The following is a 143699-nucleotide window of genomic DNA, read 5'->3' as shown; positions in this document are numbered from 1 at the left end:
GTCTGCTTTGGACCTAACTATCTTGAGTAGTTTTGTATTGTCTGCAACCTTTGCCACCTCCCTGTTTACCTCTTTTTCAGATAATTTATGAATCCATTGAGCAGCACAGGTCCCAGTACAGATTCTTGGAGGACCCTGCTATTTACCTCTCTCCATTCTGAAAGCTCACCATTTATTCTTACTCTTTGTTTCCTATCTTTTAACCAGTTACTGATCCATGAGAGGACTATCTCTCTTATCCCATGACTGCTTACTTTGCTTAAGAGCCTTTGGTGAGGTATCTTTTTAAAGGCTTTCTGAAAGTCCAAGTACACTATATTGACCGGATCACCCTTGTCCATATGTTTGAGACCCTCAAAGAATTCTAGTAGATTGGTGAGGTATGTTTTCCATTCACAAAAACCATGTTGACTCTTCCCCAGCAATCGTGCTCATCTGTGTGTCTGATAACACTGTTCTTTACTTTGGTTTAACCAGTTTGCCTGGTATTGAAGTTAGACTTTCCAGGCTGTAATTGCCAGGGTCACCTCTGGAGTCTTTTAAAAAAAATCGGCATTGCATTATCTATCCTCCAGTCATCTGGTACAGAGGCTGACTTAAGTGATAGGTTACATACCACAGTTAATAGCTCTTCAATATCATAGTTGAGTTCCTCATATGTCTGCTGCAGTTTCCACGGTATGCATCCGATGAAGTGAGCTGTAGCTCACGAAAGCTCATGCTCAAATAAATTGGTTAGTCTCTAAGGTGCCACAAGTACTCCTTTTCTTTTTGCGAATACAGACTAACACGGCTGTTACTCTGAAACCTGTCATTTGGTCCTGGTGACTTGCTACTGTTTAATTTGTCAGTTTGTTTCAAAACCTCCTCTATTGACCCCTCAATCTAGGACAGTTCCTCAGATTTGTCACCTAAAAGAATGGCTCAGGTGTGGGAATCTCCCTGACATCCTCTGCAGTGAAGACCAATGCAAAGAATTCATTTAGCTTCTCTACAATGGCCTTGTATTCCTCAAATGCTTATTTAGCATCTCAATTGTCCAGTGGCCCCACTGAGTGTTCGGCAGGCTTCCAATTGCTAACATACTTTAAAAAAAAGTTTTGCTGTTTATGTCTTTTGCTAGATGCTCTTCAAATTCTTTTTTAGCCTGCCTAATTATAATTTTACACTTGACTTGCTAGAGTATACGCTCCTTTCTGTTTTCCTCGTTAGATTTGACTTCCAGTTTTTAAACAATGGCTTTTTGCCTCTTACCATGTCATTTACTCTGTTGTTTAGCCAGGGTGGCATTTTTTTTGGTCCTCTTACAGTTTTTTTTTTTATTAGGGGTGTACATTTAATTTGAGCCTCTATTATGGTGTTTTTAAAAAGTTTCCATGCAGCTTGCATGCATGTCACTCTTGTGACTGTTCCTTTTAATTTCCATTTAACTAGCCTCCTCATTTTTGTGTTGTTCCCCTTTTTGAAGTTAAATTATACTGTGGTGGGCTTCTTTGGTATTTCCTTTCCCACAAGGATATTAAATTTAATTAAATTATGGTCGCTCTTATTGAGCAGTTCAGCTATATTCACCTCTTGGACAAGATCCTGTGCTCCACTTAGGACTAAATCAAGAATTGCCTCTCCCCCTGTGGGTTCCAGTACTAGCTGGTCCAAAAAGAATCATAGAATCATAGAATATCAGGGTTGGAAGGGACCTCAGGAGGTCATCTAGTCCAACCCCCTGCTCAAAGCAGGACCGATCCCCAATTAAATCATCCCAGCCAGGGCTTTCTCAAGCCTGACCTTAAAAACTTCTAAGGAAGGAGATTCCACCACCTCCCTAGGTAACGCATTCCAGTATTTCACCACCCTCCTAGTGAAAAAGTTTTTCCTAATATCCAACCTAAATGCAACTTGAGACCATTACTCCTTGTCCTGTCACCCGCTACCACTGAGAATAGTCTAGGTCCATCCTCTTTGGAACCCCCTTTCAGGTAGTTGAAAGCAGCTATCAAATCCCCCCTCATTCTTCTCTTCTGTAGACTAAACAATCCCAGTTCCCTCAGCCTCTCCTCATAAGTCATGTGTTCCAGTCCCCTAATCATTTTTGTTGCCCTCCGCTGGATGTTTTCCAATTTTTCCACATCCTTCTTGTAGTGTGGGGCCCAAAACTGGACACAGTACTCCAGATGAGGCCTCACCAATGTTGAATGGAGGGGAACGATCACGTCCCTCGATCTGCTGGCAATGCCCCTACATATACAACCCAAAATGCCATTGGCTTCTTGGCAACAAGGGCACACTCTTGACTCATATCCAGCTTCTCGTCCACTGTAACCCCTAGGTCCTTTTCTGCAGAACTGCTGCCGAGCCATTCGGTCCCTAGTCTGTAGCAGTGCATTGGATTCTTCCATCCTAAGTGCAGGACTCTGCACTTGTCCTTGTTGAACCTCATCAGATTTCTTTTGGCCCAATCCTCCAATTTGTCTAGGTCCCTCTGTATCCTATCCCTACCCTCCAGCGTATCTACCACTCCTCCCAGTTTTGTGTCGTCTGCAAACTTGCTGAGGGTGCAATCCACACCATCCTCCAGATCATTTATGAAAATATTGAAAAAAAACAGCCCCAGGACCGACCCTTGGGGCACTCCGCTTGATACTGGTTGCCAACTAGACATGGAGCCATTGATCACTACCCTTTGAGCCCGACAATCTAGCCAACTTTCTATTCACCTTATAGTGCATTCATCCAGCCCATACTTTTTTAACTTGCTGACAAGAATACTGTGGGAGACAGTGTCAAAAGCTTTGCTAAAGTCAAGGAACAATACATCCACTGCTTTCCCTTCATCCACAGAACCAGTTATCTCGTCATAGAAGGCAATTAGATTAGTCAGGCATGACTTGCCCTTGGTGAATCCATGCTGATTGTTCCTGATCACTTTCCTCTCATCTAAGTGCTTCAGAATTGATTCCTTGAGGACCTGCTCCATGATTTTTCCGGGGACTGAGAAGTCATTAATAGTGTCTAGAAATTTTATTTCTGCATCCCATCCTGAGGTGACATGTACCAGTCAGAATGGGGATAGCTGAAATCCCCCATTATTATTGAATTTTCTATTCTTGTAGCCTCTCTGGTCTCTTTGAGCATTTCATAGTCATCTTCACCAGCCTGATCAGGTGACTGGCAAGATATTCCTACTGCTATACTCTTATTATTCAAGCATGGAATTTCTATCCATAGAGCTTCTGTGGTACAGTTTGATACATTTAAGATTTTTGCTATATTTGACTTTATGCTTTCTTTCACATATAGTGCCAATCCCCTACCAGCACAACCTACTCTGTCATATTTTGTACCCTGTTATCTGTGTCCCATTGATTATCATCATTCTTATCCTCACCAAGTTTCTGTGATGCCTCTTATATCAATATCCTCATTTAATATCAGGCACTCTAGTTCACCCACCTTAGTATTCAGACTTCTAGCGCTTGTATACAAGCACTTATAAAAGTTGTCAAATAGTTGTGTGCCTTCATGTGAAGTAACTAAATGAGATTCTTTTTCATTTGACTCTTTCTCTTCAGCATCTGCCTGTGCTTTACAAACTTCTATCCTCACCTCCTTACTAAGATACAGAGAATCACCATTAATAGATACCCCCCTAAGGGACGTCTCTATCCAAACCATCACTCCTCTGCACCTGTTGGCTTTCCCCCAGCCCTTAGTTTAAAAACTCCTCTATGACCTTTTTAATTTTGCATGCCAGCAATCTGGTTCCATTTTGATAGAGGTGGAGCCTATCCTTCCTATATAGGCTTCTCCTTTCCCAAAAGGTTCTCCAGTTCCTAATCAACCTAAACCCCTACTCCCTGCACCATAGTCTCATCCACACATTGAGACCCTGCAGTTCTGCCTGTCTAACTAGCCCTGCACATGGAACTGGGAGCATTTCAGAGAATGCTATCGTGGACTTTGTAGTCTTACATGGCTGCCTGAATTTGGCCTCGAGGACCTCTCTCCTACCTTTCCCTATGTCATTGGTACCTACATGTACCACAACCATTGGTTTTGACCCAGCATCACATATAAGTCTGTAGATACTCAAGAGATCTGCAACCTTTGCAACTGGCAGGCAATTCACAAGGCGGTTCTCCTGGTCATCACAAACCCAACTATCTATAAAAAGAAAAGGAGTACTTGTGGCACCTTAGAGACTAACCAATTTATTTGAGCATGAGCTTTCGTGAGCTACAGCTCACTTCATCGGATACATACTGTGGACACTGCAGAAGACATTATATACACAGAGACCATGAAACAATACCTCCTCCCACCCCACTCTCCTGCTGGTAATAGCTTATCTAAAGTGATCATCAAGTTGGGCCATTTCCAGCACAAATCCAGGTTTTCTCACTCTCCACCCCCCCACACACAAACTCACTCTCCTGCTGGTAATAGCCCATCCAAAGTGACCACTCTCTTTAAAATGTGTATGATAATCAAGGTGGGCCATTTCCAGCACAAATCCAGGTTTTCTCACCTCCCCCACCCCCCCTTTTTTTTTTTTTTTCAAAAAAACACACACACAAAAACTCACTCTCCTGCTGGTAATAGCTTATCCAAAGTGACCACTCTCCCTACAATGTGCATGATAATCAAGGTGGACCATTTCCAGCACAAATGCAGGTTTTCTCACGCCCCCCACCCCCATACACACACAAACTCACTCTCCTGCTGGTAATAGCTCATCCAAAGTGACCACTCTCCTTACAATATGCATGATAATCAAGGTGGGCCATTTCCAGCATAAATCCAAGTTTCACCAGAATGTCGGGGGGGGGGAGGGGTAGAAAAAAACCAACTATCTATATTTCTAACAATCAAATTCCCCATTACTATTGCCTGTCTCTTAATAATTTGGGTCCCCTTCTCTGGAGGGGTGTCCTCAGTACAAGAGGATACCATGACATCACCTGGAAGAGGGTCCCACTATGGGATCATTTCCTACCACTCCAGTTTGATATTCTCCTTCTCTGAGACTTTCATCCTCCTCAACAGGAGAGAGGCTGCCAGACTGGGGGTGGGACCCACTTTACTGTGTCCCAGAAAGTCTCCTCTGTGCATCTATCTGCCTCCTTTAGCTCCTCCAGTTCAGCTGCTCTGGCCTCAAGAGCCCATAGGCCGTCTCTGAGGGCCAGGAGCTGCTTGCACCAAATACACACATATGCCACCTGCCCACAAGGCAGGTAATCGTACATGCTGCATTCAGTGCAATAAACTGGACAGCCCCCACTCTGCTGCTGGACTTCTGACTGCATTATTTTTACTCATACAGCTTTTTCTTTCTTTGTTTTCTGGGGAAGTATATATTGGTCTACATTCAGAGAATGTTAGATGTATCTGGTGGTCATGCTCCCTGTGATAAATAAAGTGGAGGGATAGCTCCCTTTGATGGACACCAGCCAGCCAGTTAGTTGTAAAATCCCTCTTGGTAGCTGTTCTTTACTTGCTTTACCTCTAAAGGGTTAAAAAGTCCCCCAGGTAAAGAAAAAAAAAGTGGGCACCTGACCAAAAGAGCTAATGGGAAGGCTAGAACTTTTTAAAATGGGGAAAGAAGCTTCCCCTTTGTCTGTTGTTCTCTGGGCTGGAGGGACAGAGCAGCAATGCTGTAAGCAGCTTTAAGCCAGGTATGATCATAAATCATCAGATTGTACCTAGAACTAGTTATCTGAACTCCAAATGTGTAAGTAGATCAGAATGTTTAGCTTGACGCGATTAGGTTTTTCTGTTTATTTTTTAAGGCTTGTGGATCTCCTCTGTGCTAACCCCAGATGCTTTTGTTTGCTTGTAACCTTTAAGCTGAACCCCCAAGAAAGGTATTTTGGGTGCTTAATTTTTGTAATTGTTTCATTTAAGATCTAGCAAAAAGTCTAAGTTCCAGATGTATTTTTTTCCTTTTTTGTTTTTAATAAAATTTACCTTTTTTAAGAACAGGATTGGATTTTTGGTGTCCTAAGAGGTTTGTGCATGTTGTTTGATTAGCTGGTAGCACAGCTAATTTCCTTTGTTTTTTTCCCTCAGCTCTTCCCTGGATGGGGGCATGAAAGGGCTTGAGGGTACCCCACAGGGAGGAATTCCCAAGTGCTCCTTCCTGGGTTCAAAGGGGTTTTTTTGCATGTGGGTGGTGGCAGGGTTTACCAAGCCAAGGTCAGAGAGAAGTTATAACTTTGGGAGTGTAATACAAGCCTGGATTGGCAAGTATTAATTCATAAAATCCTTATGAACCCCCACTTCCTGCACTCGGAGTGACAGAATGGGGATTCAGCCTTGACACTCCCTCTCTGCACTCCCTTGCAAAACTCCCCTGTGTGCTAGGTCGCTTAGGTCTGGAGATGGCTTTTTAAACCCCTGTGCTCCCTGAGTAGCCATGCCGCCTTGTTAAGGGATCCCAAAGGGATCAGGGATCAAAGGATAGCAGGCTAGAGCCTTGCTGCTAGGCTCAGTACACAGACCCCCCCAAAGAGAACATACTATATAGTTCAGACTCGCAGTCAGCACACAACACACTGACTGACTAACTAACAGACAAGAAACTCACCCCAAGCGTCAGATAGTCAGTCACTCCTCCTTCACCTGGAAAAATCCCTTGCCAAACTCCCCTGCTGGCTGCTCCTGTTCCCTAAGCCAGTTCCCTCTACTTCCCTATGTGCCTCTCTGCCTCTACCAGTTCCCCAGAACACATCTCATCCCTATGTGCAGGGCTGTCCCTAGGCAAATGCAGAATACGCAGCTGCGTAGGGCACCACGAAATTTGGGGCACCAAATTGCCCCAGATTTCATGGTGCCCTACGCAGCTGCGTGCTTCATATGCAGCAGTGCTGGCAGCCAGCCCCATTCCCTAGCTGGCCTCCCTGTGCGTTCCTAGGGGGGTGAGGGGCCCAGGACAACTTCCTCCGCCGGTGCCCCACCTCTTCCCGTCCCCACCCCACCCCCATTTTCCATCCCTTCTCCCAAGCCCCCACCCCCAGCGACGGACGCGGCCCAGAGGATTAGCGAGGGGGCCTGGCAATGGCAGCAGGGGTCAGGCCTACCCCCGCACTCACTGGCACTGGCAGAGCAACCCAGCCCCAGCCCACTCCACTCCGCTGGCTTCCGCTGTATCGCTCCACTTCCCGCTCCCACTTCCCTTTCCCGCAAGCCCCTTTCCCCGAGCGACACGGCTGGGGCTGGGTCACTCTGCTGCTGGTGCCAGGCCCCTCAAGCTAGTCCCCCGAGCTGCTCTGGGCCTGTGGGGCCCCCCAAAGCGGCCCCCCACAGCTCCTGCCTCCATGGCCCTGAAGGCCTTGACGCAGCCCAGACCCCCCGCGGGGTGGGGGAAACGGGTGCTCGGGCTGCATAGAGCACCATAATTAGTAGGGTTGGCCCTGCCCACGTGGGTGTCTGCTTATTGTTCACCCCCTTGTCTTCAGTGTAACGTTTTAGTTATAACTCAAGCATTGCCCTTCACTTGAGTCCCAGCTACACACAAAATCCTTTAGTGCATGTGTAGTAATGCTCTTAATTGGAGCTGCTGGTCCATCAGGGTTATAGCCTAAAGCTCAAGTCAGCACAACTGGTCAGCGACGTGCATGCTCACTCTGTTATGGACTTAGGCTAGCTCTACTCAAGTTCCACTCCAAGTTCTTCAGTGGCTTCCCACAATTCCCCTGTGTGCCTGGGAAGGCCAGACAAGTTTTCCCACAATTCACTGGGAACTAATTCATAGAGTGGCTCATCTTAATGCAGTGCAAAGAAGCATGGGATGTGACTCTGAAAATCTTGTTGCCACCCAGGAGTGAGTGCAGCACCACTGTGGACACAGCAGCTTGAGTGTTATTTCACAGGGTGGCTTCTGTCAGGTGAGAGAAAGAGCTTGAGCATAGACAACCTGAGTTAACTCTGCCATGGAGACACACCTATAAGAACTACTCCACATTAAGAGTAATAGTATATATGAAAAATGCTTTTAATAGTTAAAAAAATCTGCTAAATAAAGAAACTTCAGATGAATTTTAAAATTGATTATTCTAATTTTTGGCAATTTAGGGAGGAGGAGTTAAAATCAAGTTTATAATGGAAAGCAAGCTTTTAACCTTTACGTCTATCAATAATACTATAAAGGCACTGAATTTGTGTTTTAAATGTAACAGGGTTTATATTACTTCACTTTTGGGAAATTTAGGTTCTTTCCCTTATATATATTTCCACAATTGGATTAGATTAGATGTAAGCGTCCTTTCATTCCACACACAGACGATTATTTATTCATTCTGCATTTTCCTCATCTGAATGTTTTAAATGTTCAAATCCTTTAGGCTCCTTTGAAAATTCCAGGCTTAATGTTGTCTTAACAGTTTTTTAATTTGTTTATCCCTTTTACTCAGGTCTTTTTTCCCTTTTTTAGAAACCAGTCTGACCTGATTTCTTAACTTTTGTACATAGTAAGTAGGTCATTTTACCATAACTATCTATGTTAATGGTTTAAAAATGTGTTTTGTTAAAATATTCTAAATAACTTGAATATTAATGTTTCCCTTGCTTTGAAATGATATCTGCAAGCGCTTTGAAGTAAATCAGAAAAGTTGTCTAATTTTACAGTAGCTTTAAGAAACTCTATGTCCTCTGCTGAACTTGTAACAAGTTTCTAATTGAATCACACCGGTTATAGATCTACAGCAAAATACTGTTTGGGGACTCTTTCTCCATTTATATACCTAAATATGTGGCTATATTTCCAAAAGAGCTCAGTACCCAACAAGGAGAGTAATTTCTGAGAATCTGGTCCCAAGTTTCTTGTCTGAAGCCATATAGAGCAGTGGTTCTCAACCAGGGGTATGTATAGAGTCTTCCAGGGGGTACATCAACTCATCTAGATATTTGCCTCGTTTTACAACAGGCTACATAAAATGTACTCGTGAAGTCAGTACAAACTAAAATGTCATGCAGATAATGACTTGTTTATACTGCTCTATATACCATACACTGAAATGTAAGTACAATACAGTATTGATATTCCAATTGATTTATTTTATAATTATACGGTAAAAATCAGCAATTTGTCGTAACAGTGTTCTGTGACACATTTGTATTTTTATATCTGATTTTGTTAGCCAGTAGTTATTAAGTGAGGTGAAACTTGGGGTAGGCAAGACAAATCAGACTCCTGAAAGGGGTGCAGTCGTCTGGAAAGGCTGAGAGCCCCCAGGGCTAGAGAATCAGTGGTCAGAACGGGGAATAGAATTTAAGCAACAACTGACTCCCAGTCCTGTGCTGTAAACACTTGTTCAGTAACCAGTGTAACTATTATAGTTAGGGTGTGATATATATATATTTTACCATAGTAGTTATAGTGGTACAACATGAAGGGGAATAAGCTATACCAGTATACCTGCATACCAATATAACTATATCCACACAAGGGTGGTGGGGGTGGGGGTGGGGGTAGGGTGGGTTGTAAGGTGTTAACTATACTGGTATAGTTAAGCAGTACAACTTCTGTGTTTGGACAAGGCCTTAGTGAGTTATAAAGTAGTAAACAGTGTTTAACAACAGTTCTATGGATGAGCAGTTGTTGCATTAGCAATAGCCTAGCCCCCATTGTTACTGGCTCTGTCACTGGATAATTGACTGTGACAGGAGTTATGCAAGGAGGAGAGAACACGTAATAGACATCAAAGGAAATTACTGGGCAACAGGGAATACAAGGAAAGAAAGCTATAGTTAGAAGGATTAGCTGTTCTGACTCCATGCCCTGCTGTTGCCTCAGTTTCCCCCCTTTGTTCCCAGTTAGTCAAACTTCACACTTCACGTGTATTCCCACTTGCAGAAGTCTGGCTTATTAACAGAGTTTAAAACAACACATCTTCTACTCCTAGCTAGCTCACATCCTTGGTGTAGGATAGTACTCTCCTCCCTGCTGTGGCTTTCCTCCTTGCAGGAAACTCTCCTTTCCAGGCTCTGAAAGGCTATTCAGTTTAGGCTGTCTTGCTGGCTTGTTCCTAATTGTTCATTTCACTCTTTAATGGAGTGCTCACTCCCAGGTCTGTTCTTCCTGAAATCTCTCCCCTGAACTGTCCTGTCCTTATGTCCCCCAGCATAGAATCATAGAATATCAGGGTTGGAAGGGACCTCAGGAGGTCATCTAGTCCAACCCCCTGCTCAAAAGCAGGACCAATCCCCAATTAAATCATCCCAGCCAGGGCTTTGTCAAGCCTGACCTTAAAAACTTCTAAGGAAGGAGATTCCACCACCTCCCTAGGCAACGCATTCCAGTGTTTCACCACCCTCCTAGTGAAAAAGTTTTTCCTAATATCCAACCTAAACCTCCCCCACTGCAACTTGAGACCATTACTCCTTGTCCTGTCCTCTTCCACCACTGAGAATAGTCTAGAACCATCCTCTCTGGAACCACCTCTCAGGTAGTTGAAAGTAGCTATCAAATCCCCCCTCATTCTTCTCTTCCGCAGACTAAACAATCCCAGTTCCCTCAGCCTCTCCTCATAAGTCATGTGTTCCAGACCCCTAATCATTTTTGTTGCCCTTCGCTGGACTCTTTCCAATTTATCCACATCCTTCTTGTAGTGTGGGGCCCAAAACTGGACACAGTACTCCAGATGAGGCCTCACCAGTGTCAAATAGAGGGGGACGATCACGTCCCTCGATCTGCTCGCTATGCCCCTACTTATACATCCCAAAATGCCATTGGCCTTCTTGGCAACAAGGGCACACTGCTGACTCATATGCAGCTTCTCGTCCACTGTCACCCCTAGGTCCTTTTCCGCAGAACTGCTGCCTAGCCATTCGGTTCCTAGTCTGTAGCTGTGCATTGGGTTCTTCCGTCCTAAGTGCAGGACCCTGCACTTATCCTTACTGAACCTCATCAGATTTCTTTTGGCCCAATCCTCCAATTTGTCTAGGTCCCTCGGTATCCTATCCCTGCCCTCCAGCGTATCTACCACTCCTCCCAGTTTAGTATCATCCGCAAATTTGCTGAGAGTGCAATCCACACCATCCTCCAGATCATTTATGAAGATATTGAACAAAACCGGCCCCAGGACCGACCCCTGGGGCGCTCCACTTGACACCGGCTGCCAACTAGACATGGAGCCATTGATCACTACCCGTTGAGCCCGACAATCTAGCCAACTTTCTACCCACCTTATAGTCCATTCATCCAGCCCATACTTTTTTAACTTACTGACAAGAATACTGTGGGAGACAGTGTCAAAAGCTTTGCTAAAGTCAAGATACAATACATCCACTGCTTTCCCTTCATCCACAGAACCAGTAATCTCATCATAGAAGGCGATTAGATTAGTCAGGCATGACCTTCCCTTGGTGAATCCATGCTGACTGTTCCTGATCACTTTCCTCTCATGTAAGTGCTTCAGGATTGATTCTTTGAGGACCTGCTCCATGATTTTTCCAGGGACTGAAGTGAGGCTGACTGGCCTGTAGTTCCCAGGATCCTCCTTCTTCCCTTTTTTAAAGATTGGCACTACATTAGCCTTTTTCCAGTCATCCGGGACTTCCCCCGTTCGCCACGAGCATGCCTGGTTCTTAGTTACATGTTCCCCATCATATGACCCTGCTTTTTCCTCCTTCTCTAAATTGGTGCGGGTGTTAAACCTGCACAGGTAATGCTCAGCTGCAACCTTCTTAAAGGGCCAGCTCACCCTGTGACAACTGGAAAATATTTATTACTGATTTTTAATTCCTGCCAACTTTAGGCCCTCTTTTTTTGATAGTGCTTTGGTGATCAGAAGCTGGAAAATAGTGAGGCTTCTCTAAGGTATAACAGGCTGATTCCTCCCCAGGACTGGATTCAGGGGAAGACAGGATGACATAAAGGTAGCTTGGACACTTTCATCAAAGTGCACTGAGAGCTTCTTCAAAATGCATGAGGATTCAAGCCAAGCAGCCTAACCTGTACCATTAAATCCCTGTTTACTCCAACACAGCACATCTACACTGTGCACCGTGCAGCTACATTGGTGCAAAAACCAAAAAACAGTCTAGATAATACTTTAATCATGTTTCCTTTTTCATTTCTTCTCAGCTGAGTTTTTAATGAACAGAATTGTTTGAAAATCTGAACTAATCTCTAGGCATGGCATATGGTACACCTGTATCCAGCCTTATATAAGGAATTAGAATCTCCCAATGCTTCCCTCCAATTTTATTGTTTTCTGAAAAATGTAGGACCCTGTCCATACTGGTGTGGCTGCACAGGTGCAAAACAGCATGTAGTCTAGTGTAACAGCGCACTAGTGCAGTTTCTCCCAGTTTGTAATCGGGATGAGCTGCTCTGGTACAAGTCACAAATGGCTCTAATGCAGCATATCTACATGAGGGATTTGCATGATGTAGCTACACTGAAATAGGTATAATGGTGGCACTGGCTAAAACATCAAAAACCCAACACTTCACTGGAAAAAGTTCTAATGCTCTGGTTAGGGAAGATAGCCTTTACATTGTAAACTGGTGCCCTGTTCTCTTTCTGAATGGAAACCAATAGCCCTGACAGATGTGTGAACGTCCCCCTTCATCTTGATGGGCTGTTAACTTTGAAGCCCAGTTATGAATGTTTTCCTCCTCCCTCTTTTCCCCCCTTTCAATGTCCCTTCCCTTCTTTCTGCTTAGCTAATCTCATTCAAACAAAACTCCACCCAAAACTCAGAGAAGAAACAGGAAAAAAAAAACCCTGATATGGCATTATCAGCCCATCACATTGATCACTTGTCTGGTGTGTTATATGCCTCCCTGCCCAGCCCCTCTTCTGCCTTATGGACTGACTGAGAGAGACAAGGTGGGTGAGGTAATATCTTTTATTGGACCAACTTCTGCTGGTGAGAGACAAACTTTGGAGCCAAGAGCACTGTCTCTTGTACTGAGGTGCTGTCCGATTCTTTCCCAGGCAGTTGAGTCGATTGTGGGAGAACTTGTCTGCCCTGGCAGGAATTGTGGGAGAACTTGTCTGCCCTGGCAGGCATTGTGGGAAGGCAGGCACAGGAGCACTATCAGATTCAGCATTAGATTTAGCTAGGATCTTCACTACAAAGTGGGGGAGGGGAGGTGTGAGAGTGACCCCCATAAGGCTTATGGAAATACGCTTATCAGTGTATAGATATGACACAACTGGAAAATGTTTTATGTTACATATGCCATGGAACATATCTATGTAAAGGTTGTGATCTACTGAATCTATTAATCCTATTTGTATGCATGTATCAGTTTTGTATTCGGAGTTATGGATATTGGCTGTGTACTGGCTTGATTTTTAAGTAACCTTTGTAAAGCATTTGGTCAGTTTCTTGAGAAAGGAATGTGCAAATTAAGTGCCCAATCAAGAAGCATTTAAGGAACAATGGATCTTGGAATGCTCCAATCCACATAAGAAGTCTACCTGAGGACATTCAAGGTAGCATGTGAACCATGGCTGCTACGTGTAGGTCTGAGTCATGCAGGGACATGTGACTGGCCCATGTGACTCCAAATCTACATCTTGTAGCTGGGATTCTACACAGGGGGAGGGAGGGGTGTCCACCCACAAGAGAGAGGCTATTTAAACCCCAGGGAGACCCCTCCATTTGGTCTTCAGCTGGCTAGGGGGATAGCCTCTCCACCCCCAAGGATACCTGAGAGAAACTGGAACAAAGGACAGTAACTACAGGGGGTGCGAGTGATTGCTGGACCCAGACTAGAAGGAGACTAGTCTGTGAAAAGAAAAGGAGTACTTGTGGCACCTTAGAGACTAACCAATTTATTTGAGCATAAGCTTTCGTGAGCTACAGCTCACTTCATCAGAGCTGTAGCTCACGAAAGCTTATGCTCAAATAAATTGGTTAGTCTCTAAGGTGCCAGAAGTACTCCTTTTCTTTTTGCGAATACAGACTAACATGGCTGCTACTCTGAAACTAGTCTGTAAAAGGAAGCTTACTGGGTGAGGTTTTTATCTGTATTCAGTATTCCTGAATTTATAAGATGGAGGAGATCAACACTGTTTGCCCCAGAAATATTGGGCAAGTGTAGCAACACAACAGGCTTCCTTCAGGACAACAAGCCAGGGGAGGCTAAGAGTTAGGGCTTGTCTACACAGGGAAATTTATTGGCATAACAAAGGCTTGTCTACACAGGAATGCTTTTCTGAAGTGTGTTTTTCTACTACCACTATGGGTGATGGGTGGCTAGGAGTAGAGGGGGCTCAGCCCCTACAGATCTATCTCTGCCTTGCCATCCCACCATCTGCCTGCATGCCCAGCTCAGCATGTGCCCAGATTTATCTCTACCTTGCTACCCCATCACGTGACCGCATACCTAGCTCAGCACGTGAATTCCCGTGTCTGGCAGCACCAGGGCCAGGAAAGCTGACGTGGGATGTAGTGGGAAGAGGGGCCCCACCTGTGCACAGGCTCATGTGTGTCATATGATGCTGTGGCAGGTTTCTTTGAATCAGTGAGAGCCAAGGGGCTGGAGCTGGGAACTGGGCCCTGCCCCATGGGACAGGACCCACTGCTGCTGCGTGAGTGCAGGGCAGGCTCACACTCCAACGCCCCACATCCTGGGCCTCCCCTCCACACTGGGCTAGGATAGAGACAGCGACCCACACACACACACACACACACACACACACACACACACACACACACACACACACACACACACACACACACACACACTGAAGATCAGGGCCTGACACCCTAATCTAGTGTAACTTCACCAGCAGAGTGCAGCCACATCGCTTGGTTTATGCCATCTTACGCTAATTCCTGTGTCAATTGTGTCCACACAGCTCTGCAATTTTTCAGAATAAATGTAGAAAATTCTGGATGGATATCCCATGGTGCAATGTTCTGAAAAAACCCTCATGTGTTGAACAAGGTTTTATACTGGCATGGCTATATCACTCTAATTATACCACCGTAGTTATACCAGTATAACTCCCTGTATGGACACTCTTATTGGATTTGTTTCTAAAAGCTCTGCTCTAGGAATCATTGTGGGGGCAGTTCTCTGGCCTGTGTTATACAGGGGATCAGACTAGATGATCACAATGGTCCCTTCTACCCTTGGAATCTATGAAAAAGTGTGTTCACATGGGGAGTTATACTGGCATAATTATTTTGGTATAATTAGGCTGGTAAATTTCCTTGTGTAGACTAGCCCTAACATATGCTGCTATAGTGGGCAGACCAAAGAAAGCAAGAACACCCTGAAACCTCGGTTTTCTCAGATCTTGGTAGTTGATGAGCAGACTAAGGCTGTGTCTACACTGAGCACCTTACAACTGTGCCGCTGCAGCCGCGCCGTTGTGAGGTGCGCAGTGTGGCCGCTTTTTGTCTCCGGGAGAGAGCTCTCCTGGCAACAAAATAAAACCACCTCCAATGAGCTTCGTCGCTGGGAGCATGTCTCCTGATGCCAAAGCGCTGCCCACACCGGGGCTTTTCATTGTTAAAGCTTTTCTCATTCAGGGGATGGTTTTTTCACACCCCTGAGCGACAAAAGTTTTAACTACAAAAGTGCAGTGTAGACATGGCTTAAGACCCCTCAAAATATGCACCAAAATCATTGGCAGCCAGGAGCCTGCTGTCCTGCAGGCTGTGGCGTTATTTCAAGATTTGTTCCTTGAATATTTTTCAAATATTGGCAACTCTGGGATTCTGCTTATTAGCAACCTCTCGGTTCCCAGTAAAAGTTGCTATTATCTGACAATTGCCAATAAGCAAATGGCAAGTTTGTGGGGCTGCAACCTAGCTGTGAATTGCCTTCCTGGGATGCAGCCTTTCAAACTCACTTGCAGCCAGGGAAGAGTGGAGCGCAGGATCTGCTCCAAGAGGTAACTATAACAGGACCACTTGGAAATAGTGAGCATAATATAATAACATTTAACATTCCTGTGGTGGGAAGAACACCTCAACAGCCCAACACTGTGACATTTAATTTCAGAAAGGGGAACTATGCAAAAATGAGGAGGATAGTTAAACAGAAATTAAATGGTACAGTGACTATGCATCCAATGAAGTGAGCTGTAGCTCACGAAAGCTCATGCTCAAATAAATTGGTTAGTCTCTAAGGTGCCACAAGTACTCCTTTTCTTAGTGACTAGAGTGAAATCCCTCAAGTTGCATGGACACTTTTCAAAGACACCATAATAGAGGCTCAACTTAAATGTATACCCCAAATTAAAAAACACAGTAAAAGAACTAAAAAAGAGCCATTGTGGCTTAACAACCCTGTAAAAGAAGCGGTGAGAGATAAAAAGGCATCTTTTAAAAAGTGGAAGTGAAATCCTAGTGAGGTAAATAGAAAGGAGCATAAACACTGCCAAATTAAATGTAAAAATGTAATAAGAAAAGCCAAAAGGGAGTGTGAAGAACAGCTAGCCAAAACCTCAAAAGGTAATAACAAAATGCTTTTAAGTACATCAGAAGCAGGAAGCCTGCTAAACAGCTAGTGGGGCCACTGGACAATCGAGATACAAAGGGAGCATTTAAAGATGATAAAGTCATCGCAGAGAAACTAAATTAATTCTTTGCTTCAGTCTTCACGGCTGAGGATGTTAGGGAGATTCCCAAATCTGAGCCGTCTTTTGTAGGTGACAAATCTGAGGAATTGTCACAGATTGAAGTGTCACTAGAGGAGGTTTTGGAATTAAGTGAGAAATTTAACAGTAATAAGTCACTGGGCCCAGCTGGCATTCACCCAAGAGTTCTGAAAGAACTCAAATGTGAAATTGCGGAACTCTTAACTATGATTTGTAACCTGTCCTTTAAATCAGCTACTGTACCCAATGACTGGAAGATAGCTAATGTAAAGCCAATATTTAAGAAGGGCTCTAGAGGTGATCCTGGCAATTACAGACCGGTATGTCTAATGTCAGTACAGGGAAAATTAGTTGAAACAATAGTAAAGAATAAAATTGTCAGACACATAGAAGAACATAAATTGTTGTGCAAAAGTCAACATGGTTTCTCTAAAGGGAGATCATGTCTTACTGATCTATTAGAGTTCTTTGAGGGGGTCAACAAACATGTGGACAAGGGGGATCCAGTGGACATAGTGTACTTAGATTTCCAGAAAGCCTTTGACAAGGTCCCTCACCAAAGGCTCTTAAGTAAATTAAGTTGTCATGGGATAAGAGGGAAGATCCTTTCATGGACTGAGAACTGGTTAAAAGACAAGGAACAAAGGGTAGGAATAAATGGTAAATTTTCAGAATGGAGCGGGGTAACTAGTGGTGTTCCCCAAGGGTCAGTTCTAGGACCAATCCTATTCAATTTATTCATAAAGGATCTGGAGAAAGGGATAAACAGCGAGGTGGCAAAGTTTGCAGATAATATTAAACTGCTCAAGATAGTTAAGACCAAAGCAGACTGTGAAGAACTTCAAAAAGCTCTCACAAAACTAACTGATTGGGCAACAAAATGGCAAATGAAATTTAATGTGGATAAATGTAAAGTAATGTACATTGGAAAAAATAACCCCAATTATACATACAATATGATGGGGGCTAATTTAGTTACAGCTAATCAGGAGAAAGATCATGGAGACATCTTGGATAGTTCTCTGAAGATGTCCACGCAGTGTGCAGCGGCAGTCAAAAAAGGAAACGGGATGTTAGGAATCATTAAAAAAGGGATAGAGAATAAGACGGAGAATATCTTATTGCCCTTATATAAATCCATGGTACGCCCACATCTTGAATACTGCACACAGATGTGGTTCCCTCATCTCAAAAAAGATATACTGGCATTTGAAAAGGTTCAAAAAAGGGCAACTAAAATGATTAGGGTTTTGGAATGGGTCCCATATGAGGAGAGATTAAAGAGGCTAGGACTTTTCAGCTTGGAAAAGAGGAGACTAAGGGGGGATATGATGAGTGGTGTGGAGAAAGTGAAGAAGGAAATGTTACTTACTTGTTCCCATAATATAAGAACTAGGGGCCACAAAATGAAATTAATGGGTAGCAGGTTTAAAACAAATAAAAGGAAGTTCTTCTTCACTCAGCACACAGTCAACCTGTGGAACTCCTTGCCTGAGGAGGTTGTGAAGGCTAGGACTATAACAGGGTTTAAAAGAGAACTGGATAAATTCATGGAGGCTAAGTCCATTATTGGCTATAAGCCAAGATGGGTAAGGAATGGTGTCCCTAGCCTGTTTGTCAGAGGGTGGAGATGGATGGCAGGAGAGAGATCACTAGATCATTACCTGTTAGGTTCACTATCTCTGGGGCACCTGATATTGGCCAGTGTCGGCAGACGGATACTGGGCTGGATGGATCTTTGGTCTGACCCAGTCTGGCCGTTCTTATGTTCTTATGTTAAGATGTTACTAACCAGCATGCCTGTTGCCAATATCTGAATCCCATTAACACTTATGTCAGTGGGACAGGATCAGTTCTAGGCAAGATGTTGCTATTAAGCTAAAGTTGTTGATATCAGGATTATTATTAAGCAACATCCACTGTACTTCCTTGGGTTCCTGTGGTGGCTTGTACAATCCCAGGCCCCAGCCCTGCAATAGGCAATGTGTAGCTGACTGCTGCATTGAGCCTCACTGACTTCGCTGCAGGAGCATCCGTCCACCTTTGTGCGCCACACAACCCCCTCTGCCCCCAGCTCTGCTCCAGCCCCGGATTCGGGCCTCTCCTGCGGCTCCCCTGTGATTGGGCGGCCTGTTTCAACCAGCCCTAATCTCATCTGAGTACATGGAGCTGGAGATACCATCAGCTGAGACCGGCGAGGACTTTGATCTGAGCCCCCCAGAGAAGAGTGGGGTTGTTTTTTTTTAGAAAAATAATTTAAGAAAGCGAAGGTTAGAAAAGATTTTTTTAATTATTAAAAAGGGCAAAAACTTTCTTTAAAAAGAGCATATTTCTAATATCTTGGTCAAAATTGGCTTGTTTGAGTCCAAGCAGCATGGTTTCTCATTTAGCATTCATATTTGCAATGTTTTCCAACTGTGCATACTTAGTTACATAGAGAATTATTCCCTGATCCCCACCTCCCCATTCCAAATTCTTAGTCCTGCTATAGAGGAGAACATGTAAAATTAACCAAGATTGCATTTGCTGGCAAGGGAAGAGAACCACATTGCAAAGTCACCCAGGAATGGCTGCTGTTCTGATGATAACATGGGACTGCCTGCACTAGAAAATGGCTCATTGCTGACAAACAATGACACTATTTAACTGTAACTGTAGCCCAGGGCAAATTGGGCTCCATGCTGTTCCAATACACTTTGGACAGATTTGATCCCCAGTTTCTGAACCAGTCCAGAAACACTTGCAGTTAAATAATGTTCAGCACTGATCTAGCTACACATGTTTCTGACGCCTATTGCCAGCAATGGGTCATTTTTCTAGCATAGACCAGGCTACAGAGAGAGAAATACAAAAGGGGCTTGATTTTACCTCCATTGCATTCATCTGTAGCAATTCTGGGCCTTCCAATATTGCTGAAGTAAGTACTTCAGAAAGCACTGGGGATATTCAGAATAGCAACAATAAAGCATTCTTTTTGGGTCTGAGCAAATGTTGATAAAACATTTCACCTGGACAAAGGTCAGTCCTGTTTCACAGCCCTTCTTGAGTTTAATATATTCTGTAGCAATGTTTATTGTTCACTCCCCAACCTTGCAAGGAGCTTGTTGGGGCATACCCCTACCCCCATACAGAGGCCTGCTCACTGCAAGATTGGGCCACAGCTGGAAAGAGACCCATTCCAAGAGCCACATAAAGCATTAATTCATGCTGTAGGAAAAGATCAGATACTTTCTAATGCTGACTGAAGTGTTTTGACTTCAAACTATTTCTCCCCCATAAACGATTGCATGGAAATTCTGCTTTTCCTTATCTACTGCCTTATAAAAAACAAAAAGTCTAAACAATATTGTAAGAGGGAAATCTCACTCCATTCCTTGCTGGAGACTTTCCAATCTATTTGCATGTTCCTGTGCATATTGGTATTATTGGCCAACCAAAGTGTTATTTTGCGATGTGGTTTTGTGCTGGAGAGCTTGATCACTTGAGTTAACGCTGAAGTGAAGGTGCACGCGAGCAGGCTGAGGCCTTTCCTCCGCTGCTGCTGCCTGGGGCCTCCTCCTGCCTGGAAAGGGGATGGAGGTGAGGCCACTGAGGACCTATACGGTAGTGATGGACCCACATTTTAATATGCATAGTATCCTTGATCTCCTTGACTCAGCCTCAGATGTATTTGTCGCCTCCCTTGTGCATCAGATTACAGGCAGTCGGAACATGCACAAGTGCAGTGTGGCCTCCTGCTTGCTGCTGCTGAAATTCTACTTCCCCTGCTTAGTGGCCAGGTTTCTTCTCCTGAAGCTGACCCAAAGATCTCTCTCATATTAGTGTCAGTGGTCTGACAATTGGCTCTTGCCCCTTGTTAGTTGACCTGTTTTCCTACACAACTCCTCAAGCCAACAAGAGAAATGTCAGGTAATCACTGGCAAGCACTTGATTATATGAAACAAAAGACTCCTGGGGGTACTGGTGGGAAGGAAAGTACTATTCCCATTTTATAGCAGAACTTTTCTCTCAACTTGACAGGGCCCAGCTGTGGGACAAACTCCAAAATGAAAGATAAACAACTTATTCTTGCAGCAACGGGATCTGCTGTAGGATTCCTTCCTTGCATGTAAATATCTCTTCCTATAACTTCAGCTCTGTGCTTATTGCTGCTATAGACAATGGCCAGCAATAAAAGTGAAAGAGACCCAGATTTATGTGGCATACAGTTAATTTGGAGACTAAAATGAGTGATAGCCCTCTGTCATAAATATAAAGGGACGGGTAACCATCTTTCTGTATACAGTGCTATAAAATCCCTCCTGGCCAGAGGCAACATCCTGTTACCTGTAAAGGGTTAAGAAGCTCAGCTAACCTGGCTGGCACCTGACCCAAAGGACTACTAAGGGGACAAGATACTTTCAAATCTTCGGGGGGGAGGGGAAAGGCTTTTGTTTGTGATTTTTGTTTGTGTGGTTGTTCTCTCTTGGGATTGTGAGAGGCCAGACAGAAATCCATCTTTTCCAACCCATCCTAATCCAAGTCTCCAATATTGCAACCAGTATAGGTAAGCCAGGCAAGGTGGATTAGTTTCTTTTGTTTTTTGTGAATTTTCCCTGTGTTAAGAGGAAGGTTTATTCCTGTTTTCTCTAACTTTAAGGTTTTGCCCAGAGGGGGATCCTCTGTGTTTTGAATCTGAATACCCTGTAAAGTATTTTCCATCCTACTTTTACAGAGATGATTTTTACCTTTTTTTTTTTTAATAAAATCCTTCTTTTAAGAACCTGACTGATTTTTACATTGTTCCAAGATCCAGGGGTTTGGGTCTTTGATGATTTTGGAACCAATTGGTTAGGATGATATTCTCAAGCCTCCCCAGGAAAGGGGGTGTGTAGGGCTTGGGGGGATATTTTGGGGGAAGACATCTCCAAGTGGTCTCTTTCCCTATCCTTTGTTTAAAACGCTTGGTGGTGGCAGCATACTGTTCAAGGACAAGGCAAAGTTTGTACCTTGGAGAAGTTTTTAACCAAAGCTGGTAAGAATAAGCTTAGGGGGTCTTTCATGCGGGTCCCTACATCTGTACCCTAGAGTTCAGAGTGGGGAAGGAGCCCTGACACCCTCAGAATGCTAAATAGATTTTTTTTTTTAAGTTTTGTACTTGTAAATGGTTGTTTTGAGACTACAAGACCATCGGGAGACTGCAGAAAACATCCACAAATTCTGTGGAGTCTTTTATTCCAAGTGTATGGAATTCTGCAAAGAATTACCATGGTAAATTCTAAAGAGCCATCTATTCAAACTGTTTTGCTCATTTACTTAATTTTTACTGAGCCTGAAAACATTTAATACATGTAACTTTATTATTGGTCTCAGTTTTGCCACACTGAATTGTATCTAATTTCATAAGTGGCCCGTTGACTTCAAAGGAGTAAATATTTGTGAAGTAAGAGCCAGATTCAGAAAGGTAACTTTATCAGAGGGGTAGCCGTGTTAGTCTGGATCTGTAAAAGCAGTAACTTGAGACACTTTGCTGCCTATTGAAGTTCTCATCCCCAAGTTAGAGGCCCAGGCATTGCATGGGGAGAGCTAGATGACTAAAAATGGGATTCTTAAACCCAAGATACTATTTCACATCAGTCAGGGTGGCAGAATCAGATTAATAGAGGTTAAGGCCAGAAGGGACCACCGTGATCATCTAGTTTGACCTCCTGCACACTGCAGGCCACAGAACCTCACCCACCCACTCCTGTAACAGACCCCTAACCTCTGGCTGAGTTACTTAAGTCATCAAATCTTAATTTAAAAACTTCAAGTTACAGAGAATCCACCATTTACTCTAGTTCAAAGGGAGATGAAAAAATGCCATGGTCTCTGTCCTGGGGGGGAAAGTCCCTCCCGATCCCAAATATGGTGATCAGTTAGACCCTGAGCACGTGGGCAAGACCCACCAGCCAGACACCTGGGGAAGAATTATTTGCATTAACTCAGAACCCTCCCCATCTAGTGTCCCATTTCTTACTGTTGGAGATATTTGCTAATAGCAGTCAATGATGAGTCATAGGCCACCTTAAGCAATCTCATCATACCATCCCCTCAAACTTATTAAGCTCAGTATTAAAACAAGTTAGGTTTTTTGCCCCCACTACTCCCTTTAGCAGGCTGTTCCAAAACTTCACTCCTCTGAGGGTTAGAATGCTTTGTCTAATTTCATTCCTAAACTTATTGATGGCCAATCCATTTTGTTCTTGTGCCAATATTGGTCCTTAATTTTAATAACGTCTCTCCCTCCATAGTGTTTATCCCTCTGATGTATTGATAGAAAGCATCCTTAATTGTGTTAGGTAAGCAAGCCACGCTCCTTAAGGCTCTCTTGTAAGGTAGGTTCTCCATTCCTCTGATCATCCTAGTAGCTCTTTTCTGCACCTGTTTCAGTTTGAATTCATCTTTCTTAAACATGCAGTAGTCCAGATAAGGTCTCACCAGGGCCTTGTATAATAGTACTAACACTTCCCAATTGCTTCTGGAAGTACCTCACCTGATGCAGTCTAGGATTGCATTAAACTTTTTCACGGCTGCATCACAGTGGCAACTCATAGTCATCCTTTGATCAGCTAATACACCATGTCATTCTCCTCCTCTGTTGAGTCCAACTGATACATCTCCAACTTATAGCAAAAATTCTTGTTACTCCCTAAATGCCTGACCTTGCACTTTGCACTGTTATTTTTCCTCCCATTTCTATTACTTCAGTTTTCAAGGTTATCCAAATCATTTTGTATGATATTCTGATCCTCCTCCATATTGGCAATACCTCCCAACTTTGTGTCAGCCACAAAATTTTATTTGCACACTCCCACATTAATGAAAATGTTAAATAAGATTCATCCCAAGACCAATCCTTGAGTAATTCCAGTCTGACAGCTCACCTTTCAGCATGACCTGTTGTAGTGTCCCCTTTAACCAGTTCCTTACCTTTTGATTCTCATCTTAAACCCTGTCTTCTCCAATTTAATTAATTTCCCATGTGAAATTGTATCAATACTTTACAGATATCCTGGTAAATCAGATCTACTACATTTCCTTTGTCTAGAAAAATTGGTTATCTTTTCAAAGAAAGTGATCAGGTTGGTCTGGCACAATCTAACTTTTGTAAAACCATGTTATATTTTATCCTTTATGTCCTTAACTACTCTCTCTTTCAAAATTTGTTCTAAGACCTCACACAGAATTGAGGTCAAACTAATGGGTCTGTAGTTTTCCAGATCATGTTTTTTCCCCTTTCTTAAATATAGTTGCTTGTGACTGAATACAAACCTGTGTTCACATCCTACATACACTATTGTAATAATCTTTGTACAAGTATGCCTTGGAAGATATCATTTGAAAACTCATAATTTGCTGATCAGTATTGTCCTGGTAAAATATGTGTGGCAATATTTTATGTGAAGTTATAAGAGTCCCCTGTATGGTGTTAGTAACACATTTTACAAACCCTACAGCCCTGCTCAAACAGAGGGGCAAACAGGTCTGACCTAAACAAAGGAATGTATGCTCTGTTTAATTTGCGTTTAAGCAGTAAACAGAGTCATCAAGCAGGAAGAGAGGACAAAGGAATTTCAAACAGGTAAATAAAACAGCAAGGAACATTCTTCAGCCGGGGTCGGCAACCTTTCAGAAGTGGTGTGCTGAGTCTTCATTTATTCACTCTAACTTAAGGTTTCGCGTGCTGGTCATACATTTTAACATTTTTAGAAGGTCTCTTTCTATAAGTCTATAATATATAACTAAACTATTGTTGTATGTAAAGTAAATAAGGTTTTCAAAATGTTTAAGAAGCTTCATTTAAAATTAAATTAAAATGCAGAGCCCCCCAGACTGGTGGCCAGGACCCAGGCAGTGTGAGTGCCACTGAAAATCAGCTCGTGTGCCACCTTTGGCATGCATGCCATAGGTTGCCTACCCCTGTTCTTCAGCGTAGACTCTTTGGCTCCTGGTTCTCCGCTGGAAATGTTTTTCAAGAGGGGGGCTGAAACTATAAAAAGGAAGGACACACATCCCAAGGAACCCCTCTCTCACTCACTCTCCCTGCCCATTGCATTCACTGTACCTGAAGAGACAAAGGATGCAACCGTTGGACTCTGGTGGAGGGGTCCTGACCTACAGAGTTTGGCTGAAAGCACGTGAGAAATCTCTGCTTTGAATCTAATATAGTTTGTTAATTTAGGCATCAATAGGCCTTTCCTTTTTATTTTTCTTGTAACCATTTCTGACTTTATGCCTCGTTACTTGTACTCACTTAAAATCTCTTTTTGTAGTTGTTAAACTTGTTTTAAGTAATCCAGTGTGTTCAAGTTGAAGTGTCCGGGTAACTCCATTTGGGTGAACCAGTTGTGTACATATTATACCCTGAAAGCAATAATGTACTCAATAGATTTGTACCATCCAGGAGAGGGCTGGGCAGTACAGACGTACGTCTTTGGGGAAAGCTGAAGCTGGGAGTGTGTTGTGTTCACCCAGTGGTGGTAATTATTAAGACTGGTAAGAGCCAAGGTATGTTTGGCTGGGTGCAACACACACACGCAGGTGAGAGTGACTTACATGCTGGTTGCTATTTGTGAGCAGCAAGGCATTGTAAAGGGGGCCCCAGGTGACAGGACAGGAGTGACACAGCTATTCATCAGTCTGGATTGTATCTTGGTATGTCACAATGCTATATTTGCAGTTCTCCAGTCATAGGGTGACCCCCAAGTTGACAGATTTATTAAAATCCTTGCTAGTTGGCTTGCAATTTCATGTGCGAAGTCCTTTAATGTTCTTGGATAGAGATTATCCAGGTCCCCTGATTTATCCCATTAAACTGTTTTGAGTTTGGCTTCCATGTTGAATGTGGTAATTTCTACTTCCATATCCTTGTTCCCATTAGCCACCCTGCCATGACCTCTAAACTCATTACCCTCATAAAAATGGAAGCAAAGTATCTTTAATCTTTACCCCATCTTCACTGCTTAATGGTCCCACTTTTTCTTTCCTTGTTTTCTTTTTATTTATGTGGCTAAAGAGCCTTTTAATATTGGCTTTAATTTCCTTTGCAAGGTCCTACTCTGCTTGGCTTTTGGCAGTTCTCACTTTTTATTACACTTTTTTTGATCTCCAAGAGGTAGCTTTCCTTGGTGATCCCTCCCATCTTCCATTCCTTTTAGGCTTTCTGCTTTCACATAATACCCTGTTTGAGATGTTTGTTCATCTAGCTTGGTCTGCAAAACTCTTCTCTGTGAATTTCCCTCCCCTTGCTTGGGATGCAGGCTTCAGAAAGCTTCTGCAACTTATTCCAAGTCTCTTCCATATTCAGATCTTTGAGTTCTTCAGTCCAGGCCACTTCCCTAGCTAATTCCATTAATTTTTTTTTTAAATTTTGCCTTTTGAAATCAAGGACTCTATATGTAGATCTATTGTTGTTTACTCTTCCATTAGTTTAAATAGAATTAACCCTTGATCACTTGGTGATTATTATTTGTATGCAGTAGTGCTGAGAGGCTCTGACCAAGGTCATAGTGAGACATGGTTCCTGCCTCAATGAGCCTGCAACTTTACTTGGTAGTTTCAATTTACTGTGTGCAGTATCAGTGAACTCATGGGCCTTCGTGGGAGCAAAGTTATTCACATGCATAGGTTTTCCCAGGATTGTGCTCTAAGCTTGTAGACAAGATACCCAGGGAGAAGCTCAAAAGTAAGAGTAAAGGTGAAATACACAGGTTGACATTTGGTACATTATAGCCGTACAGAGTATATGAAACAATTACACAAGTACTAGAATATAGTTGAGGAAAGAATAAAGTACATAGGAAGTGACTAACATTTGTAGTGAATTTGATTGTAAGTGTTATGCCTTTTGATTTGTCTTTTGCACTTTTAATATCTATGGGCTCTGCAGAGTTAGAATGCCATTTGGTGTTCATTTCAGTGTCAGCAATCATAGGAGAGAGAGAGACAGACACACACACAGTTCTTTTAATCTATAACAGATTCAAAATTAAAAAGTTTATGGTTGCACCGTGGGGGTGGAATAATATCACTCTCTTTAAAACGAGTCTAATAAAATGCATTGTGTTAAGCAGTCAAGTGATTGCTGTTGTCGTTACTATGTATTCTTTGCATTGTGGTGGTACCTAGAGGCTCTAATAGGGGGTGACCATTGTGCTGGGTATTGTACACACACATAACAAAAAGACAGTTCCTGCCCTTCACAGTTTACAATGATGAAATTTTTGTTTGTTACACTTATGCAGCTACACTGAAATTAATGGAAGATGTACAAATAACAGCAGAATTTGCCCAGTGTCTGTTACATGTGTAGCTTTGTTTCTTGCTGGAGAATTTTCACAGGTACAAGGCTGCTTGTGGTGGTGGTAGTCCTCAGTTGCTCCTTGAGTGATTGCAAAACAGAAACAAACACAAACTAAAAGATGAAGATTTAAGAACAATCCCAGTCTTATCAGCCCTGGCAGCATCACAGGAAATTCTTGCTTTAGAAAACCAGTTGACAAAGCTGCTCCTGTAAGTACATGATCTTGCTTCGCTGCAGTCAGTAGTCAAGCTCCCATTGACTTCACTCAGAACAGGATCAAGCCTAAAGTGTGAGGAGAGGGGAGCCAAAATACAATGTTTGAGAAAAACAATTTTACTCCAGCTGAGTGTCTCATAGATGATAAGGCCAGAAAGGATCATTCTGATGCTCTAGTCTGACCTGCATAACACAAGTCACAGAGCGCTACCCAGTGATTCCTTCAGTGGAAGGGATTATTCTTTCCTGTTGTCTCACAAGTGAGCCCAATAGAAGTTGTATTTGAACTATAGCATCTCTCGGAAAGACAGTCAGTGTTGATTTCACGACTCCAGGCTAGATCGAAGGTACTTAGGCACCAAATTCAACATTTGGGCAGAGCTGCCATTCTCAAAACAACTGTTCAGTTGCCACCTAACCCTGTAAATCCCTCTGTTTTGGCAGTAGGCACATGCAAAGCCACCCAAATCCAGATACTGCCCCCCCTGCTAAAGAGCTAGTTGAAGCCCCAGTGGGATTCTTAAACAAGCTGGTCCCCCATTTACTGCACTAGCAGGTCTGAGTGTGCATGTGCATACATACGCAGTGATTAGGGCATTCAGTTAGGGTGCTGAAGACCCAGGTCTGAATCACCACGCTGCCTGAGTTAGAGCAGAGACTTGAATCCAGGTCTCTGACATCCCAGATGAGTGCCTTAACCACTGGGCTATTGGGTATGATGGGGTTGGGGGAATCATCCTCCCTGAGAAAGACCACATGTGACATAGGCACCTAACTCCAGAAGGGTTCATTGTTGAGAATCCTTAGCAAAAGGAGACACCTGTTGCTTGCCTGTCAGTCAAAGTATGTCTACACAGCAATTAAACACCTGCTGTTGGGCCAGGTCAGCTGACTCAAGCCCATAGGGCTCAGGCTGCAGGGCTGTAAAACTGCTGTGTAGATGTGTGGGCTCAGGCTGCAGTCCAAGCTCTGGGACCCCACAAGGGGGGTCAGTTCCAAAGCCCGGCCTCCAGTCCAAGCCTGAACTGCAACTTTTAGCCCTGCAGCTTGAGCTCTGTAAGCCTGAATCAGCTGACCCACGCCAGCCACAACTATGCTGGGGTCTCTTATTCCAGTGTAGATGTACTCTTTGGCACCCGAGGCCCAGATCAAAGGAAGTTAAGGCCTAGATTCACAGAAGGCACCTAGGACCTATGCCTTTCCTCTGCATTTCACACCAGGCTAGGTTAGGTGGGTCCCTCCTCTGCTTCCTGCTTCTGGGCAACCCTTTCCTAGGTCTGGTCATTACGTGGTTAGGTCAAATTTAGCCATGTTAGGTTGATTTTATAAGCAATGAGGCTACACAACCAACCCCATTCCGCTGACCTAAAGGGCTCTTAAAATCGACTGTTGCTACTCCCCTCGTCGAGGAGTACACTAAAATGGACCTTCCTGGGTCGAATTTGGGGCAGTGCAGATGCAGCCCTGTGCAAATTGATGGTATTGGCCTCCAGGAGCTATCCCAGAGTGCTCCAATGTGACCGCTCTGGACAGAACTTTCAACTCCGATGCACTAGCCAGGTACACAGGAAAAGCCCCAGGAACTTTTGAATTTCGTTTCCTGTTTGGTCATGTGTGGCGAGCTCAGCAGCAGAGGTGACCATGCAGTCCCAGATGAGTGAGCAATCTACAGTGAATTTCCCAGCTCGTTGTGTGAATAAGGAAGGTTCTATTCTATATGCTTAGGTTTAAAAATAACTATTGAAATTAAATATTTGAAAGCAGCTGTTCCATTTACCGACCGGCTCTGGAGTCTGAGGTTCTGTGTTCCCCGTACAAGCCTTGGGGACATTGGACCCCCATAGCCCAGTGGCGTAGCCAGGTGGAGAAAACAGGGGGAGTGGAGACCAAAAAAGGCGCCACTCGCTCCGGTCTTCAGGGGCACTGAAGGACCAAGCCCCTCCCCCCACCCCCGCCACGCTGCCGAAGGCCAGAGCGAGCGAAGGACCCGCCGCCCAAGTGCTGCTGAAGACTCGGAGCGCCGCCTGGCCCGCCGCCCAGGGCCCGGAGCCAAAGAATTAAAAAGCCGCCACTCCTGGTCGGTGGGGGAGCTCGGCGTGGCCCCGCCCCTCCCCAGCTACGCTGCTGCGATAGCTCTGCAACAGCGCGCCAGGAGCTGACCTGCGCCCGGGTTATCGCGCTGGAGGTGGGAAGGAGAAACCTGAATGCAAAACTTAGAGGAAAGCGCAACTACTTTTTTTCAAAAGACTGATGGTTACTAATTTGGGGTGTTCAAAATAGTTTTGCTTTATATTTTAAATAAGGTAACTTTGATTCAAATGTAACAGAGAATATTCCAAGCTGCCTTATTTCATCCTCCAGGGTAGGACACTTTACCACGCCAAGCCAGTAGCACGTAGTCTGGAATCCGTTGCAGCTCAAAGCATGGCAGCGAATGGTCCTAGGGTTTGGTCGCATTCATGCAGCATTCGGTCTTTATTTTTCTGTGTCAGCCTCAGGAGAGTGACATCATTCATGGTCACCTGGTTGAAATAGGGGAAGTTTTGTAAGGGAACAGTGATCCCCTCTGTTTGGTGATCCCCGGCACATTAGACCCCGGCCATGCTGGGCTGTTTGCACTTTGCTAAAATGGATCATCCTGGAGAATAGCCACGCATGGCGGGAGGGGTATGCTGCACATCCACCCGGAAACCGCAGCCCTCCTTTTAAACAGCAACTGCAGCCCCTCCATTTAAGTGGCAAAACCAACCAGCATTGGTTGCTGTGGGAAAGGAGGGTGCTGTAGTTTGAAACCATTCCCGCGTTATGAATGTGGAAGAAGCCAACCCCACATACCCTTTGGCTTATCCTTCCTGCCTGCAAACCGAATTCTGTTGCCCAGCCATGTGTGATGTGTCACCATACTGGCAGGCACTCAATATAAAAGGCAAAATGCGACCTTGTACCTAAAGCACATGCTGTCTGCTGTGAATTCCTTGATTCACTGTGAAAGAGTCTCCCTTTTATTCTCAAAAATGTATCTTCTTAAACTGTACTCTCCCTTTTTTCCCCCCTGCAGCTGCAAATGTTTCTGTGCTTCCCGTATCAACTCCATCCCTGAGGTTATCGCAGATTAGAAGGTGGAAAAAATGCATCTCGATGACGTGTTTTCAGAGCTCACTGGGAATCATCCCATTACCTGCAATGCTATGCGGTCCCACCAGTCTGTGCTTGTTTGCCAGAATCGGCGTTCCACGGCACGAACCTGCACCAGTGCTGCCATGATATCCCAATTGCCACATCCCATGCTTTCAGGAACATCTGTGTCCATGTCCTCCACACAATCATCCTCATGCTGGCAGTTCCTAGCCAGGCTCTGCACATACTGCAGGCAGAGATGCCGACTTCTTCTGGTGCCAGTGGGTGCTCGACCCCCTCTGCCCCTGGCCCCACCCCAACTCCACCCATGCCCTGCCCTCTCCTGCCCCCATTCCAACCCCTTCCCCAAAGTCCCAGCCCCAATTCCGCCCCCTCCCTGGCCCTATTTGACTCCTTCCCCAAATTCCCACCCCAGCCCTGCCTCTTCCCCACCTCCTCCCCTGAGCATGCCATGTTCCCGCTCCTCCCCGCTCCCTCCCAGAGCTTGCTACAGCTGTTTGGCCACAAGCGCTGGGAGGGAGGGAGGAGGCAGAGGCAGAGGACGGAAGAATCCAATGCACCGCTACAGACTAGGGACCGAATGGCTAGGCAGCAGTTCTGCGGAAAAGGACCTAGGGGTGACAGTGGACGAGAAGCTGGATATGAGTCAGCAGTGTGCCCTTGTTGCCAAGAAGGCCAATGGCATTTTGGGATGTATACGTAGGGGCATAGCGAGCAGATCGAGGGACGTGATCGTCCCCCTCTATTCGACATTGGTGAGGCCTCATCTGGAGTACTGTGTCCAGTTTTGGGCCCCACACTACAAGAAGGATGTGGATAAATTGGAGAGAGTCCAGCGAAGGGCAACAAAAATGATTAGGGGTCTGGAACACATGACTTATGAGGAGAGGCTGAGGGAGCTGGGATTGTTTAGCCTGCAGAAGAGAAGAATGAGGGGGGATTTGATAGCTGCTTTCAACTACCTGAAAGGGGGTTCCAAAGAGGATGGCTCTAGACTGTTCTCAATGGTAGCAGATGACAGAACGAGGAGTAATGGCTTCAAGTTGCAGTGGGGGAGGTTTAGATTGGATATTAGGAAAAACTTTTTCACTAAGAGGGTGGTGAAACACTGGAATGCATTGCCTAGGGAGGTGGTGGAATCTCCTTCCTTGGAAGTTTTTAAGGTCAGGCTTGACAAAGCCCTGGCTGGGATGATTTAACTGGGAATTGGTCCTGCTTCGAGCAGGGGGTTGGACTAGATGACCTTCAGGGGTCCCTTCCAACCCTGATATTCTATGATTCTATGAGAGGAGGAGGTGAGGCCGGGAGGGGAGGTTGGCTACTGGTGGGTGCAGAGCACCCACTAATTTTTTCATGTGGGTGATCCAGCCCTGGAGCACCCACAGAGTCGGCACCTATGACTGCAGGATAATGCGTGAAGTGTTTACAATGCTCACAAAAGCAGTGTGCAGCTGAGTGGGCTCCATGCTTGCTGCACTATGGCATCTGCACAGCTAACCCAGGAAAAAAGGCACAAAATGATTGTCTGCCGTTGCTTTCAGGGAGGGAGGGGAAACTGACAACATGTACCCAAAACCACCCATGACAATGTTTTTGCCCCATCAGGTATTGGGAGCTTAACCCAGAATTCCAATGGGCAGTGGGGACCGTGGAATAGCTACCCACAGTGCACCACTCCATGAGTTGATGCTAGCCAGGGTATTGAGGATTCACTCCGCCGACTTAATGCGCTTAGTGGGGACATACATGATTGACTGTATAAAATCGGTTACTAAAGATTGACGTTTATAAAATTGACCTAATTTTGTAGTGTAGACATGCCCGTAGGTGCTTAACCGCCCCCCTACTGAGCCTAACTTGGAGCTGAGAATTCCATGAGGCAAAAAGATCCCTAGGAGTTAAGCATTGCAACACCTAAGTACCTTTGTGAATCTGACCCTCCAACTCCTGGTTTACACACAGTTTTTGTACCCATTTAATTATATTGGTTTAGAAATGTATAAACTATGCAACCAGAAGGGTGGATACAGTTACATCAGTATAAAGGAATTTATGATCTAAACTGTAGCAATATAACTGCACTATAATTAAATTGATACAGAAACTGTGTAGATGTGACACAGAGTTTACTCTATCCCTTAGGAAGCTGTGTAATCCCTCGCCCTGTTAAATAGCTGCATTGATTTCTATTCAGATTTTTCCTTTCTTCAACTTCTAACCAGTGGATCTTGCGGGCTAGATAGAAGGCCTCCTAACAGCAGGTATTTTCTCTCTGTGTAGGTCCTTATTAGGCCACGACCAAGTTGTCTATTCACCTTTCTTTCCTTATATTGCCACACTTGATAAGTTTGGCATTTAAATAGGCCCAACCAGCAGTTAAAATTAACACGTCAGGCCAGACGGTGGAGTTATCACAACTAAGCACCAGCTACATTGTGAAACCTTTCTCGGTGCAAGAGAAGACTAAACTCCTAACCGACAGAGCTAGGCCAGCACACGTCCTGCTGTAGATGATTTATATCCGCAAAAGGAAAAGGAGTACTTGTGGCACCTTAGAGACAATTTATTTGAGCATAAGCTTTCGTGAGCTACATCTCACTTCATCGGATGCATATGCCTAAGCTGCTGCCTGAGCTAGGAGGATTCAGTGGAATCGTGACCCTGGCAAACTCTGTCTAGTGTATGCCAGGCTTTATATTTTGCAGAAAGTAGCTACACTTATGGAAATATCTTAAAATCACAGAATCTGTTATTCTTTTGCAGCCTTGATGTCACACATACACAGTGCAGAATGATGCCCTAATGGAAAGTGAAGTTGTCAGTTTTGATACTAGGTGGCGCCATAGTCAGTTATAGCTCTGGGTACTCAGGTACTCTTCCAGCTTTTCTGTGCTGCTGGGGCCTTCTTTTGCCCCTTAGGCCCTTGTGCACTACGACCCAGACATGTTTAACCACAGTTGTGAATGGGCTTTTTTCTGTCTGTTCAGAAAAAGCAATGGGGAAAAAAATTAAACAAAAATTTAAACATAGCTGTGGCCAAAGCATGTTACAATGCAATTAATTTTGTAGCTTAAATAGTGCTCAGCCCTAGCTGAGCTACATCAATTGCCAACATCTGTTGTGAGCAATAGGTAGTTTGGTTTCTTTTAGTATGAATGGACTGCAGAATACTGGGCAGACAAACAACTGCTTCTCCTAGAGTGGGATTTGCATTTATCAGTCACCACTTTTTACAGCTGGTTATAAATTTCCTAAAGATTCATTAGTCAATATCCTTTTTATCTGAAATTCACTAATACTAGAGCACTTTTAAACATATCCAAAAATAGGTTTAGCATAATGTATGGAGGGAAAAAAATTATTGCAACTCAACAGGAATCCTCTCCATACATATGACTACTTCTCAAAGCACTCTAGATCAAGTATTCTTTTATCAGATTTGATGTAGTGATCTATTACCGACCACCTGACCAGGATGGTGATAGTGACTGTGAAATGCTCAGGGAGATTAGAGAGGCTATTAAAATAAAAAACTCAATAATAATGGGGGATTTCAACTAACCCCATATTGACTGGGTACATGTCACCTCAGGGTAGGATGCAGAGATAAAGTTTCTTGACACCTTAAATCACTGCTTCTTGGAAAAGCTAGTCCTGGAACCCACAAGAGGAGAGGCAATTCTTGATTTAGCCCTAAGCGGAGCACAGGATCAGGCCCAAGAGGTGAATATAGCTGGACTGCGTGGTAATAGTGACTGTAATATAATGAAATTTAACATCCCTGTGGCGGGGAAAACACCACAGTGGCCGGGAAAACACCACAGTGGCCCAACACAGTAGTATTTAATTTCTGAAAGGGGAACTACACAAAAATGAGGCAGTTAGTTAAACAGAAATTAAAAGGTACAATGCCAAAAGTGAAATCCCTGCAAGCTATGTGGAAACTTTTTAAAGACACCACAATAGAGGCTCAACTTAAATGTATACCCCAAATTAAAAAAAACGTAGTAAGAGAACCAAAAAAGAGGCACTGTGGCTAAACAACAAAGTAAAAGAAGCAGTGAGAGGCAAAAAGTCATAGTTTAAAAAGTGGAAGTTAAATCCTAGTGAGGAAAATAGAAAAGAGCTTAAACTCTGGCAAATGAAGTGTAAAAACATAATTAGGAAGGCCAAAAAAGAATTTGAAGAACAGCTAGCCAAAGACTCAAAAAGTAATAGCAAAATTTTTTTTTTTTTTAAGTACATCAGAAGCAGGAAGCTGATAAACAACCAGTGGGGCCACTGGACGATCAAGATGTTAAAGGAGCACTTGAGGATGATAAGGCCATTGCGGAATTGATGAATAAATGAATGAATAAATGAGGAATAAATGAATTCTTTGCATCAATCTTCAAGGCTGAGGATGTGAGGGATATTCCCAAACCTGAGCCATTCTTTTTAGGTGACAAATCTGAGGAATTGTCCCAGATTGAGGTGTCATTAGAGGAGGTTTTAGAACAAATTGATAAACTGAACAGTAATAAATCACCAGGACCAGATGGGATTCACCCAAGAGTTCTGAAGGAACTCAAATGTGAAATTGCAGAACTACTAACTGACAATTTTTAAAAAGGGCTCCGGAGCTGATTCCGGCAATTACAGGCCAGTAAGCCTGACTGCAGTACCTGGCAAACTGGTTGAAACTATAGTAAAGAACAGGATTTCAGGCACATAGATGAACATAATTTGTTGGGGAAGAGGCAACATGGTTTTTGTAAAGGGAAATCATGCCTCTCCAATCTACTGGAATTGTTTGAGGAGGTCAACATACATGTGGACAAGGGGGATCCAGTGGATATAGTGTACTTAGATTTTTAGAAAGCCTGTGACAAGGTCCCTCACCAAAGGCTCTTAAAAAAAGTAAGCTGCTAGCAGGAGAGTGAGTTTGTGTGTGGGGGGGTGGAGGGTGAGAAAACCTGGATTTGTGCTGGAAATGGCCCAACTTGATGATCACTTTAGATAAGCTATTACCAGCAGGACAGTGGGGTGGGAGGAGGTATTGTTTTATGATCTCTGTGTGTATATAAAGTCTGCTGCAGTTTCCACGGTATGCATCCGATGAAGTGAGCTGTAGCTCACGAAAGCTCATGCTCAAATAAATTGGTTAGTCTCAAAGGTGCCACAAGTACTCCTTTTCTTTTTGCGAATACAGACTAACACGGCTGTTACTCTGAAACCTGTAAACAACATGGCAATGAGAAGAGTCATCTAGGCCAGAGGTTCTCAAACTGTGGTTTGCAGACCACCAGTGGTCCACGAGCTCCATTCAGGTGGTCCACGGATAGTTCCCTTTAAGTGCACGCTTGGGCAGCTGCACACAAGAGAATAAAGGGCCACGCACCTAATTAGTGGAGCCACGCAGGTGTGGCTCCACTAATTAGGTGCCTGGACCTTGGAGAAGACTCACATGTAAGATAAGGTGGTGGCCTTGCTGGTCACAAGGGGGTAGGTGGGAGGGGCCAGTGGGGTGAGAAGAGGGGGTGGGGAGAATTTGGGACATGCAGGCTCCAGCGGCCAGAGAAAGAGGCAACTTTCCCCAACTCCAGGGCTGCGGCTGCCAGGGAGAGATGGCCCTCCTTCCCAGCCTCAGCTCTGTGGCGGGGGGGAGACCCCCCAGCTTCTTCCAAGCCCCAGCTCGGGGGCTGCTGCAGTGTGGGAGAGACCCCCCGCCTTCCCAGCCCCAGCTTGGGGGCTGCCGTTGCAGGGGAGAGAGGGCACATCCATCGCATTAGAAAGGTAAGACTACTGATATTAAAATATGAGTTGTGTGCTTTTATTTGCAGAACAAAAAAAGTTAATTAATTTTTTTTATATAGCGCTTTTAACTATTGTAAAGCGCTTTGGATAACTAATGGTACAAACAACATTTGGAAAGATCATTAAGTAGTCTGCCAAGACCCTCAGCGATTTTCAAGTGGTCCACGAAAAAAATCGTTTGAGAACCACTGATCTAGGGTTTAGATACAGTGTACTTACTTGGTTTTGAAACAGTACATCCCCCCAGTAATTGTTTGCTTTTGCCCTGCCCCTTTGTTGATTTAATAAAAATAAGTCAATGGATAGGTTGGTAGGGCTGTAGAAACATCAGGGTCATCAAGGTTACACATCAGAACAAATACACAAGAAATATTCAAAATACAAATCAAAGCATTATCTGAAGCATGTTATGTACAACATTATGTATTTCTAAGCCAGGCACAGAATTCAAACTCCTCCCAGACAGTTCTATGATAATGAATATTTATCTTGCATAGCAAGGAAACAAAGTGCTAAAAGAGCTAAACTATACATTACATTTTAATGAGAAAATAATTACAAATTAAATGGCATGATACACAGATAAAAAAATATCAAGAAGGTGAAGTAAAAATAAGCTACTTCACTCTACTTGGCCAACAAAACCAAAAGCCCCACCAAAAAAAGCTATCAACCCTTGCTACCATTTACTACTCCTCACACTACCTTAGAGCTAAGATCATTACACAGGCATTCTAGCAAGACAACAGTAAGACTAATTCTCTCTCCCTATTTTAAAGTTTATTCTGTTCTCTAGACAGAGAGAAAATGAACCTGCTCAATTCCTCTCCCCCAGCAACCATGTGGTCCTCGGGTAGCTCTAAACAGCAAAACTCCCATACCTGTACCTGCCCACCCGGCCAGATCAGTTATGTCTTTCTGGCTGTATAAAGGTGAGAGTCTCACACCCAGACAGTTAAGAGTTTTTTTTGTTTTTTTTTAACATTGTTCCTTCTTTGGCTGTCAGGATCAGTAATGAACAAGCCAAAGCCTGAATGTGATGTTCCTGCAGTAGTCTTGGTCCCCACTAGTCCAGCCGAAAGCAGATCCAGATCTCTCAGATGGTGAAGAAGTCCCAAATTTGTAGTAATGTTCTATCTTTTAGTGTCAGTTCCACATTCTGAATAGTTTCTTGGTTAATAGGATTCTTATAAATTTAGTCTTCTTGCATGAAACAAGCCCCAAACTCAGGCAAAATAGTCTTAAACAATTGCATTTGTGCTTAATAATAGTTGTGGTTATATTTTTCTTTTTGCGCTTAGTAGCCCTGAAGCCATGTCTACACTAGGGCTTTCGCTGGTATAGAAATGTCACTAAAAAAAATTACCATTCGAACTGCCATTACTATACCATCAAGAGTTTCTAGTGTATATCTGGCCTCAGTGTCATATTATTCTCTTCATTCTTCCAGGGGTCCTTAGAGGATCCTACTTCTTTGCTTTTTAAAGCAGCTTCTCTTCCCTTCCCAGATCCAACCCGTGATGCGAGGAGGCTAGGGGAAGCTCCCACAGGGCCCATCATTGGTGGTTCCAAAATAGCATCAGAAAACAATGCCAAAGGGCCACAGAGTCCATGCTACAGAAAAAGGCTACAACATTTTTAAAAACAAAATCTGCAAAACCAGCTCAGACACAGCTTTGTAGGGGTATGTCTAAACTGCAGTTTGAAGGTGTGATTTTAGCGCTCAAGCTGGTGCACTAAAAAATATCTATATGGCTATTAGAGCATTGGCTGGTTGCTCTAGTCCAAGCCCCCCTGACCCTTGGGTCTGAGCCTGAGCTACCACCTGCGCTGTAGCATCCACACTACTATTTTTAGTGTGCTAGACCTCTCACTAATTTGGCTCAAGCAAGTAGGTACTTGTGCTATGAATCACACCACCAAGCCTCGATGTAGACATATCCTAGGAGACCTGATTCACGTTCTGGGCTCAGTCTCAAGGTCTGCTGTGCTTTGGAGGACGACATTTTAGTTTTTGAATAGGGGCAGCAATGCTCTTTGTCAAATTATAGTGGTCACTCCCAACCAGTTGAGTCCTGGCCAGTTCTCCCTAAAGGAAGTATGGTGGCTGAGGCATAAGCTTTGTCTGCACCAAGGATTTTTCTGCTAAGAACTTTCCACCATAGCTAACAGCCATGGTTGAAACATCTGGAGCCCTACTATAGACAAGACAGCTGTGGCCATAAGCATTTAACACCACATCAATCTGCTCTAACAAGATTTGGAATTAAAGGCAATGGCCAGTAGCTTCTTATCTAGGCTAAGACACCCAGTGTTAGATGAACCTGTGGATATATACTTAAAAAACAAAATACCTAATAATGCACATAAGTCATGTCATTTCAAGGATGAATCATAAAGCAAGTAAGCATTCAAATATGCAACCTTCAGGCCTCAACGTTGATGCCAAGATCCCCATTACATGTGGGACAAAGGCAGAAAGAGTCCTGAACATAAGAACACTATTTTTTTTTGCACTCCTACAATTATGGACAATGCCTGCATATACGATTAACTGAATTCACTGTTACTGTAACACACATCAATTCTATAAGTGAAAGAGAGCCCAAATGGATCTTCAGAAAACAGCACTGAGGTGAACAATTCCTTACATGCCAGGCTTCATTATGCACTGAGGTCCAGATCCTCAAAGATATTTAGGCTCCTTTCTCTTCCACTGATTTCAATAATATCTTCTGAGAAGATGAGCTGGAACGTTTATTACCAAGTTTGCTAGCGTCCCATGGAATTGTCTAACATTGGCTTGCAGATGCTGAAGCACAAACACTGAGAAACCTTGGCTGAAAAGAATTGGCTCCTAGGGCATGGTTAAGCTAGTTATTTTGGAAGACTGGAACAGGTACCATTGCCAGATCACTAAAATACTAAAGATTGGAAAGATATCCCTTTGTGTTTTTATTATAGGAAAACAGAATATGTTTTGATACCTGCTAAATCTCTAAACAAGAGGATAGTATCCAACCTCTCTGTTAGGGCTATGAAAAAGTTATTGCATATATTTATTCATTCATTCCTCTCCCACGCAGTCATATAGACTTTAGTCTGAACACATAAAAAAAACAAACAAAAAAAACCCCCACAACCAACCAACCAAACAAAAACTGTTCTCACCACCAAGAGCAGTATCTGCTCACTGATCTTATCTCCATTTTTTTTTCAAAATGGATCTCCAAAGCACAACATCTACAACATCCAAATCCAAGGAGCATCTTATTAAAATAAACTCTAAGCTATGGAGATATTTCTAACTCAACACCCAGCCCATATGTTCTATGAAGAAGGATTTCAATAGTTTTTAAAACTGAAGCTCCATATTTAACTGTATTTAATATATTTAACTGTATTTAACTGCAACTGTGCCAGGGAACTAAGATCATCATCTCCTTTTTGTGCCTCCAAAGCCTGCAAAGGAAAAAGACAATCATGAGATCTAAGGGCTTGTCTCTGTGGCCCCACATGGCGTGCTGTGGGGGTGTGAATTGCAGATTGCACTGGCGTGCTGCACTGTAAGTCCCCTGTGTGGATGCTGCGGGCGTGAGCTGGAAGGTACCTAGCTCACATTAACTTATTTGGTCAAAGGGGACTTCATTGGTGGGAACTGAGTACCTTTTGGTTCATGCCCCACAGCAGCCACGTGGCGGAGTTACAGAGCAGCTTGCCAGTGTGCGCTTATAGCTCTAACTGCAGGGCAGCGTAGGCGTAGCCTGTGGCAGTAATACATACAGACCCCATGCAACACAAACTGTACAACTATTTGAACAAGTTAAAAATTACTAAACCGATGATCAGTTTTCCTTGGCTTAGCAGGTAGACTAAGGAATAGAGACTGGCTCCCATCCAAACACCCGCTGGACACTGGTCAGGCTCAGATCCAGGTCTGAGCTGTGTGACTCAGGCCTGCTTCAGTAGAAACTTACCAAAAAGATGTTCTGCCATGTTCCTGCTCCTTTCCATGGAGGGTGGGGGAGGGTGTGTGAGAGATATGTATAATAAATACACACACACACACACACACACACACGCCTTCTCTTCACAGCAACCCTTGTGTCAGACTCTGGACATGTTTCTAGTCTCATTTGGAAAGGGAAAAGGTTCTGAGTCTAATGTAACCTTTGGCAGGTAAGCAGAGAAACTAGGGATGAGCTGGCTACAAGTTGTCCAAATGCTGTCAGGCATCCACCTAAAATATATGCTAGACCGTATATATGATATTACCCATACTTCATGGATGCCTTCAGCCTTCACAGTGGCCACTGAAATGAAAGGCCAGTTATAGATCTCCAGAGACAGACAGTTATTCTCGTAGGAGGGCCAGGGTGTGCTATTTTAAGTCCTGGAGCAGTTACAAAATAGCAGTGTGACATCTGGGGCTAGGGACCGTTTTAATCCTGGGTATCTCAGAAACTGTCAGGGCTATATCTGACTCTGGCATTGGCAAGCTGAGAACTCCACTTTTTCCTATGGTTTTGAGCATCTGGCATTAGCCATGGGGATTTGTGAGATATAGGATAGTTGGTGGTTCATTTAATCAACAGACGATGAATCCGTGGAACTCATTGGTGCATGTTACTGAGGCAAATAGCTTAGTCCATGAAAAGAAAGGGATTAGATGTTTATATGAATACAGAGAGCCTTCTAAATTGGACTTACAAGGACAAAAATACAAGAGCTATCCATTTTTCTCTTTCAGGGCATAAGCTGAACAGGAAACTTTACTTCATAGTATATCACATCACATAACTATGTATATTACAGGGTTTTTAGCCTCCCTCTGATGGTGCCATTAGTCCTTGGGATGAACAGGATACTGGTCTGGGTGAATTATTGTCTGTTCCGGGTGGCCGTTCCCATGCTAATGCATGTGCGTGTGGGAGAGAATTGCTTGCTGTGCAAGTAGCGATGGCCCCGCTTCTTTCTAAACATCTGCAAATCACTGGCTATTTAGGTATTGCAGGCCCTAGGCTGCCTTCTTTACCCCCATTTCCTTTACACCACAAAGGATTTGAAGGAGAATGATTCTGCCAGTGATGGCATTCAGTTCAGCATCCCAGGACTGATGATCTGGAGAATGGCATGGATTGCACCCTCAGCAAGTTTGCAGGTGACACTAAACTGGGAGGAGTGGTAGATACACTGGAGGGTAGGGATAGGATACAGAGGGCCCTAGACAAATTAGACGATTGGGCCAAAAGAAATCTGATGAGGTTCAACAAGGACAAGTGCAGAGTCCTGCACTTAGGACGGAAGAATCCAATGCATCGCTACAGACTAGGGGCCGAATGGCTCGGCAGCAGTTCTGCAGAAAAGTTATAGTGGACGAGAAGCTGAACATGAGTCAACAGTGTGCCCTTGTTGCCAAGAAGGCCAATGGCATTTTGGGATGTATAAGTAGGGGCATTGCCAGCAGATCGAGGGATGTGATCGTTCCCCTCTATTCGACACTGGTGAAGCCTCATCTGGAGTATTGTGTCCAGTTTTGGGCCCCACACTACAAGAAGGATGTGGAAAAATTGGAAAGAGTCCAGCGGAGGACAACAAAAATGATTAGGGGACTGGAACACATGACTTATGAGGAGAGGCTGAGGGAACTGGGGATGTTTAGTCCACGGAAGAGAAGAATGAGGGGGGATTTGATAGCTGCTTTCAACTACCTGAAAGGGGGTTCCAAAGAGGATGGCTCTAGACTGTTCTCAGTGGTAGCAGATGACAGAACAAAGAGTAATGGTCTCAAGTTGCAGTGGGGGAGATTTAGGTTGGATATTAGGAAAAACTTTCACTAGGAAGGTGGTGAAACACTGGAATGTGTTACCTAGGGAGGTGGTGGAATCTCTTTCCATAGAAGTTTTTAAGGTCAGGCTTGAGAAAGCCCAGGCTGGGATGATTTAATTGGGGGTTGGTCCTGCTTTGAGCAGGAGGTTGGACTAGATGACCTCCTGAGGTCCCTTCCAACCCTGATATTCTATGATTCTATGATTTAATCAAGTCAACTACTGTAGTCTAGAGAAGGCTGACGGGGGACACAATAACAGCCTTCATATATGTAATAGATTGTTATAAGGATGATGGGGATTAATTGTTCTCCATGTCCACCAAGAAGTACTTAGTTTGGTTTGCAGCAAGGTAGATTCAAGTTAGATATTAGGAAAAACTTTCTGACTACAAGGATAGTTAAGCACTGAAATAGGCTTCCAAGGGAGGTTGTAGGATCCCAGTCATTGGAGGTTTATAAGAACAGGTTGGACAAATACCTGTCAGATGTTCTAGGAATACTAATCTTGCCTCAGTGTGGGCAGGATGGACTAGGTGACTTCTTGAGATCCCTTCCAGCCCAGCATTTCTAAGATTCTACGTACAAAGTTTGAATTCCTGAACATGGTCATTAAAGAGCTGGAGGTGGCAGTCTTGGAAGGTCATTTGGCACTTCATGAATGCAGTTCAGCTGTAGATGTGTCAGTCTCAGGAAAAGATATTACCTCTCCCACCTTGTCTCTCTAATTTGGCATTTTGGTTATTTAACGAATAATACTTTGGGAAAGAAGCTATGTACAGTAGGAAGTTCACACACATTCAAGGAACTTTATGGAGAACATCTCAGCAATATGTTAGGTTTTATTTTGCCCAGGAGGAGTGGATCCAAAGCCCACTAAAATCCATGGTAGTCCGTTTATTCATTTCAATGTGCTTTGGATCAGCCCCAAAATCTCGAGGAGCCACAGGAAGATAAAACAGTTTTTGCCTTACCAGAAGCAGTTCTTGTCCCTGAGGTATGAGGCCCCATAGAGCCACCTGAATTTCCGCCGGGAGGAGGAGAAGCAGTGGGACCAGCGTATGGATTGGCATACGGAAAATATGAGGAACGTGGTTGTGCCCTGAGAAAAGAAACATGGGTTTAAGGATTTCTTTTTTTAATTAAAGAAAGGTCACTATTTAAGAAGGTATTAGCATCCAAAGCAAAGCATCTTTTTTAAAAAGGCAGATATGAGTAGAAAAATACAATTGCACACATTTTACTTATTTTAGGCCTAAAACTTAGCAAGATGCAAAGAGGAATTGGATATATACATGAACAACAAGGTTTTTCAGAGCTATCATACTTAATGCTAACAAGTTTTGGAAGAGATATTAAACCGCATGCTTCAGGATTTAACCAGTATCTAATTCCTAGGGATTACGAGGTTTCTTGCACCTTCCTAAGAATCTGATGCTGAGTATTGTCAGAAACTGGACTAGATTTTTGATCCAGTCTGGCAATTCCTTTGTTCTTCTACTACATTCATGTAATGTTAACAAAAAAAAAAAAAAAAGTACTTTCAAGTATCTCTAGGACATTTTACTAGAGAAGATATGAGCAACTGCAATAGAGGTGTGAAGAGAGAGACGGAGTAAAATTCATGATCTTTGACTCATCGCACTTCAGTTTATTCTCAACCTCTAGAGACAGGAGATTCCGACTTTTTGAAAATCTAACGTCTGCTCCTTCACTCTAAGTTTGGATCACAATTTCTTCTTATTCTTGTCAGAACATGGGGAAAGAAGAGTTTTTTAATGGAACAAAGCTACTATGGTACTTGGGGACAGTGGTATGTGCTTTCACAAGTTTGAAAATGTTGGCTTAAAATCTGTTGTAAGACAGGAAGCTAAAGTTAGGCTCTTAAATACTTATTTAGGCCACTAAATAAGTGACTCAAATTTCCAGCATTCTGAGCACCCAAGAGCTCCGACTGAAGTCAAAAAGCACATCTTTTCTGTATACAAATTTCCTGGTGTTTAGACCAGTTTAAAGCTTAAAAAAAAAAAAAAAAAAAAGGCAAGCAGATATTTAAAACATCCTAGGAGCCCTAAAGGGGTGACTTCAGTTACTTCAACAAGCCATTCTCCTCTGAAGAGTGACACTGTAAACATTTCTGTTTCTTCCTGCTGAAGAAATCTTCATCCTGTGTGTATTCAGTCATGTCTGCTAGCTTTGCTGCTTTTACTTCTATTAGCCCTTCAGAGCTAAGAGTGTCAGCTGGATTCTATTGCTCCTTGTACATCAAAATTGGTCTCTGCTCCCAAACTGTTTTTTCTGCAGAGCTGCCAGTTTGTCTCCTCCAGCTCCCTCCCGATCACTTTTCAAAGTAGATTGAAACTTCAGTGCATTCCAGCATGTTTCGTATTAGAGTCATGAAGTTTTTATCAGTTTGTATCCCAATTTTTGTTCCTTAAAGAGTAGGTAAATACACACAGCCCCATATATTACTATATTCCAATAAATGATGAGTTGGCATATCTGTAGGTAGCCCAGTCACTTGATAAACAAAACACTCCCGTGCAAGATCAGTTTGAGCTCTGCAGAGTTCCTGAAGACCTATAAAATCCCACTAAAATGGTAACTGTTGCTAATCCTACTAGGCTGTTTGGAAGAGTTTACAAAAATGTTTTGATTTTTAAATAAACATTTCAAATGTGAATGGCAGATGAGGGCTCAGCTCTTTAAATTACTTTATTATTGTAAAACAGATTTTTGCCTGTTACTTTGTACAAAGTAATATTTAAGTAAAAGTCCTTTGTAGAATCATGCCACTTGGATTTCTATTCATGGGATACAAGATGGAGAGACTAGTCCATGTACTGGAACCCCTTGGAATTTGGCTTCCCATAATGTCTCAGAATGGTGCATCCTGGATGTCACAGCAGAGCAGGAACCAGCCCAAAGTGACTTCAGGGGAGATAAAATTAAGAATAAAGGCTAATTTATAGGGCTGTCATGTGATTAAAAAAATTAATTGCGATCATGCAATTAATTGCACTGTTAAACAATAGAATACTATTTATTTAAAGATTTTGGATGTTTTTTACATTTTCAAATAAATTGATTTCAATTACAACACAGAATACTTTATTTTTGATTACAAATATTTGCACTGTAAAAACCAAAAGAAATAGTATTTTTCAATTCACCTAATACAAGTACTGTAGTGAAATCTCTTTATCGTGAAAGTTGAACTTAAATGTAGAATTAGGTACAAAAAACCCCGCATTCAAAAACAAAACAATGTAAAACTTCAGAGCCTATACGTCCACTCAGTCCTACTTCTTGTTTAGCCAATCGCTCAAACAAGTATGTTTACATTTTCAGGAGATAATGCTCCTGCTCCCTGTTTACAATGTCTCCTGAAAGTGAGAACAGGCGTTCGCAAGGCACTGTTGTAGCTGGCATCACAAGATATTTATGTGCCAGATGCACTAAAGATTCGTGTCCCTTCATGCTTTTACCACCATTCCAGGGGACATGCGTCCATGCTGATGATGGATTTTGCTTGATAACTATCCAAAGCAGTGCGGATCGATGCATGTTTTGAGCAGTGGGTTGGATTAGATGACCTCCTGAGGTCCCTTCCAACCCTTATATTGTATAATTCTATGATTAAAACGAGCCAGAGAGAGACAATTCTGCCCCAAGGAGTTCAGTCAAATTTAATTAATGTATTATATTTTTAACAAGTGTCATCAGCATGGAAGCATGTCCTCTGGAATGGTGGCTGAAGCATGAAGGGGCATACGCATGTTTAGCATATCTGGCACATAAATACCTTGCAATGCCAGCTACAAAAGTGCCATGCGAATGCCTGTTCCCACTTTCAGGTGACACTGTAAATAAGCGGGCAGCATTATCTCCCGTAAATGTAAACAAACTTGTTTGTCTGAGTGATTGGGTGAACAAGAAGTAGGACTGAGTGGACTTATAGCCTCTCAAGTTTTAATATTGTTTTGAGTGCAGTTATGTAACAAAAGAAAAAAAATCTACATTTGTAAGTTGCACTCTCACGATTAAGAGATCACATTACAGTACTTCTGAAGTGAACTGAAAAATACTATCATTTTACAGTACGAATATTTAATAAAAAATAAAGTGAGCACTCTATGGTTTGTATTCTGTGCTGTAATTGAAATAAATACATTTGAAAATGTAGAAAAACATCAAAAAATATTTAATAAATTTCAATTGATATTCTATTGTTTAACAGTGCAATTAAAACTGCGATTAATTTGAGTTAATCGCATGAGTTAACAGCAATTAATCAACAGCCCTACTAATTTACAATTACTTCTATTCTTAATGCTCTTAGCTATGACATTGGAGATATTCCATACAACTTGTTTATACAATTTTTTTAATTTGCAGTTCATCGAAACAAGCTACAGTGGTAGGTGGTTACCTGAAACAAAACCAGGATTAAAGAACCCTTTTAAAATGCCCTATCTGCTGAAGCTTCAGCTTCCAACTGGGAATTGCTACCGTGGCAGAATTTTGCAGCTTGGATGATGCAGGATGCTGCAAGCTCAAATCCAGAAGCAATGTGAATATTTTGTAGCTAGGTAAAGTGTACACCACGAGGAGGACAGACTACTGGGAACAGGGAAGGAGAGAGCGAGCGTAGTGCTTACCTTTGACTACCAGCCAAGTATCCTAGTAGGCCTCCTGTTCCAAGTCCAGTCCAAAACCCTGGTCCTGAATTGGCCTCAGAACTGGAACCGCCACCAAAACCACCAGCTCCTTAATTCAAATTGCAAATGAAAAAACAAAAAAAACAATCATCAACTTTGAGTCAATGGCAAATTTACCATCATGCCATCCTTAGAGTCATACAAAAGAATTATTTTAACAAAGAACTAACTGTGAGACTGACTTCAATGGACTTTAATCCTTCAGTGGCTCAATCCCCATTTGAAGAGCTTCAGGGAGCGGTTCTGCTCTGGAAAGTGATTACATTAAAAAATGGCCCCTTCTGTTTAATAATTGCATTACAGTAATGCTTAGTGCCTCCATCCAAGATCAGGGTCTCTTTGTTACTAGACATTGCACAAGAACACATTAAGAGATAGTCCCTGCCCCAAAGAACTTATACTCTAAACAGGCAAGACAGATAAAGTATGGAAGGTGAAACAAGGGTGAAGCAACATGTTCAAGATCACATAGCAGGTCAGTGGCAAAACTGGGAACAAAACCTTGCTCAGTGCCTTATATATTAGGCCACACTGCCTCCCAGTCTTTTCACTCAACAGATTTGCTGCCATTTTGAGTAACTGCGTATGTTGAGTAGTATGTTCTCAATCTAATGACTAAAACAACAATACCACATTTTTCTCCTGGTAGTTCTGTCTCAAGTGCATGTTAACAGAACTGTTAACCAAGATCAGATTGCAAAACCTTCATTATTGGTGATGCATGAGTCAGGGGAAACCCAGCTCGACTTAAATCTCTGGTTGAACATGCAGAATCATCAGTTAGAAAAAGGCATATTTTTAATTGTTAGCAGAAGCCTTTTAACCTGGAATCAGAGGCAACGTGGAATTTCACTATGTCATTTACAGTCACTTTTTAGAGTAGAACTGCACTCTAACTCCAGAGATAAACATATTCATAATCACTAAAAATAAACAATAAAAAGGGAAGTAATCAAAGAAGGCAGTCTAAACTCCCCCTGAACTCCAATCTAAACCAATCTGCCAGAAACTTCACAGGCATGTTATGACATAGTAGTCCAAGGGGGGGGGGGGAGAGGGGATCAATAAAGTATTTGAGATATGAGTTAAAGAAAATTTTTTACAACACGGAAAATTTCCTAACATGTCTGAAATCTGTTGGCCCTGGCAAGGACAGGGACCTTGGCTAAACCTGGATGATAAGGAATAGGATGGAAGAAGAAAATGACTTTTTGCTCTGTGCTTGACAACACCTAGCACAGTAGGGTCCTGGTCACGGCTGGATTTTGTAGGTGCTTCACAATACAAATACATAATAATGATAACAATAGCCATTGGTGTGCAGTAGGAACTCACCAGGGTACTAATGGGCACACGGCACAGACACATGGTTTAGAAATTCCAGAATAAGCAAATGGGAACAGATTTTGCAAAAAGCTCTTATGGAATTTAAGAGCACAAGTTCCATTAACATACATATAAAAGCGCTCACCACCACACTATTTCACAGCATTAAATTTTCAAGGTTCCACTTGATTTATCCTTACCCTACTTCTCATTCAGTATTGAAAGGTTGACTCCCACTTCCGATTAGCCAATGATGCCGGCCTCCGTTGCCCACTACTTAGATTTTCAAACAAGCACTGTCATGCTTTCTCCACACACTTGGGAGGCACTCCCTGTAAACATCCGCACAACTACAGTGCAACCTCTGAATTATGAACACCTCAGAAGTGGAGGTTGTTTCTAACTCTGAACAAAAATGTTATGGCTGTTCTTTCAAAAGTTTACAACTGAACATTGACTTAATACAGCTTTGAAATTTTACTATGCAGAAAAACAATGCTTCTTTCCCTTTTTTTTAAAAAAAAAGTAGTTTACATTTAACACTCTACTGTATTTGCCCTTTTTTTTTTTTTAGGTCTCTGCTGCTGCCCGACTCTGTACTTCCGGTTCCAAATGAGGTGTGTGGTAGACTGGTCAGTTCATAATTCTGGTGTTTGTAACTCTGAGGTTCTACCGTAACTCATTATCCACCTTCAACTCCCTCCTCAAAACCCCCCTTTGCCATGAAGCCTTCAAAAAACTTGACAATGGCTGGGCTGCTGATGTGCTGAGACCACTGCCTATCATGTTGTCCAATGTTATCGCATTGTTTCCTTGTGTTCCCTTGTGGGTCTGTCTGTATCCATCTGGTGTCTCTTTCCTTATATTTAAGTTTATAAACTTTGGAGCACTGGACTATCTTTTTTCTGTATTTAAACACCTAGCACAATGGCATCCCACATAAAAAATAATTTTACTCAAAATGTTTGATTCCTTTCAAGTTGTGACCAACCCCCTTCTCCTACTCTGACCAAATAAATATGAAGTTTCATACTAAAAGGACTGCTTTGAAAAAAGTTAAGTTTGTTAAAAATAACGTGAGAGTTTCAAAGACAAAGGGCAGCCAGGCATCCAATTCTCTTTGAGGGTCAGTGGGAGTTGGGCACCTAACAACCATTTGTGCCTTTGAAAGTCTCCTCTAAAGAGTATAGTAGAAAGCTAGTTGCAACTTTAATAATGAAATCATGACTGTGGGCCCCATAACTGGTGTCAAGTATCAGGGGGTAGCCATGTTAGTCTGTATCCACAAAAACAACAAGGAGTCCAATGGCATCTTAAAGCCCAAATAAATCTGTTAGTCTTTAAGGTGCTACTGGGCTCCTTGTTGTTTTTGTGGCCCCATAACTGACATTCACACTCGGCAATGCATGAAGACTTTTTTTTGTTTTTTAAACTATTTCCGCCCACATTTGCTGAAGCCAGAGCAATACCACATTGCTTTTTATTTCTAACACTACAACAAGCTTAGAACCATACCTGTGAAGCTGGATTTAAAACCAGGAGGAGGTGGTGTCTGACTATTCTGCCAAGATGTCCTAGAGTATCCATCACCGTTAGAGAAATCCTGTTGAGGCAGCTGATTACTGAGGAATAGCTTGTAACATCCATAAGCAAGGAGCAGAAGTACTATTATGACAATCACTCCAACAGCAGAATCAGAGGAATCCTGAGAATTCACTTTACTTGACTGGTAATAGCTGGAGCTAAAGCTTCCACCAAAGTTCTGAGCTTTTCTTTGGCCTTCCTCGGTTAACTCTAACCCATACTGCAAACCACAAGATCCCCTTAAGATGTAAGGGTCATCTGGATAATCATAGCCTTCACAGCTCACTTCGATTCTTCCAAAGCGATAGGAGTTGTCCAAGTCTGCCTTACACTCCCACTGAAATTAGTAAACAAAATTCAAAGTAGTAACCATTTCCTGGTTGGTGAGAGTAGACTTTTGTTTACTTTCCTATATATGTAGTGAAATATAGTAATAATTAATCAAATCATTTAAAAACAGTTATTAGGAGAGCTTCTGGACATTTGTATTTTAAGTTAGCTATCAAGATTCATGAACCTTTAACTTAGAGAAATGGAACATTCAAAAAGTAAAGCAATTGTAACTTTAAAAGACAAAGGTTCAGTAGTTCACGTCAGGTTTTTCTAAGCATTCATCTTTATAGAATACTGCAGAGTATCATGTAATAAAAAAAGCAATAGCCTTTAAAATGTTTTAGATAAGTGTCCCCCACAAGAAAGCTGGGTGGTAGTTACAATGAAATACTAATCAAGGCTCTAATCCTGCAATCTGATCCATGTCAACAGACTGTTGTATCCTGGTGGCACTCCATTGACGTAAGTGAGACAGAAGGGTTGCCCACATAGATTAAATTGCTGGATCAGAAACAATGATGTAATGAAAGCATTCTGTAAAGAAAGTCATAAATGCAACTCCTAAAGAAGTGCCTATCTCATCAAACAAAAAAATGGCCTTAGCCATAGGGCACATATAGTTTTAGCAAGATTTAAATAGTTAATTCCTGAAGAAACAATTCAGAATGACACATGCAATTATAAATCCATGTTCGACCGAATTTACAAAGTAATACCAAGATCTTTCAGTGTTTCTATTGCCAAGACTCCCATTTCAGCTTTTCTTCCGCAGAAACCTATTTTGCTATTACCCAAACTTTCGACAATTGGATAACATATTAAAATTTCAAGCAAAAATGTGGTTTAAAGATCGCAGAAATATCTGAAAGTCAGAGCCTGTCTACAAAGGAAAGTTGCAGCAGTTTACCTTAAATTGGTTTTAAAAATCAGTTTAGCTAAGATGGTACAAACCTCTGTGTTTGGTTACAGAATGCCTTGTTTCAGGTTTAGCATAAATTGATTGGCAAATTGTTTTAGCAAAGCCAAAATAAGGGTGTCCATAAATGGTCTTGCACTATTTTAACTAACTCAGTTTAAAAATAATTAAGTTAAACTGCTGCAATTTTCTCATGTAGACAAGATCTTATTTTTACACTAAAGAAAGAGATGGGTAATATGGAGACTTTTGTATTGGTCTTTGATTTTAGGAAGTGTATTTTAAGAAACCCAACATTTGGCTCAAATTTGACTGGACAGTGTTCTTTAAAACAAAATTTAAGTTTGGGGTGTAAACTAACAGACAATGTCCCTTTAAAACTATGCTTTTAAACCAGGGGCCTCAAAGTCCCGGTCCACAGGCGTCTGCAGCCCGAGAACCTCCCCACTGCGGCTGTGTAAGAGAGACCCATGCAGCTGGCTCTGTCTACTGCAGGCGCTGCCCACCGCAGCTCCCCTTGGCTGGGGGAGAGGGACAGAGATACCGTCACTAATCACTGGGCAGAGTCAGGCACTGTCACTTCCCCTCCCCCCACAATGAATATAAACAAGTCAAAATACCCAACACAACTATCTGATGCACACCTTATTGTAATCCTGAAGGTTTCAGTCACTGAGGCCTAATATCAACAACCTGACAGAACTGAAGTGTTGCCAGGTGTCTGGGAAACACTAAAAACTCTCTGGCAGGCGAAGAATTGTATAAAGTTGTATGATAGTTTTATTATTTCTACAAAATTCAAAATAAAAAATACAATATAAATGTTTTCTTTTCTCTGACATTATTAGCCGCTGGAATGATTTGAGGACTGCCACTGGCCCTAAGGTAAAATGTTTAAAACAGGGGTCTCAAACTCAGTCATTAAAGGAATAATCTGCACTATAATTTAGAAATGTTCTTGTGATTCTTTTTAGTTTATGGTTGCTGAAAATTTCATTCAGTCGGTGCAAAGAGATTCTTATTTAATATTTAGCATTTCATTTACAAGCACTTTGAAGTGAAGCTACCTGTATGTCAAAGCCATCCCATCCTTTGTTATAACACTGAACAATCGCGGGGACGTATGCACATCCAGCTGTGCCTCCAGTACATTGTAACTGGGGGACTGGAGATGTCCGCCGAGAAGTAGTATATCCATCTCTGTAGAGAGTGAGAGTTTGGATCTCCCGCAACAAAACCCTCCCTGAAACAGGAAGTACACAAATTAACAGAACTAGCATGCATGAAGAATTTGTTTCAGAACAAGAGTAAATGTGATAGTTAACACAAGCAGCCTGCCACGGTGCTTTCAGAACAGGGAGCACTTTAAAAACCACTTGAGACTCCCAGCAACAATGTGATTGTGGTTGAAAGTCTATGACACTGACAGGCCCTGCTAATAGGACCCAGCTCTGTTCTACTCCTTTCAAAGAGATGTTACTGTGTATGTCACAACACAGCTGGCACCTCACCAAAAACATACAGGCTTATACAAGAACCTTTGGTTACAATGCAATAGTTTCTCTGTGAAAAGCAAATCCCTGATTGTGTATTTACCATAGAGATGCTCATGAACAAATTTGTTTAAAAAAAGAGAAAAAAAATAGTCTGCTTCATAGACTCCATAAAAACTCTCATGACTGAACCTGAAATTAGTACAAAATGGAAGTGGAGGAAAAACCTATGACTTTAGTCAATCCATGTCCCAGTCCCTCAAATTCAAGACAGCAATATACAAACTGAAGACGTCAAGAAAGAAAGACGAGTAAAACAGTTTAATTTCAGACTAGCTCTCTTCAATTTATACATACCAACTCTACAGGAACAATCCCCAAGTCAAGAATCCCCAAATGACACAAAAATTAAATGCTTGCTGTATCATGATGACTAAGCATACTATCACCTACTAATGAGGATCACCAAGTATCTTACACCCTCTAGAAATTTACCACAATACATGAACCATGCAAACAAACGCTCACAATCATAGTTTTTCAAGGGGACAAAAAATGAAATCAAACAAAACAGTAAAATCTTCTTAGAGACTTGAAGACAGACCCTAAATAATGCATACACAAGAACAGCCATACTGGGTCAGTCCAAAAAGAAAAGGAGTACTTGTGGCACCTTAGAGACTAACCAATTTATTTGAGCATAAGCTTTTGTGAGCTACAGCTCACTTCATCGGATGCATTCAGTGGAAAATACAGTGAGGAGATTTATATACACACAGAACATGAACAAATGGGTGTTATCATACACACTGTAAGGAGAGGTTTCAGAGTAGCTGCCGCGTTAGTCTGTATTCACAAAAAGAAAAGGAATACTTGTGGCACCTTAGAGACTAACCAATTTATTTGAGCATAAGCTTTCGATGAAGTGAGCTGTAGCTCACGAAAGCTTATGCTCAATAAATTGGTTAGTCTTTAAGGTGCCACAAGTACTCCTTTTCTTACTGTAAGGAGAGTGATCACTTAAGATGAGCTATTACCAGCAGGAGAGTGGGGGAGTGTGGGGGGGAGGGAGAAGAAAACCTTTTGTAGTGATAATCAAGGTGGGCCATTTCCAGCAGTTAATAAAAACGTCTGAGGAACAGTTGGGGCGGGGGGGGGGGGGAGAGAATAAACATCGGGAAATAGTTTTACTTTGTGTAATGATTCATCCACTCCCAATCTCTATTCAAGCCTGAGTTAATTGTATCCAGTTTGCAAATCAATTCCAATTCAGCAGTCTCTCCTTGGAGTCTGTTTTTGAAGTCTTTTTGTTGTAATATTGCGACTTTTAGGTCAGAGATCGAGTGACCAGAGAGATTGAAGTGTTCTCCAACTGGTTTATGAATGTTGTAATTCTTGTCATCTGATTTGTGTCCATTTATTCTTTTACGTAGAGACTGTCCAGTTTGAACAATGTACATGGCAGAGGGGCATTGCTGGCACATGATGGCATATATCACATTGGTAGATGTGCAGGTGAATGAGCGCTGATAGCGTGGCTGATGTGATTAGGCCCTAGGATGGTGTCCCCTGAATAGATATGTGGACACAGTTGGCAACGGGCTTTGTTGCAAGGATAGGTTCCTGGGTTAGTGGTTCTGTGGTGTGGTGTGCGGTCGCTGGTGAGTATTTGCTTCAGGTTGTGGGGCTGTCTGTAGGCAAGGACTGGCCTGTCTCCCAAGGTCTGTGAGAGCGATGGGTCATCCTTCAGGATAGGTTGTAGATCCTTGATGATGTGTTGCAGAGGTTTTAGTTGGGGGCTGAAGGTGATGGCTAGTGGCGTTCTGTTATTTTCTTTGTTGGGCCTGTCCTGTAGTAGGTGACTTCTGGGTACTCTTCTGGCTCTGTCAATCTGTTTCTTCACTTCAGCAGGTGGGTACTGTAGTTGTAAGAATGCTTGATAGTGATCTTGTAGGTTTTTGTCTCTGTCTGAGGGGTTGGAGCAAATGCGGTTGTATCTTAGAGCTTGGCTGTAGACAATGGATCGTGTGGTGTGGTCTGGGTGAAAGCTGGAGGCATGTAGGTGGGAATAGCGGTCAGTAAGTTTCCGGTATAGGGTGGTGTTTATGTGACCATCGCTTATTAGCACTGTAGTGTCCAGGAAGTGGATCTCTTGTGTGGACTGGTCCAGGCTGAGGTTGATGGTGGGATGGAAATTGTTGAAATCATGGTGGAATTCCTCAAGGGCTTCTTTTCCATGGGTCCAGATGATGATGATGAAGATGTCATCAATATAGCGCAAGTAGACTAGAGGCATTAGGGGACGAGAGGTGAGGAAGCATTGTTCTAAGTCAGCCATAAAATGTTGGCATACTGTGGGGCCATGCGGGTACCCATAGCAGTGCCGCTGATTTGAAGGTATACATTCTCTCCAAATGCGAAATAGTTACGGGTGAGGACAAAGTCACGAAGTTCAGCCACCAGGTTTGCCGTGACATTACCGGGGATACTGTTCCTGATGGCTTGTAGTCCATCTTTGTGCGGAATGTTGGTGTAGAGGGCTTCTACATCCATAGTGGCCAGGATGGTGTTTTCAGGAAGATCACCGATGGCTTGTAGTTTCCTCAGGAAGTCAGTGGTGTCTCGAAGATAGCTGGGAGTGCTGGTAGCGTAGGGCCTGAGGAGGGAGTCTACATAGCCAGACAATCCTGCTGTCAGGGTGCCAATGCCTGAGATGATGGGGCGTCCAGGATTTCGAGGTTTATGGATCTCGGGTAGCAGATAGAATACCCCAGGTCGGGGTTCCAGGGGTGTGTCTGTGCCGATTTGTTCTTGTGCTTTTGAATGGGTCAGTCCAGTGGTCCATCTAGCCCAGTATTCTGTCTAATGAGATTAGGGCAGTGATTCTCAACCTATTTACCATTGTGGGCCACAATGTGTTACGGGGGCCACATCCAATACTACCTGTATGGCCTTGAGGCTGTCACATGGGCCGCAGCTCTGTGCTGATCGGGCTGCAAGCGGCCTGTGGGCCATAGCTTGAGAACCACTGGGTGAGGGGAAGTTTATAAAAAGAAGGCCTGTGACTAATAGAGGTGACTGGAGATGGTTTTAAACCACACCAGCCACACCATCAGGGCTCATTCACCTGCACATCTGCCAATGTGATATAGGCCATCATGTGCCAGCAACGCCCCTCTGCCATGTACATTGGCCGGACAGTCTCTAAGCAAAAGAATAAATGGACACAGATCTGACATCAGGAATTATAACATTCAAAAACCAGTAGGAGAACACTTCAATCTCCCTGGATACTCAATAACAGACTTAAAAGTGGCCATTCTTCAACAAAAAATCTTCAAAAACAGACTCCAACAAGAAACTGTTGCGGGGGAGGGATAGTTCAGTGATTTGAGCATTGGCCTGCTAAATCCAGGGTTGTGAGTTCAATCCTTGAGGGGGCCATTTAGGGATCTGGGGCAAAAAAAAATTGGGGATTGGTCCTGCTTTGAGCAGGGGGTTGGACTAGATGACCTCCTGAGGTCCCTTCCAACCCTGATATTCTATGATTTTATGAACTGCAGAACTGGAATTAATTTGCAAACTGGACACCATCAAATTAGGCCTGAATAAAGACTGGGAGTGGATGCATCACTACAAAAACTAACTTCCCCCTGCTGATACTCACCTTCTTGTTAACTGTTTGAAATGGGCCACCTTGTTTACATTTACATTGGCCTCATTAGCACTACAAAAGTGATTTCCACCCCTTCTTGTCCTCTGCTGAGAATAGCCCACTTCCACCTTAACTGAATTGGCTCATTAGCACTGAATCCCCCACTTGGTAAGGCAACTCCCATCTTTTTATATGTTATGTATTTATACCTCCCTTCTGTATGTTCCACTCCAAGCACCTGATGAAGTGGGTTTTAGCCCACAAAAGCTTATGCCCAAATAAATTTGTTGTTTAATTTCTCTAAGGTGCTACAAGGATTCCTTGTTGTTTTTGCTGATACAGACTAACATGGCAACCACTCTAAAACATGTCTTAAAAGGAGCAAACATAAACCTTCCCACCCCACCAGCGTTATCTTAAAAGTGAAGCCCATGTGAACGCAGGTGGAATGGAAAACCTGTTGATCAACAGGAAGGAGGGGAGGAAAGGCCTTGGGGAGAAAGGAGGTTGTAAAACTCATCTGGATTGAGACTAGAACTAAGGGTGACAGTGTCCCAGTGTTTTTAGCTGGGGCCAGTACCTGGCAATGACATCACTGGTTTGCTGAGGGGTATAAAGAGCTGGGAATTTGAGGGGGCTTGGTAAACCTACCTGACTACGCGGGAGCATGCCAGGAGGAGATGGTTTTCCCCAGGTCTGGCCTGTTTTTCCCTGCACTGAGCACCTGCTTCTGCCGGCTCTGGTACCCTGCGGGGCCTGCGCCTGCGTAGCGGCGGGCTGCGAGGCAGCGTCAGCGCAAGGCTCCCAACCCCGCGTGCCCTCTGCTCTCCCAGGTTAACAAGGGCTCGCGCGGTGGCTCGGCCCGCAGGAGGGCTGGGCGTGGGCACGGAGGGCTCACGCCCTCTCGGGGCGCTGAGACCGGGGCAGGCGGACCGGCCACCCGCCAAGGCCCTGGAGAGACCCACGCAGCCCGGCTCCCGCGCCCCCCGCGGGGAGGGGTCGCGTCCTTACCCGGCTGGTCCCAGCCCCGCGCAAGCCCCGGCCCGCTCAGGAGCAGCAGCAGGGATATGAGCAGGACCCGCCCGCCGGCCGCCATGACGATGCCAGGGCGCATCCAGCGGCTACAGCCCGCTGTCACCCGGCCCCGACAGCTCGCGTTACTGCGCACGCGCCTGCAAGCCGCGCCCTCTAATTGGCTAGTGATTGTTGAGCGGTTGACTTGCTCGCGCACCTTGCTGCGTTCTGCCCACAGCGCAGAATATGGGCGGAGTCCGGCCAATCCTCGCTCCGCCCCCGCCCTGATGCCTCCCCTCTGCCGGCAGAGCCCAGGGGCGGAGAGGCGGCTCTGAGCCTGCCGGAGGGGCCGCTGGGCAAAGTTTAAGGCTGCCATTTAGTCAGGGGTATTTTTAGTAAAAGTCTCCAACGGGTCATAGCAATAAACAAAAAGTCACTGCTCCGACCTGTCCATGACTTGTCCGATATACGCCAACTAAAACTTGGGCGCTCTTGGGGGTGCGGGGGGGCTACAGCAGATGCTGCTGCTCCAGGGCAGCAGGGGCTGGTGCAGCTGGCCACAGCGTCTGGGGTCAGCTGCACCGGCTGCTGCAGAAGTCCTGGCAGTCCCGGGAAGCCACGGAATCCGTGACCTCCATGAAAGACTCTCAGCCTTAGCAATGTCTAATAGGTGCACATGTGATTTCTGTACTGCAGCTGTTTCCCATATTCCCTTGCTGTTCAGCACCACCCCAGTGCCTCCCAGGCTGGGCCTCTGCCCTGCTGCAGTGCTGGAGCTGCAGGATGGCACAGGCAGAGTTAAGGGTGCCTGGAGGCGATTTTGTGTCCTCAGGTTGTTTTGTTAGCAAAGAGCAACATTGGGTGCAGGTGGGGCTGAAGGAGTGGAAGGTTATTACACTCCATGGAGGGCACCTTTCCTGGGGTTGAGTGAATCCCCACAGCTCCTGGGGCCCCCTCAGACCAGGGGGCCCCTCCACAGCACACAGGCCTCTAATTCCAGCCCTGCTGGTCAAAACACATGCTTCCTCCTGGGCATACGTTTTAATGTAAGGGCTGCAGTGCCCAGAGCCCAGCCTGTGTCTTTTCAGCCAGGCCTCCTAAGTGGAGTCTTGGCTTAGTCACAGTCTCAGCTGGTTACACGGTGTGGGTTAAAACCTGGGTTACTTACAACAGCAGGAAGACAAGGGCTAGCACCCAAGGCCAAACCTGCCACACAGCCTGGGTTGAACATGAGCTGCTAACCCAAGTTAAATTCCGAATAGTTGAGTCTTCTCTGCTGTTTTAACCCAATTTAGCAATCCTGAGTTAAGAACACGCTTTGTTTGGAGCCTAGACATACCTAAAGAGTTATGCTTTTGTTCAATCAAAAGTTATTGGGCTTGCTAAAGGACACATTAGTTAAAATTTTGTGGCTTGTGTTATTCACTAGATAAGAGGTCAGTTTAATCCCTTCTGGTCTTAACAACTGAATCTATAGACCCAATTTATGCACTATAGCTCTCATTTGTGTTAATAAACTTTTTCAATATTGTAAACTTTCTGTGGGTCATATAGTGCCTAATGCAGTAAGCCAGAGGTTCTCCACCTTTTTCTTTCTGAGCCCCTTTCTCCCCCCAGCATGCTATAAAAACTCCCTGGCCCACCTGTGCCACAAAAACAGTTTTTCTGCATAGAAAAGTCCAGGCTGGCATTAAGGGGCAGCAAGCAGCCAAGCAGGGCAATTGACCACGGCCCTACACCACAGGGTACCCCGTAAAGCTAAGTTGCTTGGGCTTTGGCTTCATCCCCCCCATGGCGGGGCTCAGGTTTGGGCTTTCTGCGCTGGGCCCCATAGAGTCCAATGCCAGCCCTGCTTGCCAGACCCACTGAAACCTGCTTGCAGTCCTCCATGGGGCTCTGGACCCCCAGTTGAGAACTGCTGCATTAAACTTAAATGTAGACCATACCCAATCCTCCTCTTGAAGGACTGAGCCTTAAATGTTTTTGGCAAAACGTAGTAAATTGGTTTTGCTTATTGAGGACTTGAGCTAGACACAGATTTGGAATATACACATGTTCAAAAAGCATGTTGGTCATGGAGGGCCTTTTTTGCTTTGTACCAGCTGTTCCTTCCAAGTTCTTTTGCTCTGCATTCAGTGTGCAATTACATATTTTGTGTGGCTCCTTTGAAAGGGATGGGCAATTACCTTACACATCCAGCAACATCTAAAATTGTTCACGCTGGAGGGAAGAGCAGGCACTCTGTCAGCTGCAGAATTGCCACCTCAAGCATTCAAAAATCATGACTCAGACCCAAATGAAATTTGTCTGAAAAATAACAAAATAACAACAGTGGGGATGTTTTGATTTGTTTTCAGCATCCTGTTCTGACTGGCTCACAGTGTCAGCCAACCACAAGGGCTAGAAACGAACTTGTTTTACAGAGGAGAGTCTCCCATAATCACAGGGCTCCAGGAGCTGGGGCTTTAAGGAAAGCACCAAACGTTGTGCGACTAATGATAATATCAGGGGGGTTGCAACATTTCTGAGGTAAGAACTGAGGCACAGCTGGCATCTGTGCCCAGCAGGGAGTGGTCCTGGGCCAGGCGGGAAGGGGTGTGACTTGGGCGCTTCATTTTGCTGGTCTAGGGAGGCTGAGTAACATGTTGTCCCTGGCCCTGTAAGGATTCCCCGCTGCGACACTGGCCCTTTAAGCAGCCACCTCCCTTCCCCGACAGGCCCCTCGCGCAGGGCTTCACAGCCGCCCCAGTCACAAAACGGGGTGGGGGGGCCGAGCTCCTGCGTTGGCGGCTGCGCAGTTCTTACCGGAAGTGTTGTCTCGCCTCATACGCACTTCCGGGGGTGGGGTCGGGCCTGCTCTGCGCCGGCGGGCGGCTGTGCGCAGAGGGGAGCGGCGGCAGCACTATGGCCGGGATCAAAGGTGCCGGGGGCAGGAGCGGTTGTTGGCGCTCGGCGTTGGGAGGGAGCGGAGGCGGATGGGTGACCCGAGACCCAAGGTCCCAGCTACACCCCGTACCCCGAGGTAGAGGGGGAGCCGCCGGGGCAGCGCCTTCGCTCGCCGGTGCGGGGCCGGTCTCCCGCAGCCTCGGGTCGGGCCCTCCACCCTGGCGGGGAGCAGTGGCTGGGCCGTGGGTGCGCGGAAACGGCTGTCAGAGCTGCCTTGCGCCCCCAGCGCCGTGAGCAGCCGCGAGAGACCGGGCGCCGCGCTGAGCGGTTCTCGGGGTGAGCGCTCTCTGCGGGGGAGACTCGGTCCGGAGGCCCGAGTGGTCTCTTCCTCCGTGTGGCTGATCCAGACCAACCCAGTACCCACCGCCGGGGGCTAGCAAACACACCCGTACCTTGTCCCCCCTTGGGTTTGACCGCAAGGTAGCTGTTTCCACGTGAAAACAAAGCCTTAGGCCTGCAGCACTTGGTTGGTTTACCCTTGGCTCTCGTTCGTGGGGGCGCCTTTGCAGACAGGAGGGTGGAAGGTCAAATTTTAAACACCCACAACCAGTAAATTCTGCAAGAAATATTACTTTTGCTTTCCCTCGCTCTTCCAGTGAAAGCCATCTTCTGGCTACTGGCAAGCTGACTCCTCAAATCCTAGATTTACTCTAATCTTCATTTGTATTGTATCTATACAACTAGAATCTCCAGTAACATTTTTCATAAAACAAATCCTAACTTTAAATGGACTGAAATCTCTTGGGGAATACCTTTATGAATCTGTGAAGTTAAATAATTCTGATCTTAGGATGTTATTTAAAGACAGATTTACAATGAAGCCAGCTGGCTGGTTAAGAATTGGTAAGACTTCAGTTTCTTGAAAATCTGTCATTTGCCTCAAAATGTTTTCAGATAAAAATGAACACATGGAACCAAAAGCACAATAACTTAATGGGAAACAGGTTTAACATGAAATTTAACATATTTCTATATTAATAATTCCTTTGATTGTTTAAAATTTGAAATAAGCTAGAAGTAGCCTCAGGTACTAGCTCTGCTTCTGAGATCTCACTGATTTTTGCTGTATAATTTTATGTGGGTCATTTTAAGAGAAAATACATAGAAGAAACCGACTGAGTGTACGGGGTAAACAGTACAATGTACTATGGGCAAAATGCTGTCAAATTAATGAAGGGCCTGATTCAGAGTCCTTTGAGGTCAGAGTTTTTGTTAGCTCCAGTGGGCTTTGGAATCCATAAACAAACCGAATAATCCATTTTAAAAAATATGAAAGGAAAATACTTTACAATTACTTTACAATACTTTACAATTCCAAAAACTCTGTTCACTTCAATTTTATTGTCTGAATCTATACTGGGAAATGGGTATGTATATACCACATAGCTTCAGGAGAAACCTCTATTCATTCTCATTGCTAGCTTAATCATACTGCCAAAGTTAAATCACATTTTCCTCAGAATAGGATTAATAAATGAAGTAACCCCATGAAGTTACCTGAAGGGACTCAACCTCTCTTGTGGTTCAGAAAGTCCCAAGGTGGATATGACAGTCCCACTTGCATCATCTTTGTTCTTTAAGTATTAACAGGTGAAAATATGTAGCAAACAAAGAGGTGAAAGCCTCATTTTAAATTACATTCAAAACTTCATCTAAAATAGACTTTCTTTTAAAGCTTAATATAAATGTTCCTGTAACCAAAGTTACATTTTTGTGTAGTGTTAAATACAAATGTACAGAACCTTTTACTGTAATACCAATAAACATCTCCTTAAATTAAATATGAAACAAATGAGAAATAAAATGTTTGCTTATAATGCTCTAATGGCTTGGAATCAGTGAAAAGAATCTGGGAACTTGAGTTTCAGTAGATTTGAATGAATCCTACTTAATACACAAATGGTAGCACTTTAAAAGATTTAATTCTGAAAAGCATAGTAGCTGTAAAATTTAATTTGGCTGTATATCAAGTTAACATTTTCATTGGTAAATAACTGAGCAGTTTTAAGAGGACATTGTTTGATAGGATGTAAAATGAGGATTTAAAACAATTACACTTTCACATCAGTCAATGGGAATAGCTTCTATTTTCTGATTAAAAAAAAAAAAAAAAAGATTTCTAGTGGATGCAATTACCATACTTTATTTTTATATAAACGTGGACATCTCAGAGCATGAAATAAAATTGAGGTATATGTTGCATGTGACTTGACACTAATTTAGTCAAATATAACTTCAGAATAACTTTTTAAAAAAAAAATCACATAAGAGAAGGTTTCAGAACATAGCCTTGTGAACAATTATCAATCTCTGACCTATGATACTAAACAATGAATAAGTATAAGGCAGTGAGTTTATACAAAGGAGGCTGGGCTTCTTTGCTAAAATCTTATTGTGCTAAGTGAATACAAGTAATTTAGAAATATGTCCAGTTGTATTTTTTGCAAGCTTGATTATGGGATATTCCATTCAATAAGCATGATTTGTGGCTCATTTCAAAGTTCAGCCCATTTGCATTATTAGTGTGACACATTTGTTTTTCACAATTCAAGTAGTTGAATAGATTTCCTTCAAACATGCAAAAAAATTAATCTTCTGTCTAGCCCCAAGGAGTTTTTGAGCAAGTGAAAAACAGGATTATTATTGAATCTGTTTTGCAACCTTAATTACAGCGTATTCTGTCAAGCAAATGCTGGGGAGGAATGAGATCAGCTCACCCCAATCTACTGCAATAGCATCCATTGATCTGTTTTAAACGTTTATAAAAGTAAAATTGACTTGGATATTATAGGATACTCTGTAAGCTCAAAAGCTTGTTTTTCTCCCCAACAAAAGTTGGTCCAATAAAAGATATTCCCTCCTCCACCTTGACTTTGAAAGTCTGTTAATGCAGCAGGAGGAGGCTGTTATCGCAATGACACCCTTGACTTGTGTAGATATTGTTCAGCTTTGCCAACAGCCAAAAAAATTGTTAATGCTTTCAGATTGTGTAGTAGTGTTCCATGTGGTCCAGCAAACTGACCATCCTGTTCTTGATTTGTTTTCCTTACAGCTTTGATTAGTTTGTCCTTTGGAGGAGCAATTGGACTAATGTTCCTAATGCTTGGATGTGCTCTTCCACAGTACAATAGGTAATGTATACAGTTTGACTTCTTGCCCTTTCACTACTGAATAGTCTGTCCTCCAGATCCAGTGTACTGAAAATCCTTTTGCTGCACACTCGCCTGTTCCTATAGGCAGTTTTTTGATTATGGATTGAAAATGTTGGAAAAAACAAAGATCACCTGTGAACTAGTTTGCAGCTATCTGGTCAGAAGAGGGAAATCAACTAATATTAATAGGATAGTCTTAAATACAAACCATTAAGGAAAGCATCAGAAAAATATTTCTCAAATACTCCTTTTATCCTATAACCTCTGTGTACTTGCGATTGACAAGGGTTTTAGCATGTATTGAAATGGGAAATAGAAATGTATTGCCAGTGTAATGGCCACTTTGTCCAACAAGCTCTGTTGGATAGTTGATACATTCAGTGTTGTAGCTGAGTTGGTCCCAGAATATTCGAGAGATAAGGAGGGAAAGGTAATATCTTTTGTTGGACCAACTTCTTGGTCTCTCTCGCCAACAACAGTTGGTCCAATAAAAGATATTACCTCACCTACCTTGTCTCTCTCGATTCACTGATAGACAAGCTTGTAGACCATCTAGCCCAAGGGAAGGCCCTTCTCGTTTCTTCTGTATACCAGGTCTGTTTGATAAATTGTCCTGCTCTTTCAACTTATGGTAGAATGAAAAAAATATACTAAACACCTCTTGCTAGGTAGGATGACATCTTGCACTGTTGTTGTGGGATAAGTTGTCCTCATGGGTCTGTGTTTTGGTCTGTAGCGTCCTTTTCCCTGCTTTCTGTGTAATAAATGTCAGGTGTAGTGCTAAATATACTTTGTATGACCCCTTCTTACTGAGTGAACGCTAAACTTAAAATATCTGCCAAAGTATTAATTTTCCAAGTTCTTAAAAATATTATGGAGGCATTCATTCCATTGCTTTGCTTTTTTTTTATAAATGTCTGTGGAGAACAATTGTCTCCTTCCACAGATAATTTTTTTTATGGGCAGCTTTTAAGTCCTATAAAGCTTGGCTTGGTTGGTAAAATATTCAGAGTGGAGTTGATCATATCTGGTTCTCTTAAATGATGCAGTGAGGCTCCCAGAAAAACATGGATGGATATGTCTTTCCCTTTATTGTGTGCTTAAGAAACTATATCGGTTTAAGTGTTAATAAAATAAACCATTATTGCCAAATGGTATGGATGTATGGATTACATAATGGCATTGTTGCACTTGGATATTTAAAATGTTAAAAGATCTTGGCACTTGATTATTTTTAGTAATGATAGCTGGATTTGTTTTTTGTTTTAAATGTTTCAGTACAAGTTCATGAAGCGAAGGGAGGAGCAGATTGAGATCTTTCTCTATAACCTTCTGAGAACTCCCTCTCAACCTGTTTTCCTCCACTGTCATTGAGGTCAGCTGAATCAGCCCCAGGCTTGAACATCTGGGGCTATTGCCAGAACATTTTCATCAGTGGGCCTATCTTGGTTATGGAATTCACTTCCCACATAAATGAACTGGAGCCAATATGTCTGTCAGTTCATGTTGGAATGCCCCATTCGTAAAGTTTTGCCTGAATAGGAAATCGATTAAAAGAGGGGCAAATGGGGCAAGTGACTAGTTCTTAATGTGCTTTGTACAGCAATCACTGTGGTAGGGGCTTTTTAAACTTTCCTGTTTCCTGGGTGGTAGGATAAAAGTATAATCTTATATCAGGAAAAGCAACAATAAAGTATTTTACTGTGGAGAAATGGGAATATTAACTCTTGTCTCTTTTTTTTCTTTTCCCCAGCCAATACTGGCCACTGTTTGTTCTGTTTTTTTACATCCTTTCTCCTATTCCATACTGCATAGCAAGAAGATTAGTAGATGAAACAGATGCTACAAGTAATGCTTGCAAGGAACTAGCAATATTTCTTACAACAGGCATTGTTGTCTCAGCATTTGGACTACCTATAGTATTTGCCAGAGCACAACTGGTTGGTAATATTTCCATATGGGAACATGTTCTTTGCTAAATGATTCTATGTTGTGTAATACTCTCTCTAAGCTTAAAGTTTTGCTGATACATTTTAATATAACTTAAACTAAGATGTTTAGAGTGTACCTGAGTAGATGAAAATATATATAACACAACAGCAATATAAAAACTTACCCCCAGAAACAAAACTAGAAATGTTCCAAATAATTTGGAGACCCTTTCCAACTATTACACAAATGATAGTTCCTTGGTAGTCAGCTATTTCTCTTTCTTCTTTTTGTTAGGTTCAGTAAACAAAAATATAGGATGTCAGAGAATGATGAAAAAATGAGTGGCCCTCATTCTAATCCATGTATAATTCTCTTCAGTCCCTCAAAACACTCTGTACTGCTTTGTATTCTTTCACTTACACCTTTTAAAAGAATATCTAGTCTGCTTTAATTCCATTGAGAAAATCAGAAAATAAAGTTGTTGTTTAAGCTCTTTCCTAGAGGGAAACCTCCCAACAGAAATGTGGCTTTCAGAAGTGCCTGAGGGAGTCAGGTGCCCAACTTCTATTGACTTTTAATGGATTCTGAACACCTAATTCCTTTATATGGCTTTTGAAAATCCCACTTAGTTACCAAGATAACTTCTTTTTTTTTAGAGGGCTGCATCTATAATTCTCTGTTTAGGCAAGTCTGGTACTCGGGCTAGCAACCAAAGAAGCACAAGGGTAGGTTGAGAGCAGACGTGTTTTACTGTGTTATCTAACCCTGCTTGGAGCAGGTCTAGATGACATGGTGGTGAAAAGCAGCTGTGCCTGTACTCTAGCACTTCCTCCATTGCTAGCAGTGTGGGGAGCTGCTCTGGTGCCGGACCAACTGTGAGAAAATTGTTAAAACATGTACCTGGGCTTTGTGGTTTAATTTCAAATCATAATATACAAACTTGTCCTTGCATCAGTGACTTGTTACACTTCAGACCACGTTCAGTAACTTTGCATACTCGTTTTTGTCTCATTTGGTTGCTTCTGCTGTCTGTTTCTCTGTATATGTAACTAAATTTCCCTTATCCACAGATTTTGTGGGGAGCATGTGCACTCGTCCTCACAGGAAATACTGTCATCTTTGCTACTATCCTAGGATTTTTCTTGGTCTTTGGCAGCAATGACGACTTCAGCTGGCAGCAGTGGTGAAAGGAGTTTAGTACAGAACTGTCATAGACATCTTGTCATTCAGTGGCCATCCATACAAATGAGAGAAAGGGCAATAAGGAGAAATAGCATAGCAAACCTTGGGTGTATTTTAGATACTCCTTTTCACCTTGTTTATTGTAAGTGTACTATCTTGACTGACTTGCTGATGGATTTCAAGGTTTCTATTGTTTGGAAAAAGACACTGTGTTCACTTCCTTTTATCTAAATATGTTTAGTATCTCACTTTAAAAATTGTAATTGTTGGTTCCATTCTGTTTTTGTATTTATGCTACATATAAATGCTGGAACAAGAATTTTTAAATGGTTTCATTGAAAGTTTTTTTTTTTAAAAAGAGCAACAGTAATATTGAGTTAAAAGATGAAATGTATCTTTTTTTTCTTTCTCTTGACCATGGTGACTAAAATATGATGTACAAAGGAGACAAAGTAAGCAATTGTACTGCCCAAACGACAGCATTGTCAATATGCAAATGTGTATGGGGGTGGGGGTATGCATAATGGGTGGGAGTACCAGTTGTAGACTTTTCTGTTCATACCTCACTATGACTGAAGTATTGATGTCACTGGCTTGGGGGTGGGGCTTCTGCCAATAAGCAGGTAATTATTTTCTGGGATCTGATTCCTATGTTTTTAACACCCTTAAAGGAGTACTTCCCCCTTTTTGTTCTCAACTCTTGTATGGGTGTGACATGCAAATCTCTTATCTGTAAGTTTATTGATGCTATAAAATGCAAAATTTTAAATTGCATTGTTGAGAAAAGAAAACTGACATTTAATTCCATTTTTCAAAAAATCTGTGTTGAAATGTTTCTATTTATAAGTATTGTATGTTTTTGGTCTTATGTCAACTTTTCACATTTTACCAAAGGGAGGTAAAATGTTCATTTATGGAACTACTGATGTGTGTTTTTGTGTTTTTGTTTGTTTGTTTTTTGCAGCGTATACAAAATATTTTCCCCGCTTCCCTTTTTAAATTTATTTTATACATAGTATATATTGAGTAAAATGGCTTTTCAAATGTAGACTAACACTTAAATCATAGGTATTTAACTTATGTAAGAAAATTGATTGCTATATGAATATACAGTACCGTCAAAGCACAACTTTTTTGCAAGTCTTTGACTGAAATGATTTCCTAGTGACTGTCAGTCTTTCAGTTCATGCATTATCTGTTAACAGTAATGTTATCTGTAATAATTGTAGTTCTTGTTCCATAAGGCTATATCACCTGTAATTTACAATATTTAAGACAAGTTTTCTGCATACCTCTCAGTTGTCTGTTTTTAATTGAAGCAAATCCTATTTATTAGACATTCATTGTGGTAGACAGTGGATTAATGCAGATTAGCCAGGCTTGATTGTATTAGATGCATCAATAAAGCTGACCAAAAATACTTCTTAATCTATTTTTATTCAACTTTTTTTAAAATGAAGATTAGAAAGCTAACTGTGCAGGCATGATAAAAATTGATTACTTAGGTCTTAATGACCAGTGCTTCAGTATAAAAAAGCACAGAGTAAGTGGATCTTGTCTTGTTTGAAAGGGGATTATTTTATTTACACGGATGTAAACTAACTATAAAACTGACTATTTCAAGTCTGATAGTTATATATGTGATATTGTATGTTCAAGATACTTAGTCTAGTGTGTACAGCTACCTGTCAGTCTACTAAAGCCACACAATGTTGTGGCTTTGAGCAATATTCTCCATAGCTATAAAGGAACTGAAGAATAAAGTCATAGGTTTGCAGAAAGTGAGTCTTTAGCAGATAGCATTTCAGCCACCTGTAAAGACATGTAACAGAAGAATCTGCTGAGTAAGGTGGAAATTTTCAAAAGTGCTTGAGTGAGTTAGAAGCATGTCTCATTGACTTTCAGTGGCACTTGTCCATGCTCTTGAAAATCTTCTAAACCAGTGGCTAAGGATAGTACTTGCCTTCACACAAAAGGTAGCACTTGTGACTTTGACAGCTCCTCCCAGATTCTTGAATTTTTTTGACCTGTCCCAGTCAATTGCCCAAGAAATGAGTTTTGTTTTTCCCATACCCACATTGCTTTCCTAGTTGTCATTGTAATACCCTGTTACTCTTCCACTTGACCACAGAATTTTTTATATTTAATAGCTGTGTATTTTTCTGTATATTTGCATTGACAGCATTGTGTTCTTGACCTTGCACACTAATTAGACATAGTGCTGTCTCTGGTTTCTAGGCTAGACACTTGAGAGGTATGATTTTTCCATATAATATGCACTGAAATAGCATTGCCATCCTTCTATAGAGAACTTTTAATGATGAAACAATAAACATTTTAAATATCAGCTTGAGTTCTGGGTATTTAATTAAAATATACTGTTATGTTAAATAGTATAATCTGATGTTTTTAAAACATGGATTGCTTTCCTCAACTTGTTTTCATAGGGTTGTCCTTGCTGTTGGAAAAATGTGCTTGTTTTCAAAAATTACTTGAGGCAGTTCTGTGAACCAGTACTTCATTAATCTGAGGCTGCTATTGAGGCTTACTGTGGAGGTTTAAGATTATATATTCATCAGTACACAATGATGTCCCAACAAACTCCAAAAAAGCCATAAAAGATAATTTAAAATGTTTAGACACTTTTCCAAGTCTCTCTCCCATTTTCTTGAATTTCATTTGTAAGATGTGTAATATCAGATACTACCTCTCTAACTTAATTGTATATGCTTACATTGCCAATAGATGTCACAATATGGGGACTTCTGAAATTCTTAAATTATATATAACAGTATGCTAAACCATACAGTATTTTATTAGTTGTAACCAGTGGATTCGCCCAAGCTAGCACAATTTAAACTTAAATATTCCACAGTAATATGTTGTCAGTCAAAACTCTGGTATGTTGAGCTTCTGCTACATTTATTGCCTCAGTACACACGAGGTATAAGAATACTCATTTATAAAGAGTGGTGTGAAATACGCTTATCAGCAAACTTCTGAAAATTGGAAAGTGCCTGTTTCTAACAAAAGAAATCAATGGAAACTGTTGGATGAGCCCTTTCCTTTTTTCTAGGGGGGGAAAAACTGATAACTTGATGGGGTCAAACCAGTTTCTGAAAAGCAAAAAACATGTATTTCTAACGTGTGAAATCTGAGGAAAATTATAATAGATGGTTTCTAATGGTTGAAACTTTAATTTTCTAACCATCACTCATAAGTGAGGAAACAAGTGAGTCAGAGTCCTGCGGTGGGTGAGGGAAGAACTTATGACCGTAACAATGAAGAGCTGCTTTTCTGGGGTAAATGAGATCTCTTGGGACCAGTACTGGGGGAAGTGTTAATATAGTTTGTTGGACACAACTGAGTTGAGACTATTAAATTAGCAAATAAGGATTAGGGATACTTTAGGTCTAAACATATCAATGGACATTAATTAGCACAATGGCAAATGGAATTTGACTAGGATAAGTTACTCTTTACTAAAATCTAAAATACTTGTTGTGACGTTCCCCCCGGGTGTTATCTGGACTGGTGATCTGCTAGGTCACTCCAATCCTTGTCTCTGGGAGCCAGCCTTACCTTGCTCTGCTGTGAGAATCTCCACTCTTGGGCTGTTCATGCACAGCCTCTGGCATGGAAGCTGCTCCCAGCTACTTGCAAGCGAATGACACTAGCCAATATCTCCGGTCTCAGACACAACCCTAGGAACCTCCATCTTGCAATGTCCAGTTATGCCTGCTGGACACTGCAAGTTTGAGTTTGTCAACTGAACAAAGAAATTGATATGTACCAGGCTTGTTATCCCAAAGGAAGCCTCTGACATGTTTCAAACCAAATGCACTGCTTCAGGTAGAATAAACAAACTTATTAACTCTGATAGATTTTAAGTGATTATAAGTCAAAGCATAACAAGTCAGATTTGATCAAATGAAATAAAAGCAAAACACATTCTAAGCTGCTCTAACACTTTCAATGTCTTTACAATCTTAGATGCTTCTCACCACAGGCTGGCTGGTTGCTCTTCAGCCAGGCTCACCCCTTTGATCAGCGCTTCAGTTGCTTGGTGTGGTGTCTGTAGATGTAGGTGGAAGAGAGGAAGAGCATGGCAAATGTCTCTTCCTTTTATCATGTCCTTTCTTCCCTATTGGCTTTGTCCCGTCCCCACCCCTGTCCAGAGTTGCGTGAGCATTGTCTCTCCAAGCAAGGTTGAGCAATTCCCCTGGTGTGGCCCCATGCAGGTGAGTCATTGCAGCTCCCTTGTTGGACAATGGCTGTTGATGGTTGTTTGATACCCCACCTGGGTGTTGGTTACCTTCCTTGCTGTTGCCTCTGTGGAGCTAATATTTGGCTGATTCCCCTAACTTACAGCATGTTTTAGTGAGCACCATACAACACAATTCTTTTCTCATATATGAGTTAACGATACACATCTATGGATAGAGAAGTGACTTCCAGCAGATCATGACCTTTCCCCTGATACCTTACAAAGCATGCTTTATTTGTAAGATCACAATTATATGAAAATGAGGAATATGGGGGCTACAGTATGCTCCCCCAAGGTATAGAATGTCACACGCATGAACTCTGAACTTGCACTATGTTATGAGTGGAAAAGGCCAAAAAGTCCTTGTGGATGGATAGTTTAAAGAATAAGGCTGCCTATTGTATTTAAAAAAAAAAAAAATTTAGGTTGCATTTGCAAAAGGATGGATACTACAGACTTGAACTTTATGCAATCACCTGGCCTCAAGAAACCACTGAGATTTAAATGTTTATACAAAAATAGTGGTACAATGGGTTTACATACCAGAGACTGGAAAGAAAGTGAAGTGTTAACAATGTCAACATAAAATGAAGCTTCTGAGTCTGTTGCCTATTACAAATTACTCCTTCAATGAGTAGAGTGTTATCATTACTGGAAAAAGTATAGGAAAAATGTTTAGCATGTAGTGTTCCCTCAAATTTGTCTACTGTGTGCAACAAATGATCAAGTCTAAAACCTCTAAATGTAATCTCTCCCACATTGTCCATTTATTTATAAAATTAAGTCAGTGGCAACGTTAATCTACCAATTTACTATGGAAGTGTTACATGTACTTGTTCTATTATCATTTTAGTTTTCGTGGATCTTGTTCCTGGGCACTGTTGCTAAGCTGTAAGTTAAACAAGGAAAGGCTGTTTGCGCCAAAGATACTGTTAAAATCAAATCCTGTAACAACAGCAAGCTGTACTTCATGGTCATTGTATAGTTTGGCTATTCTCAGCACAGGAGTGAAGTTCTGGAACAGCCTTCCAAGAGGAGCAGTGGGAGCAAAAACTTAACAAGCTCAATCTTGAAACAAGTTAAGTTTTTATGCAGGGGATGTGTCATAAAGGGAAGGCTAACCACCTTTAAATCCCTCCTGGCCAGAGGAAAAAACCCTTTCACCTGTAAAGGATTAAGAAGCTAAAGATAACCTCGTTGGCACCTGACCAAAATGACCAATGAGGAGACAAGATACTTTCAAAGCTGGGAGCGGGGGGCCAAAGGGGTCTGTCTGTCTGTTTCTTTTGCTGGGACAAGAGCAGGAATGCAGATCAGAACTCCTGTAAAGGGTTAATAAGCAATCTAGTTAGATATGTGTTAGATTCTGTTTTGTTTAAATGGCTGATAAAATAAGTTGTGCTGAATGGAATGGATATTCCTGTTTTTGTGTCTTTTTGTAACTTAAGGTTTTGCCTAGAGGGATTCTCTATGTTTTGAATCTGATTACCCTGTAAGGTATTCACCATCCTGATTTTACAAAGGTGATTCTTTTACTTTTTCTTCAATTAAAATTCTTCTTTTAAGAACCTGATTGTTTTTTCCTTGTTCTTAAGATCCAAGGGTTTGGGTCTGTGTTCACCTCTGCAAATTGGTGAGGATTTTTATCAAGCCTTCCCCAGGAAAGGGGGTGTAGGGCTCGGAGGGATTTTGGGGGGAAAGACATTTCCAAGCAGGCTCTTTCCTAGTTATATTTTGTTAGACGCTTGGTGGTGGCAGCAATAAAGTCCAGGGGCAAAAGGTAAAATAGTTTGTACCTTGGGGAAGTTTTAACCTAAGCTGGTAAAAATAAGCTCAGGGGCTTTTTCATGCAGGTCCCCACATCTGTACCCTAGAGTTCAGAGTGGGGAAGGAACCTTGACAGGATGGTTTGATGTTGCCTATGATAGCAATGTGCCCCTTTTGTGTGACTGTTAGCAAATCTCTCCAAAGGCCAGAGATGGGACATGAGAGGGGGAGAGCTCTGAGCTATCACAGAATTTTTTCCCAGGTGTCTGGCTGGTGGGTCTAACAGACTGCCATATTTGGGGTTGGGAAGGAATTTTCTTCCAGGTCAGGTCGGCAGAAACCCTGTTTTGTTTTGCCTTCCTCTGTAGTGTGCAGCATGGGTCACTTGTTTGAACTATAGTAAATGGTGGATTCTCTGTAACTTGAAGTTTTAAATCAAGATTTGAGGACTTTAATAATTCATCCAGAGATTATTGGCCTATTACAGGAATGGGTGGGTGAGGTTCTGTGGCCTGTGATATACAGGTCAGACTAAAAAAATCGTAATAGTCCCTTTAGGCCTTAAAGCTTGAGTCTAAGATATACGAACCCAAACTGAAGCTGGAATAAGAGCTGCCTCAAGATAATCCCAAATGTGTAAAATACTGCAGAAGTTTGCTGAGGAAATGTATGGCACAAACGTTTTGCCAAATTTTGAGAGAACTATGGCCACAAAAGTAGCTAGTCTTAACTAAAAAGTGATGCAGTGCAAACATTGAAATCAAACGCATTTTAAGATTTTTAAAATATTCTCTCCAAGTTACAGACTTTACAGTCAGAAGGGGCCGCTGCAAGCAGAGAACAGATGGGAAAGGCTTTCATTCTGCCTTAAGTTGCATCCGATGAAGTGAGCTGTAGCTCTCCAAAGCTTATGCTCAAATAAATTGGTTAGCCTCTAAGGTGCCACAAGTCCTCCTTTTCTTTTTTCGTTCTGCCCTAAGTACCTTGTCTGAAACAGCGTGGTTAAGGGCCCGCTATCCCAGGTAACAAACTGGGAAAGTACTGTGTTGCTAAGCCTCGATCCGCTTGGAATAAGTTAGTGACAAACGGGGTGGTTCAGATTGTGTTTTCTATTTTCACTTCGACAAGCTTCTAAGTTTTTTCTCCTCGGGGCCCCGGAGTCCAGCACCGGTCAAATGCCTGTAGCGCTCCCTTGAAGTAAGTCTTATTCCAGGGGGTCAGAGTGGGCCTGAAGGAGTCCTGCACCGCGTGCGCTAAACGCCGGCCTGGCCTGGCCGGAGAAGGCGGAGAGCCCCCTCCCGTTACACGAGCTCTCTGCGGCAGGGGCCCGAGGGCGAGCGGCCGCAGCCACTTCCCACCAAGCCACGCGTCACGGTGCCCGAGGGCCAGCGGGCGCTGCGGGCTGGGCGGGGACCGGGACTGCTGAGCGCTGCGCCGCCGCGCCCCGGTTTCTGCAGGCGGCTGGGCTCGCTTTCCCCAGCAGCGCTCCCGGGCCTGGCTACCGGCGCTGGCCCCACCTGGGGCTCTAGCTGGCCCCGACCCCGTACAGCGCCGGGCCGACGGCGACGCGCGCCCCGGCCCCCGGCGGGCACGCGTCCGCTTCCGGGGGAAAGGTGACGAGCCGCGCCCCCTCTCTCCCCGTTCCCAAGATGGCGGCCGCGGGCGGCGCGGGGACGGCGGCCGCGCTGTGGAGCGAGGTGAATCGCAGCGGCCAGAACGGAGACTTCGGCCGCGCGCTCAAGTCCGTCAACAAGTGTGAGTCCCGCGCGCGCGCGCAGCACCCCCTCCTCCCCCCAGCGCGCGGTGCGGAGGGGCCGGTCCGCGCGTCCCCGCCAGCCTGGGTGGGCCGGTCCGAGCCGCGCCCGGGCCGGAGCGTGGGGGTTCCGGGCCGCGGCGAGACTCCCCGCGTCCAGCGCCGGGCTGGTACCGGTTCCGGGGTGCCGGCCCAGCTGCCACGCCTGGCCGTTCCGGGCCCGGGACCTGCCCCTTCTCCCCGGGCCCTGGGAGATCCCTGGTACTTGGGGGCGGGCAGCGCTGCCGGGCCCCGGGACTGTCCCCCCGCCGGGCCCGGTGCAGCGCTCTCTGCAGCCCGCTGTGCAGGCCGGTGCCATATGCCGACGTGTCACAAACACGCTGGGCTCGGGCTGTCCCGGGGCAGCGCCGGCTGCGCCTTGATGGGCTGGAGCAGCGGATCTCAACTTTTCCAGGCTGTGCCCCTTTCAGCAGGCCCACGGGTCTTATGAACCCCCAAGTTTCACCTCACTTATAAACTATTTGCAGATAATACAAAACTATTCTTCCCAGGCAGACTGCGAAGAGCTACAAAAGGATCTCTTATACAAAACTGGGTGACTGGGCAACAAAATGGCAGATGAAATTTAATGTTGATAAATGCAAAGTAATGCATGTTGGAAAACATAATCCTAACTATACGTATACAATGATGGGGTCCAGAGTAGCTGTTACCACTCAAGAAAGAGATCTTGGAGTCATTGTGGATAGTTCTCTGAAATCATCCGCTCAATGTACAGTGGCAGTCAAAAAAGTGAACAGAATGTTGGGAATTGTCAAGAAAGGGATAGATAGTAAGACACAGGCAATATGATATTGTCTGTATAAATCCATGGTACGCCCTCACTGTGAATACTGCGTGCAGATGTGGTCGCCCCATCTCAAAAAAGATATATTGGAGTTGGAAAAGATTCAGAAAAGGGCAACCAAAATGATTAGGGGTATGGAACGACTTCCGTATGAGGAGAGATTGATAAAACTGGGACTTTTCAGCTTGGAAAAGAGGCGACTAAGGGGGGATATCATAGAGGTCTATAAAATCATGAGTGGTATAGAGAAAGTAAATAAGGAAGTGTCATTTACTCCTTCTCATAATACAAGAACAAGGAACCACCAAATGAAATTAATAGGTAGCAGGTTTAAAACAAACACAAGGAAGTATCTTTTCACACAATGCACTGTCAACCTCTGGAACGTCTTGCCAGAGCGTGTTGTGAAAGCCAATACTGTAACAGGGTTCAAAAGGGAGTTAGATAGTTTCATGGAAGATAGGTCCATCAATGGCTATTAGCCAGGATGGACAGGAATGGTGTCCCTAGCCTCTGTTTGCCAGAAGCTGGGATTGGGTGACAGGGCATGGATCACTTGATGATAACCTGTTCTGTTCATTCCCTTTTGGGCACCTGCCATTGGCCACTGTCAGAGGACAGGATACTGGGCTTGATGGACCTTTGGTCTGACCCAGTATGGCCGTTCTTATGTTCAGTGGTTTTCAAACTTTTTGAGCTGGACCCCCCACACCCCTTTGAGTTACAATTTTCAATTGTGTACCCCTGGCCCCCCCTCCCCAGCCCAGACAAAAAGAGGTGAGTCGGGGGTGGAGGTGGTGCTCCCTCTCTGAGCTCCACCGGGCTGAAGCCCAAGCTGCCTGGCGTCACCGCACGTTCACCCAAATGTTCCTCCAGGCCCCCCACAGTTTGAAAACCATCTCAAGGGACTTTCATTACATCACATCTTAATGTATTGAGAACGCCTCCATCTATGGATATTTGTGTTCTCAGCTCCCAGGATCCTGATTCTGCAGTTGGGTCTGTGTGGGCAGCGGCTTATCAACCTCAGTTAGGCATTTCATGTTCTCAGAAGCCTGTCTGCATGGATCTGATTTCAGGATTAGGGCGCCAGTATGTCCTGTAGGGTAATGCTGGTGGTCAGGCAGCTGGTTTTCTGTGATCACTGCTTTTCATGCTGGCTGGTTTTGTTTTATTCTTTCCTAGTGCTCCCCTCATCTTTTCATTTAGCCACTTCTTTTTGTAACATTACACTTAGCCCTGGTCTACACTGGGGGGGTGGGGTGATCGATCTAAGTTACGCAACTTCAGCTACGTGAATAACGTAGCTGAAGTCGACGTACTTAGATCGACTTACTGTGGTTTCTCCACCGTGGTGAGTCAACTGCTGCTGCTCCCCCGTCGACTCTGCCGGCGCCTCTCGCAGCGCTGGAGTACAGGAGTCAATGGGAGAGCGCTCAGGGCTCTCTTTATCGCGTCTAGACTAGACGCGATAAATTGATCCCCGCTGGATCGATTGCTGCCCCCTGATCCGGTGGGTAGTGAAGACATACCCTTAGATTGTAAGGTCTTCCAGGGAGGGATTGTCTCTATTGCGTTTCTACAGTACACAGTGGGGCCCTGGTTTATAGTCTCTACAGTAATACAAATAATAAAGAAAAGCATCTACAGTACAGTAGCAAGATGCAGACTATATTTTATTGAGTAGTAATATTATGTGAACAGTTCCATTGCTAAAGTATGATGTGGCTTCATAAATCCATTAGTTTGCAATCGGGCTACCCTTGGTAAGAGAGAGGAAAAGGGAGAATACTGATGGAAGGAGAAGCAAGAGAGGAAGGGTGCATATTTAGGCCCTAGTCCTGCATCAGGGGCTGTCGTTAGATAGTGTTTGGGATTCAGTTTGGTTATGTTTAACTCGGCGGCCTAGATACAGTTTCTGAAGAGATATTTTCTAGGGGTTAAGTTCACCTTGCTCTGTCTCCATAGATGTATTAGAATTCTGAGTTTTGTCAGTTTTGTAGAGGCACCCGTAAGCTTTGTGAAATCAGAGTTTGGGAGCGTTGGGTGGCACCCAGGGAGCTTCAGCCCTGCGAGATTTCGGTGTGGAGGAAGGAGCCTTGGTTTGTGTATGCAGCTTTGGAAGCAGCTGACCTATGGCTAACTGGAGTTTGGACAATCAGGGTTGAAAGGTGTTGTCATATGACTGCTAGTCTGGTATCTAAAGTGGTGTAGTCTGAGGGTGGTATAGGGAAAGAGCAGGTACTTTTCTCTTTGACATGTTTTTGGGGGAAGGAGTGGATCTGTTTTTTTTTCCATAGTCGAACTGTCAACAATTAATGTCGTGTGGCAAAAATACAAACCGTGTTCCAAATTTTTCCCTATCATCTTTCCCTGGTAGCAAGCCTCTGGGTCCTGAAATTAATCCTCTTGTCGACCTGGACTTGCTTTGCTTTTTCTCAGTGTGCTTGCCCTTTTGTTCCTGAGTAGGGATTGCAGAATTGATGATGCCCAGTTCTTAAGAACCTGCTAGTCAGGCTTTGACCTCTGATCTGCAAAGTGACATGCGAGTGCAGTAACCCTGGTGCTATCTAGCCCTCCCGTCACTTTCACACTTAGCTGACATCAAGGCTTGGTCTACCCTAAAAAAGAATTCTACCAGTATAATTGGCGATTAATTCTGTAATTTATTTATTTATTTATTTATACCTGTAATACTGGTATAAACCCTACTGTGGAGGCAGTTTTACCAGTAAAAGGTATTTTATACTGGTATAGCTTTTGCTGCCTAAACCAGAATGAGCTATACCAGTATAATCACTTTTATACCACTATACCTGATCCACTCCAGGGGTTTTTGGCCACTTCTATGTCACTGGGATTGTTAAAAGCAGTTCAACTTTCTAGTCTAGACAAGGTCTGAGACATTGTCTGGATTTTAATTTGATGAACTCTGATTTTAATGGGAAGTAGGAAAGGAGTTAGAGATTGTGATAACTCTCTTTGCTTCCCCAAGTGTTGCAGATCAACAAGGATGATGTGACTGCCCTTCACTGCAAAGTGGTGTGTCTCATTCAGAATGGAAGCTTCAAGGAAGCCCTCAGTGTAATCCACACCCACACCAAAGTGTTAACCAGGTGAGTGGTAGCCCCAGAGGCTCCTGCAAATGAAAAAAACACAAGCCCCAGGAAGCTATTAATCTAGGTAGAAGGGTGGTGCTGGTTGGCAATGGCTGTTGCTGATGTTTTCAGTGTTTCACATGCTTAACTTTAGGCTTGGTCTATACTACACAGTTAGGTCAATGTAAGGCAGCTTATGTCAACCTAACTATGTCAGTATACGCACCACAGCCTTGCTCCCTCCAGTGTAAGTGCCCTACTACACTGACAGAACTCCATCTCCACAAGAGGTGTAGACCTTATGTTGGTGTAGTTACGGTGACGTAGTATCTGTGTAGACACTTATATCTGCTGTTGGCTGTCATCCAGTGCAGCTGTGAAATTGACAAGAAAGCTGGCTCCTGGCTCACCCATTGGGCTGCTACCAGGTCTCTGCTCCAAGCCGGGCTGTCACCTGAGCTCCCCGTTCCTCTCTGGGAGCCCTGCTGCCCCCCGGGGTCCCAGTTCCCCAGCGGGAACACGGCAGCTGACCAGACTCCGGGTGCGGATTTACCTGCCAGAGGTGAGAAGCCCCGGGCGACTTGCCCCCCACTCCTGACTGGGAGCATGCAGGCGAGAAGCCTTGCGGGGGCAGCTGGGCTTCCAGTGCGGAGTGGTGTGGAACTGAGAGCCCAGGCCAGTGGAAGTGCTCATGGTGAGGATGCACAGCACTGACAGAAGGGGGGTAGTGTGGACATCAGCCAGCGTGGTAATTACTGTGGTGGCTGTAAGTTGATCTAACATAGGTCGACTTAAGATTGTAGTGTAGACGTGCCCTTACTCTCATAAGCACTCCTGTGGAAGACAGTGGAACTGCTCAGGTGAATAAAGTTCAGAATATGCAAAAGCGTTCCCAAGACTGGGGCCCATTCCCCTCCTTATCTCCGTTTTCCCATCTGTGAAACTGCAGTGATAAATGTTACGTATCTACCTTCCTGCCTCACAGGGCTGTTTGTGGCCTAGTGTCTGTGCAGTGGCTTAAGATGAAAACTGCTGTGTAAGAACTCACTATTAGCAACACTAATGTATGTACTGTCAGAATCACTTCCCTATGGGAAAGCAAGAAGTATGCATGGAGGGAAAGGATGTAGGACTGATTATTGTTGTAGTACAAGAGTAGACTCTAAAAGTATTTTCTCATATTCCTTATTTATAACCACTAATGTGAATGTAAAAAAAATCAATCTAGACTTTAGCCTTAATTGCTTGCCTCTTTGAACACTCGTAACTTAAATAGCAAAGCAACTTTCATTCAGCCTGTGTAAAAATGTGTGTGTGTGTGTGTGTGTATGTACTTGTGAGGACTGGTAGAACCTCATGGGAAATTACCTGTCAGGTGTAATGGTAGTGGATTGCATGAGACGTAGATAGCCTTACAGGTAGTGCTCGGAAGGAATTGGTGGTTGTGGTACAGTTGTTTGCTGTAAACAAAGACATAGGAAAAGGTAGAAGAGAAGTCCCGGAGGCCAAATTTCGGCTGCAAGGTAAGAGATTAAAGTCCAGGATCTCCATGGTAGCGTCCTCTGAAATGCCTCCTCAGTAGAGAAATAATTCAATACCCTTGTGCTGACACATGCTGTTCTGTCTCTAGCAACACGGTAGGCTTATAAGAGTAGTTATGGATGCTCAAATAAGGGTTCATGGCTCTCCTAGGAGGCAGATGTTGTAGAATGAGCGCTGTGGTGATGCGCCTGCCATCCGTCTCTGCCTTGTTTTCGCAGTGACTCTATCACCTTTGAGAAGGCGTACTGTGAGTACAGGTTGAACAGAATTGAAAATGCCCTGAAGACCATTCAGAGTGCCAGCCAGCAGACAGACAAACTGAAGGAGCTGCATGGACAAGTGGTAATTACTGCTTTGGAAACTCTGTGTCTTTCATTCATGAGCCCTCTGCTTTGTGAAGGTGGAAAAAGTCAGAGAGAAACTTTTCTCCCCCTCAGGTGTGATTCAATAAATGGTTATGTTCTGGGCGAAAACCCCAGTGAAATCAGTGACAAAACTCCCACTGACTTCAGTGTGGCCTAGGATTTTACCCTCTCTTCTAGTTAGCCAGGGTCTCCCAAACTGTCAGATAGCACCACCCTTTCACTTGTTGGCTCACTAATCTTCCCCCACTTCCATCCATTTCAGCTCCTAATAAATCACATTCCTCTGTTCCGGAAAGCAGGGTAGTTTGCTGGACGCCACTGAACCAAAATGTGCCTGTGCAGCCATACAGTTGGCCACCTTCCTTCTCCCCAGGGCTAGAATGAAGTGATTTGCTTGATTTCCATCAGCCAGGGAAGTGGGCGGTCCTGAGGCGGGTGCTTTACTTCTCACTCTGTGAGCGCTTGGTTTAGGATCTAGTCCTGCACCATGCTTCATGCATATAGCTCTGACATCAGGAGCCGCTGTGTGTGAAGCAACACAAGGATGGACTACCTTGGAGCATCAGGATTGAAAAGAGGAAGAGAAAAGGCTTTTCCTCCTCCTTTTGTTTCCATAGTTGATTAGAATAATCCAAACATGTGGAAGAAACAGTTGTTTTGCTGTAAACAGTGCTTGAAAGATGGTCATTTAATTTGCTCCCTAGAGAGCTAAAGCCTGCTGTGAGGAGGCTGGCAGAGACCATAATGGACTCTATTTTCTCAAGTAAATTCTGAATTAGACTTTACAGCACTTGTTCGGGTGTCTCTAGTTGTGGATGCCGATGTGCAGGGCAATGTCTCTGTTTTCAGTTGTACAGGCTGGAGCGCTATGATGACTGCTTAGCTGTGTATCGGGATCTCATCCGGAACTCCCAAGACGACTACGAAGAAGAAAGGAAAACCAACCTTTCTGCAGTGGTTGCAGCACAGAGCACATGGGAGAAAGTGGAGCCAGTGAGTTTGTGTGTATGCACGCACATGTGGGAGAGATTGTTCCTCCTTCCACCCTCTCTCTGCTGAACCTTGCCCGTGTTAGGACACTTCTGAAGGTGAATTGCATGGCTCATAGATGGTAGAGGCAGGAAGAGGACATTCGAGAACCCAAATCATTAACTGAAAATAGGAGAACTCAGCTAATACACACAGAAAATGACAGGTTTCAGAGTAGCAGCCGTGTTAGTCTGTATTCGCAAAAAGAAAAGGAGTACTTGTGGCACCTTAGAGACTAACAAATTTATTAGAGCATAAGCTTTTGTGAGCTACAGCTCACTTCATCAGATGCATTCAGTGGAAAATACAGTGAGGAGATTTATATACACACAGAACATGAAAAAATGGGTGTTTATCATGCACACTGTAAGGAGAGTGATCACTTAAGATGAGCTATTGCCAGCGGGAGAGCGGTGGGGGCGGGGGAGAAAACCTTTTGTAGTGATAATCAAGGTGGGCCATTTCCAGCAGTTAACAAGAATGTCTGAGGAACAGTGGGGGAGGGGGGGGGAAATAATCAAAGGGAAATAGTTTTACTTTGTGTAATGACCCATCCACTCCCAGTCTCTATTCAAGACTAAGTTAATTGTATCCAGTTTGCAAATTAATTCCAATTCAGCAGTCTCTCGCTGGAGTCTGTTTTTGAAGTTTTTTTGTTGAAGAATAGCCACTTTTAGATCAGAAATTGAGTAATCAGAGAGATTTGAAGTGTTCTCAGACTGGTTTATGGATGTTATAATTCTTGACGTCTGATTTGTGTCCATTCTTTTACGTAGAGACTGTCCAGTTTGACCAATGTACGTGTCAGAGGGGCATTGTTGGCACATGATGGCATATATCACATTGGTAGATGTGCAGGTGAACAAGCCTCTGATAGTGTGGCTGATGTGATTAGGCCCTATGGTGGTGTCCCCTGAATAGATATGTGGATACAGTTGGCAACGGGCTTTGTTGCAAGGATAGGTTCCTGGGTTAGTGGTTCTGTTGTGTGGTTGCTGGTGAGTATTTGCTTTTGTTTCGGGGGCTGTCTGTAGGCAAGGACTGGCCTGTCTGCCAAGATTTGTGAGAGCGATGGGTCGTCCTTCAGGATAGGTTGTAGATCCTTGATGATGTGTTGGAGAGGTTTTAGTTGGGCCACCTGCTGAAGTGAAGAAACAGATTGACAGAGCCAGAAGAGTACCCAGAAGTCACCTACTACAGGACAGGCCCAACAAAGAAAATAACAGAACGCCACTAGCCGTCACCTTCAGCCCCCAACTAAAACCTCTCCAACGCATCATCAAGTGAGGGTGATGGTGGTTTCTCCAAACTGGAGGCCTCCTATCCAACAGGAGCACATCCAGAGTGACCTCTGGAAGTGTCAGAGGTCACTCTTGTGGTTTATCCATGCAGTCAGTGTCCCTTAATGCATGAGTGCATGACGTACTTCAGGTTTCTAGTTTGGGAATGTGGACATTTATTGCTAATGAGTCATCTGTCACCTTGCTTACCAGTGTCTCTTTTCTATTGGATACCCCAGCACGTCGTGAAGTATAATTTAATGTAAACTACAGTTAACAAAAGTGCCTTTTGCTATTGGCACATATTACCACATTTGTGCAATCTGGTAATTTACAGTGGGTCTCCAAGACCGTGCAAACCAGCAAGATTCCACTGAATGTGAATGGATGTAAGCCCCTGGTCCTGCAAAGCCTACTTAAATCCAGTAGAACATTGCTAATCTGCACTAGTGACTGGGAAGAGCCATTGCAAGTGTAAAGCTCAATAGTTAGGCACATTAAATAAGTTTTTAAATATTTAAGTCTGCAGCTTGTCTTTGAAATTCTCCAGGGCTACAGTTTCTGCCAATTCTCTCTGTGCTTAAACAGCCTGGACAGCTCCCCTGAGGTCTAATCTGATTTTCTCTAATTCCTAAGAACAGGACTGCTCTACAGCTAGGAGTTGGATAGCTCCATTGCAGATTCCCCCTTGGCTTTGTCCTGCAGCGTAAAGGGAAGACCATTCATGTCGTGGCTTTTTAGACAGCACATATCCTCTCAAGATCACCTTCGCATGTGGATTTCATAATGAATCTTCTGTTGTATATTAATCTAAGAAGTTGGCATGTTTGCTAAAAGCTATGATTTGTGTCTGTAGTAATCCTATAAAAGTGGCTTTAAACAAATCTGTTTCTAATCCAAAATTAGGCTGTATTTAATTTCTTTCAAGCATTTAACCCAATCCTTTCACTCCATGTCAGGAAGATCTGGGCCTCCAAGAAGCTACCTATGAGCTGTGTTATAATGCTGCATGTGCATTGATTGGTCAAGGCAGACTGAATGAGGCAATGAAAAACCTACAGAAAGCAGAAGGTAAAAACACAGGAGGGTTATAGATCTCTCTGTCACTCATTCTTTGTAAACACATTTAAAGAGAGAACAAGGATTTGATTCCGGATTGAAAATGGGATTGGACAACCCTAGGGTTCTTCTATTACAGTTTCCATAGCTTGTTTGCCAAGACTGGTTGGGACATAGTAGCACTTAACATTCCTTAAATAAATTTTATTATATCAGTAATTTTTAACTCTTGTAGATCAAACTGTTTTCTTATCTACAATTCCCATGTAGTCCATAGTATTTCAATCTGTAGATCTCAGCTTGCTTTCCAGCTATGCATAGTTTATTGTTTTGCTGTCATTTTACAATAGTAAACTGTATATAACATCTCAGTCTTCTCTCCCAATTGGTGTTTAATTCTCAAATGCAATTTGGTATCTGCTTATAATTTTGACAGTGCAATCTCTTCACGTTAGCAGAAGTTTTAAAAGCCCTATTTAGTTGTTGTTTTATGAGTGTACTGAAGACTGTAGAGTGCCGTAATGTTCTGAGTTGGGGGTTGCCCTATCAAGTGTACTAACTTTGATTTTTCACATTCAGAAAGACCATTTTTATTATTGTTATATTTCAGTCTGTTCAATAAGATGTGTAGGAAGGAGAATAAATGATTAAAGTAGAAGCTGATAGTAGCGAAGAGGAACCAAGTTACAGGCCTTTCAGATTAGGTTTAACATCAACAGCTGCAAAACTGAAAAGCTTGATATCCCTTATATCCTCTTATTAAGCTGACTAAATATGTTATAGGTGGAGCTGGCAATGCCATCAATATTTAAAGCTACCCAACACTTGCCATTGTAAGGCCCTGTTTTCAGTTGCTTATAACTTTGCCAGACTATAGTCATTCAGAAGTTTTCCAGGCCAGGTGCTTGCCTTAGGCCTGACATTTTTGGAAAACCTCAGCATAAATAGTTCAGCCATTTCCAAGAAGGGGTGTAAGAAACAATACTTTAGTTTGCCCATGTTAAAAACCAAACAGACAATGCTTACAGCAGTTTCATTGAGAAGTTCTAGCACGCCCAAGTGACACAGCAAGTACTCAGTATTTGGAAAAGGGGTTGCCCTGGTGTCATGGATGTGCCTTTTGTCATCACAAGCTATGCGTCTCTGAAAATCTCAATTCTCAAATACTAGAGGTTTGTTAGTTTTACAGCTAAATTTGTTGAAGATTCTGTCTGTGTGCAACCAGATGAGGAAGGGGGCTGAGTTAAGCTTGCACAGACAACCTTAATTCTGGCCTTTCCTGACAGTGGAGTGCTTGACTTTGCAAACTTAATGTACTTCTAACATAATTTTTTGGTTCAGTATCTAATCTATAATGTTACTGTGGAATCAGGAGTGCTAGTTTTGTACATTCCTATTTAGTAATTTTGCTTTTTTGTGATCTAATTGTGGAACATAATGCGAACCCTTCAGGTTTGTGCTATCGGCTACCAGGGTAATAAATAACATAGTTCAGTTTTGACCTTAGTTACAGTTGTGTGGAGCTAGACGAACTGCAGGTCATTCTTAGTGCATGTTCTTTCTACTGTTAGTTAATCCAGGCGCTGAGACAATAATCTTTAGGAAAACACAGAGCTTCACTGCTTTTATCACACTGCAAAACTGCTTACTGAGCAGTAGGTGAGAGAGAAGAGTAGACTCCAGGAATAAAAGTGGGGATGAAAACCAGAAGGACCTAGTGAGGCAGTATTGCACAAAGGAGAATGACAAAATCTACATCAGTCTTTTAAGTCTGGGTAAGGTCATATGAGTAACAAGTAGTTATGGTGGAGAGAGCTCCTTCATGAAAGATCATAAAGTATTTTTAAAGAAAATGAACAGGGGAAGGAGAGAAACAAGTAAAAAAACAGGTTTCAGAGTAGCAGCCGTGTTAGTCTGTATTAGCAAAAAGGAAAGGAGTACTTGTGGCACCTTAGAGACTAACAAATTTATTTGAGCATAAGCTTTTGTGAGCTCCAGCTCACTTCATCCACTGATGCATCCAATGAAGTGAGCTGGAGCTCACGAAAGCTTATGCTCAAATAAATTTGTTAGTCTCTAAGTAAAAAAACGTGAGTACTCAAAAAGAATTCTGGAGGAGCAATGTCTCCGGCATTCTTGACTTTTTAAAATATTTCACTGTAGACTGTATTTCTCTCCCACACACACCCAATCATTTCCTTACTTTCTTGCATTAAAAAGTACTTGTGAAACTTTGTAGAAGCCTCACTTATTATCCACAATGGGCACATGATATAAACAAACATTCCTGCCATCGTCTTGTTCTGTGCTTTCCTCTAGGTAAGAATTAACCCTTTCTAAATTTGTCTTTCAAATTATTTTCTCTAGATCTGTGTCGCCAGTCGCTTTCAGAAGACTCTGTAAGTTGTTGCTGTTACTCTGAATAATGTGCCTTTTACACCAAAGCATTTCAAAGCAGTGCCCCAGGGATTAGCCATGTGATCACTTATGATATTGCATAGCAATATCATACCCAGCAAGAGTCACCAGTCTGCCTAATTTCATGTTCCCAATACCACTCCTGAGGTGTGAGCTATCCTTCTGCCTGTTGCTAAAATTTAAATTCTTGGGGCCTGACTGTCTCCTGCCTTGCCCCTTCTGCAGTCCCTGAATCAGTGCAATGTGTGTGTACTCCTACCACATTAGAGGGGTGGGTACGCCCACTGCAGAGGTATTGAGGCTGTGTGAATCAGGCCCACAATTTGTGATTCATATCCAGCACACTTTGACATATCTGTAGGGTGGAAGCAGACCGCACACACGTGGGTTGGGAGGGTACTTTCTGTTGTTAAAAGTAGCTCTGCCTTTTGCGCCTATTTTCTGCTTTATGGTGTGAATGTGTGTAATGGTGTCTTTTGAAGATATGCTCTTCTAGTGGTGGGGATTGTGACTGATGGTTTTGCCCAAGATCGACTGAAAAAGGAACAGGTCCTCTGCGAAACGCTGAAGCCAGGGAGCACACGAAAGGAGAGGCTTCATTTTGTTTTGTCTGGATTTTCCTTCAGGATGTGACTGAGGAAGACATTGAGGCTGAGTTGGCCATTATTCATGGTCAGATGGCCTATATCATGCAACTACAGGGACGTACAGAGGATGCTCTCCAGCTTTACAATCAGATCATCAAATTAAAGTAAGTGCTTCATTCAAACAAGCTCTCATCCTTCCACATGTGACAAGGCTGCTGTCTAATAGCTGTGCCTTTCATTCTCATTTGTTGTCTGCAGGCCGACAGACGTGGGATTGATTGCTGTCATTGCAAATAACATCATTACTATTAATAAGGTATAGAATTTGCCCATCCTCTTTCTAAAGCATTTTTGCAAAGAAATGAGAATGAACTCAGAACTCACCACATGCAGAGCTCCCATTGGCTTTGAGGGGGGTTCTGCGTGCAGAGAGATTGGAGAGTTGCATCTCTCTTCGAACTAAGTCCTTACTTTCAAGGGGAAGCACTCTAGCATGAAAGTTCTATTTACAGTGTTGCTGTTTGTGCTGTTACACTGGTATTTCCATTATATTTTTATCCTTATAGGCCCCAGTCCTACAAAAATAGATGCAAAAATGATCTTGCACATAGATAAATTCACCAGAATGAGTCCCACTGGAGCCAGTCACACTGCTTGCATGACTAGAGTTACATATGTGGCTAGGAATTTGCAGGATCTGGGTCTTAGAAGACTGGAGCTTCCAGACTAAGGGTGTGTGTGTGTGAGAGAGAATTTTTTTCAGGTCCAGGATTGAGGGAGATGGGAAGATTCTGGATTTAGGTGTGCTGTGCTTGTGCTTCTGTAACTTCTAAAGTGCATCACGCAAGCTGTTAGTGCGTATTGTGGACATGAGGCTTTTGTGCTGTCTTCAAAACCTGATGGATGACTTCAGTGAAATTTACATCACGTGCACAGCCACAACAGTATTTTTATGTGTGAAAACTACAAATAGCATAACGGAGGAGTCATTTCTTATCTAGTCTCACCCTACTTCTGCACTATTGTCATGAGCATTGCAAGCATTGGGCTCAAGATCCTGAAATATTTGCAGAGCCTCAAGAAGAACCGAATGAATAGGGAGCATGACGGTTTCATGGAGGACAGATTGCTATGGGACACACAGAGAACCAATTCGAGGTTGGTGGTGGTGGTCTCAGAGTGGCTTCAGATAGTGGGGCACTGATTCTCGGACCAAGAAACAAGCACGAGCTGGTAGTATCACATTGTAATACAGGGTTGGGATGAAGAGCTGTGGATGCAGAACTTTCAGATGCACAATGCCAGATTTCTGGATCTGTGCACTGAGCTCATTCCAGCCCTCCGTTGCAGGGACACCAAAATGAAAACTGCACTGACAGTGGAGAAGCAAGTAGTGACTGCACTGTGGAAACTTGTAACACCAGATCGCTATTGGTCACTCGGGAATAATTTGGAGTCAGGAAATGCACGCTGAGGGTCGTTGTGATGCAAGCATGCAGGACCATTATTCACCTCCTGCTATGCAGGACTGTGACTCTAGGCAATGCACAGGACATGGTTGATGGATTTGCAGCAGTGAGGTTCCTGAATTGCAGTGGAGCGATAGACAACACCCATGTATCCATTTTGGCACAAGCCCATGTTCATATAATCATAGAATATCAGGGTTGGAAGGGACCTCAGGAGGTCATCTAGTCCAACCCCCTGCTCAAAAGCAGGACCGATCCCCGACTAAATCATCCCAGCCAGGGCTTTCTCAAGCCTGACCTTAAAAACTTCTAGGGAAGGAGATTCCACCACCTCCCTAGGTAACACATTCCAGTGTTTCACCAGCCTCCTAGTGAAAAAGTTTTTCCTAATATCCAACCTAAATCTCCCCCACTGCAACTTGAGACCATTACTCCTTGTTCTGTCATCTGCTACCACTGAGAACAGTCTAGAGCCATCCTCTTTGGAATCCCCCTTTCAGGTAGTTGAAAGCAGCTATCAAATCCCCCCTCATTCTTCTCTTCTGAAGACTAAACATCCCCAGTTCCCTCAGGCTCTCCTCATAAGTCATGTGTTCCAGTCCCCTAATCAATTTTGTTGCCCTCTGCTGGACTCTTTCCAGTTTTTCCACATCTTTCTTGTAGTGTGGGGCCCAAAACTGGACACAGTACTCCAGATGAGGCCTCACCAATGTCGAATAGAGGGGAACGATCACGTCCCTTGATCTGTGGGCAATGCCCCTACTTATACATCCCAAAATGCCATTGGCCTTCTTGGCAACAAGGGCACACTGTTGACTCATATCCAACTTCTCGTCCACTGTAACCCCTAGGTCCTTTTCTGCAGAACTGCTGCCGAGCCATTCGGTCCCTAGTCTGTAGTGGTGCATTGGATTCTTCCATCCTAAGTGCAGGACTCTGCACTTGTCCTTGTTGAACCTCATCAGATTTCTTTTGGCGCAATCCTCCAATTTGTCTAGGTCCCTCTGTATCCTATCCCTACCCTTCAGCGTACCTATCACTCCTCCCAGTTTAGTGTCATCTGCAAACTTGCTGAGGGTGCAATCCACACCATCCTCCAGATCATTTATGAAGGTATTGAACAAAAACCGACCCCTGGGGCACTCCACTTGATACCGGCTGCCAACTAGACATGGAGCCATTGATCACTACCCGTTGAGGCCGACAATCTAGCCAACTTTCTATCCACCTTATAGTCCATTCATCCAGCCCATGCTTCTTTAACTTGCTGGCAAGAATACTGTGGGAGACTGTGTCAAAAGCTTTGCTAAAGTCAAGGAACAACACGTCCACTGCTTTCCCTTCATCCACAGAACCAGTTATCTCGTCATAGAAGGTAATTAGATTAGTCAGGCATGACTTGCCCTTGGTGAATCCATTCTGACTGTTCCTGATCACTTTCGTCTCCGCTAAGTGCTTCAGAATTGATTCCTTGAGGACCTGCTCCATGATTTTTCCGGGGACTGAGGTGAGGCTGACTGGCCTGTAATTCCCCGGATCCTCCTCCTTCCCTTTTTTAAAGATGGGCACTACATTAGCCTTTTTCCAGTCTTCTGGGACCTCCCCTGATCGCCATGAGTTTTCAAAGATAATGGCCAATGGCTCTGCAATCACATCCGCCAACTCCTTTAGCACTCTCGGATGCAACGCATCTGGCCCCATGGACTTGTGCTCGTCCAGCTTTTCTAAATAGTCCCGAACCACTTCTTTCTCCACAGAGGGCTGGTCACCTTCTCCGCATGCTGTGCTGCCCAGCGCAGTAGTCTGGGAGCTGACCTTGTTCGTGAAGACAGAGGCAAAAAAAGCATTGAGTACGTTAGCTTTTTCCACATCCTCTGTCACTAGGTTGTCTCCCTCATTCAGTAAGGGGCCCACACTTTCCTTGACTTTCTTCTTGTTGCTAACATACCTGAAGAAACCCTTCTTGTTACTCTTAACATCTCTTGCTAGCTGCAACTCCAGGTGTGATTTGGCCTTCCTGATTTCACTCCTGCAAGCCTGAGCAATATTTTTATACTCATCCCTGGTCATTTGCCCAATCTTCCACTTCTTGTAAGCTTCTTTTTCGTATTTAAGAGCAGCAAGGATTTCACTGTTAAGCCAAGCTGGTCGCCTGCCATATTTACTATTCTTTCTACACATTGGGATGGTTTGTCCCTGTAACCTCAATAAGGATTCTTTAAAATACAGCCAGCTCTCCTGGACTCCTTTCCCCCTCATGTTATTCTCCCAGGGGATCTTGCCCATCAGTTCCCTGAGGGAGTCAAAGTCTGCTTTTCTGAAGTCCAGGGTCTGTATTCTGCTGCTCTCCTTTCTTCCTTGTGTTAGGATCCTGAACTCGACCATTTCATGGTCACTGCCTCCCAGGTTCCCAACCACTTTTGCTTCCCCTACTAATTCTTCCCGGTTTGTGAGCAGCAGGTCAAGAAGAGCTCTGCCCCTAGTTGGTTCCTCCAGCACTTGCACCAGGAAATTGTCCCCTACATTTTCCAAAAACTTCCTGGATTGCCTGTGCACCGCTGTATTGCTCTCCCAGCAGATATCAGGGTGATTGAAGTCTCCCATGAGAACCAGGGCCTGCGATCTAGTAACTTCTGCGATTGCCAGAAGAAAGCCTCTTCCACCTCATCCCCCTGGTCCGGTGGTCTATAGTAGACTCCCACCACGACATCACCCTTGTTGCTCACACTTCTAAACTTAATCTAGAGACTCTCAGGTTTTTTTGCAGTTTCATACTTGAACTCTGAGCAGTCATACTGCTCCCTTACATACAGTGCTACTCCCCCACCTTTTCTGCCCTGCCTGTCCTTCCTGAACAGTTTATATCCATCCATGACAGTACTCCAGTCATGTGAGTTATCCCACCAAGTCTTTGTTATTCCAATCACATCATAATTCCTTGACTGTGCCAGGACTTCCAGTTCTCCCTGCTTGCTTCCCAGGCTTCGTGCATTTGTATATAGGCACTTGAGGTAACCTGCTGATCGCCCCTCTTTCTCAGTATGAGGCAGGAGCCCTCCCCTCTCACACGCTTCTGCTCGTGCCTCCTCCTGGTATCCTACTTCCCCACTTACCTCAGGGCTTTGGTCTCCTTCCCCCGGTGAACCTAGTTTAAAGCCCCCCTCACTAGGTTAGCCAGCCTGCTTGCAAAGATGCTCTTCCCTCTCTTGGTTAGGTGGAGCCAGTCTCTGCCTAGCACTCCTCCTTCCTGGAACACCATCCCGTGGTCAAAGAATCCAAAGCCTTCTCTCCGACACCACCTGCGTAGCCATTCGTTGACTTCCACGATTCGACGGTCTCTACGCAGGTGGATTTTTTCCTTCCACGGGGAGGATGGACGAGAACACCACTGGCACCTCAAACTTCTTCCCAGAGCCACGTAGTCCGCAGTGATCCGCTCAAGGTCATTCTTGGCAGTATCATTGGAGCCCGCGTGGGGAAGCAGGAACGGGTAGCGATCTGAGGGTTTGATGAGTCTCGGCAGTCTCTCCGTCACATCGCGAATCTTAGCTCCTGGCAAGCAGCAGACTTCACGGTTTTCCCGGTCGGGGCGGCAGATAGATGACTCAGTCCCCCTGAGGAGAGAGTCCCCGACCACCACCACCCGCCTCCTTCTCTTGGGAGCAGTGGTCATGGAACCCCCAACCCTAGGACAGTGCATCTCATGCCTTCCAATCGGCGGAGTCTCCTTCTGCTCCCTTCCCTCAGACGTATCATCTGGTCCACTCTCCGCATTAGTACCTGTGGAGAGAACATGAAAACGGTTACTTACCTGTATCTGCCCTGCTGGTACATGGACGTTCCCCTTTTTTCTTCTGGAGGTCACATGATGCCAAATTTCTTCACCATCTTTCTGTCCCCGATGTGCAGCCTGCTCTGAATCTTCAGAACCTTGTACCTGTAGAAGCCTATCCTGACATCCGTCCAGGAAATCTTCAGTTTCTCTTATGCAACGCAGGGTTGATACCTGTTGCTCCAGACCTTGAACCTTCTCTTCCAGTATGGAGACCAGCATGCACTTTGTACAGACAAAGTCACATCTGTCCTGTGGAAGAGAGACAAACATAGCACATCCAGTGCAGGTCACAACAGCTGAACACTCCCCATCCATATTACCTTCCTTCTACGAGCTTCCTCAGGAGTTGTAGTACTTAGAGAATCCGGCAAGATGTAAGCCTCAGTGGGCTCTCCACAGGCAAACTCCCAGGCAAACTCCTTTTGTTAGCTGCTCTGCTGTTTGCTGCCCAGCTGGTTCGCAGCCACTGAGTACATCATAAGAAAGGGCTACTTTTCTATGGTTATGGAAGCATTGGTGGATCACTGGGAATGCTTCACTGACATCACTGTTGGCTGGTCAGGGAAGATGCATGACACTTGTATCTTTAAGAACACAGGACTGTTCAGAAAACTACAAGCAGGGACTTTTTCCTGGTAGATGGATTACCACAGGGAATGTTGAAATACCACTCGTGATCCTGGGCGACCCAGCCTCCCCCTTACTCCCCTGGCCAATGAAGCTGTACACTGGCCACCTTGACAGCACCAAGGAATGGTTCAACTCCCTGCACGGCAGGTGCAGAATGACAGAATGATTGATTGAAGGGCAGCTGGTTGTATTTACTCACAAGATTGGATCTCAGTGAGAAAAATACCCCAATGGTTATAGCTGCCTGCTGTGTCCTGCATGATATATATGAAGCAAAGAGGGAAACGTTTTTGCTGGGGTGGAGGTGGAGTGACTGTCTGCTGAGTTTGAACAGCCGGCTACAAGGGCTATTAAAAGAGCTCAACATGGAGCTATGCAGTTCAACAAGATTTTGAAAGACCATTTTAATAGTGAGCCAGAGTAGTGAGTGGTGGTGTGGTCCTGTGGCCTAGTAGGAATCCTGTGGTGATTGCTGTAACGTTGTCAGTGTACCTATGAATTTTAATTGTGACTGAATCCGAGTTGTGTGACATTATGCAGTAACAGGAAATTGATGGGTTTCAGAATTGCTGAGCATTCTGCTGCATGTATTGTAAAATAGTTATGTTCAAAATAATTTTATTCTGTAACAGAATTCAGTGCAACTCCATCCCCATGCAATTTTAAAACAAATACTTTAAAAAACTAATAAAAACGTGATAAATTAAGAGCACAGAACTTATGAAGAGAAAAGAACATGCACATCCATTTCAGCTACGCATACACCAATGGTGGCTTTCAAAGGCCTGGGTCTGTGACGTTGCAATTGTCTTCAGTGTCCCCCAGGGTGGAGTGGTGGGGGTAGTGCAGTGACCCCGAGGCCATGTGGAATGTTGGGGGGAGGTTAATGGGAAGGTCCCGCTATTGAGTTCGCAGTGGGCTGCAGAGGGAGGCAAGCCCGGGCTTGTTGAACCTGCAGGTCCAGCAGAGTCTGCAGCATCTGTGTTTGCTGTCTGAGAATCTCTCCATTATGTCCTGGTGCCTCTCCCTCTCCTTTTCCTGCTGGGACTCCTGGGCCTGTCTCCTCTCCACTCTTTCCTTCTCCAGGCTGTCCGCAATGTTCATCCTCCAGGCCCTGTGTTCGTGGTTCGATGCAGCGCTGGCTTGCAGGGTCCCATTGAACGTGTCATCCCGAGTCCTCTTCTTTCTCCTCCTTATCTGGCTTAGGTGTTCTGTGGGTGTGGGGGGGAGACCCTGAAGGCCACAGAGGCAGCAGCTGAAGATACAACACACAGCGGTACATTGTCAGCACATTCACTACAGAGAGCGAAACTACCGCTGCTGAACTCACTCCCCCTGCTCCCCTAACATTGTAAACTCTACATTCTCACTTGGGATTGGGATTGCGCATGGCCCCACTCGCAGCACCAGCCCTGGTGAGTATGGCCCACTGGGGTTGGGGAGATGCGGAGGGAATTGCTCACTGGCATGATTCTCTTGGCACAGGGCAGTGGCACTGAGCACTGGCACCATTTCCTACAGACGGGGGTGATTTTAGCTGATCTCTCACTCGTGAGTGTAACAAAGGCAGAGAGAGCAAAGCTGCTGCTAGGATCCCGAAGCCCCCAGGGTCCATATGCTGCTGGCCTGTGCACTCCAGTGTCGCCTGCTGAAGTTATCGCTGACTGGCATGGGAAAGTGTCCCACCGCGGCGGAAGAGATAAGGCTGCCTTCTCTAGAAACCTTCAGCAGGGGATTGCAGACACCTCCATGAAAGTTTCATCGAGATCTCGATGGAGGATTCACGAGACATGCCGCTGCACATAAACAGACTGCTCCACTTGGCCCCCTTGGCCTAACGAGGGGAATGAAAAGCAGGTAGCAACTCTACCTCTCTTGGTTGTAACCCTCTTCTAGCACGAGTAAAGTAATGAAAAGTCAACAGTTGTGTCCTGCCATTTTGGGGATGCCATCCCTGTAATGGAAAAGTTATCTACGCACCTACCTGAGGTGCCTTCCCCTGCATCAGGCTCACCTGTGCTCCACTGGTGGAACTGGCTGGACGGCAGCGAAGTCAAAAACAGGTCCTGGCTGTCTGCGCAGGTGGATCCCACCGGTTGCCTGACCCCATACTCCTCTTCCTCACTTTTCACAGCAGGGACCTGTGGCTCGGGGTCCTCAGAGGTAGCCATAGTGCTGTAGGGGGTGGTGGTGGGGTCTGAGGATGGCATGTAGCTCTTTGTAAAAGTGATAGGTCTGCGGCTCAGCCCCACATTGACTGTTGGCCTCACTGGCCTGCTTTCACATGGCACTGCTGTTGTCCCTGTCGTGCCCCTCCTCCTGCTTCCCCCGAGCAATCTGCTCGTAGATGTCCAAGTTTCTGTGGCTGGATTGGAGCTGTGTCTGTGCAGCCTGTTCTCCCCATCAGCCCACGAGATCCAATATCTCCTGTCTGCTCCAGGCTGGAGTGTGCACTTGGCATGGTTAGTTGGGAAGCTCCACTCAACAGTGGAGAGCTGCTAAGTGTGCTCACCAAGCTGGGCAATGAGAAAAAGGAATTTCAAAAATTCGCCAGGCTTTGTAGGGAAGGGGCTTCCGGTCTCCATGACCTCTGTGCAGTGGATTTCACAATGGTAACCAGCGTGGTCAGTGTGGAGCATTGCGAGACAGCAGCTGGAGGACAGTTAGGGTCAATGTAACTAATGCAGAGTCTACCTTTTGCGTTGCGTCGACTTAAGCACATCGATTGTGGGTCTCCCCTGCTTGGGCAGAGGTGTTACTATGTCAGCGTAATGGGGTGCTTTCATTGGTGGGAGACCAATTTGAGTGTAGACACGTGCACAACTAGGTCAATGTAAACTGCCTTTTGTTGAGCTAAGCACGTAGTGTAGACCAGGCCTTAGTTACGTATCACAGCTCCAGTTTGCACTTGGTTCACGTTTGGGAAATGTTCTTCACAGCCATAAGCACTAGAGGCCTGATTTCTTTTTAAGTGAAAACTCTGGAACGTGAGACACAGCCTCCAGGGGAAAGTATTGACTCGCTGAGCTCTCACACACTGGCCCAGTTCAGCCCCTTCTAACGCTCTTCTCTGTATGTATCTCACAGGAAGTCACATAAATACCTAAATAATGCAACATTCCCAAAGACAGGTTTCAGAGTAACAGCCGTGTTAGTCTGTATTCGCAAAAAGTAAAGGAGTACTTGTGGCACCTTAGAGACTAACCAATTTATTTGAGCTCATGCTCAAATAAATTGGTTAGTCTCTAAGGTGCCACAAGTACTCCTTTACTCATTCCCAAAGAGTTGCCACTCTGGTTAATTTGTGTTTTTTATTGTCAAGTGAGTGAACTCTTCTTATAAGAAAGAATAAGAAACCAGTGAGAACTTTAAAGCCAGTCTTGCAAGAGAACAAACAAGCATAAACATTGATTGATGTTTGTCAGCAGTTATCAAGGTCTTGTTTCTTTCACAGGAGGTGAGCCAGGCTTTGCTCTAGGAGGCAAATACTATTTCTATAAGTCAGGATTTGGCTAGTTACATACTTTTAATATGTTTTTATGGTGGAAAATAACGAGGGGAGAATCAGAATATGTGGCCCAGAGGGAAGGGTGCTGACTTAGGAGACCCAGGTTCTGTCCCCGCTCTACCACAAATTCTTTTTGCGACCTAAGGCAAATCTGTGTGCCTCAGTTCCCCATCTATACAATTGGGATAACAATATGGCCTTACCTCACAGGGGTGTTGAGGGTAAAGACAACAAAGGTTGTCAGTTGCTCAGGTAGCACCATAATGGAGGCTATATAGATACTTAACCACGCTATGCTCTCTTATCTTATTTCCCTCCCAGTCACCGTGCCTCATTGGCTCCTCTCTCGTGTTTTTTATGCTGCCCAGTGCTGGCAAACAAGGCAGAAACACATGCCTGTGGGTGTTCATGGCACATTCTGCATGTGGTGTGGGGAGGGCCAGATAGAGATCACCATTTAATTAAGATAGTGGAACTTGGCTTTATCTCGGTTTTGTTTCCTACAGGACCAAAATGTCTTTGACTCAAAGAAAAAGGTGAAATTGACCAATGCAGAAGGCGTGGAGCACAAACTCTCCAAGAAACAGCTCCAAGCCATCGAATTCAACAAAGCTTTACTGGCTATGTACACCAATCAGGTAGAGAACTGTCCTGTGTCTGCTGGGTACAGATTTACAACCAGTCACAGGAGTTTGTTTAAGCAGAAATGTAATCCAGTTGAGCTAGTTAAGTATCAGAGGGGTAGCCATGTTAGTCTGGATCTGCAGAAGTGGCAAAGAGTCCTGTGGCACCTTATAGACTAACAGACGTATTGGAGCAACAGCTTTTGTGGGTGAATACCCACTTCGTCGGATGCATGGAGTGGAAATTTCCAGAGGCAGGTATAAATATGCAAGCAAGAATCAGGCTAGGGATAACGAGGTTAGTTCAATCAGGGAGGATGAGGCCCTCTTCTAGCAGTTGAGGTGTGAACACCAAGGGAGAAGAAACGGCTTTTGTCGTTGGCTAGCCAGTCACGGTCCTTGTTTCATCCTGAGCTGATGGTGTCAAATTTGCAAATGAATTGAAGCTCGGCAGTTTCTCTTTGAAGTCTGGTCCTGAAGTTTTTTTGCTGCAGGATGGCTACCTTTACATCTGCTATTGTGTGTCCAGCGAGGTTGAAGCGTTGTCCTACAGGTTTTTGTATATTGCCATTCCTAATATCTGAGGAATTGAGCTAGTTAGATTTCCATAGACTGTTCTTTCCCCCTCAAAATAGTCAGGATGTTATCCAGAGATGCTAGATTTTTCAGAAGTGCTCAGCACCCAGCAGCTCCTATTGAGAATAATCTTTTTGCTGAGGCCTTTTGATGATCTGGCCAATTCATTTAGGTGCCTAAATCGGAGATGAGCATTTAAAAAAAAAAAAGTCTGGCCCATAATGTTTAATACCTATCAGGGAAACGTCATGTGACTGTCCTGGTGAATGTATTGTTTGTTAAAATAGTATTGACTGGGTATCTACAGGTTGAGAAGAAATTGTGCATTGCTATACATGAGAACATGTGCATACCGCTGTTCTTGTTAACAAGGACCAATAATATCCATTGCCAAAATGAAAACACAGGAATAATGGATTTGGTACTAATATCGGGTCCATGAAGCTCAGTGCTTTGGATGCGTGAGCTTTGTAGAAGTCTAAATAACTAACAAAAGATACTATCTGTTTTCTAGATCACAGAGACCTACCTGTACAGGCACTTCATGGGCTTACACACTGGCTGCTGATGGCAGCTTTCGGTGTGGTCCTGTAGTGAGGGAGATTCTGAGTCACTCTAGCAAGAAATAAATACCTGGAGTTGCATGTACGCAGAAACTGAGATTTATCCTTTGTCTATTACAGTATCTGGTAGAAGAGGTGTGCTGGGCATTTTCACATGGTTCCCCTTCCATTTCCTGTAAAATCAGACTCCGCCCCTGTGTGTGTGTCTAGCTCCTCTGTCTTCCACACAGACATTCTGGTGGAAAAACAAGGGAGAACTTTTGGGAAGAATTCATATGATGGTGGCTTGTACAGCACCTCACTTGGAGAGTCTCTTCCCAGATAATGTATTTATTACTGCCGTAGCACCTACAGGCTCTGATGCTGATTGAACTAGGCACTGGATGCACATAAGTCTGTCTCTGCCCTCACACTGCTTGCAGCCTGAGCGTCTAGGCAGATGTAACGAACTGGCAGGAGGAGCACAAGGGGGTAATGAGGTGGCTCTGGCCAGTGTAGTAACCAGCTGCCTGCCCACTGAGTGTTGCGTAGGAGAGATGTAGAGGAGTGCAGAGTGATGGCTGTAGTTGTCACCCAAAGGCCCTGCCATGTGGGAGTCGTGGGTCAGAATCTCCTTGGGCCAGTGACTTTACCTGTTTCCACAGCCTCTACTGCCACCACGTCCTATTCCCCACTGATGGCAGGCGGTGTCTGGCCCCACTAGCCCTTTCGCCCTGTTCTCTCTGTGGGGTTTGCACAGTTGCACTAACTATCCACTAATACTGAGGAAAACGTTCCATTGTGTCCCGTAGGCAGATCAGTGCCGCAAGCTGTCAGCAAGTTTACAGTCCCAGAACCCCGAGCACCTGCTGCCCGTGCTAATCCAGGCTGCCCAGCTCTGTCGAGAGAAGCAGCATTCAGGGGCAATAGAGCTCCTACAGGTGGGTGACTGATCTCCTCCTGCTGGCCAGGAGAGTGGAGCCCTGTTCCCTGCACTGGAACCTGACAGATGGAGCTGGTACAAGGGGCAATTAATAGTCCTGAAACACTGGGCACTGCAGAAGTGGATGTTAGCTCAACTACCCGCAGTGGTCATTGCGTTGTGTAATGGATGTGGCTTACGCAGGGCTCAGTAGTGAGGATGCAGTGACTGGTGTGTGGGGAGAGATGTGGGCACGCCCATGCTCTGATCATGAAGGGTGTGTTCTTTCTGTAAAGGGAGAGCCCCACCTGGAAATGACCCCCTTCACTATGGCGGTGGTGCTAGGGCTGCTTTTCCCACAGGGACATGGTGGGCGCTGGTGCCTGGGGCTGTGCTCCTCTGGAAGGCAAGACTTCACTTCTGGCCTCTCATCCCAAAGGGTGGTGGTGCCCACATTCCTTCTCCAGCCCTTCTCTGGCCTCATCTACATGCACAGGTTGCACTGGTTTACTTAAAATTGGGGTTTAAACCAGTGCTAAAGACTCTGCGGACACTTCGGTTTCAGAGTGCCCTGTTCCTAATCAACCTCTGCTAAATTGAAATAAGCTGGTTTTAAACTGAAGTCGTGTTCGCATGGCACTTTAAACTGGTTTACTTAAACAGGTACAATTTCCTTATGTAAACAAGGCCTTGGACATGGTGTCAGGTGTCACCTGGGACGCTGCATTTGCCAGCTGCTTGCCTAGAGGGAGCAGCTACTGTGTGTGGTGAGGGCATGGACCCTGGGAATTGCTTGTGGTGGAATGGGATGGCACTGTGGGAGGAGTGACAGTCCATGGAAGCAATTCAGGACTCTGGGTGGGGTGGTTCCACTCGAACTGGCTCCCTCCCTGTCTATTCAAATGACACTGTCGAGCTTTTCTTTCTGAAGTTGGTTTTAAAATGGGCCCGGGCCATGGCTGATGCGCTGTGTTCATGAACATGCTCTTTGCTTCTCTCGCTCTCAGGACTTTGCGGAGCAGAGCCCTGCCAACTCGGCGCAGATAAAGCTGACAATGGCCCAGCTGAAAATCGCTCAAGGTACCAGTGCCCTTTTGTGCTGAGAAATGCTTGTTTAATGCTAAGTTTAAAAAAACCCACAATTCTTTGTTGCTGGCCTTAGTGTCCGGAGAGCCAGGACTGAGAGTGGCCTCTTGCTGCTGTGAGCCCCAGCAAGACAGCTCCATCCAGCGTGGGGTTAGAAATACCTTCTCAAACACTGCGCTTCGCAGCCCTGCATGAGGGCTGGGACAACATCTTCACTCCTCATAGTGAGCAGCATTAAAGCAAGATGTACTCTGCATTTGGCCAGAACCATTTTTCTCTTGATTAGTTCTTGGACAGAGCTACACCTGCCCCTCTGGTGTCTCTGAGAGGAGTTACCAGGGGAAGGGATTGTAATTAGGGGATAAAAAGGAAAGGAGTACTTGTGGCACCTTAGAGACTAACAAATTTATTAGAGCATAAGCTTTCGTGAGGTACAGCTCACTTCATCGGATGCATACGAGCTGTAGCTCACGAAAGCTTATGCTCTAATAAATTTGTTAGTCTCTAAGGTGCCACAAGTACTCCTTTTCTTTTTTGGATACAGACTAACACGGCTGCTACTCTGAAACCTGTAATTAGGGGATGGCACCTTTTTCGGGGGGGCGGGAGGGAAATTAAGCCTGGGAGGGGCGGGCCTCTTCTCTTTTCACCATGGATGGGGGGGTGAGAAATGAGGAGACTTTCTCCCGTTCCTTGTCTCTTGCTGCCCTTTCTTCTCAGAAGGATGCCTGCAATCCCATAGTACGGCACCTCTTGCCGAGAGGGGTGCCCTATGGAGATCAGTGCTCCTGCCTGAACCTGGCGTTGTCCATGCAATGTGGGGGGGGTTGTGTGCCCCAGGGGGCATGGCCTGTGGAACAAGTGGAGGGCAGCCCTGGGCACTGTGCTGATGGCTGGCGTTCACCACATTGACAATGGGCTGATGTGTGTGCCTCAGCCTGACCCGAGAGAGGAAGCAGGACAGCTGGACACTGAGAGTCAGCGGGGGCAGGGGAAAGGGGAAGGGGAATTCATATTAATGTGGTTGGTGCGGGATTGACCCTTTCCTGAGTGGCTGCAGAAGTGCATACTGGAAAGCTTGGGGATCTGCGTGTTGAAATGGCTGGCTGTTGCTGATTGCATGTCACTCAAGTTTTAAAGTTCCCCTCGAGCTACCTCAAATATGCACTACCCAGCATCCAGTACTTGGCATGGGCCGTACTCCATTGTGCCTGCAATGGGTGGGACTATTCAGGAGAAATAAGGGGGCAGGATCTGGCCCCGCACTGCGTGGGGTGGGGAGAATGGGGAAGGGGTCAAAGCACATGGTGTTGGCCCAGCTTTGCTCTCATTGAAGTTTGTGATAAAACTTGCACTGGCATCAGTCGGAGCAGGCAGGCCAGAGCTGTTTTAGGTTTGTTCTGAAATCGTAAATAATACACCTAGTTGCTGATGCTCCATTCCCTCTCATAGGGAAGTAAAGCATTGCTCTGGACCCACTGCTTCTAGCATTGGAGGTGGGGATGAGCCCTTTGCATGTGGTAGCAGCCTTGGGCGTGCTGGACACTTAGGTGGGAAGCCCAGTAGGTGCTGGGGTTGCTGCAAAAGCTGTTTAGTCTGAGAATGAGAGGAGCACTGTTGGGACTGACGTTTCTTCCCCATGAATGGCCAGCGATTGTGTTGTCTTAAGAATAATAGTGGAGAAAACCTCTTCGCAGCTGGCCTTGCAGGCAGAGGAGTGCAGTGGCTGGTTGGTGTATGCTGACTTCCCCAGGGAGACTCTGAGGGCAGGGGGATCCAGGATGGAGAACAGGGGCAGGGAAAGCATTGCTGTTTAAATTGCATTATTTTCCCTTCTTTCTCTAAGGCAGCGTCACCAAAGCATGCATCATCTTGAGGAGTATAGAAGAGCTGAAGCATAAGCCAGGCATGGTGAGTGGCAGTTAACAGGCACCATCCCAGAATACCATCATCCTTTTCATGCTCCTTCCTTGTTTCTGTTTTCCTGTCTCCTTAGCTACTCCTGGGCTGAGATTCAGATCTGGGTGCCCAGCGTTGGTCTCAGTCTGCTGGTCTGCTTGCACAGTGGGGCTTGGTTGCTGAGATTTTTGATACACAGCATTATGCCTCAGAGTAGATGTTAGACCTTTAGGTAGCTCACTTATTGTGGTGAAAGCCAGCCAGACAAAGGGTAATAACTTGCATCAGGGTCCCCAAACTTGTTTTTAGAGTGGACAACTTCCCTCTCGTTCATAGTTGCACGGACCTGCCTCCCCTTCCTCCAGCACTCCCTTAACAGCCCTAGGGCAGCTACAGGAATTGCTTGCCCAGTAAGCAGTGTTGGGGAAGTATCAAACACATTTTTAAGCTGCTCTATGTGGCAGTGAGCAGTGGGAAGCAAGGAGGAGCCAGTATTGTAAGACCTTCCAGCTCCCCCCAGGGACCCAGCAGCAGCAAGTGCCCTGCCGACCATTGTGGTGGTGAGAGAACAGTGTAGGAGCCTTGGCTTTTCCAATTAAGTAATTTTCTCATCCCTTATCCTCTATTGATCCGAAACCTTTTAAAAACAGTTCTCCTGGGCTGTTTCGACCATTGCAGTAATGTCCTAGCTGTACTGGGGAGGATAATCCCAGGGGGCGGCTGCTGCCTCCAAATTCCATTGTAGTAGTTCGTTCCATTCCCTTTTTTTTCAGCAATTCTTTTAATAACGGGTTTACATGAAAAGTACCTTAAAATGATCACTTACAAGTAACGCCAGTCCCGTGGCTGCACGCTGACTGTTGTTGGGGTTTGCAGGTGTCTGCATTGGTGACGATGTACAGTCATGAAGAAGACATTGACAGTGCTATTGAGGTCTTCACGCAAGCTATCCAGTGGCACCAGGGATACCAGGCAAGTAGATCAGGTCAGACAATACATTTGAGAGGTGAAGCTACTTTTTGTCCCTTGCTAACTTGCTGGAGACCAGCTGTTCCTGTCCAGCTCCCACCTGTCTGTCCCCTGGAGAGGAGCAGTCTCCTTGCCAACGGCTCACTACCTCTGATGAGATGTTGGGGGGCCAGGGAACATTCTACTCCATGTCTGCCTCTGTCTCTGACATGCTGCTTGCACCAGGTTTGTCATTCAGACCAATGGCAAGTCTGCAGTGTGGGAAAAATGGCAGACTCTTTTCCAGCTCTTCCAGTGCCTGTCAGGTTATAGATTCTGGAGGCTAGCAGAGGGAACATCGCAGTGTTGTCCCTCTTCCCATGTTGACGTTGGAGCAGCAGCAGTCAGTTGGCTTTTTGCATGCACTTGAGGAGAAGGAAAAGCTTGAGCAGAAGAGCTTCAGAGGGGGAGACTGATTCCAGCCCGGCAGCCTGCTGGCTGTACTCAGTTAATTGGAACGTCAGGCTGCTGAAAGGAGCCAGTTGGAGTCTGTCTGAGCGGAGTGATGGTTCCGTTGGGGGCTTAGTGATTCGTTCCTGGAACCTGGTTATTTTGGGGCTGGAGGTACAATTATTTCAGCAAACAGTGAATTGCCGGAAAAAGTGTGACCCCCATGGGAAGTGTTCTCACAAAGCTGCGTTGGCATTGGCTGTTTCCTTTGTTTCTCTCTTCCCTGGTTTTCTATCAGCAAGGACACTTGGTTTTCCAAAATGTGTCTGCCTGCACTTGTTCCTTACCTGATGATCTGATGCCTTGGCTAGTCACTGGGGAAATGGCTGATGTCCTAAGCGAGGCTGACTGCAGGTTGCAAATCATCATCAGCAGCAGACTGTTAGTTTTCCGTGATTGTCAAACGCTGGCTAAAATGCCTGTCCCCTTCCCATTTTCACCCCCTCCTCCCAATTCTGTTGCTCTGGGGCTGCTGGCAGGGTTAGTAGCTGTGTTTGTTAAGAACCAGGCAGAGGAACTGGAGATTATTCTTACATATGAGGGGTCTCCGAACAAGGGGCTAGGTTGTGCTAGCACCATCTGGGTGTGAAGGGGCAGGGAAAGTGCGTGAGGGCTGTGCACAGGGGCCAGGAGCAATCCTGCCACTTACACTCTTGGTAAATACGCAACCCAAAGACTGAGCTGTGGACCCACCCCCTTCTACACCAGCCAGCAGCGCTAGGCTCAGAGCATTGGTTGCAGGAGGTAACGCAGGCATGAATATTAAGTAACAGCCATTTGTGTACTGTATTAATGAGCTGACAGCCTGTTTCCACCTCAGGCTCATACAGGTAGCTGCTGCTGAACAAACCACGTCTCCTTTCCCAGCCCCGTCTAACATGCGTAGTGGTTTAATGCTACAGACTGCCAAGCCTTTTTCTCACGGAACGGGGAAGAAATTCCTGCAGCTCAGTTCTCCTTCCAGATCACTTGGGTGGGGAGCGTACGTTGGTGTGAGCCAGTCTCTAGTAACGTCAGGAAGCAAAGCAGCCACATCACTGAATTGCTAAGTGCTGTCAAACATGTCTTCATTTGAAGAACCTTGTGATTGCAGCCAAAGTCTCCAGTTCATTTGTCGCTGATAAGGGAAGCAGCCAACTTTAAGCTGAAGTATGGGAGGAAGAAGGAAGCAATCAGCGACCTGGAAGAGCTGTGGAAGTGAGTTCAGGGAGGGGAGAGGGGTATCTTGTTTTCCTTCTGGACTTGAGCCGTGGCCCTGCTGTCTTGTGCACTGAAACATGAGCAGTGCCTGGTCCCCGTGAGGACTGCTCAGGGGTTCTAGAGCCAGATAACGTCTGCTAGCATTTTGGTGACGTCTGAGGCAATAGTTCGTCCTTTTAGACATTGTAAAGGGGCTTCTGGTCAAAGCTGTTCTCCCTGTCCAACCCCTTGGATGAAGTAACTGTTCCAGCAGGCCTAGCCCTGCGATCTGTTGTGGGTTCTTTTGTGTTACATCCTGATAGAAGCTGTGTCTTCCATGTTGGATGCCATGTCTTCTGTTCTCAGCCAGCACCCATTCACTGCGGGAGGAGTTCCCCAGTCTGAATCCAGATGCAGACTGCTGGCACTTCACATTAAAAAGGTTGCAGAGCAGTTTTTAAACTAAGCGATGGGGGAAAGCCGATTGCTGCAGAGGCGCACGTGGATCGGACAGAGACTTCTCTTAGAGGAGAATCTATTGATAGAGATTCTCTTGGTTTTAGTCAGGAGGAGAGGATGGAAGAGGATAAAGTATGGGCCAGATCAGACAAGAAACATTCACATAAAGAATCTGACACATCAGAAAAGGGCAGACAAATAAATATTTACAGGTTTTTAAAGTGCTTGTACACAAATGCTGTAAGTCTAAATAATAAGATGGGTGAACTAGAGTGCTTTGTGTTAAAGGAGGATATCGATATAATGGGCATCACAGAAACCTGGTGGAGTGAGGACAATCAATGGGACACAATCATTCCGGGGTACAAATATATCGGAAGGACAGAACAGGTCGTGCCGGCGGGGGGAGAGTGGCATTATATGTGAAAGAAAATGTAGAATCAAATGAAATAAAAATCTTAAATGAATCCACATGTTCCATAGGATCTCTGTGGATAGTAATTCCATGTTCTAATAAGAATATAACGGAATACAGGGATCTATTATTGACCATCTGACCACAACAGTGATAGTGACGATGAAATGCTAAGGGAGATTAGAGAGGCTATCAGAATAACTCAATAATAGTGGGGGATTTCAATTATCCCCATATTGACTGGGTACATGTCACCTCAGGATGAAATACAGAGACATTATTTCTCGATACTTGAAATGACTGCTTCTTGGAGCAGCTGATAGAGGAACCCACAAGGGGAGAGGCAACTCTTGATCTAGTCCTGAGTGCAGTGCAGGATCTGGTCCAAGAGGTAACTATAACAGGACCACTTGGAAATAGTGACCATAATATAATAACATTTAACATTCCTGTGGTGGGAAGATCACTTCAACAGCCCAACACTGTGGCATTTAATTTCAGAAAGGGGAACTATGCAAAAATGAGGAGGTTAGTTAAACAGAAATTAAATGGTACAGTGACTAGAGTGAACTCCCTGCAAGCTGCATGGATGCTTTTCAAAGACACCATAATAGAGGCTCAACTTAAATGTATACCCCAAATTATAAAACACAGTAAAACAACTAAGAAAGAGCTACCGTGGCTTAACTACCGTGTAAAAGAAGCGGTGAGAGATAAAAAGACATCTTTTAAAAAGTGGAAGTCAAATCCTAGTGAGGTAAATAGAAAGGAGCATAAACACTGCCAAATTAAATTAAAAATGTAATAAGAAAAACTAAAAAGGAGTTTGAAGAACAGCCAGCCGAAAACTCAAAAGGTAATAACAAAATGTTTAAGTACATCAGAAGCAGGAAGCCTGCTAAACAACCAGTGGGACCCCTGGATGCTCGAGATACAAAAGGAGCACTTAAAGATGATAAAGTCATTGCAGAGAAACTAAATTAATTCTTTGCTTCAGTCTTCACAGCTGAGGATGTTAAGAAGATTCCCAAACCTGAGCCGTCTTTTTGTAGGTGACAAATCTGAGGAATTGTCACAGGTTGAAGCATCACTAGTGGAGGTTTTGTAATTAACTAGCAGTAGCAAGTCACTGGGCCCAGCTGGCATTCACCCAAGAGTTCTGAAAGAACTCAAATGTGAAATTGCGGAACTCTTAAGTATGGTTTCAGAGTAACAGCCGTGTTAGTCTGTATTCGCAAAAAGAAAAGGAGTCCTTGTGGCACCTTAGAGACTAACCAATTTATTTGAGCATGAGCTTTCGTGAGCTACAGCTCACTTCATCAGATGCATACCGTGGAAACTGCAGCAGACTTTATATATACACAGAGAATATGAAACAATACCTCCTCCCACCCCACTGTCCTGCTGGTAATAGCTTATCTAAAGTGAGCAACAGGTTAGGCCATTTCCAGCACAAATCCAGGTTTTCTCACCCTCCACCCCCCACACAAATTCACTCTCCTGCTGGTGATAGCCCATCCAAAGTGACAACTCTTTACACAATGTGCATGATAATGAAGTTAGGCCATTTCCTGCACAAATCCAGGTTCTCTCACTCCCTCACCCCCCTCCAAAAACCCACCCCCATACACACACAGACTCACTCTCCTGCTGGTAATAGCTCATCCAAACTGACCACTCTCCAAGTTTAAAACCAAGTTAAACCAGAACATTGGGGGAGGGGGGGTAGGAAAAAACAAGAGGAAATAGGCTACCTTGCATAATGACTTAGCCACTCCCAGTCTCTATTTAAGCCTAAATTAATAGTATCCAATTTGCAAATGAATTCCAATTCAGCAGTTTCTCGCTGGAGTCTGGATTTGAAGTTTCTTTGTTTTAAGATAGCGACCTTCATGTCTGTGATTGCGTGACCAGAGAGATTGAAGTGTTCTCCGACTGGTTTATGAATGTTATAATTCTTGACATCTGATTTGTGTCCATTTATTCTTTTACGTAGAGACTGTCCAGTTTGACCAATGTACATGGCAGAGGGGCATTGCTGGCACATGATGGCATAAATCACATTGGTGGATGTGCAGGTGAACGAGCCTCTGATAGTGTGGCTGATGTTATTAGGCCCTGTGATGGTGTCCCCTGAATAGATATGTGGGCACAATTGGCAACGGGCTTTGTTGCAAGGATAAGTTCCTGGGTTAGTGGTTCTGTTGTGTGGTATGTGGTTGTTGGTGAGTATTTGCTTCAGGTTGCGGGGCTGTCTGTAGGCAAGGACTGGCCTGTCTCCCAAGATTTCTGAGAGTGTTGGGTCATCCTTTAGGATAGGTTGTAGATCCTTAATAATGCGTTGGAGGGGTTTTAGTTGGGGGCTGAAGGTGACGGCTAGTGGAGTTCTGTTATTTTCTTTGTTAGGCCTGTCCTGTAGTAGGTAACTTCTGGGAACTCTTCTGGCTCTATCAATCTGTTTCTTTACTTCCGCAGGTGGGTATTGTAGTTGTAAGAAAGCTTGACAGAGATCTTGTAGGTGTTTGTCTCTGTCTGAGGGGTTGGAGGGGTTGGAGCAAATGCGGATGAAGATGTCATCAATGTAGCGCAAGTAGAGTAGGGGCTTTAGGGGACGAGAGCTGAGGAAGCGTTGTTCTAAATCAGCCATAAAAATGTTGGCATACTGTGGGGCCATGCGGGTACCCATAGCAGTGCCGCTGATCTGAAGGTATACATTGTCCCCAAATGTGAAATAGTTATGGGTAAGGACAAAGTCACAAAGTTCAGCCACCAGGTTAGCCGTGACATTATCGGGGATAGTGTTCCTGACGGCTTGTAGTCCATCTTTGTGTGGAATGTTGGTGTAGAGGGCTTCTACATCCATAGTGGCCAGGATGGTGTTATCAGGAAGATCACCGATGGATTGAAGTTTCCTCAGGAAGTCAGTGGTGTCTCGAAGGTAGCTGGGAGTGCTGGTAGCATAGGGCCTGAGGAGGGAGTCTACATAGCCAGACAATCCTGCTGTCAGGGTGCCAATGCCTGAGATGATGGGGCGCCCAGGATTTCCAGGTTTATGGATCTTGGGTAGTAGATAGAATATCCCAGGTCGGGGTTCCAGGGGTGTGTCTGTGCGGATTTGATCTTGTGCTTTTTCAGGAAGTTTCTTGAGCAAATGCTGTAGCTGCTTTTGGTAACTCTCAGTGGGATCATAGGGTAATGGCTTGTAGAAACTCGTGTTGGAGAGCTGCCGAGCAGCCTCTTGTTCATATTCCGACCTATTCATGATGACAACAGCACCTCCTTTGTCAGCCTTTTTGATTATGATGTCAGAGTTGTTTCTGAGGCTGTGGATGGCATTGCGTTCCGCATGGCTGAGGTTATGGGGCAAGTGATGCTGCTTTTCCACAATTTCAGCCCGTGCACGTCGGCGGAAGCACTCTATGTAGAAGTCCAGTCTGCTGTTTCGACCTTCAGGAGGAGTCCACCTAGAATCCTTCTTTCTGTAGTGTTGGTAGGGAGACCTCTGTGGATTAGTATGTTGTTCAGAGGTATTTTGGAAATATTCCTTGAGTCGGAGACGTCGAAAATAGGATTCTAGGTCACCACAGAACTGTATCATGTTCGTGGGAGTGGAGGAGCAGAAGGAGAGGCCCCGAGATAGAACAGCTGCTTCTGCTGGGCTGAGAGTATAGTTGGATAGGTTAACAATATTGCTAGGTGGGTTGAGGGAACCATTGAGGGAGTGAGAGAACCTGGATTTGTGCAGGAAATGGCCTAACTTCATTATCATGCACATTGTGTAAAGAGTTGTCACTTTGGATGGGCTATCACCAGCAGGAGAGTGAATTTGTGTGGGGGGGTGGAGGGTGAGAAAACCTGGATTTGTGCTGGAAATGGCCTAACCTGTTGCTCACTTTAGATAAGCTATTACCAGCAGGACAGTGGGGTGGGAGGAGGTATTGTTTCATATTCTCTGTGTATATATAAAGTCTGCTGCAGTTTCCACGGTATGCATCTGATGAAGTGAGCTGTAGCTCACGAAAGCTCATGCTCAAATAAATTGGTTAGTCTCTAAGGTGCCACAAGGACTCCTTTTCTTTTTAAGTATGGTTTGTAACCTGTCCTTTAAATCAGCTACTGTACCCAGTGACTGGACGATAGCTAATGTAACGCCGATATTTAAGAAGAGCTCTAGAGATGATCCCGGCAGTTATAGACCGGTATGTCTAATGTCAGTACCGGGCAAATTAGTTGAAACAATAGTAAAGAATACAATTGTCAGACACATAGAAGAATATAAATTGTTGCGCAAAAGTCAACATGGTTTCTCTAAAGGGAGATCTAAAGGTCTTACTAATCTATTAAAGTTCTTTGAGTGGGTCAACAAACATGTGGACAAGGGGGATCCAGTGGACATAGTGTACTTAGATTTCCAGAAAGCCTTTGACAAGGTCCCTCACCAAAGGCTCTTACGTAAATTAAGTTGTCATGGGATAAGAGGGAAGATCCTTTCATGGACTGAGAACTGGTTAAAAGACAAGGAACAAAGGGTAGGAATAAATGGTAAATTTTCAGAATGGAGAGGGGTGTTCCCCAAGGGTCAGTCCTAGGACCAATCCTATTCAACTTATTCATAAATGATCTGGAGAAAGGGATAAACAGTGAGGTGGCAAAGTTTGCAGATGATACTAAACTGTTCAAGATAGTTAAGACCAAAGCAGACTGTGAAGAACTTCAAAAAGCTCTCACAAAACTAACTGATTGGGCAACAAAATGGCAAATGAAATTGAATGTGGATAAATGTAAAGTAATGCACACTGGAAAAAATAACCCCAACGATACATACAGTACGATGGGGGCTAATTTAGCTACAACTAATCAGGAGAAAGATCTTGGAGTCATCGTGGGTAGTTCTCTGAAGACGTCCACGCAGTGTGCAGCGGCAGTCAAAAAAGCAAATGGGATGTTAGGAATCATTAAAAAAGGGATAGAGAGTAAGATGGAGAATATCTTATTGCCCTTATATAAATCCATGGTACACCCACATCTTGAATACTGCATACAGATGTGGTCCCCTCATCTCAAAAAAGATATACTGGCATTAGAAAAGGTTCAGAAAAGGGCAACTAAAATGATTAGGGGTTTGGAATGGGTCCCATATGAGGAGAGATTAGAGGCTAGGACTTTTCAGCTTGGAAAAGAGGAGTCTAAGGGGGGATATGATTGAGGTCTATAAAATCATGAGTGGTGTGGAGAAAGTGAAGAAGGAAATGTTATTTACTTGTTCTCATAATATAAGAATTAGGGGCCACAAAATGAAATTAATGGGTAGCAGGTTTAAAACAAATAAAAGGAAGTTCTTCTTCACTCAGTGCACAGTCAACCTGTGGAACTCGTTGCCTGAGGAGGTTGTGAAGGCTAGGACTGTAACAGGGTTTAAAAGAGAACTGGATAAATTCATGGAGGTTAAGTCCATTTATGGCTATTAGCCAGGATGGGTAAGTCCATTTATGGCTATTAGCCAGGATGGGTAAGGAATGGTGTCCCTAGCCTCTGTTTGTCAGAGGGTGGAGATGGATGGCAGGAGAGAGATTACTTGATCATTACCTGTTAGCTACACTCCCTCTAGGGCACCTGACATTGGCCATTGTCGGTAGACAGGATACTGGGCTGGATGGACCTTTGGTCTGACCCAGTATGGTCGTTCTTATGTATCTGAAATTCATATGAACCCCAGACCCTTCTTGATGCTGGCATATTCTGAGGTCTGATCTGCAGCTCTCTCTCCTATTGTGCCAAAAGACAAATCAGCCTGTTTGTGCAGTCTGAGCTAATTGTGGAGAGAAGCAGAGGCAGTGTCGTTTTTTTATAGGGGTAGAAGATTTTCACAGGAGCGACCTTAAAGGAAAAACAAACAAACACACCAATTAAAAGAATGTAGAATAAGAAAATGGGTAAGAAAAATGAAAACAGGCCCTAGATTTCTAGGGTTGTTGGTGGCAGCATGGTCCCTGGGGAGAGGCTAGTCAAAGTGCTTGGCAGTGTGAGGTAGTGAACACGCTGCGGATTGTACTTTGAATCTCAAGGCCTCTATTGGCACCTGCTATTGTATACACTGAAAGCACCTGCCCGGGGCTAGCCAGTGCTGGGCTGAGTGGTTAGCTGTAGTGTACACTTGGGGCATGGCTGGTGTTTGTAGAGTGTTCAGTGAACTTCAGAATGTTTCTTTCTTCTCTTCAAGGCAAAATCCAAGAGATATTCATACTCTGGCCCAGCTCATCTCCGCATACTCCCTCGTAGACCCCGAGAAGGCGAAGGTGTATCCTTTGTGGTGGTGACTGGGCTTGCGGTGGGAAAGGGGTTTTGCTGTCCCTTCGGTTCCCAGAATGTTTTCCTAATGATGTCATGAGTGTTTGGAATTTTTGAGCTGCTTCAGGACCCTTCCAACAGGGACATCAGAGAACCTCTGACCCTGGGGAGAAGTGGGAAGGTCATAGTGCAACTCCACATTAAGGGTGGGCTTTTCAAAGGCGCCTAAGTGAGTTGAGTGCCTAGCTGCTATTTACTTCTGGTAGGATTTGGGTGTCTAATTCCCTTAGGGCTTTTGAATCGCCCCATGGCCCCCCAAAAGCAATGAGAACTTCAGTCAGTTAATGATGAGCGAACATATCAGTATGATCCAACTTTTTGCTGTGGTGTTTTTGTCCTATAGTGGTAACATGTTGTACTTTCCCACCAAATCGTTTGGTGTAACTCTTATTATAATCAATTCTTACCGCACTCCCCATCAGCAGCTTTCAAAGCATGTTACAAAGGACCTCAGGGTCATCACTCCCATTGTACAGATAGGGACACAGGTACCTAGAAGGGAAGTGACTTGTCCAAGGTCACCCAGCAGGCCAGTGGCAAAGCCAGGAACAAAACCCAGGTCTCCTGGGTCTCTGACTGTTGCCCTCTCCACTAATTCACTCTGCGTCTATGGATTGGAGCTGCTGGTTAATCCCCCTGGGACAGAGATGGGGTTTGAGTTGCTGCTGGTGCCTCCCTCCTGGCTCTCTTTGCTGAATGCATTCCTGTTTCCATTCCTGAGCTCCGCCCCTCGACAGCCTTAGCAAACACTTGCCCTCGTCGGACACGATGTCTTTGAAAGTAGACGTGGATGTGCTTGAAAATTCCCCCGGGGCTACGTACGTTCGGAAGAAAGGCGGAAAGCTCACGGGAGAGAACCAGCAGAAAGAACAAGGGTAAAAAGCATCTCTCGCCCGTCATTCTCTTCCGTGGGCTTGGGATTAGAAAGCACCTGCTGTGTGGATCACCTCAGAGCTTCAGGCCTGTTTCTGCAGCCACCCTGCAAATGGTCTGACTAGTCGAAAAGCAGGCTGTCCCTTAGAGTGTCTGTAGGTAACTCCGGGAGGTCCAGAGAGGGACAGCAGTCGTCCCGATCAGCGATGCAAGGACGTGTCCCTATGAGCGATGCAGAGGTGGGCAGCAAGGTCCTTGTGAAGCCAGAGCTGTGCACACCACTAGAGTGAGGCCAAGCATGGTCTGGGGAACATCCCCTCACACAGGGGTTCTTGTGCATTAGCTTGTGGTGCGTTTGCTGGAAGGCTGCAGAATGAAACATTGAGCCGGGGAAATGAGGGTATTCTGGGAGCAGGAATCAGGGACTCTTACAGACTGATCTGTGGGGGAAGTAACTGGAGATCCACTGCCCCAGGGGATTAGAACTGTTTCTCTGAGACTGGTGTCCTTTCCTCCTTGCCCCCTCACTTCTTTGAAAAAAGACAGTCTTCTTTTCCCCTCCCTGGCTCCATGCTTGTTGGTACGTTCCAGGGAAGCCACGGCAGCACTGTGATCGTGTTTCTTCTCCTCGCCCTTTTAGGCAAGGGGATGTAAAGAAAAAGAAGAGGAAAAAGAAGGGTGAGTTGTGTGTGTTTGCAATACGCCTTTGCTGTCCTGTTAGCCATCAGTTTGGAGCCTCGACCACACCGTATCATCTGTGCATTACCCCTGTCCCTGGTAATGTTCTTTAAACTCCTGTCCAGAAAAGCAGAAGATTGTGAAAATCCCAGGCTGTTCTTTTGGGGGGGGGGAACACCTACAGGAGTTAGGTGCCCAAGTCCCATAGACTGCCGAGTGCCTCATTTCCTTGGCAGGGGTGGGGAGGGTTTGGAAATCCCATATATAGAGTTTTAAACCATCTCTTTTAAAGAATAACAGCATGGCTGCTACATGCCCTCCCTCACACCAGGTCACTGTGCTTCCTGTGTGTTACCTGCCTAGTCCTGTGTCTTCAACCTCTTCACTCCTCAGCTGCTGGATTCAACATAAAATGTGAAGTGGCCAGGCCTGAGCACCCCTCTATTCCCATTGGCTTCAGTGGGAGTTGAAGGCAGTTTGCATCATACAGGATTGGGTCCTAAACAAACCATAACCCCTCTGATTTCCATGCCTTTGATTCCTGAGAGTATTTCCCACATCCCTTTTAGAGGGGAAAGCAGCCTGTCAGACTTAGCAGGCGCAGCTGTACCAGCAAGAGGAGCTTCATTTGACCCTGCACACCTTGCGTGCTTAAGCTTTGTAGAGTCACAGATTCTAAGGCCAGAAGGTACAGTATAACACAGGCCAGAGAACTGCCCTGGAATAATTCCCTGAGCAGTTCTTTTAGGACAACATCCCAGATGGAAGGAAGATAGAAGAATTACTCGAGCTTCATATTGATGTGTGGGGGGTTTTCTTCACCATGTCACGTGATCCCCATGTTTTTCTTCTGCTGACTGCTGTGCAGGAAAACTGCCCAAGAACTATGATCCCAAGGTGACCCCGGACCCTGAGCGGTGGCTGCCGATGCGAGAGCGCTCCTATTATCGTGGAAGGAAGAAGGGCAAAAAGAAGGATCAGATTGGAAAGGGAACCCAGGGAGCAACGACAACTGGCACATCTGAGTTGTGAGTAGGGGTTGCACAGAAGAGTGCTTTGTAATTACACAGTGCCCCAAGTAGCAAACACTCCTTAACTGCTTCACAAACATGGCCCCCAGATCCCACCGAGGCCAGTGAGGCTTATCCTCTGCTTCTGCCAATGCACTGAGCCTGATTTGTTTGCTCTGTAGATTGCTAACTCCCCAGAGCTGGGACTATATCTGTAGCTGTCTTAAACTGAGCATGTCATCCGTGTGTGGCATGAGTCTGGCATGCGCCTGGCATATGGGGCTGGACCATAATGTACAGAGTATATGCTGACAGAGTTTCATCGGTCATTAAAAATAGTAGTTCTTCAACAGCTTACGGGTGAATTAGGCAGCACTTCAGGACAGGAAATGAAACATCCTTATCCAATTGCAAGTGTGGGAAAACGTAGGTAGAAAGAATTACATAAGAATATTAGAACGGCCATACTGGGTCATCCAGCCCAGCATCCTGTCTTCTGACAGTGGCCAATGCCAGGTGCCACAGAGGGAATGAAGAGAACAGCTAATCATCAAGTGATCCATCCCCTGTCGCCCATTCCCAGCTTCTGGCAAACACAGGCTAGGGACACCATCCCTGCCCACCCTGAATAATAGCCATTGATGGACCTATCCTCCATGAACTTACCTAGTTCTTTTTTGAACCCTGCCTTGGACTTAGCTTAATGGTAGAGCTGCTTCAACTTTTCCAGTAGCCTTTCCTTTGTGGCGCCCCTGGGGTGGAATGAATTCTGTCTCTCTCATCACACTTGTGTGTGTATAATATGAGCCTAGTGTTAAATGGGCAATTCATGGCTAAATCACTTCTTAGTGCAGCTGATTACTTTAGAAAGGATTGAAACTATTAAGCTACTAATAGCGGTAGCAGCAAATGGGAGTTGTAGTTCCTCTTAGCCCGAATGGTACCTGGAGTCACTTGTGCAAAAGGTGGCCATGGCTCTGATTGCAGACTTGTGAGTTGGGACTCACTGCTAAGTGCAGCAGTTACGCAGCTGTCGCCACCTGCAAATCACAGGCTCAGAATCTGTCGACAGGGCGGCGGCTTTAGCAGAATGCAATGGTTATGTTTTTGTTGTTGTGATCTACATCAGTTCTTACTGTTAAACATTTTGAAATGTATCAGTTTTAATTTTCTAAGTGTGATCTGAAGGGTTTCACCTTTTTTAAATTTTTTTTTTTCTATTTGAATGTTCACAGTCGCAGAAAATTAAGGTGGGAGGTGTCAGACAATAACTTTGTAGTGACCCCCGATTCCGGCAGGGACAAGATGCGAGGAAGGCTGAGTTCCTAGCAGGGCAGAGCAGAGACTGAGAGCAGAATTCCTGGCAGGGCAGAGCAGAGACTGGCCAAGACTGAGAGCAGGAGGATGAGCTGGTGGCCGTGGGGCAGGCCACCTCGCTGTGTCCAGCCCCAGGCAGTGCAGGGAGCCTCCTGCAGCCCCACTGTTCATAGATTCATAGAATAGATTAATAGAATATCAGAGTTGGAAGGGACCTCAGGAGGTCATCTAGTCCAACCCCCTGCTCAAAGCAGGACCAATCCCCAATTTTGCCCAGAACCCTAAATGGCCCCCTCAAGGATTGACCTCACAACCCAGGGTTTAGCATGCCAATGCTCAAACTACTGAGCTATCCCTCCCCACACTGTTATAGCCCTGCTCACTCACTCGCTGTCCAGGAGTGTGGGAGCCATCCCTAGGCAAGAGCCATTCAGCAGCAGGGTGGCCTCCCTCCCGGCTGGGGGCTTGTCAGTGTCCTTGCAGACTTGGCTGGGTGTTGTTGCTTTGCCCCACCAGAACCCAGCCTTCCCTGCACCTGGGGCCTGCAGGGGTGGAATACCCAACAGTATTTATCATTCGGTTGATGCTCCAGAGGAGAGATATGTTGGGGTTTTCAAAAGTGCCTAATGGAGGTGAATGCCCCTTGACTTTCACCTGATTCCCTTGCACCCTTTCACGACCCCAGCCCAGACAGAACGAGGGACCTGGTGCTTTGTCGTTAGTGAACAAACAGGTGATTTATGCTACCTGAGGTTTGGGTGAAAAGGTTCCTTCAGCCCAGAATTTGTCTGTGCAAGCTTGTGCCATTCTTCTGACATAAAATGTTCTGATTTGGAACCGAAGCGTGTGCTGGTTGCGGTTTTTGTGACCTAGAGCTAGGAGGCAAATCACACTTCCTAAAACTTTCTTGGCTCCTGTCTTCTTCCCTTCCCACTTTTCAGGTGTACCATGTTACATTCATGTTGAATTAGAAAGGAGACTGTGTTCTGTTTAGTTTTACGATAAGTGAGCTCAGCTCCTACAGACCCTTCAGAGCTCCTAAGCATGAATTCTGGGCTAAAGTGAGGTTCTGTTCGCATTGAACTCAGTAAGAATTGTGCACTGGATAGGAGCTCATTGCTGCCACTTGCAGGGTCAAGCGGGGAGGAGCTGAGTTGTGGCAGGGGGAGCCCTGGTGCAAACAAACCTCCCCGTAACAGTGCAGGCAAGAGAAGAGCAGGAGCCTGGCTTCTGTCAGGTTTGCTTGTCTGCATTCCCTGAGCGTGAGCTTTCTACTTTGTGTCTGAATAATTTAACCATAACCTAGACAGTGTGGTCACTTCGGTTCTTCTTAGAGTGCTTGCTCATATCAATTCCAGTTGGTGTGTGTGCACGCACCGCGTGCATGGCTCTCGGAAACTTTTCCCTAGCAGCTACCTGTCGGGCCGGCTGTGGAGCCCCCTGGGGTGGCGCCGGTATGGAGCTCTATATACGACCCTGCCGGCCCATCCCCCCTGCAGTTCCTTCTTACCGCCAGTGACAGGTGTTGGAACAGTGGTCTCTTGCTTGCAAGTGTCCCACTAATCCCTAGCTCTTCTGCTAATCTCTGTGTATAGTTACCCATTGTTAGTTAATAGTTCTTAGTTAGTTGTTAATTGTTAATTGTAGTCTCACTACTTAGCAGTTGGGGGGGTCTCCCCCTCCAACTCGTGCCCCGCAGGACCTCAGGGCATGCCATCTTAAGGTTTCAAGCCCTGTCGTTCCTGTGCTAAACCTATGCCCACGAGTGACCCCCATGACTACTGCCTCTGGTGTCTGGGAGAAGGCCATCAGTCAGACAAGTGCAAGATCTGCAAGGCTTTCAAGCCTTGCACCAGGAAAGAGAGGGACATTCGCCTAAAACAACTTCTGATGGAGTCAGCCCTCTGTCCGCAGCAGGACCCGGCCCCGAGCGCCTCAGTGCGGAGCGATCCTCCTGCGGTGCCTTCTGCAGTGCCGTGGAAGGACTCTGCATGCCCACCCGGGAGCTGCCAGTCCCCCAGGCCCCAGAAGCGCTCTCCCCGGCACCGTTCTCCTTCACCGGATGCTCGTAAGAAACAGGCCAAGGGGAAGTCCCCCCAGCAGCTTGCTATGGCTACTGCACCCCCGGAAAGGGACTGTGAAGGGGACAGTCCTATGACTGACAGACCCTTGGGCTGCGCACAATCCTCCCGGGCCCCTGTCTCCCCAGGAAGCCCTGCTCTCCTGGACTCACCGCGGCTGCAAGTGGGGGAAGTTGTGTTGCCTTCCACCCTAGACACCTTCGAAGCTGCTAGGGGGCTCATTGAGATGACGGCATCTGAGTCTCCCACTATGAGGGATAAGCCTCCACTCCCTCGAGGTACAGCACCATCTAGAGGCAAGCCTGCCATGTTTGGCCAGTCTGCCCCTGACCTGGATCTCTGCACCGCTCCAAGTCCCGGTGCTGCTCTGAGTCCCAGCACTGGTCTGGCAGCCGTGACCCTTGGAGCCGCTCTCACTCAAGGTGGTCATTGGCAGACAAGTCGTGGTCCCACTCGAGGTCCAGGTCCCATTCTGTGACCTCGTGGCACCATTCTGAGCGCTGGCCTCAGCCTGCATGCTGTTCACCTTCCAGGTGTTGCTCAATGGACAGCACCGCTCCCTGCTCGCGGCACTGCTCCACGCCGCGGCATCTCTCCCCGCTTCGTCACTATCCTTGATCGTGGCACCGCTCCCTGCCTCGACGCGGCTCTGTGTCGCGGCACTGCTTTACTTCATACCACCGCTCCACACCCCGGCACTGCTCTGCACCGTGGCACCGATTGACATCAAGGCCCCACTACGCTTCATGGCATGCATCCCACCTGTCGGAGGAGGATGTTTCTTTGGTGCTATCTTGCACCATTCCCCCTTGGCCGTCCCACTGAAGGTCACCCTTCCTCCGCTCAGGCGGGGCATCAGAGGTGCCCAGGTCGGGGCCAGGGAGCCTAAGGCGGGACGCTTCAGTGCCCCAGTGGCAGCCTCAGTGGCAGTTTTGGACCGCTTGGGCATGCCATTAGGCCCAGGGTGCCCCTCCTGATATCCCACCACCTCCCCATTCGGGATCTCGCCTCCCAGAGGCAACCCTCAGCCGTCTACCCCTGGACCCTCCACAAAACCCACACCCAGCTCCACGTTCACCCATTGAAGCTACGCCTGGTGCTCGTGAGGATCCGGTCCCTAAGGACCAAGAGGCCACCACGGAACTGATCCTACTGGTGGCTTCCTCCTCATCGTCCCCTGATGAGGTGGTGGCAGGCACCTCAATGTCTGGGCCGCCACCCAGGGATTACAGGGCCCTGCAGGAACTCCTCCGACGAGTAGCCCTGAATATGAACCTCCAGGTGGAGGAAGTGGTCGAACAGGAGGACCCTATGGTGGACATCCTGGCACCAGAGCGCCCTCTAGGGTGGCCTTACCCATTATAAAAACTATTCAATCCAATGCCAAACCCATTTGGCAAACGCCTGCTTCCGTTCCCCCTGTGGCCAATGGGGCTGAACGTAAATACTTTGTTCCCACTAAGGGATATGAGTGTCTCTTCACCCACCCTCCCCCATGCTCTCTCATGGTGGAGGCGGTGAATGAAAAAGAGAGACAAGGTCAGCAGGCCCCCGCACCCAAATCAAGGGAGGCTAAACGGCTTGATCTGTTTGGAAGGAAAATTTATTCCACAGGGGGTCTCTCTCTCAGGATCACAAATCAACTCGTGGTCCTGAGTAGATACAACTATAACTCATGGTCCTCAATCTTAAAGTTTAAAGAGCACCTTCCCTCTGATTTGAGAGTGGAGTTGGGGGTCATCACCGAGGAGAGTAAAGCTGTTGCCCGGACTTCCCTCCAAGGCTCCTTTGATGCCTCGGACTCTGGCGTCCAGGATTGCGATGAGGCGCAGTGCCTGGCTCCAGTTCTCTGGCCTTCCCCCGGAGGTCCAGCAGACCATACAGGACCTTTGATGGCCAGGGCCTATTTGCTGAGCAAACAAATTCCAGATTGCGTTGCCCAAAGGACTCCCGGAACACAATAAAGTCCCTCAGCATGCACACTCTGGTGACCCAAAGGAAGCCCTTTAAATTGCAGACCATCCAGCAGTAGTCTTTTCCCCCTAGGCCCAGACAGGACTTCTCTCATAGGAGAAGTAGATACAATCGACGCAAGCTATCGCGTCGTCCTCCTGGGCAGGGCCGGGGCAATCCAAACCCCCTTTGGGCCCTAAGCGACCCTTTTAAAGGTGCAAACAAGGATGGATTACCAGTCCACAACCCCTCCTTTCCTGAACCGTCCTATCCTGCTTTTACCATGCATGGTCCCTTATTACGTTGGACCGACAGGTGCTCCACACGGTAGAGGCGGGATATTCTATTCAATTCCGTTCCTCCCCACCCTCCCATCCCCCTTGCCTGTCCCTCTTCAGGGACCCGTCTCATGAGCAGCTTCTCGTCCAGGAGGTCCAGGCTCTCCTTGCTCTAGGAGTGGTGGAGAAGGTCCCTCGGGAGCTTAAAGGCAAGGGTTTCTTCTCCTGATATTTCCTCAATCCCCAAAGCGAAGCGGGGCCTCAGGCCCATTCTGGACCTGTGGGAGCTCAACAAGTTCATAGTCAGCTTGAAGTTCCTATGCACAATCATTCCTTCCCTAGACCTGGGAGACTGGTACGCCACCCTCTATATGAGGGATGCTTATTTCCACATATCCATCACACCGGCTCACAGACGATTTGTAGTGAACAAGGTGCATTACCAGTTCATGGCCTTCCCATTTGAGCTTTGCACAGTGCCTCACGTCTTCACCAAGTGCATAGCAGTTGTAGCAGCTTTGTTCCGCCGCCACCATGTGCATATCTACCCTTACCTGGACACTGGCTCCTCTGGGGCCGCTCCCGCCAGCAGGTGGAATCGCAGGTGCAGATAGTCAGGGACACGTTCAAACATTTAGGTATCATTCTCAGCGTCAACAAATCAGTGCTCACTCCAACTCAGAGGATAGAATTCATCGGGGCCGTTCTGGATGTGTCTCAAGCGAGAGCATTCCTGCCAGAGACTCGTCACCTGTTCCTCTCGCAGATAATCGACAACCTTTGCAACTTCCCTACCACCACGGCAAGGCAGTGTCTCTGGCTGTTAGGCCATATGGCATCCTGCACTTATGTGGTTCAACACGCCAGGTTACGACTCAGACCCTTGTAAGCGTGGCTCACCTCTGTGTACCGCCCAGGCCGCGACAGTCCTGACATGGTGCTGACCATCCCTCAGCACACCCTCGATTCCCTCCGGTGGTGGCTGAATCCCTGCTTGGTAGTCGCCGGGGTTCCTTTTCACCCACCCCAACCCACCTTGACTTTAGTCACAAATGCGTCCGTGTTGGGCTGGGGAGCACATCTGGGAAGCCTGACAGCTCAGGGCTTATGGCAAGCAGAGGAACTGGCTCTACACATCAACATCAAAGAACTCAGGGTGATCCGTCTCGCCTGCCAAGCTTTTCTGACTGACTTGCAGGTCCACTGCATAGCGGTACTGACGGACAACACCACGGCCATGTTCTATATAAACGGGTTGAGTCACTGATATGGCTACCTCTCACTCCCGACCTCATTACACAGGACCACGGTTGCCTCCTTCACCCAGACCTTCAGTCTCTCCATCCAGCTTTCTTTCCCAAGGTGGTGTCCCGTTTCCATATCAGCCAGGACATTTTCCTGCCAGTCTTCTATCCAAAACCTCACAACAGCCCTTAAGAGCAACAGCTACACTCGCTGGATGTTAGGAGGGTGCTCCCATTCTATATCGATCGCACAAAGCTGTTCCAAAAGACAACCCAGTTGTTTGTTATTATAGCAGAGTGGATGAAGGGTTTGCCAGTCTCTTCCCAGCGGATCTCTTCCTGGATCACAGCTTGTATCCGCACTTGTTATGACTTGGCAAAGATTCCATCACTGCTCAGTCCACGAGGGCGCAGGCCTTGTAGACAGCCTTTCTAGCCCAAGTACCTCTCCAGAAAATGTGCAGGGCTGGGATGTAGTCTTCAGTGCTTACTTTCACGCACTATGCCATCGTCCACCGATCTAGGGATGATGCGGCCTTCGACAGAGCAGTACTTTGGTCGGCAATACCTTGACTCCGACCCCACCTCCTAGGTAAGGGTTGGGAGTCACCTAACTGGAATTAATATGAGCAAGCACTCGAGGAAGAAAAAACAGTTACTCATCTTTGTAACTGTTGTTCTTTGAGATGTGTTCATGGAATCATAGAATATCAGGGTTGGAAGGGACCTCAGGAGGTCATCTAGTCCAACCCCCTGCTCAAAAGCAGGACCCATCTCCAATTAAATCATCCCAGCCAGGGCTTTGTTGTTTGTGTTGCTCATATCTATTCCATTCCCCCTCACCTTCCCCTCTGTCAGAGTAGCTGGCAAGAAGGAACTGAAGCGGGGGTCGGGCCGGCAGGGTCGTATATAGAGCTCCATGCCGGCGCCACTCCAGGGGGCTCCACAGCCGGCCCGACAGGTAGCTGCTAGGGAAAAGTTTCCGACAGCTGTGCACGCGCCGTGCGCACACACCTAACTGGGGTAGATATGAGCAACACATTTCGAAGAACAACAGTTACAAAAAGGATAAGATAACCGTTTTTTGTTGGGCTGTAATTCCACAGCTTTAAAGGCAAGTCCCATGGCATAAGGCCAATTGCTTGTTTATCTGTTTTGGAGCCTAAATCAATTTGCCTTTGATTTCTGTTTTGGGAAGGAAAGGGAAAATGTTCCTCTAAGTCCCCCGGCTCTGGGAGGCGCTCCTAACCCGGCGGTGTTCCCTATCTCCCTGCAGGGATGCCAGTAGGACAGCAAGCAGCCCGCCTACCTCCCCACGGCCTGGCAGTACCACAGCCACGTCTTCCGCAGCCACGAGTAACATGATACCCCCCCGGCACCAGAAACCTGCTGGCGCTGCAGCAACCAAGAAGAAGCAGCAGCAGAAGAAGAAGAAAGGAGGCAAGGGAGGCTGGTAACGAGAGCGGCTGCCGAGCTGGCTGTGTGAGGGACTGGAGCTCTCTGCTGTAAAGTGCTGAGAACAGAATAAAGGTCAGAATAAAGGTCAGAGTAAGAAGCAGCACAAAGTCACGGCTTCCTTCACGCTGTCTTGAAAAGGTTCCTCCTCGGCTTCGTTTCCTCTGCAGTGGGAAGGGAAGGGAAGCTTTTCCTCCTCCCATTCCCGCTCCCTTTCCTAACCCGCTGCCCGATGTTTCCCTCCATTGTTGTTTTTTTTTTGGGGGGGAGTGGGGGGGAAGAATCATGCTTCATTTGCTTACCGAGTCAGACCATTGTCCCTCCCTGGTGTGCCCGTGGCCCCCTGCAGCAGTTACACAAACACAAGGTATTTCCCCAGTCCTGCTTACAGCAGAGAATCAGCTGGAGTGATGAGTCTTGACAAACATGCCACATTACTGGCCTCCCCACGGGCCCTTGCTGTCTCTCTGGGCTGCCTAGCAAAGGCCCTCACCTAGGTGACAGGAGGGCAGACATTGGACACAGAGCCTGTGGGGTGCTGTCTGGAGGTGGCTGTGCATCTCAGAAGGGACAGTTCACTATCACTTCATTTTGTGGCTTGAACTCTGGAGAGCCACATTCTTAAATGTGTCAATTGAGAACAATCTGAGGTTGCATGGAGCTTCCCAGGGCAAGGTACAGGCGACCTGTGACACCTTGGCACTGTCTGGAGGCTTTGATTTCGTCTAGCCAAACGCAGTGTGTGAGAATGCTGCTTTGTTAGTGGACAACACTGGCCTTTGGGAGCGCGCTGTGGGGGAGCAGCCCGCGTTCTGGGTTCCGTGAGGAACAAATCCTTCTAGAATGAGGCAGGGCATTGGAAATGGCACACTTCTCCTCTGGGGCCGGAGTGCTGGGAGCTGAGCTCTCTGAGCATCTGCTCTGTGGTGTCTGGCATTCAATACTTTGTTTTCAGGGTCTGGCCATGCCCAAGGGACACAGTCCAGATTTCAGCCTTCACATATATTATGACCTGTTTGGGTGTGATCTTCAGGGGTTTAGGAATATTTTCCAAAAATCTTTGCTGCAGCAAGATGATGTAGACAATGCCTCATGCCCTGCTTCTCCTCACAAAGGATGCTCATGCTGTCTTACTGATGCACATTCCTGTGCCAGCCTAAAGCCCCGGAATCATAAGGTGGTGTCTGGGGTTTTATACCGATATTTGTAGGGATAGTGTACTAACGGGGGCACCAGTCACACTCAGCTCCTTGCGAAGAAATGAGCATAGGAGCTGGCTCTTGGAGGCCACTGGGCTGGTTAGGCTTTCTCCGAACTGCTCTGATGGTACCTCTTCAAGGATGGGAGTCTTGCTTCCTCCAGCCTTTGGTAGCTGCTAACTCTAAATGATTGAAATAACCAAGCCTTCCAACGCCAGACTGCCTTACCAGACAGCACGCTGTACATAGACTGGTGCACAAGTGTCACTGGGTCTGCGGGCTGCAGTTCAGACGGCCAGGCTCGCTAAGCTGGGATGGATTTATTGCATGGCACAGGAACAGTATTTCTTACTGGGCAGAAATTCCTGGAGCCCTTCAGACAAAAACCATAAGCAGAGGAACATCCGTATTTGCATTTCCAGCTACCAGCATGTCAGACACACTGCTTTTCAGTCTCAGTCTCAACTCTTGCACCATCTTATCATCTTAGCACTGTAGGGACGCATGTCTCCTGTGTTAAAGTGCGGGGGGCAGTTGCTTGGCAATTGCTAGCAGGAAGCAACAATCACGGTAGAAAAGGAAGTGTGTGCGGACTGGAAGGAATTCTCTAGCAGCAGCTGGCTCCAAAACCAAGTTACAGTGAGTATTGTGCTTTGGATGGCAGGCAGATCAGGCACAAAAACACATTTTTATGCTACTGTTTTGTATAGCACAATGGAATGGGCTGAGAACGGGGTAACTGAACAAAACACAATTATTTTTCACAGAAAGAACCTGAATGCAGTGTTAGAAATCACTTTGTCTATCACATGTATGGTCTCTAACTAGAACTATGAAGAGTAAATCAAAACACATAAAGCAGCTTTCACTCTGGCCACAACAACTGTGAATTCAGCTTTCGAGTGTATATATTTAGATGTTTGCAGTCTAGTTTGGAGAACTCTACATTCTTAATCATCATGGCCAAAACTGTCAAATGTGAAGACTGGAAGTTCAGACACCACAATAAAAAATGGATTGATTTTTTGCTGAGCAATCCCAGCTCCTGTTGACTTCAACTGTAGAGGCATGACCAGTGTTTCCATCTTTCTAATACACTCTTGGACAATATGTACTGATTGGGTCGGCGCCAGGATCTGTAGTGGCTGTATACAGAATATGATGGCTGCCGGAGGGAGGAGGAAGGGGAGGGGGGAGAGCTGTTTTCACTCCTCTTCCAATCACAGTTGCTTCTCCTTTAACTGTAAAGCCCTTCAGAAAATGCTGGTGTTCACACGGTATCGTTTATTTCTCTCTCTCCTCCAAACCCCACCCCCCACCCCCTGTGCCAGCCAAATGTAGTCGTACTAAGCTCTATATTAAAGCTAGAGGGAGGTTTAATACATTCTTTTGAGTGGAAGTTTGCAGTTGGACTATGTAAATAGATCAGTTTCTGTGTAATCCCCCTGGCAATTTCGTCCATGCTCCTCTTGCTTTTGTTTTGGTAAATGTTGCAAAATAATTTTTCAAGGAAATTGGGTAGGGAAGAGGTAGGTAGAGGGGAAGAGAGTGCTGGCTCGGACTGAGGCATTTCGAACTTGGGTGGAAATTGCACTAGTAAAGGGGTAGGTGGACAAAGTTTGGCACAAACTACAGGCTTTGTAAAAACAGTCTTTTAGAGACTTGTAAGACTAAACGCAATACTGCCAATGGAAACAAACATTGCCCTGCAGAATCTGCTTCCCAGCCTTTATAGCAGTAGTTCTCAACTTGCGGGCCACTTGCGGCTCACTCAGCACGCAGCTTTGGCCCATTTGACATCCTCGGGGCCTAGAGATAGTATAACGTTTGGCTGCGGCTCACATAACACAGAAAGCTGCAGATGCGGCCCACAATGGTAAATAGGTTGAGAACCACTGCTTTATGCACTACCCAGCATGAGAATTGAAACTGACTAAACACTGACTAGTCTGTTTCATCATCCCAGTGACCATAAATGTGGAAAGTGAACAGTATAACCCAGGAAAATTAAATTTGATTTTTAAAAATCTTTGTTTTAATCCTCTTCCACTAAGTATGGTTAATAAGCAAGATCATGAGTTGAAAAACTGTTTGTGTTCCTTTTAAATTCCAATGCATTGTGCAAATAAAATACCTCCAGGCTGTGAACTTCAAGTCGCAAAAGAGCTCCAGTATGGACCGAATGGGAGGTACTGGATCTGATCACTTTATGGGGAGACGAATCAGTGCTATTAGATCTCCGTTCCAAAAGACAAAATGCCAAAATATTTGAAAAAATCTCCAAGGGCATGAAGGACAGAGGCTGTCACAGGGACCCGCAGCAGTGCCGCGTGAAACTTAAGAAGCTCAGGCAAGCCTACCAAAAAACCCAAGAGGCAAACACCCGCTCGGGGTCAGAGCCCCAGACATGCCGCTTCTATGATGAGCTGCATGCAATTCTAGGGGGTACCCCTACAACTACTCCACACCTGTACGTGGACTCCTGCAAAGGAGTCTCACGCAACAGGGATTTGGATTTGGGGGATGAGGAAGATAGCACACACCAGGCAAGCAGAGAAACCGTTCTCCCCGACAACCAGGAACTGTTTATCACTCTGGAGACAATACCCTCCCAACCCAGGCTCCCGGACCTTGAAGGCAGAGACGGCACCTCTGGTGAGTGTACCTTTTGTAAATATAATACAGGGTTTAAAGGCGTGTTTAATGATTAATTTGCCCTGAAGACTTGGGATGCATTCGCGGCCAGTACAGCTACTAGAAAAGTCTATTAATGTGTCTGGGGATGGAGCAGAAATCCTCCAGGGACATCTTAATGAAGCTGTCCTGTAGGTACTCCCAAAGCCTTTGCAAAAGGTTTCTGGAGAGGGCAGCCTTATTGCGTCCTCCATGGTAGGGCACTACCACGGCAGGCCAGTAGCACGTAGTCTGGAATCATTGCATAAGAAAGCATGGCAGCGTGTGGTCCTGGTGTTTGCTGGCACTCAAGCAACGTCCGTTATTTATTTCTCTCTGTTATCCTCAGGAGAGTGATATCATTCATGGTCACCTGGTTGAAATAGGGGAATTTTATTAAGGGGATAACGAGGTGGCCGTTCCTGCTGGGCTGTTTGCCTTGGCTGAAAATAAATCCTCCCCACTGTTAGCCACGTGGTGGGGGGAGGGGTGACGTGATCATCCCAGAGAATTGGGTGTGGGGGGAGTTTAGTTGGGTTTGTGCTGCACGTTAACCCAAAAACTTCAGCCCCTCCTTTTAAATGGCCAGTGTGTGTGTTTTTCAATTTTAATCTCCCTTTTTTTCTCCCGCAGCTGCAAATGTTTCAATGCTGTGACTAGCCTCTCCATCCCAGAGGGTAGCACAGATTAGAAGGTGAAAAAAACGCACTCGTGATGAAATGCTCTCTGAGCTCATGGAGTCCTCCCGCACTGAAAGAGCCCAGCACAATGCGTGGAGGGAGACAATGGCAGAGTCCAGGAAAGCACAAAATGAACGTGAGGAGAGAAGGGACGAGTGAGAGGAGAGGTGGTATCAGCGTGATGAAAGGAGGCAGGATGCAATGCTGAGGCTACTGGAGGATCAAACCAATATTCCGGCATATGGTTGAGGTGCAGGAAAGGCACAGACCGCCACTGCAGCCCCTGTGTAACCAACTACCCTCCTCCCCAATTTCTGTAGCCTCCTCACCCAGACGTCCAAGAATGTGGGGGGAGGGGGAACCTCCGGGCACCCAACCACTCCACCCCAGAGGACTGCCCAATCAACAGAAAGCTGGCATTCAATAAGTTTTGAAGTGCAGTGTGGCCTTGTCCTTCCCTCCTCCCCTCCTCTCCACCCCACCCGGTGTTTCCCTCCTCCCCCACCCCTCCCAGGCTACCTTGGCAGCTATCCCCCTATTTGTGTGATGAATTAATAAAGAATGCATGAATGTGAAGCAACAATGACTTTATTGCCTCTGCAAGCGGTGATCAAAGGGAGGAGGAGAGGGGAGGGCGGTTGGCATACAGGGAAGTAGAATGAACCAAGGGGTGGGAGGTTTCATCAAGGAGAAACAAAGAGAACTTTCACACCTGGCCTGTCATGAAACTGGTTTTCAAAGCTTCTCTGATGCGCACCGCGCCCTCCTGTGCTCTTCTAACCGCCCTGGTGTCTGGCTGTGTGTAATCAGTGACCAGGCGATTTGCCTCAACCTCCCACCCCGCCATAAACGTGTCCCCCTTACTCTCTCATATATTGTGGAGCACACAGCAAGCAGTAATAACAGTGGGAATATTGGTTTTGCTGAGGTCTAACCGAGTCAGTAAACTGTGCCAGCGTGCTTTTAAACATCCAAATGCACATTCTACCACCATTCTCACTTGCTCAGCCTGTAGTTGAACAGCTCCTGACTACTGTCCATGCTGCCTGTGTATGGCTTCATGAGCCATGGCATTAAGGGGTAGGCTGGGTCCCCAAGGATAACTATAGGCATTTCAACATCCCCAACGGTTATCTTCTGGTCTGGGAATAAAGTCCCTTCCTGCAGCTTTTGAAACAGACCAGAGTTCCTGAAGATGCGAGCATCATGTACCTTTGCCGGCCATCCCACGTTGATGTTGGTGAAATGTCCCTTGTGATCCACCAGTGCTTGCAGCACTATTGAAAAGTACCCTGAGTACCGTGGCAGTTATGAGCATTGTAAACACCTCGCGCATTATCATGCAGTATATGCAGAACCAGACTCTGCAAAAGGAGGTGATGGCAGCACGGTGATGAGGACATGGACACCGACTTCTCTCAAAGCACAGGCCCCGACAATTTGGCCATCCCGGTGGTAATGGGGCAGGCTCATTCCATGGAACACTGATTCTGGGCCCGGGAAACAAGAACAGACTGGTGGGACCGCATAGTGTTGCAGGTCTGGGATGATTCCCAGTGGCTGTGAAACTTCCGCATGCATAAGGGCACTTTCATGGAACTTTGTGACTTGCTTTCCCCTGCCCTGAAGCACAAGAATACCAAGATGAGTGCAGCCCTCACAGTTGAGAAGCGAGTGGCAATAGCCCTGTGGAAGCTTGCAGCACCAGACAGCTAGCGGTCTCTCGGGAATCAATTTGGAGTGGGCAAATCTACTGTGGGGGCTGCTGTGATCCAAGTAGCCAATGCAATCACTGAGCTGCTGCTGTCAAGGTTAGTGTCTGTGGGAAATGTGCAGGTCATAGTGGATGGCTTTGCTGCAATGGGATTCCCTAACTGTGGTGGGGCGATAGACGGAATGTGTATCCCTATCTTGGGACCGGACCACCAGGGCAGCCAGTACATAAACCAAAAGGGGTACTTTTAAATGATGCCGCAAGCACTGGTGGATCACAAGGGACGTTTCACCAACATCAACATGGGATGGCCGGGAAAGGTACATGACGCTCGCATCTTCAGGAACTCTGGTCTGTTTCAAAAGCTGCAGGAAGGGACTTGCTTTCCAGACCAGAAAATAACTGTTGGGGATGTTGAAATGCCTATAGTTATCCTTAGGGGCCCAGCCTACCCCTTAATGCCATGGCTCATGAAGCCATACACAGGCAGCCTGGACAGTAGTCAGGAGCTGTTCAACTACAGGCTGAGCAAGTGAGAATGGTGGTAGAATGTGCATTTGGATGTTTAAAAGCACGCTGGCGCAGTTTACTGACTCGGTTAGACCTCAGCAAAACCAATATTCCCACTGTTATTACTGCTTGCTGTGTGCTCCACAATATATGAGAGAGTAAGGGGGACACGTTTATGGCGGGGTGGGAGGTTGAGGCAAATCACCTGGTCACTGATTACACACAGCCAGACACCAGGGCGGTTAGAAGAGCACAGGAGGGCGCGGTGCGCATCAGAGAAGCTTTGAAAACCAGTTTCATGACTGGCCAGGCTACTGTGTGAAAGTTCTCTTTGTTTCTCCTTGATGAAACCTCCCGACCCTTGTTTCACTCTACTTCCCTGTAAGCTAACCACCCTTCCCTCCTCCCTTCGATCACCGCTTGCAGAGGCAATAAAGTCATTGTTGCTTCACATTCATGCATTCTTTATTAATTCATCACACAAATAGGGAGATAATTACCAAGGTAGCCCAGGAGGGGTGGTGGATGAGGGAAGGACAAGGCCACACAGCACTTTAAAAGTTTAAAACTTATTGAATGCCAGCCTTCTGTTGCTTGGGCAATCCTCTGGGGTGGAGTGGCTGGGTGGCCGGAGGCCCCCCCACCGCTTTCTTGGGCGTCTGGGTGAGGAGGCTATGGAACTTGGGGAGGAGGGCGGTTGGTTACACAGGGGTGTAGCAGCGGTCTGTGCTCCTGCTGCCTTTCCTGCAGCTCAACCATACACTGGAGCATATTGGTTTGATCCTCCAGCAGCCTCAGCATTGAATCCTGCCTCCTCTCATCACGCTGCCGCCACCTTTCAGCTTCAGCCCTCTCTTCAGCCCACCACCTCTCCTCTCAGACATTTTGTGCTTTCCTGCACTTTGACATTGTCTGCCTCCACGCATTTGTCTGTGCTCTGTCAGTGTGGGAGGACAGCATGAACTCAGAGAACATTTCATCGCGAGTGTGGTTTTTTTGCCTTCTGATCTTCGCTAGCCTCTTGGAAGGAGAAGATCCTGTGATCCTTGAAACACATGCAGCTGGTGGAGAAAGAAAAAGGGACAGTGGTATTTAAAAAGACACATTTTATAGAACAATGGGTACACTCTTTCACGGTGAACCTTGCTGTTAACATTACACACATAGCACATGTGCTTTTGTTCCAAGGTCGCATTTTGCCTCCCCGCTCTCCATGGCTAACAGTGGGGAACATTTCTGTTCAGCCACAGGCAAACAGCCCAGCAGGAACGGGCACCTCTGAATGTCCCCTGAAGAAAAGCCCCCTATTTCAACCAGGTGACCATGAATGATATCACTCTCCTGAGTATAACACAGAGAGATAAAGAACAGATGTTGTTTGAACACCAGCAAACATACACTGCAATGCTTTGTTCTACAATGATTCCCGAGTATGTGCTACTGGCCTAGAGTGGTAAAGTGTCCTACCATGGTGGATGGAATAAGGCTGCCCGCCCCAGAAACCTTTTGCAAAGGCTTTGGGAGTACATCCAGGAGAGCTGCAAATGCCAGGGCAAATTAATCATTAAACATGCTTGCTTTTAAACCATCTATTGTATTTTAAAAGGTACACTCACCAGAGGTCCCTTCTCCGCATGGCGAGTCCAGGAGGCAGCCTTGGGTGGGTTCGGGGGGTACTGGCTCCAGGGTGAGAAATAGTTCCTGGCTGTCAGGAAAACAGGTTTCTCTGCTTGCTTGCTGTGAGCTGTCTACAACCTCATCATCTTCCTCGTCCCCAAAATCTGCTTCCGTGTTGCCTCCATCTCCATTGAAGGAGTCAAACAACACGGCTGGGGTAGTGGTGGCTGAACCCCCTAAAATGGCATGCAGCTCATCAGAGAAGCGGCATGTTTGGGGCTCTGACCCGGAGCAGCTGTTTGCCTCTCTGGTTTTCTGGTAGGCTTGCCTCAGCTCCTTAAGTTTCACACGGCACTGCTTCAGGTCCCTATTATGGCCTCTGTCCTTCATGCCCTGGGAGATTTTGACGGAGATTTTGGCATTTCGAAAACTAGAACAGAGTTCTGATAGCACGGATTCCTCTCCCCATACAGCGATCAGATCCCGTACCTCCCGTTCAGTCCATGCTGGAGCTCTTTTGCAATTCTCGGACTCCATCATGGTCACCTCTGCTGATGCGCTCTGCATGGTCACCTGCAGCTTGCCACGCTGGCCAAACAGGAAATGAGATTCAAAAGTTCGCGGTTCTTTTCCTGTCTACCTGGCCAGTGCATCTGAGTTGAGAGTGCTGTCCAGAGCGGTCACAATGGAGCACTCTGGGATAGCTCCCAGAGGCCAATACTGTCTAATTGTGTCCACAGTACCCCAAATTCGACCTGGCAAGGCCGATTTCAGTGCTAATCCCCTTGTCGGGGGTGGAGTAAGGAAGTCAATTTTAAGAGCCCTTTAAGTAAAAAAAAAGGGCTTTGTCGTGTGAACGGGTGCAGGGTTAAATCAATTTAACTCTGCTAAATTCGACCTCAACTTCTAGTGTAGACCAGGGCTCAGAGAGAGATAGTCCCTGGCCTTCCCTTCTTCCTGTGGCCGAAGAGGAACCTTGCCCCCACATACAGAACAGAGAGGCTAACAGAAGAGCATGCCATGTGCACTGTGACTTCATGTGGCTGCCCTGAACCAATCTGAAATAAGTGCCCTAGCCTGGTGCCACAACACACAGTGTGACTAGGCTATTCATTCGGAAATGTGTTGACCAGCCCTACTACCTCTAGGCAGTTTTGTGTACTAAATGCCACCTCGTGGCCAAACTAGGACATTTCAACATGAGTTCCTCACCAGGAAACATTGCAAATCCTGTAACATAACACCATTTTACATTTCCCCCAATAAATTGTAGGATTGCTATATTAAAACACATTGCAGTACACCCTTCTTTTCCTCAGCTGCAAGTAATAAATTTATGGGAATAAGACAGACTGCTAGAAGATACCTTAATATCAGTTTATCTGCTACCACATTAAGGGTTGCAGCACTGAACTAGTTTCAAAGAAACATAGGTAAAAACTTTGTGGGGGACCACACCTTACATTAGAGCTAGATCAGAAAAAAAGAAAGCTAAAGACTTGATCCTGTAGACACTTAGGTGCATGCTTAGCTACTTACCAGAGCAGTGCTGCTGAAATCAGTGGAATTACCCATATGGGTAAAGTTACAATATGTTTATATGTGTAAACATAAAGACTGGGCCGTGATTTTGGGCTAACCACCTGCATTTTTAAAATGTGAAATGAAAAAAAACAACAGCCCTCTTAGTTATATGCAAATACATAGGATATAAAGGGAGACTGGGCCAAAAATATAAATGCAATAACACGTAATATTAGAAATGTTTTAATATTTTAACTGGGATATCTTTGTGTGTGCTATTACCCTGTGGTACTAGCAGCCCAAGTATTGCAGTGATTGCAAGTTGCTTACTTTCTCATTTTTATCACATAATTATAAAATAAATGAATTGAAGTATAACTCTTGTACTTCTATTTCAGTGTATGGTATTGTTGCCGGCACCCAGTGCCAGAGGCAAGCAACAGCAGGGGTTCATTGCCCGGTGTGCGTCACCCAATAATCACAACGGGATGGAGAAGCGGAAAAGTTTATTTGAAGTTTCAAAGAAGGTACAGGGAGAATAGAATCTCAAATCCTGCACACCGAGCAGGAAGTTACACAGGCTTTTATACATCCTTTCTTCAGCATACTTATCCAATAGCAAGCTGCCCTAAGTATCTATATAGCCGGCCAATCCAGTTACCAGCTAGTTCCCTTGTTCTCTGTACCATCTATTAAACTATAGATATAAAGCTGCTTTGTTCAGCATTGTTCTGCCATATCTGCCCTGTTTGGCCTTGTTTAGTTTCAGGCAGTCTAACTTTGCAACATATTGTTGCAGATCCTCAGCATAACTGCTGCGAGTGCCTCCAGGCAGGGGAGGCCAAGGTCACTTGGGCCTAGTGTGAGGGGGCTTCATTGACACTCGTGGTCTTCCATCCCCTCGAGTTACCTAGTGGCCATGCCCAATGTCCCCAACAACTCCCTCCTTTGAGAACACTCAACAGCCTTGGCTCTGAGTTTTCTCACTTGGGCTACTTATTTCTTTACAATAGGACTTTGCATAAGCACTTTGTGATAGGCCTGAAGAGAATGACTTATTAAACTTTGCAAAAGGGTCCTGACACATGATACTGCACAGCATAATACCGTTAATACAAGCAATACAGGAAAGAGAAGTTTCAATAACAAGCTAAATAAACCACCAAGCCAAAACGACAAACCCCAGCCTGAAAACAAGGCTCGCAACCAATCGCTCTCGGGGGCAGTATAGGCAACCTGTGCTCCGGCTCGGGCATGGGCCTCAGCCTGTACCACCTTTTCATAGATCTCATAACTGCTGTCATTTACATATACACAACATCGGGGCCCGACAAGGGCACAAACCCCCCCCTTGGGATGCCAAGAGATAGTCCAAAGCCAGTCTGTTTTGGAGGAAAAACATCCTGAGCTGCTGTACCTCTTTATTTAATGTTTTTACTGCTGACCCTAAATCACTAACTGAGTCCTCTAACTCTAAGGCAATTTTCTCAAGTACCATTTGCACCCTTACAGTATAGCGGCCTATGCATGCCATGGCTGGCCCGGTAAACAGTGGCGCTATTCCCAGTACAGAGCACCCTACAAGCTTCTGGGTTGTGAGGGGATTCTTTATATTGCCCTCCAATGCCGTAGTCAGTCGCCACAGGGTCTTTTCTCATGACTCAGCAGAGGTATCTCGGGCATTTCTAATCTTTCCTTTGGGCAGTGTGGCAGTTATTGACAGATGAGGAACTCCATAAGCTATATAACAGCTACCTGTCCAGTTGGCTGGCAGCACCTTGTAAGCCTTTCTGCCACATACAAGATAGTGACCCTGTAGGGCCCAGTAAGGACTGTTTCTTAAGGGGATTCCTGGGATATTGAAGGCTGCTTTTCCAAACAGTTCATATGCCCCTAAGGGGGCATCCCATCCTCCTGATTGGGTACAAATGGGAGTGTTTCTTATTGTGCCGTTCAGATTACACTCGCCATAGGGACCACTGCAAACCCACCATTGGCCTGCTACATTGAAGATATTAACTGGACGGCAAGTTATATTTCCAAATCCTCCTTTTGTGGTAAGACTATTTGTAAGAGTTTCCCCAAAAGGGGAGGAACCATTACACCCACACTGCTGACCTCCCCTCTTGGTCTTTATCCAATACCCATCAGCCCGCTGTGTATTAACACAGGAGCTCTTTCCCACAGGACGCCCATAGTGATCAGATTGGCTTCGGGTAAAACATAACACTCCCTCAGTGAGTACCGGAACTGAATACTCCTGGTCCTGATAGGTGGCTTGCTGTAAAGAGGTCTTGTTCCAGAACGGCGAGTCCGTTCTTTCCTGCTCTTTGGTGGCGACTAATTCTGCTAGGGTCAGGGGCAGCATGTCAAGGGGCATTACCGTTTTGGGGGACAGTGGAGTTGAAGCACATACCCAGCAATCAGTCTGGTTTGTTAAAGTAGCAACATGGTGCGCAAGCGAAACAAAGGAGTTATGCTCCTGATATGCACAGTTTGGAAATAACAATACAGAGAATAACAAAATGTTACCCAATTAATTATTACCAAAGTCTTTCCAACCCAGGGTCTCCAGTACCTGGGTGGGCCCATTTTGGCGTTAAGGTGCCCACTATTTGTGTCTCTTAAACAGTAGATGTCACTAGATGAGGAGTCAGCAGGTTGGACGGTCCACTGTTCTGCTGATGAGGGGGCGGGTACTGCCTTCAGACGAGAGTGATGGATCCAATTCTTGTGTCCCGCGATCTTTGCCGCTGTGTGGGAGATCAGCAGGACAGTATAGGGTCCTTTCCACTTTTCCTGGAGAGGCTCGTCTTTACAGGTACGAACAAGCACGGAGTCGCCGGGCTGTAAGGAGTGGACGGGAGAGTCTAAGGGGAGAGGCTGGGAATCCTTGGTATACCTGTGAAGAGACAAGAGAACAGCAGATAGGGAACACATATATTGAGACAAAAAAACATTACCCAACTCCCATTCCCCTGACAGAACCGGGGTGCCATTCATAGGCCATGCCCTTCCAAACATAATTTCAAAGGGACTAAGCCCTAATCTACCCTTTGGGAGAATGCAGATACGGAGTCGGATGAGGGGCAAAGCATCAGGCCATCGCAGTGAGGCTTCTTGGCACACTTTTGAGAGATGCCGTTTAAGGGTCTGATTGGTCCGCTCCACTACCCCACTGGCTTGCGGTCTCCAGGGCGTATGGAGTTTCCAGGGGATCTGTAAGGCATGTGAGATGCTTTGAATGATTTTTGACGTGAAGTGTGTCCCGTTGTCAGATTCCATCCACTGGGGGAGTCCAAAGCGAGGAATGATTTCCCTAACAAACTTAAGGGCCACTGTTCTGGCAGTGCAATTACGGCATGGGAAGGCTTCTGGCCATCCGCTGAACCGATCCACTATAACAAGGAGATATTTGAACCCTTGGGTCCGGGGAAACTCATTAAAGTCTATTTGCCACACCCGTCCGGGGCCCGGAGTGGGTTCTCGGGCAGTTGGTGGCACAGGATGTCCCGGTCGGGGGTTATTCTTTTGGCAGACTAAGCAGTCCGCTTGTACCTGGGCAGCCAGGGGTTGGAGTCTGGAAGTGTTAAAGTATTTTCCCATTAGTTGAATAAGTGCTTCCCTGCCAGCATGAGTGGTTTGATGTAGTTTCTGCAGCACCGGCCGGATCAGGCCCTTTGGTAGGAGGACCTTCCGTTCCGGGGAATGGAGCCATCCCTCCTTTTCCCGGAGGCTGAGTTTATTGGTTAGCTGTCTCTCCTCCCCAGAGTACTGAGGGGTTGGAAGCTCCCCTCCTGATGGGATAAGGGCATGCATATGGGCGTTCTCAGCCTGAGGGGATGTCAGGGTGGCAGCATGCTTAGCGTCTCTATCTGCCGGGCGTTACCTCTGGCCACATCTCGATCTTCCCTTTGATGGGCTTTACAGTGTACCATCGCCACTTCCGAGGGAAGTTGTATGGCTTCTAGGAGCCGGAGGATTTGGGACCCTTACTTGACTGGGGAGCCTTGGGCTGTCAGCATTCCCCTTTGCTTCCATAGGCCAGCATGAGCATGTAGCACCCCAAAAGCATACTTTGAATCGGTAAAAATGTTGACCCGCTTTCCTTTTGACAGTTCAAGTGCACGGGTCAGGGCTATTAGTTCGGCCAGCTGGGCAGAGGTCCCCGCAGGCAAACCTTCAGCTTCCACAGTGTCATGGAGGGTCACAACAGCATAACCCGCCCTCCTTTGCCCATCTATTACAGTACTGCTACCATCAGTGAACCACTCATTATCTGCATTTGGGAGGGGTACATCCTTTAAGTCCGGAAGGCTGGAGTACTGGACATCTATGATCTCTAAACAGTCATGTTCCTGTTCCTCTGTTTCTGGCAAGAGGGTGGCTGGGTTAAGGGAGGGGCAAGGCTGTAAGGTGACTTCAGAGTTCTCTAGCAGCTTAGCCTAATACCGAGAAATCCGAGCCTGAGTGAGCCAGAGCGCACCCTTTGTGTCTAGCAGGGCTCGGACCATATGGGGAGTATAGATTTGCATAACCCCTCCCAATGTTAGCTTCTCGGCTTCCTCAAGCACTAGGGCAGTAGCTGCGACTGCCTGTAAACATGCCGGCCAACCCGTTGCAACCTGATCCAGTTGCTTAGAAAAATAAGCCACGGGACGTTTCCATGCTCCTAACAGCTGTGTGAGCACTCCTAGGGCCACCCCCTTTCGTTCATGTACATACAACTGAAACGGCTTAGAGAGATCCGGCAGGCCCAGAGCCGTGGCTTCCATCAACTTTCTTTTCAAGATTTTAAATGCCGTCAGCCTCTGGGGTCCAATAGAAGGGGTCATGATCTGCTCCTTTTACACAGTCGTACAGGGGTTTAGCCCATAGTCCAAACTCTGGGATCCATAGCCTGCAAAAGCCTGCCATACCCAGAAATGCCCTGAGCCGCTTACGATTTCTTGGGGTAGGAACTTGGCATATAGCTTCCTTCCTTTGTTTGAAAGCTGGTGCTCCCCTTGCCATATGTGGAACCCGAGGTACCGTACCTCTGGGAGGGCGATTTGAGCCTTACTCCATGCTACCCGATATCCCCGGAGTCCAATAAAATTCAGGAGGCTCACGGTGGCTTTAAGGCAGGGGGTTTGGCCCACAGTGGCAATTAACAAATCATCTACATACTGCAGAAGGAGGGCCTCCTCATTATCCCACTCTTCTAGGTCCCTGGCCAGAGCCTGGCCAAAGAGTGTGGGGGAGTTTTTAAATCCCTGGGCCAACATAGTCCAGCAAAGTTGCTTTTTAACCCTATTTTGGTCCTCCCACTCAAAGGAGAAGATCTCCTGTGATGGGGTGGCAACTGGGATGGTAAAGAAAGCATCTTTCAGATCGAGGACTGAAAAAATGGGTATACTGTCCCCCTATAAAAAGAAAAGGAGTACTTGTGGCACCTTAGAGACTAACAAATTTATTTGAGCATAAGCTTTCGTGAGCTACAGCTCACTTCATCGGATGCATACGAAAGCTTATGCTCAAATAAATTTGTTAGTCTCTAAGATGCCACAAGTACTCCTTTTCTTTTTGAGAATACAGACTAACACGGCTGTTACTCTGAAACCTGTCCCCCTATAGAAGCCAATAAGGTATATGAGTTAGGGACAAGAGGGTACAGAGTCTTAACCCATTCATTGACTGCCCTTAGGTCCTGTACCAGCCGATACGTGCCATCAGGCTTCCGTACGGGTAGAATGGGAGTGTTCCAGGCTGACTGACATTCCCGGAGAATATCATACATTAGGAATCGATCTATAGTTTCCTGTAAACCTTCTCTGGCTTCCCTCTTAATTGGATACTGTTTTACTGGCACCAGGCCTTTCCCTGGTATGAGCTGAATAGTAATGGGGGTTTGGTGGGTGGCCTTTCCTGGGATCCCTGATGCCCACATGAGGGGGTACACCTGGTCTTCCCACGGGCTCTATTCTGGGGCTTGCATGGCTGAGGGCTCAACTGCAAGGGTCATGATCCATGCATTCTCAGGGGGTAAGGTAAGGGTTTTTTCATCCTCAGTAAAATGCAGGGTGGCACCTAGGCGACAAAGCAAATCCCGTCCCAGCAGAGGTGTTGGACACTCAGGGAGGTATACCAGCTTGTGGGATATAGTCCTCTTTCCCAAAGCGCATTCCGCTGGGGCATACACTGGGCACTTGGTGTCTCTGCCTGTGGCTCCCACTACAGTAAGGGAATCTGCTACTGGCAACTGAAGGGGTCGATTTACGGCAGTTCGTGCCTCTCCAGAGTCCACTAAAAAATCTATTTCTGAGCTCCCCACCTGCATCTTTACTCAGGGTTCCGGGGGTAGGGTGGCCCGTCTCCCCTGACACCCCTATTCCTACTCTGCCATCGCCATCATAGAGGCACCCCCCTTTTCTTTCCTCTTTGGGCATTCATTTTTCCAGTGTCCTTCTTGTCGACACAAGGCACACTGGTTGCGACCCAATCGTCTCTCCTGCGAGCCCGGACGTCCGCGTCCACAGCTCCTTCCTCCCGGCCACTTCCCTTAGTGCCGGCCTGTTCCGCTGTTACCATCAGTCTCACTTGCTTTCTCTCCTTCTCTGTCTCTCTCAGACTGTAAGCTCGGTTTGCAGTCTCTAAGATGCCATGGTCATGCCCATTAGATCCTCCTTTTTTTGTAACTTTCTCTTAATATCAGGGGCTGCTCTGCTCATAAAAATTCCCTTAATAATTGACTCAGTTGCCTGATCATTGGGATCTGCATTAGTGTACTGTCGAATCGTGTTCCGAATACGCTGTAGAAAGGCCCCTGGGCTTTCTTTTAAATCCTGCATTACTTCGTATGGCTTTGCTCAATTATTATGTTGGACAGCCGAGTGACGGAGTCCATGCAAAAGCAACTCCTTATAGGAGGTAAGGCGGGTCATATCCCCATAATTATTTGGATCCCACCTGGGGTCTGCTCGGGGGACTTGTGCATCCGGGTCAGGGACATTAATACCATCCTGGTCGTACCGTTTCTGCACCTCCTCCCTTGCCTTGGACACAACCTGTTGTTTTTCAACCTCAGACAGTAAGGTTCACAGGAGGATGTTACAATCATCCCAGTCTGGCTTGTGGCTGCTAAGACATCTCTCAAAAACTGAAATAAACCTGCTTGGGTTGGTGGAAAACTCCCCTGCTTGTGCTTTGAAAGCAGCCAAATCCACAGGGTTAAAGGGCACATGAGTATAAACCTGCATAGTCGTGGCCGGACGCCTTTCCGATCCAGACCGGGCGACTTTAGTTTCGGTGATTAAGGGGTATAAGCCAACCTTGGGGACTTACAAGGTGTGGGTGTAGGGGCTGAAGGGGACACCGGCTCTGCCATTACAGTGGGGGTGGGGGTCTGGGGACTAACATTAGCTGTTACCGAACCAGTCGGAGTCAGATTACATTGCTGTAAAATATCTGGTCGAGTACATAAAGCCAAAAACAAATGTGCATACATATGTTCATTCCATTTCCTTGTTCTCTGACAGAACAGGAGTAACTGGAGGATCGTGTTGTAATTGATTGACCCTCCTGGTGGCCACCACTCCTGGTCCTCTAGTTGATATTGAGGCCAGTCAACTGTACAGAATCGTTTAAATTGACGCTTAGTCATCGGATCCGCACCAAATACCTTCCAGTTTGCTAGGATACACTCTAAGGGTATGTCTACACTACGAAATTAGGTTGAATTTATAGAAGTCGTTTTTTTAGAAATCGGTTTTATATATTCGAGTGTGTGTGTCCCCACAGAAAATGCTCTAAGTGCATTAAGTGCATTAACTCGGCAGAGTGCTTCCACAGTACCAAGGCTAGAGTCGACTTCCGGAGCGTTGCACTGTGGGTAGCTATCCCACAGTTCCCGCAGTGTCCGCTGCCCATTGGAATTCTGGGGTGAGATCCCAATGCCTGATGGGGCTAAAACATTGTCGCGGGTGGTTCTGGGTACATATCGTCAGGCCCCCATTCCCTCCCTCCCTCCATGAAAGCAAGGGCAGACAATCGTTTCGCGCCTTTTTTCCTGAGTTACCTGTGCAGACGCCATACCACGGCAAGCATGGAGCCCGCTCAGGTAATCGTCACCGTATGTCTCCTGGGTGCTGGCGGACGCGGTACTGCATTGCTACACAGTAACAGCAACCCATTGCCTTGTGGCAGCAGACGGTGCAATAGGACTGGTAGCCGTCATCGTCGTGTCCGAAGTGCTCCTGGCCGCGTCGGCCGGGAGTGCCTTGACAGACATGGGCGCAGGGACTAAATTTGGAGTGACTTGATCAAGTCATTCTCTTTAGTCCTGCGGTCAGTCCTATTGAACCATCTTATGGTGAGCAGGCAGGCGATATGGATTGCTAGCAGTCGTATTGTACCATCTTCTGCCAGGCAGGCAAGAGATGAGGATGGCTAGCAGTCGTATTGTACCATCTTCTGCCGAGCAGCCCTGAGATGTGGATGGCATGCAATCCTTCTGCACCGTCTGCTGCCAGCTAAAGATGTAAAAGATAGATGGAGTGGATCAAAACAAGAAATAGACCAGATTTGTTTTGTACTCATTTGCTTCCCCGCCCTCCCCCATCTAGGGGACTCATTCCTCTAGGTCACACTGCAGTCACTCACAGGGAAGGTGCAGCGAGGTAAATCTAGCCACGTATCAATCAGAGGCCAGACTAACCTCCTTGTTCCAATAAGAACAATAACTTAGGTGCACCATTTCTTATTGGAACCCGCCGTGAAGTCCTGCCTGAAATAATCCTTGATGTAAAGCCACCCCCTTTGTTGATTTTAGCTCCTGAAGCCAACCCTGTAAGCCCTGTCGTCAGTCACCCCTCCCTCCGTCAGAGCAACGGCAGACAATCGTTCCGCGCCTTTTTCTGAGCGGACGCCATACCAAGGCAAACATGGAGGCCGCTCAGCTCACTTTGGCAATTAGGAGCACATTAAACACCACACGCATTATCCAGCAGTATATGCAGCACCAGAACCTGGCAGAGCGATACCGGGCGAGTAGGCGATGTCAGCGCGGTCGCGTGAGTGACCAGGACATGGACACAGATTTCTCTGAAAGCATGGGCCCTGCCAATGCATGCATCATGGTGCTAATGGGGCAGGTTCAGATGCTGTGGAACGCTGATTCTGGGCTCGGGAAACAACCACAGACTGGTGGGACCGCATAGTGTTGCAGGTCTGGGATGATTCCCAGTGGCTGCGAAACTTTCGCATGCGTAAGGGCACTTTCATGGAACTTTGTGACTTGCTTTCCCCTGCCCTGAAGCGCATGAAAACCAAGATGAGAGCAGCCCTCACAGTTGAGAAGCGAGTGGCGATAGCCCTGTGGAAGCTTGCAATGCCAGACAGCTACCGGTCAGTTGGGAATCAATTTGGAGTGGGCAAATCTACTGTGGGGGCTGCTGTGATGCAAGAAGCCCATGCAATCAAAGATTTGCTGATATCAGGGGTAGTGACCCTGGGAAATGTGCAGGTCATAGTGGATGGCTTTGCTGCAATGGGATTCCCTAACTGTGGTGGGGCCATAGACGGAACCCATATCCCTATCTTGGCACTGGAGCACCAAGCCGGCGAGTACATAAACTGCAAGGGGTACTTTTCAGTAGTGCTGCAAGCTCTGGTGGATCACAAGGGACGTTTCACCAAAATCAACGTGGGATGGCCGGGAAAGGTACATGACGCTCGCATCTTCAGGAACTCTGGTCTGTTTCAAAAGCTGCAGGAAGGGACTTGCTTCCCAGACCAGAAAATAACTGTTGGGGAGGTTGAAATGCCTATAGTTATCCTTGGGGACCCAGCCTACCCCTTAATGCCATGGCTCATGAAGCCGTACACAGGCAGCCTGGACAGTAGTCAGGAGCTGTTCAACTACAGGCTGAGCAAGTGAAAATGGTGGTAGAATGTGCATTTGGACGTTTAAAGGTGCGCTGGCGCAGTTTACTGACTCGCTTAGACCTCAGCGAAACCAATATTCCCACTGTTATTACTGCTTGCTGTGTGCTCCACAATATATGTGAGAGTAAGGGGGAGATGTTTATGGCGGGGTGGGAGGTTGAGGCAAATCGCTTGGCTGCTGGTTACGCGCAGCCGGACACCAGGGCAGTTAGAAGAGCACAGGAGGGTGCGGTACTCATCAGAGAAGCTTTGAAAACCAGTTTCATGACTGGCCAGACTACTGTGTGAAAGTTCTCTTTGTTTCTCCTTGATGAAACCCCCCGCCCCTCGTTTCACTGTACTTCCCTGTAAGCTAACCACCCTCCCCTCCTCCCTTCGATCACCGCTTGCAGAGGCAATAAATCATTGTCGCTTCACATTCATGCATTCTTTATTCATTCATCACACAAATGGGGGATGACTACCAAGGTAGCCCAAGAGGGGTGGTGGAGGAGGGAAGGACAAGGCCACACAGCACTTTAAGCACAGCACTTTAAAAGTTTACAACTTTAAAATTTATTGAATGCCAGCCTTCTTTTTTTGGGGCAATCTTCTGTGGTGGAGTGGCTGGTTGGCCGGTGGCCCCCCCACCGCGTTCTTCGGCGTCTGGGTGTGGAGGCTATGGAACTTGGGGAGGAGGGCGGTTGGTTACACAGGGGCTGTAGTTGCAGTCTGTGCTCCAGCTGCCTTTGCTGCAGCTCAACCATACACTGGAGCATACTGGTTTGATCCTCCAGCAGCCTCAGCATTGAATCCTGCCTCCTCTCATCACACTGCCGCCACATTTGAGCTTCAGCCCTGTCTTCAGCCCGCCACTTACTCTCTTCAGCCCGCCACTTACTCTCTTCAGCCCGCCATCTGTCCTCCCGGTCATTTTGTGCTTTCCTGCACTCTGACATTATTTGCCTCCACGCATTTGTCTGTGCTCTGTCAGTGTGGGAGGACAGCATGAGCTCAGAGAACATTTCATCACGAGTGCGTTTTTTTTTCTTTCTAATCTTCACTAGCCTCTGGGAAGGAGAAGATCCTGTGTTCATTGAAACACATGCAGCTGGTGGAGAAAAAAAAAGGGACAGCGGTATTTAAAAAGACACATTTTATAAAACAGTGGCTACCGTCTTTCAGGGTAAACCTTGCTGTTAACATTACATACATAGCACATGTGCTTTCGTTACAAGGTCGCATTTTGCCTCCCGCCACCGCGTGGCTACCCCCTCAACCCTCCCCCCTCCCCGTGGCTAACAGCGGGGAACAATTCTGTTCAGCCGCAAGCAAACAGCCCAGCAGGAAAGGCTCCTCTGAGTGTCCCCTGAAGAAAAGCACCCTATTTCAACCAGGTGACCATGAATGATATCTCACTCTCCTGAGGATAACACAGAGAGATAAAGAACAGATATTGTTTGAACGCCAGCAAACATACACTGCAATGCTTTGTTGTACAATGATTCCCGAGTACGTGTTACTGGCCTGGAGTGGTAAAGTGTCCTACCATGAAGGACGCAATAAGGCTGCCCTCCCCAGAAACCTTTTGCAAAGGCTTTGGGAGTACATCCAGGAGAGCCGCGAATGCCAGGGCAAATTAATCCTTTCACATGCTTGCTTTTAAACCATGTATAGTATTTTAAAAGGTACACTCACCGGAGGTCCCTTCTCCGCCTGCCGGGTCCAGGAGGCAGCCTTGGGTGGGTTCGGGGGGTACTGGCTCCAGGTCCAGGGTGAGAAACAGTTCCTGGCTGTCGGGAAAACCGGTTTCTCTGCTTGCTTGCTGTGAGCTATCTACAACCTCATCATCATCATCATCATCTTCTTCGTCCCCAAAACCTGCTTCCGTGTTGCCTCCATCTCCA

The 143699-nt window shown here is 45.6% G+C and overlaps 3 protein-coding genes across 3 annotated transcripts; 2 read left to right on the top strand and 1 right to left on the bottom strand.

The window, feature by feature from the left end:
- Positions 1 to 36035: 36035 nt before the first annotated feature.
- On the bottom strand, positions 36036 to 57034 carry SARAF (store-operated calcium entry associated regulatory factor). Its single transcript, XM_077814826.1, has 6 exons — positions 56908 to 57034; positions 51816 to 51991; positions 49431 to 49836; positions 46530 to 46638; positions 42843 to 42970; positions 36036 to 39503 (listed from the first exon to the last, which is right to left on the bottom strand). The coding sequence occupies exons 1-6, from the start codon at positions 57008 to 57010 to the stop codon at positions 39478 to 39480; spliced, it is 948 nt and encodes a 315-aa protein (XP_077670952.1). The 5' UTR covers positions 57011 to 57034; the 3' UTR covers positions 36036 to 39477.
- A 2687-nt stretch (positions 57035 to 59721) lies between these two features.
- LEPROTL1 (leptin receptor overlapping transcript like 1) lies at positions 59722 to 68469 on the top strand. Its single transcript, XM_077814825.1, has 4 exons — positions 59722 to 59830; positions 62909 to 62987; positions 64762 to 64948; positions 66011 to 68469. Exons 1-4 carry the CDS (start codon positions 59815 to 59817, stop codon positions 66125 to 66127), a joined length of 399 nt encoding a protein of 132 aa, XP_077670951.1. The 5' UTR covers positions 59722 to 59814; the 3' UTR covers positions 66128 to 68469.
- Positions 68470 to 73757: 5288 nt separating this feature from the next.
- SRP72 (signal recognition particle 72) lies at positions 73758 to 122057 on the top strand. Its single transcript, XM_077814824.1, has 19 exons — positions 73758 to 73911; positions 77752 to 77872; positions 79615 to 79738; positions 80611 to 80754; positions 83030 to 83141; positions 85497 to 85528; positions 86174 to 86298; positions 86393 to 86450; positions 96083 to 96214; positions 98130 to 98258; positions 99247 to 99319; positions 101172 to 101236; positions 102101 to 102196; positions 103776 to 103879; positions 110956 to 111033; positions 111821 to 111958; positions 112597 to 112634; positions 113503 to 113662; positions 121794 to 122057. Exons 1-19 carry the CDS (start codon positions 73806 to 73808, stop codon positions 121972 to 121974), a joined length of 2016 nt encoding a protein of 671 aa, XP_077670950.1. The 5' UTR covers positions 73758 to 73805; the 3' UTR covers positions 121975 to 122057.
- Positions 122058 to 143699: the final 21642 nt, after the last annotated feature.

Source organism: Eretmochelys imbricata, chromosome 4 (genome assembly GCF_965152235.1).
Source record: "Eretmochelys imbricata isolate rEreImb1 chromosome 4, rEreImb1.hap1, whole genome shotgun sequence".
Classification (NCBI taxonomy): Eukaryota; Metazoa; Chordata; order Testudines; family Cheloniidae; genus Eretmochelys; species Eretmochelys imbricata.
Note: the sequence above shows the minus strand (reverse complement) of the source record. Positions and strands in the feature narration are given on the sequence as shown.

Bases quoted from the DNA above. Each gene is read 5' to 3' on its own strand.
- LEPROTL1 (XM_077814825.1), top strand. The intron at 62,988-64,761 runs GTAATGTATACA...TCTTTTCCCCAG, and splicing joins GCTCTTCCACAGTACAATAG to CCAATACTGGCCACTGTTTG. The intron at 64,949-66,010 runs GTTGGTAATATT...CCTTATCCACAG, and splicing joins TATTTGCCAGAGCACAACTG to ATTTTGTGGGGAGCATGTGC.
- SRP72 (XM_077814824.1), top strand. From the start codon at position 73,806: ATGGCGGCCGCGGGCGGCGCGGGGACGGCGGCCGCGCTGTGGAGCGAG. The intron at 85,529-86,173 runs GTAAGTTGTTGC...ATTTTCCTTCAG, and splicing joins AGTCGCTTTCAGAAGACTCT to GATGTGACTGAGGAAGACAT. The intron at 113,663-121,793 runs GTGAGTAGGGGT...ATCTCCCTGCAG, and splicing joins ACAACTGGCACATCTGAGTT to GGATGCCAGTAGGACAGCAA.
- SARAF (XM_077814826.1), bottom strand. From the start codon at position 57,010: ATGCGCCCTGGCATCGTCATGGCGGCCGGCGGGCGGGTCCTGCTCATA. The intron at 51,992-56,907 runs GTAAGGACGCGA...TTCCTGTTTCAG, and splicing joins GCGGGGCTGGGACCAGCCGG to GGAGGGTTTTGTTGCGGGAG. The intron at 49,837-51,815 runs GTAGCTTCACTT...TACTAATTTCAG, and splicing joins GGGATGGCTTTGACATACAG to TGGGAGTGTAAGGCAGACTT.